Source organism: Nuphar pumila, chromosome 3 (assembly GCF_984573655.1).
Source record: "Nuphar pumila chromosome 3, dmNupPumi1.hap1.1, whole genome shotgun sequence".
Lineage (NCBI taxonomy): Eukaryota > Viridiplantae > Streptophyta > Magnoliopsida > Nymphaeales > Nymphaeaceae > Nuphar > Nuphar pumila.
Genome location: NC_143251.1, coordinates 104,541,931 through 104,686,109, shown reverse-complemented (window position 1 = coordinate 104,686,109; position 144,179 = coordinate 104,541,931). Strand labels below are relative to the sequence as shown.

The window sequence follows — 144,179 nt, the reverse complement described above, 5'->3', positions numbered from 1 at the left end:
TATACTTGGACTTCAAATTCATTAGTTGAAGAACTGCAGACAAGATAGTATGACTCTCACAACCGTTTCAAAGTGGCTCATCAGCATCTCTAAGTAAATCATAAAATCTATTAGTTGTATCGTTTGGTGATTCTTCATCTACGGCAGTTCTTACATAACTAGAACTCATAGCAGAACCCAGTTCTGTTCCTGCGGCATCAAATATCAAATCCGTATATAGATTATCGTGAACCATATTCACCCATGCATCAAAATCGTTTCTAAATTCTTCTCCATGAAATATCCAGTTCTGATAATCACTCACAAAACCCTTCCTGTATAGGTGATGTCTAACACTATGAGGTTCTACAAATCGATTATTCTTACAAATCTTGCAGGGACACCTAATCTGACCTGTGGGATCCACTGTACTGACACTTGCCGTTGCAAATTCAATAAAACTGTCAACACCATCCATATATTTATGCAATAACTCATTGTCCACTATCCTACAGTACATCCATTCATGGTTTGCAGTCATTTTCTTATGATGTTACGAATAATAGCCTAACGAATTAAAAGAGAACAATCAAAATGCTACAATAAAGAACATATCAAATTTATCATGCAATATATGATGTCATACAATAACAATAATTTTGATGCATGCATTGATAACTTAATATTTTCATGTGCAAACTATTAATGACACGATACAATCATTTGAAACATGCTTTCATTATACAATTTCACACGGAAGTCATAATCAAATTGAAAGTAACTACATGCAAGCATGAATACAATTACATCAAACATTGCAATACATTGTAATCATTCATATCAAACAAATGGCAAACATGTACCTCCAACAAACACACTTCAATATCTCACTAACTACTACCATGCCTAGCATGGACTCTGTACTCCAAAAATAAGAACACTTCAATATTCATACATTAAAATCATGCTCAGCATGATCTCCGAACTTCAACAAAGCAAACCTAAATATCAACAACTAAGTGAGTGTGTGAACAATAAAGTGTTACATCTAATAAATTAAATAACATGTGATACACTTGCATCACTTACTCACCACGGGTATTTACCCGATTTGCATTGTTTTTGACACTTACTTACCACAGGTGGCTGAGCACGAGCTGGTTCTGTTGAAAAATATGCACAAAAAACACTGTTTTAAAATGAAGTCACCACGAAAAAAATTTTATTTTGGCAAAAGGTTGACTCCCCTGTTGTTCCGGCAGGGGGTCGACCCCCTTACGGAACATAGGGGGTTAACCCCCTTACGGAACGTAGGGAGTTAACTGACCCTCTGTTTGGGCAGGGGGTCGACCCCCAGCCTTTCCGCCAGTGAGTCGACCCCCTGCCGGAAAAGCAGGGGGTCGCCCCCCTGCCTGAGCAGGCAAAGGGTTGACCCCCTGCCTGTTCCGGCAGGTGGTTAAACCCCCTGCCGGAAAGACAGGGGGTTAACCCCCTGCTGGGGTCGACCCCCTGCCGGGGTCGAACCCCTGCCGGAACAGGCAGGGGGCAGGGGTTTAACCCCTGCCAGAAAGGCAGGGGGTTAACCCCTTGTCGGAAAACGCAAGAGGTTCTTTACCTTTCTTCGGGCGGCGAGGCCTGCGAACGGTGGGACCGGCGAACGACGGAAGCAGCGAAAGAAGAAAAGGAAACACTGTCTGGGATTAGGGTTATTTAAAACTTAACGACAGATTAAATTCGTCGCTAAGCCCACGTAAATCAAATTTACGAAACCAGCGACGGACTATACGTCGTCCCCAAGTCCGTCGCTAAGTAGCGATGGACTAGAGTTTGTCGCAAGAGTCGTCGGTAAATCATGCGACCGTAACGACAAAATAGTATGTCGCAAAATCCGTCGCTAAATAGCGACGGACTGGGCTACGAACTATATTCCGTCGCTGGTTTTGTATGCTTCATGGATTATAGCGACGAATGTTTTTCGCTCGTTAATCTGTCGCTAACTAGCGACGGAAATATTTCATCGCTAACAATGTGTTTTCTTGTAGTGGTAGTTATATTACTTTTATTTCCTTCATAAAATACATACATCATATCATTGCATATAGTTTTGTTTATTCATTGCATATAGTTTAGTTGAGTTTTATTTTTATCATTTGAAAATATAAAAAGAAAAAAATAAAATAGCTTATTTTAGTTTAGCTGATTTCCTTGATTTTTGTGTAAAATAATATTATTTTATTCAAATTGGTAGATATAACATAGAGTAATTATGAAATTTTAGTGACTTTTAATTCAGTTCATGTTAGATTTAGGTTAAGTTAGTTAAGATCATATTCTTGTGAATTTGTTTTTTATTTTTGTTTTTATTATTAATCTTATTTTTTATTAGCCGACCATATTTCTATAATCATTTTAAGTCTTTTTAATTCTCAGTTGCTAGATTTTGTTATTCCCTGTTTATGTTCTGTTTTCGATTAGTTTGTTCTTAATTAAATCATGTTCTTTGTGCTATTTCACCAGATTAGTTAACATTTTAATTAGTTTTAGTTAATTATTTAGTTTTCTTCTTGGATTTGGTAGAATAATTGCTTAGATTTTTAATTAGCTGAATAGATTATAAAAGTCTTGTTTTTTTCTTTATTTGTTAGAATTTAATTATTTTTAATTCCAGAACTCTGATTTCAATTTTTAGTTTAGAAGATATTGTTACTCAATTGATTATCGTTTTTCTTAATTAGAAGTAAATTTAGCCAATTTTTGTTCTTTCTCAATTATCGTTCTTTTTTTTTAGTATTGTGTAGAATATTTTGTTAATCACATTTTGTTGTAGCTTAGAGTGGTTCTTAATTAATTTAGTTAGTATAGATCAAATTCAATTCACGTTATTTACTTTAAATTTATTTGTGTATCTATCATGCTTATTTAGTTAAATGAATAGATAGCTGATTCTTGTTTTTATTATTTCATTTGATTAATGAATAGCTTAGGGTAATTTTTATTTTCTAGTTTTATTGATTAATTTTGAAAATTCATATAGTATAGAGTTCTTATTAGATTCATTTAGTTTGTTAGTAGTTTTTATCTTTTAGTTAATTTGTTAATAGTTTGTTACATTGATTAGTTTCTTTATTGGTTATTTAGTTTGTTTGTTTGTTATATTTTATCATTTAGTGATTTAGTTTGTTACATGCTAGTTCATATTTGTTACATGTAGTTAGTTTGTTATAGGTTAGTTAGATTTTTGTTTTTTTAATTTTTGAGTAAACTAACATTAAATTTTTGTCCAGTTTTTCATGTTTTTGTTCTTGTTTAATATTTTTGTTTTGCAGAAAAGCGGTCGAACGTACGATAGGCCCTCAAAAGTACCTCTGAAGAAAACTCTAAGGTCCCCAAAAAGTTCTCTCAAAAGGCCCTTCAAGCCCTCAAAAGGCCCCTAAAGGTCCCCTCAAGGAATGTTTCATCAAGTGAGTAAAGAGTAAAAGAGCTTACAACTCAAATACTAGTAGCTTTCATAAGCCTCCTGAGGTCAAAGGAAAGTAGTGAAGATAAAAGGGACTAAAGTTCAAGCAACCGAACACCCTATTTTTTCTTCTTTTAAATTAGGGTTATTTATTTTATTATTTTGAATTTATAAAAGGCATGTAACTAATTATTATTTGTTTAAGCCATTCGTAGAGGGTCATACTCTCAGTTGATTAGTTAATAATTATTTTTATGTTCAAAACAATAAAAACTAGATTTCTTTGGAATACAAAGTTTTCTCTTGTTCTCTGAGTTTAACCCGGATCTCACCCCAGTGTGAGCCGATTTTTATTATTTGGTGTATGGCTTGCATAAACCGTTCTTATCAAAAATATTAAAAAAAAAATCTATTTCATAAAACTTACACCAATATGCTTGCATGAAATATTAAAAATGCATGTTTAATTTTGTTGTAATTACTCTTGTTAAATGTATAAAAATTTGAAGTAATTCATGCTTACTGGTTTCAATTTATACGTTTTGAATAGTTCTACCTTATTAAGACATGTTTGTTTAGCCTTATGAATTTTAATATTTTTAGGTAATGAGTGATCTTACATGCAATGGCAGGAGGTTGCGATAGGGGCCGAGCCAAGCCTTTCTCAACCTTCGAGTATTTTGGACTAAGAGTAATTGTATTTGTTCAAGACTCTGATATTTGATTTAATTTATTAAATAAACTTTATTATTATTTTTGAGATATAATTGGACCATTATTCATTTATAGTTGTTCATTTATTTCGAAGTTATTGCGTGTATGAAGGTAAATGTGATCGAGAAGTAATGCATCAAGTTTTTGTCTCATTTAGTTTTTCTGTTGTTATCTTATAAAAGTATTTAAAAAAAAAATCACGATTTTTTAAATACAAAATTTAGGGTGTTACATATGGTTTGAGTCTGGTTCAGGCGGTTTTTATCAGGCTAAGGTATGGTTTCTCTTATAATAGATCTAATTAGTCTTGGGTTGTTCACACCCGATACCATACCCAAAAATCTAGTCCAAGTATGGTTTCACTTGGGTATAAACCAAACTCGACCAGTTGACACCCTTACTAGTAAAAAGCTCTATTGCACAAATACTTGTGCATTAAAACACCTGATCACCCTCCATCAATCAAGTGCGTAATGCATAAATATTTGTGCAATCATATTGCACCCGGACTCCACGGTGGTATAAGATCCATAGTGTTAAATGCCTACCCAGCTGCTAGACTCCGAACGTGGATCCAATCCCGCTCGGGTCCAACCCAAAACCAGACAATAAAGATGAAGACCGTGGGATTTATTTTCTGATACAAGGTAGGTCCACTCACGTAAATATCAGGTCGTCGCTCACATATCCAGTCCCCAATTTTCCCGCCAAATCTCTCTCTTCCCGGGCCAACGTTGTTAAAAACCCCGCGAAACTCCATCGTCTCCATCCATCTCCCTTTTCTTTTCCCGCTATTTTCTCACCGTTTCCCCTTTCCGAAACGCCGACGCGCGAAGAAGCCATGAGAAAGGCCGCCCTCTCGAGGAAGAGGAATCGAGACGACCACTCTCGGTCGTTCGGCGGTATCTTCACTCGCAGCCGGTACGAGCTCTTCCTCCACCGCACCAGATCCGGCTCCGCCAGGTTCGACCCTCGCTGGCGTGCTTCCGGAGACTATGGGGCCGAACTCGAACGCCCTGTATTTTGCCGAAGGGTTCTCGACAGGCGTTTTCAGTGCCCGGCCGAGAATGACGGCGGATCCATCAAGGATCTTCGAGCTCACAGGCTTTTCTCTCGTGCTTCGATTTATCGCGATTCCGACTCCGATGATGGCGTGGAGAAGAGGGTCAAGAAAGCCGAGCTTGATTCGGGGTTTTCTCGTCTAGAGACGACGGATTCGAGCAATGATGTTGTGGGCGTCGTGGATGTTGAAGAAAGGGTTAGTGGGAGCGAGACGGAGGAGTTTGAGTTTGTTGGTGCGGGGATTGATCCTCAAAATGATTGTTCTGCAGGTCAAGATTCTGATGTTTCGGAAGCGAGGGTTCGTGGCTCAGGCGTGGAGGGAATGGAGAGGAATTTGGGATTTGTTGGTGCTCAAATCGATCCTGCGAGTGATGCTCCGGGTGATAGTTCCTTTGGGATTTCAGTAAGCGGGGTTAGTGGAGAAGGTGCGAAGAAGATGGAAAAACATTTAGGGTTTGTGGACACAGAAAAGGACCACGGAGACTGTTTCGAAAATGACAATGGAGTGAGTTTGCAAGTTCTGCCAGAGGAAGTAGAAATGGATGTCGGAGTTTTTGATGGCCAGATGGTTCTCGCCAATCGAGTTTCTGAATCTTCACAAAGTAGAGGTAATGGAGGTTGTGAGGAGGTAATAGAGAGGGGTTTAGTGTTTACCGATTTGCCGATGGGAACTGCTGATGCTTTTGTAGGCGGAAACCACGCATCACAAGATGTGGCTAGTAGCGGCACCAGTATGGTATTACAGAAGGATTTCGGGGTTCTGGATTTCATGACCAGCTCGGCAAAATCTGTGAGTGTTGAAGAAGGTGGTAAACAAGAAATGGAGAAGGATTTAGGAGTTTCTGGTGTGCGCAGGGAAGTCGCGAAGCTTCCAAGAGATGGTGACTCTTTCTTAAATCATAAGAAGGTTGATAGGGCTGATGCTGCCAAAGTTGAGAAGGGTGGGGGCGCTTTTGATACGGATGCGGCAGTTGGCCATGAGGACCAACCAGTTAGGCCAGAGGTCGACCCACCAAGCGTGATCGCCAGTTCTACGCCAAACACCATTAAGGGAAAATCTGTAAGTATGAAGCTAGTTTAGATCCTGCAAGTTATTGAGTTAATTGTTCGATACTTTTGTGAAGAATCTCAATCTTCAGCTTGATTCAAGTTTCAAAAATGCGTGATCTTGGGTTTCAGTAGTTTAAATCATGCTATATCTTCCACTATATAGATTTTCTGGTTGTGAGAAAAATTCAGCGAAAAAAGTAGTAAGGCAGCTAAAATCTGGACTATATAAACTTGCCAGTAAGGTAAATCTAAAATTCTACCTACAGCCAATAGTGATTCTTATCCAATAATTGACAGTAACGAATCGTATCAACTTCTCTTCCATTATCTAACTTTTGGATCAGAGATTACAAATTGTTGACTGTATGTGCCACGCTAATACTACTAACATGGTGTGAAAGCATCTAATTTTGATAACTGCAATTCAAGGATTTGCAACTTGGGTAGAGGAGTGAAACTACAATCTTTTGTAAATCTTCCTCTGGAAGGCACACCACCGATTCAGAAATATGTTGGTTACTGAATGGCCTTGCCAAAGGAATAAAATGAACACATACCAGGTTGTTATAATATATCTTTAATTTAAGGTGAAATATTTTTTTAAACCACTTTTTATTATGAAAATTAATATAGTAGGTGAAATATTTTTTAACTCAATGCACACTTCTTTTACATCATGCAGGAGTTCTATATATGGCAAACCTGTTGTTCTATATATAATTGAATTATCGAGCTGTATGTTTAGTTATGATCAGTGTTGTTAAAAGCGTTGAGGCGTAGCGAGGCGTTCCACCAAAATCTGAGGCGAGGCATAAGCCTCGAGGCGCAAAGCGTAAGCCTCAAAAAATTTTTTTTTAAACTTAAAAAAAACTATAAAAATGATCTAAAATTATAAATAAATAAGAAATGCTTTATTGATGAAGCGCCAACCAACACGAAATAAAAAATCTCAAATAAATACGAAAAAAATATGAGATTAACATGTAAAAGTAGCATTAATGCAACAACTTGATCTATATAAGTATCTAATTGCATAAATATGAGCATTCATTCAATAAAAAACTAACATTAACAACAAAATGCATATTAGCACTAACAACATCATGTCATAATTAAAAAATGCATGTTAACATTAACAACCAAATGTTAATGTATTTGTCCAGAATTCTTCAAAATGAGAGTGTTAACATTCACAATTACAACTGAAAGTCCCAAAAAACATATAAATGGCCAATAGCTCTATGATATGAATTAGGGCCTAGGCTCTTGTTGTGTCTCGTCATCATCAATATTTAAGTCTTCAATATCATCATCTGAAGAATCCATATAAATAGGTTCTTATTCATCTTCATTCTCTGACTCTTCATTATCTACACTTTCTTCATCCACGTCCTCAATTACTTCTTTTGCTTTTCTTTTTCCTTCAATAAAAAAACATGTATTAAATATTTAGGTTATGTAATTAAAAAAATACATTTATATTCATAGCTAGGTAAAAGGAATATAACTTTACCTCGATCTCTTGAAGACATGTCTTGCCTAGAACCACTTTGTGAAACATGAGGTGAAGCGACTTTTTCAATAGGAACATGCTCAATGGCATTTATGTCGAAGTTCGGATCCAACCATGAATCCTCCAACTAATTGGGATCACTTGGCAACACTGGATCTTCCTTCTCCACAATCCACTCATCGTCTGAATCTATATGATCTAGACATATAGGGTCTTTGGTAGCCCTCCTCTTCATATTTCTCTTTCTTAATTTCATATTGTACATTACAAAAACCAATGCATTCATCTTCTCTTGTTCAAGTCTATTCCTTCGTTTTGTATGCACCTATAATTTTAAATCATTGATAATCAAATATAAGATAATTAAAATATAAAAATGTATTTCAAAAATAAAATACAAAGTCACAAACCAATGAGAAAGTACTCAAATTCCTCTCACAGCCCGATGCACTGCATGTCAAACTTAAAATTCGAATTGCAAAATTCATCAACTCAGGATTTTCGTGCCCAAATGAACTCCACCAATCAGCTGCATTCAAATAAAATAATAAAAAATTGATAAAAACATTAAGAATGTCATAATTAACAAAAACATAAAAAAATATTGACAAATAACAACATAATTGCAAACTTACCAGGACTTTTTAATTTTCTTGTTGTAACAGCTGCCTCTCTGCTAAACAAGCCATTTGCCTTTTTAAATGCATCGATTTGTGTTGTAATTTTCAACCAAATATTTGCATCAGAAACTAAATTTTCAGCACAATCATAAAAGCCACCCATAACTTCTCCATCAGGGTTGAAGTTGTCAGCATAATGAAAATGTGGATTTAAATAATAGGCAGCTGCATGCAAAGGCTTATGAAGTTGCAAGTCTCATCGTCTATCAATGATATCCCAAATAGGTTTATATTTTCTTTGGACATTGTCAAGGTTTGAAGCAATTTCCTCCTTCGCTCTATCCATTGCCTCATACAAAAATCCCATAGCAGGTTCGTCTGCATCAACGAGTCGCAACACTTTGACGAGAGGTAGTGTAGCTTTAATTGCATATGATATGGCAGCCCAAAACTTATGATCATTAAGAACAATACAAGAAATGTTCTTAGCATCAGATTTCTTATAGTAATTAGATGTTTAAAATTTGAAGATAAGAACATCGACTTTAACTCTTTCTTATAACATCCAATACTATGAAGTGTAAGATATGTTGTGGCAAAACGAGTGACGGTTGGACGCAGAAGTTCTTTCTTCTTTGTGAATTTTCTCATTAAATTTAATACCCATGCATGACTATAAATGTATCTTGTAATTTTTTTTGCCTTTTCCACTGTATCTTTAAAAATTGATATCTTTCCAATATCTTCTAACATAAGATCCAAGCAGTGGGCTGTACATGGTGTCCAAAAACATATTTTTCCTGCTGTTAACATATTTTCAGTTGCCACATAATTTGGTGCATTATCTGTAATGAATTGCACCACATTACTTTCACCAACTTCTTTAACAACTTCTTCAAACAACTGACACAAATTTGCACCAGTTTTTTCCATGTCGCTGATGTCAACGGACTTCAAAAATACTGTCCCAGATGAGCTGTTCACAAGAAAATTAATTAAGTTTCTTCCTTTCCCATCTGTCCAACCATCTGCCATAATACTGCAACCAACCTTTGGCCACTCTTTTTTGAACTCTTTCAAAATTTCATGAGTACAATCTACATCGTCCTTCAAAATCCACGTTCTGATCTCATGATAAGAAGGTGGTTTGAACCCTCGCCCATAATTTGCAATAGCTTCTACCATTGCACCAAAATATGGACTGTTGCAAAGATTAAATGATAAGGCATTTGCATAAAAAAATCTACCAATGGCACGACATGCATTTTTTCTTTCATCCCTTTTGAAAGCAGTGTTTATTGTGGTTTGCCGTGCTTCTTTGTTCACAAAAAGGTCCATAGGACCAGCTGCACTTGTTTTTGCATCACTACCTGATCTACTAGCTTCTTTATTCACATTATCGCCGGTTGATGATCCAAAATAAACACTTCTCCCGATATCCAACTTGGTTTGCTCTAACTCTTCTTTCTTTAGCCTCTGATCCTTTAGATGATTCTGAAAAAATCTTTTCACGTCAGGTGGAACCGCTTCGCACATGCTTACACCATGCTTTGTGCCAGCTAAGTGATGTTTTAGCCTATAGATGCCTCCTGTAGTATGTTTATGACAGTAATTGCAAATTACATGTCCTACAAGTTTGGGATCTTTAGTAGGATTTGAAACTTTAACTCCATGATCCCATCCTACATCTTTTGCCATTTTTCAACTGCAAAAATACATAACACAAAATATATATTAACATCATGCATTCTGCTGACCACATTACATGAAAACAAATGCAAAATAGACAATCTTGGTGTATAAGCTATATACGAATCCTAGAAAAAAACATAATTGACGAGAAAAAAATAATAAATATAATTAGGTCAGTTTTTTAATTGGGTCTCAAAGTTCATTCAATAATGCACACTTATAGCCACACACACACATAGTAGAGATAGAGTGGAGGTGGTTTGGATCCCAGATTTCTTCTCAAAAACAAAAAGAAAACACCAACCAACTCCGGAGATCAACCCCAAGAAATTGTGAAAATGCCGAAAAAAAAACATATATTGAATATGCTAAACAGAGGTCACCATTATGTTTGAATATTTCAATTGTGTGTTCTATCTCAGTTTACACAGTAGTGAAAAGAAACCTACAACCCCACAATCTGTTTTAGTTTGCTTCATTATCCTATTGTAAAAGCACTCAAAACTGAGACTGTTTTCATACTCAAAGATGTGAGCCAATAAAAATCACAAATTAATTCAATTAAAATGGGTTATAGTGTAAAATATCCTATGGATCAACATCTAGATAGACCTAATAGCATCTTGAGAGATCCTTAAATAGTCAGTTTGAAGAAAAAGTTGTTTTTTATTGTTTCATTCAACAAATTTATTTCCAAAATGTAGGTCGGGTGGGCTCCTATATGTCCTTTATGTCCAACTTTTATCTTCAAGAGAAGTTGCGCTGAAGTGACCACCAACATGACAAGGGATACAAGTTCCATAAGAGCCTTTTCAGTTCCTTTCTTTTCAAAGCAGATTGATATTCGCCACCATGAAAAGCTAATGATGCTTTCCAAAAGAATAATAAAATATGCAAATTTAGCAGCAAGGAATTAATTTCTGGACTGTATTCTGCACAAGATGTCCAGGCTCTCTCTCTCTCTCTCATATGCCTCAAGTAAGCAAGCATTATTGACGAAAAACCAAAATCAATGCATGCTTAAACAATTCAGGACATCGCATATTTGATTGCACACCAAGAAATCATCATCGCTACAGTTATATGGACAAAAAAGGAAAACAAGGGACCGCAGTCATATGGACAAAAAATGGCTACAATTATTAATAAAAATCTATTTCATATGGACAAATCAAACTATTTGCTGCAGTCAGGGCTGGGCTAGGACTGGGCTGAGCTACAAAAATGGATAAAAATCTATTTCATATGGAATCAGGGTTGGGGTAAGACTGGGCTTTTAAATTTTTTTTTTTTAACTGTTTCAGGAGGTAGGACTGGGCTACAGCCCAGTCCTGCCCCCCCTAGATACGCCCTTGGTTAATAAAAAAAAAATGAAAAAGCCATACCTGAAGGAAAACGATGATCGGCGACGGGTGGTGGCCGGCGGCGAGTGGTGGCCGGCGACAGCAGTGCCGACGGCAAGTGGTCGCACGACGAGTGGTTGCACTGCGAGTGATCCCTTCTCAGCAGAGGCGGCGAGTGGTGGCCGGCGACAGCAGTGGCGGCGGCGAGTGGTCGCACAGCGAGTGGTCGCACAGCGAGTGGTCGCACTGCGAGTGATCCCTTCTCAGCAGAGGCGGTGATCGACGAGTGGTGGCCGGCGGCGAGCAGTGGCCGACGGCGAGCAGTGGCCGACGGCGAGCAGTGGCGGTGGACGAAAGGGGACGGAGTGGAGAGAGAAGGGGCGAGGGCTTTCCCTCGCCTCGAAGCACCTGTGTCTTTTTTAAAGACACAGGTTCTCGATCTTTCGAGAATACGGGCCCGGATCCGGGTCGAACTCGGGTCCGGGCCATCCGATGTTTAATGAGCGCCTCACTTTGAGGCGCGCCTCGCCTCAAGGCGTACGCCTCAAGGCGCATGAGGCGTACGCCTTGAGGCTGTTGCGCTTTTTACGTGCGCCTCAAGGCGAAAAGGGTCTCGCCTCGAGGCAAGGCGTGCTTTTTGCGCCTTGAGGCACGCTTTTAACAACACTGGTTATGATAAAATATTATTTTGTGTCACTGACTCAACATTTTTAGTGCCACGTGTTAATGTCACTGTAAAATTATGTGCATACCTATATGAGAAATGCTATTCTAATGTTGCTAGTGTATGTATACCTCTGTTGTTGAAATTGGTATGATTTTATTGATAAGTTGAAAAGTTTTTTTTCTAGCTTTCTCTACTCTTCTGTGTCTGCAAATACTGAGTTGGTATGTTTTACTAATGTCTAATGCTTTTCAGTCATCTACCTGTCTCTGCCCTCTTCACAATGCAGTTATTTGTACTATGTTTAGTTGTTTACTAAGTTTGGCATATCCACCAGGATGGTGATGATTATGCTTTCTCATATGTATCATGGATATAGAATTTGAATGGACTAGTTCCATTTTACTGTTAGAGCATAACCATTGGATACCTTGCATTGCAGATTAAAATATTTCACAACTCCAACTCACCAAGCTACAGAAAACTGCTGCCGTTTCTTATGAATCTTACAAAGGACAGTTCTTGTAAGTACTCCAGTGCTTTAAGAATTTTCATCAATATGGTCAATTTTCTATTCAATGTAGCTTAATTATGCTTCGTATGTATGCAGATGATCTTGAGGTTAAACTTCGCTGGTCTTCTCCAAAAAATGTTGAAAATAGAGTAAAACAGGAGGCGATGCTGCCTTCTGAGGGCACTTTACCTTGCCTCTCTGCTTCGGAAACTGCAGAAGAAACCACTAATGTTTGCGCCCAATCTGAGTTCAGTGTAAATATTTTAGACCAACCAAGAATTGAGTCTCATGTTTTCACTTGCCCAGAAAATTCTGAGCTTTTGCATGCAGATGAACAGACAAATGATAATTCTACTATCTCTGAAAAATCACCCCCTAATTTATGGAATGAGAGTGCCTCTCAGTTTGATGTGATTTTGGATGAGAATCTTGCCAACCGAGCTTCTGAATCTTCACAAGGTAGAGTTAATGGAGGTTGTGAGGAGGAAACAGAGGGGGGTTTAGTGTTTACCGATTTTCCGATGGGAACTGCTGATGCTTTTGGAGGTGGAAACCACACATCACAGAATGTGACTAGTGGCGGCACCGCCATGGAACTACAGAAAAATTTAGCGGTTCTGGACTTGAAGGCCGTCTCTGCGAAACCTGTGAGGGTTCAAGAAGGTGGTAAACAAGAAATGAAGGATTTAAGAGTTTCTGGTGTGCGCAGGGATCTTGTGAAGCCTCCGAGAAATGGTGATTCTTTGTTAAATCATGAGAAGGTTGATGGGGCTGCTGCTGCCAAAGTTGAAAAGGGTGGGGGCTCTTTTGATACGGATGAAGCAGTTGGCCATGAGGGCCAACAAGTTAGGGCAGAGGTTGATCCACCAAGTGTGATTGCCAGTTCTACCCCAAAAATGATCAAGAGGAAATCCGTAAGTGTGAAGTCAGTTTAGATCCTGCAGGTTATTGAGTTAATTGTTTGATACTTTTGTGAAGAATCTCAATCTTCAGCTTGTTTCAATTTTCAAGAATTTGTGATCTTGAGTTTCAGTAGTTTAAATCAGGCTATTCGCTCATCTGTTAGGGGTGGCTTGTGAATGTCAACAAGTTGACGGGATCTCACGAATTCGAAACCCATGGGTGGTGTCCCTTGTGTTAAATATAGTTATATATACATATTTATATATGTATATACGTATGTATATGTAGTATTTATAAAATGTATAATATGTATATCTGATTTATGTTTTTTATGTTTTTTTGGTTTCTTAGTTTTTATTTGTAATTTGTCTGTTGAACTAGCCATTAGGAGTGTCTAGCGGCTAGTCCAACAACTAGTTGGACTAGTACTAACGGCTAGTATGGCCTCTCTTGTATGTATTTAAATGGGTTTCAAACCCATTGTTGGATGTGATTTTTTTAGCATTATTATTAATAAAATTTATATTTTTTTTGTTGATCCTCTCTCACTCTTATACTCTGCCTTAGTGCACTTGTATTGCCCTTAGTGGCGTGTGTTATTGGCTTATTTCCCTCTTGTATTACTTCATTGGCATCCGATTGCATGGTATTAGTTAGAGCCACGTGCTCTTGGGCCTTGAAGATTGTTGTGCTCGTTGGTTTGTGAAGCTTGAGGATCGTGTGATTGAGTTCTTGCACTCGTTGATCCTATTGTGTATCTTGCTCCAAGTTTTTGCTCTCTTGTTGGTGGTTGTGAATTCAAGTTCCTTCATTGCTCGTGATCATGATTTAGAAAGAGTCCACCATCGTGATTTTCTTTAAACTCAGTGAGTCCAATTATCTAATGTGGGCAATCGCTATGAAGAACCACATCAAAGGGAAAAAATTATGGGGGTATGTTAGTAGGACCACCATGGAACTACTACTAAAGCTTACTAAAAAATAAGATCAAGTGAAGGCTTTCAAGAAAGCTTGAAAGAATATCATCACCGTAGAAGAAAAATAAAGTCTTCCAAAAATATCAACATAAAATGAAGGATTGGGAGGTGACTAATGCTCCAATCCTATCACGGTTTATGAATACCATGAAGTATCAGATCGCCACCAACATCATCATATTCAAGAAAGTTTGTGATACATGGGTCTTTCTTAAGAGCATATTCATTAAAAAGAATATGATTTGACAATACTATCTCCAAGACAAAGTTCGCATTACGAAGCAAGGAGATAGAAGTGTGAGAGACTATTATGGTCTCTTGTGACCTTGTCCCCTCTACGAGATGAATTGGCTATGCTCAAACCTAAATGGGAAGACCTGACAATTGAAATGATGCAAAAGTAAATTGAAAAGGAGAATCTTTTATCCTTTTTGTTTGGGCACATATTGGACTTCAAGCAAGTTAGGTCTTCTCTTCTCCGTAGGACCATTGTGCCTCTTATTAGTGAGGCACTTGTCGAAGTGTGCCAAGAAAAAACAAGGTTTGACATGAGCAAAACAAGTGAGAAGGTTCTTGTTGTTTCAAGACCTGGCAACAACGTGAAGACATATAGACTTCCTCATTTTGAGAAACGATACAATGGAGGAGGAAGAAATATCATTTGCCACCATTGCAACAAATTGTGACACCAAAGTAGAATGTCCCAAGCTCAAACGAAAGGTGGCTTCGGTGAGTAAAGACTCTTCTAAGAGAGAAGACAAACAAAAGAGGCAGCGACCTCAAGGACTTGTCAATCTCTCAATTGATAGAGGCACTTCAACAATATTTAAAGACCATTACATCTACTTCTGGTGTCGCTGTGTCATCCTCTTTTCCTTTCGATACGTCTTCTTGGATCTTAGATTCGAGAGCCTAATTTCATATGATTGTGAGTCTCTTCTTTTCAATTATTGCACCAATTCATACTTTTCATGTGTTTCTACCGCCAATAAAACTTCTTTAAACATCAAAAGCATTGCAAACTTAAGACTTTACAAAAGATTCCATTTTGTTCCAAATGTTAGAGTAATTCCAAAACTAAATTTAAATATTTTCTTGTTTTCCCAAATATCAGATTATGGGTATGAGGTCTCATTCTCATCTAAGTCATCTAAGGCTTGTTGGGTGCAGGATCTCCAGTCAGAGAAGTTGATTGAGAAGGCATAGAAGAGTGAATTTCTATTATATGGACTTTCTTTGTCTACCAACAAAATATTTTTGTAACTATGCTCAAGAAATGAATTTAGTTGTTTGGCATAAAAGATTAGGTCACCAAAGTATATCCAAATTATCCCTTTTTCCTTTTTTGGAAAAATATTATAAGGAAAAAGATTGTTTGTAGTAATTATATACTTGGAAAAATGAAGATGCTGCCTTTTGGAATTAATACTTTTGTGTCAAAAGAACCTTTTGAATTAGTGTACTCGGATGTATGGGGACCAACTCCCATTATGTCAAAAACAAGGTTCTCTTATTATATTACTTTTATAGATGATTATAGTAGATATACTTGGATTTATTTTTTTTAAATTTAAATTTGATGTTTTTGCATGTTTTAAAGAATTCCATAATGTAGTTAAAAATCAATTCATAACAAACATAAAAAATGTTCTCTCTGGTTTAAGGGGAGAATTTCTATCTAATGAATTTCAACATTATTTAAAGACCCATTGAATTTTACATAAAAAACTTTGCCATAGAACACCTCAACAAAATGAAATTGAGGAAAGAAAACACTGACATTATTGAAACTACTAGAACTTTGCTTATTTTAAAAGTTCCTAAAAATTTTTGGGCCGAAGCCGCTCTCACTGCAATATATTTGATAAATAGAATGCCTTCATCAAATTTGGAAAATAATTCTCCTATAGAAAAACTTTTTAAAATTAGCCCGGATTTGAAAATATTGAGGGTGTTCAGATGCAAGTATTATGTGCTTATTAGTAAACATGACAAACTTTCTCTCAAAGCTATAAAATGTGCATTTGTTGAATATGCCGATAACAAAAAAGGCTATAGATGCTATGATTTGAAAAATGATAAGATCTATGTTTCTAGAAATGTTATATTTATTGAGAATAAAAAAGATTTGATGCTAAAGAATCTAAGAAAAATCTTGAGTATGCCTTTTTGTTTGATTTATTGCCCAAAAATAATGATGAGAAAACCATTGATTGTGATTCTAGTGAAAATGATAATAATGTTTTTAACCTATTCATGAAACAAATAATGATATTGAACTTTACCCATGAACTTCAATGTTACTTTCGATGTGATGGTAGGAATTATCCATGTGCTCTTGATAAATATAGTCAATCCCATGAGATAGAAGAACCTAGTCTCAGGAGATCCAAGAGCATTTCTAGACCTTCAAATAGGTTTGTTTCCTGAGTCTTTTTCACCTAATTATAGAGATTGCTTCATATCTATTCACGCGCATCATGAACCCTCAACCTATAGGGAGGCCAAAGACATAGAAGAGTGGGTTGAAGCCATGAACTTAGAGTTAGAATCTCTTCATAAAGCTAAACCTGGGCAATTCAACCTTTACCTAAGGGGAAGAGGACTATAGGATGTAGGTGAGTATTCAAACTTAAGACCAAAAGTGATGGATCATTGAAAATATATAAAGCTAGGCTAGTTGCCAAAGGCTATTATCAAGAATACAATATAAATTATTAAGGAACCTTTGCCCCTATGTGTTAGGACTCTCATTATGATAGCCTTCATTAGAAATTGGCCCATATACCAATTAAATGTTAAAAATGCCTTCTTAAATATAGATTTGAATGAAGAAGTATACATGGATCCTCCTCTTGATCATAATGTCAAGTATGGTTCTTCGTCTTTGTAAGGCTTTGTATATGCTTAAGCAAGCCCCAAAGGCATAGTATGATTTTTACTTTGAATTATGTTATATTGACACTGCTCTTTTTATGAGATCTAGATATTCCAATTTTGTTATATTGCTCTTATATGTAGATGATATGATCACTCGAAGTGATAAGAAAGGTGTTGGACAGAAAAAATCTATGCTTAAAGAAACTTTTGATATATCTAACCTTGGTTATTTGAGATATTTTTTAGGTATTGAAGTAACCTACTAACCAAAAGGATATATTATTGATATTATTGCTTGCTCGAGAATTATGGATGGTAAAAGTGCAAACATACCAAAAGTACTTAATGCCAAGATGAGAGTCGAAGATGAAACTCCGCTAGATGATCCAACACCATACCAAAAACTTATTGGCTCCTTAACCTACTTGTCCATTATTCGATCAGACATTGCACATACAATGCATACTGCAAGTCAATTTCAGCATGCACCAACATCATTTCACATGAGTGTGATGTTGCGAATAGTCAGATATATAGGGGCTATGTCACTCAGACTCGGCTAAAGAGGTGCCGCACCCGAGTCAACACGCTCTGACACGGGTGCGGACTTGGGTGCGGCTTTAGACTCGGTCAACGCCGAGTCAGACTCGGTCAACTAGTCGAGGCCGAGTCTGTCCACATTTTGGACTTGGTAAACTTTGACCGAGTCAAAAAATATCCATTTCGATTTTTAAATTACGTTTTGGATCCGGGTTGGGTCCAGACCCGACCCAGATCCAAATTTCTTTTGCAGCCGAACTCTAAAAGGGGTTTATCAACAGGGGGAGGGGCTTACCCTCTTGATTTTGCCTCTCCCCCTCAGCCCCTGCAGCTTTCTCCTACACCCACACTGGCGATCCAAACTTTGGCGATCCAGACTCTGGCGACGGTACGCACAGGCAACCACCGTCTCCCCCTCCGTCAACACTCAACAGGGATGTCGACCCTCCTACACCCTCTGCTCGCAGAAGAGGGGCTCGACCCCTCTCTATGCCTCCTATTCACAAAGGAGGGGCTTGGCCCCTCGTTTTGCTTATGTTAGGCAACCCCCCCTGCTCGCAGAAGAGGGGCTCGCCCCCCCTCTCTGCATCCTCTGCTCGAAGAAGAGGGTCTCAGCCCCTCTCTGTGCCTTTGATTCATAGAGGAGGGGCTCAGCCCCTCCTCGTTTCCCTTTTATCGCAGGGTTAAGAAGTAGGAGTGGGGGAAGGAGGGGGCTCGACTGACAGGCCGATCCTTGCCCCGCCGAACAGTAGGGGAAACGAGGAGGGGCTGAGCCCCTCCTCGTTTCCCCTACTGCCTTTGGCTTTTTGGCAAGGGCGAAGCCCCTGACACGGATAAGGTTCAGCAGGGGCTTGCCCTGCCCCTCCTTTTTGCATTAGATAGGGGTAGGCTCCCTATCTCGAACCTGGTTTGCAGAGGAGGGCCTGGTTTGAACCTGATTTGCACAGGGGGAACAAACCTGAAGCTCCTATTACTATTATTTTGAAGTGTTTATTAACTTTATTTTATTTACTTATTTTCTTTTCAGTTTTCACTTTTCAGATATAATGGCGAGTTCTAGCGTTAGTGTCAATACATTTGGTTCAAGTTCTAACCCTGAATTAGAAGTTTCTCAACCACTTTGGAGGCTTGTGACAAAATGGGTAAAAGCTAGTAGTGGTGGTGGTGGGAACATGCAGTTTCATTGTAATCTATGTAAGACTGTTTTCACAGGTTCTTATACGCGTGTGAAAGTACATTTTTTGCATAATCGTGGTTAAGAAATTAGGGCATGTTCTGGGGTTGACAAAGACATGTTAAAACAATTAAAAAAAGAACAAGAGGAAGTTAAAAAGAAGAAAATTGCAGAGATGAGAAACGATTCGATTAATTTGTCTTTTCCTACTGCTAGTGATATACAAGAAGAACTTTTAAAGAAAAAAAAGATGGAAAGCAATAAAACAATACAAGTGTCATTCAAAAACATGGCAAGAGCAGAAATTGTTAAAAAGATTGGTCGATTCTTTTACTCAAGCTCAATTCCTTTTAATGTAGCTAGAAGTCCATACTGGAAAGATATGATTACATCTTTGGCTAATTGCAATTTGAGTGGTTATGTGCCTCCTAGTTCAGAAAAACTAAGAACAATCATTCTTGCAGAGAAAAAAAATAGAATTAAAGACTTGTTAGAGACCCAAAAATTTGCATGGAAACGACATGGAGTGTCGATTGTTTCTGATGGGTGGACTGATATACAAAGGCGACCACTGATAAACTTCATTGCTTACTAATTTAATGGGCCAATCTTTTTGAAGACTGTTGATGCATCTGGAGAGTATAAAGATGTTGAATATTTAAAGAGACTATTTGTCGAAGTGATAAAAGAAGTGGGTGAAGAAAGTGTGGTGCAAATCATTACTGACAATGCTCCAGTTTGTAGTCGTGCAGGAATGAATTTGGCAAGTGAAGATACATATTCACATATTTTTTGGACTCCTTGTGCAGCACACAGTTTAAATTTGACACTTAAGAGTATATGCAATCCATCAAAAGATGATGCACATGCACATGAAATGTGCTTATGGATTGAGGAAATAGAGCATGATATTCGAAATATTAGAAATTTTGTTGTAAACCATCATCAAACCCTTTCTATATTTAATAGGCATTCTGATTTCAAGTTACTGAAAGTTGTTGAAATTCGTTTTGCTTCTCTCATTGTTATGATAAAAAGAATTAAGCAACTCAAGAATGCATTGATGAAGATGGTGGCTGATCAAGATTGAGATTTTTATCGTACTGAAGATGATGTTAAGGTTCAAGCTATCAAAAAATGCATCTGTGATGATTTTTGGTGGGATAAAATTACATATTTTGTTGAATTTACATAGCCTATTTGGGAAATGTTGAGAGAAGTTGACAGAGATGTACCCATGCTTCATAGAATTTATGAAATGTGGGACAATATGATCAAAAAAGTTCAAAGTATCATTTTTAAACATGAGAAGAAAGATATTGCACTTGATGATTCAGAATTTTACAATCATGTACATTCAGTTTTAGTGAGAAGATGGGATAAAAGCAATACACCTTTGCATTGCATGACACACTCTCTCAATCCAAAATACTATGCAAAAAAATGATTGACAAAAGGTGTTGGTCGTGTTTCTCTAAATGAAGATCCTGAGATATCAGGAAATAAAATGATATATTTGGGAAGACTTTTTAATGATTTTCACATGTTTAAGGTTGTAAATAGTGAGTTTGGCAAGTTCTCTAGTGGGCGATTTGATTCTTTAGCAACACTTGTGGCAAGGGACGAGAAAGATCCCCTTAATTGGTGGGCAACATATGAATCAGAGACACCAAATCTGCAACGTCTTGCAATGGAGTTGTTATCACAACCTGCTACATCATCTTGTTGTGAAAGAAATTGGAGTACATATGTTCAAATTCACAACATTAAAAGAAACAAACTCACTAGTAAAAGAGCAGAGAATTTGGTTTATGTTCACTCAAATCTACGATTAATTTCTCGCCGCACCAAAGAAGAGTATAGGTACTTTTTTTTCTTTGTATTTAAAGTTTGTATTTAAATATTTGTATTCAAAGTTTTAAGTTAGATACTAATATAGTCATTTTTTGATGCAATTGCAAGAATTGAGATGTAAATCCAGAAGATTTTGACTTGGAGGGAGAACATAATTTACGTACTCTCAACATGGACTACTTCGATCCTGTTCTTCCCTCTAATTCAGACGATGGGGCAGATTTATGATAAGTTTTGTTGTTTATTACACCCACAAGCTTATTTATGTGTTATATTTTGGTAAGTTTGTGTTGTTAAGAATTGTTTTTTTATTTTTGCTTTAAAATTTATAATATTTATGTGTTAATTTATTGTTATATATATACTTATATATATTTAAAAAATATATATTTATAATATATATATATATATATATATATATATAGCTGAGTCCCCGTGTCCAATTTTTTTGGAATTGCGCCGCACCCGTGTCGCACCCGCAGCCATGTGACATAGTATAGGGGATATTATCTCCAAAGGGCTTTTCTTATTCTCCACCTCATCTTTAAATATTGTTTATACCGATTTAAATTAAGTAGAAAATCCCAATAATCTACACTCAACCACTGGCTTATGTGTGTTCCTAGGTGATTTTCTTATATCTTGGTGATGTAAAAAACAACAAAAGGTGTCATTATCGTCTATAAAAACTGAGTATAGGGCTATGGTTACAACTTCAATTGAGATTTTTTGGCCATAGAGATATGGGAGTTGATGTTTCAGAACCATCAAAGTTGTGTTATGATAACAAGAGTGCCATATCTATCACCAACAATCATACCTTCCACAAACAAACCAAGCATATTGAGATGGATTGCCACTACGTTCGAGAAGAACATTTGAAAGGAACTATTGAGTTACCTTATGTACCGTCCGAATATCAAATCACGGATTTTTTGACCAAAGCCGTCCATTTACCATAATTTCTCTTCTTTAGCAAACTTTCGGTGATCTCACCATAAGTTTGAGGGAGAGTGTTAAATATGGTTATATATATTATATATGTATGTATATACTATTTATGTATATTTAGTATATATAAAATGTATAATATGTATATCTAAGTTGTGTATTTTTTTGTTTTCTTATTTTTTATTTGTAATATGGCTGTTGAACTAGCAGTTAAGGAGTACTAGTATGGCCTCTAACCCATTGTTGAGTGTGTTCTTTTAGCATTATTATTAATAAAATTTATATATTTTTTATTTGGTGCTCTCTCACTCTCATACTCTCTTTGCCTTAGTGCATTTGTATTGCCCTTAGTGGCGTGTGTTATTGGCTTATTGTCCTCTTGTATTGCTTCATTGGCATCCGATTGCACTTTGCAGCAAGCTCGAAGAAGGATGTACTTGGTGGACAAGGAGACCTCTAGGGTTTTACCAACCCGAGGCTGCCCAATGTGTGGACCGTATGAACTTGCCAGTAAGGTATTCTCAGAGTCGACCTACCAATAATGATTGTTGCTTAGTTTTTCAAAGTAACGGATCATAACTTCTCTTCCATTGTCTAACTTTTGGATCACAGATTACAAATCATCAACTGTATGTGCCATGTTAATATTACTAACATGGTTTGAAAACAACTACATTATTTAGCTATTAGCTTTGATGCATATTCAAATGTATAATGGAAGAATCAACTCCTGCTAATTTTGGTAACTGCCATTCAAGGACTTGCAACTTGGGTAGAGGGGTGAAACTGCAACCTTCGATAAATCTCCCTCTGAAGGGCACACCATTACTCAAATGTGGAAAGTTATAGGTTACTGAATGGCCTTGCCAAGGGAATAAAAGGAACACTGACACCAGGTTGGTATGGTACAACTTTAATTCAATCTGATTATGGAAACTAATATAGTAGTCTAACTCAATGCTCACTTTTTACATGGTGCAGGAATTCTATGTGGAAAACTAATTCTATACAACATTAAATTATCGAACTATATGCTTAGTTATGATAAATATTATTGTTTGTCACTGGCTCAACATCTTTTTAGTGCCATATGTTGTGTTGTGTAAGGTACAAGGTACATGTCACTGTAGAATTATGTGCATACTTGTATGAGAAATACTGTTTTAATGTTGCTAGTGTTTGTATATCTTTATCACTGAATTTGGTATGATTTATTGATAAGTTGAAAGTTTTTGTTTCTCTAGCTCTCTCTACTCTGCTATGTCTGCAAATAACGAGTTAGTATGTTTTACTAATGTCTAATGCTTTTCAGTCATCTACCTGTCTCTACCCTCTTCATAATGAAGTTATTTGTAGTATGTTTATTTTGGCCTATCCACCAGGGAGGTGATGATTAAGCTTTCTCATTATTAATATATCATGGGTATATAATTTGAATGGACTAGTTCCATTTTACTGTTAGAGCATAACCATTAGATACCTTGCATTTCAGATTAAAATATTTCACCAATCCAACTCACCAAGCTACAGAAAACTGCTACCTTTCCTTATGAATCTTACAAAGGATAGTTCTTGTAAGTGGTCCAGTGCTTTAAGAATTTGCATCAATATTTTTTATTTTCTACTCATGCAGCCTATATTATGCAACCTATCTATGCAGATGATCTTGAGGTTAAACCTTGCTGGTCTGCTTCAAAAAATGTTGGAAACAGGGTAAAACAGGAGCCGATGCTGCCCTCTGAGGGAACTTTACCTTGGCTCTCTGGTTCTGAAACTGCAAAAGAAACTGCTATTTTAGAGCAACCAAGTATTAAGTCTCATGTTTCCACTTGCAGAGAAAATTCTGAGCTTTTGCATGCAGATGAACAGACAACTGATAATTCTACCAAGTCTGAAAAATCTCCCCCTAATTTATGGAATGGGAGTGCCTCTCAGTTTGATGTGATTTTGGATGAGAATCTTGATGAGCGAATGACCACAGTTCATGCTGAAGCTGATCCTTCCTGCTGCTCATTGCCTGTCTCTTTTGAAATCAATGATTCTTCGCCAACAGATAATGACATTTGTGAAAGAGAAACCCCTTGTGTACCAGGAGCATCTCAAGAATACTTTTCAACACCACCACCACCAATACTGAGTGTTCCCCCTCATGTCCAAGCTTCCTGAAGTATCTTCATTGCGTCAGTGTTCGCTGCAAGCACACTTGGAGGAAGAACAAGAATTTTTGCCACCATCTGTCCCATCCAAAGGCATTTTGAAGATGCATCCTCAACACTGTAGAGGCCTTTGTAGGTGCATGGACTGCTCTGCATTTCGACTCCAATCAGAAAAGGCTTTCAGTTTCTCCCAAAAGCAAATGCAGTCTGCAGAAGATCTGGTAATAGTCCTGACAAAGGAACTCTCATACGTGCGGAGTGTGATGCAGAAATCTGTCAATCACAGGCTTGGAAAAGTCAGGCCTCCTGTTGTTATCGGTCAAGTTCAGGTAATCTGACAAATATGGGGCCTATAGATACATTTAGTTATTAGTTTTAATTTTTCATAAGCTTGATACCAAGGTTCAAAGTATACAACAAGACTTTTGTAGGCATGGGGATGGGTTGCATGCTTGGATCCCTTGGTGCAGTTTGATGGAGGGTTGGATAAGCCAGTCAAGTCGTCTAATATTCTAATTTGATAGGGTCACCAAGTTGCTGCAACTTTTGACCTGGTTGGTTTTCTCAAAAATTAACCCATGGTCATAGTAGGATCGTCCATTGTTTGAAGTTCAAACACTTGCAATATGTGACTGTTTACATTAGGCTTCTTGATCTAATTCCCCTGAAAAATGTTACTGCTTGTTTTCTTTACCTGCTCAATGGAAATTGTAGGGGTAAATAGTATTCTTGTTCTTCAACTTGACTCTTGAGGCAGTTATAAGGTGCCTTGAACAATGATTTTTGAAAGTGCATAACACCTTTTCGATTTTTCTGTGATTATATTATGATCTCTTAAACACTAATGGAATTTCAAACTAAAAACTACTGTGGCAGAACACAAAAAGGAACCATGGGTGATGCTGTTAGACTTCCATCAATTCACCTTGCCTAAGTTTTTCCCACATTTAATTGTTGAAAGGTAAAAGTGTAGGCCCCATCTTTTTCCATTATACAAATCAAACACAGGTAAACTTTTGATGATTATACTTTAATTTCGTAGAGAAAAAGTCATGTTTGTGAAAAATGTGTATATACACATTAACCAAGGAGGCTGTTTCTCATTTGCAAAACACAAGATAAAAATTATTTTTTTGGAAATGTCTCAAGGAGAAAAGTTTCTCCCTAAAAAACTCTGCAATCAATGTTTCACATCTGATATGCTTCATCTTTTTTCCTCTGATACATAATTCTTTTTCTTTTTATGGGTTGGAATGAGAGATGGATTCCCAACTCTTTCAATTTATAATTGCTTGTGACACCTGTATCCATATTCTAAAATAAATTTCTATTTGGGATTATAAGATTACAAAGAGCATATATGAAACACGAACCATTAGAGGAGACTAAATGCTATATTATATAATTAGACATTTTCTGTAAATACAAATTTGAGCCGTGTATCACTATCTGTGATGTGTTGGATTTGTTTCTATAATTTTGATTGACACCAAAACAGGAACTCTAAAAGCAATCAGGGCATCCCTGCAAATTGAATATTGATTATTCGTTAATAGCTATGTTGATAAAGTTATTTAGCTCTTTCTTCCAGATGATTAGCAACATGAAAGAACGGTCTATCTTCTTGATCATAAACATATTGAAGTATGCTTCAGGTTGCTTTTGTGGTTTTACATACTAATCTGTTATTTTCCTGCCATACATTGTTTGCATGTGTACGTGCGTGCATTTCTTGCTCGCTCGCTTGCGTTCACACCAACTTTGCAAGCATTTTCATGCCTGCATATTTATGAGTATCTGTGCCACTGGTCTGTGTGCGGTCATATTTAGCACTTCCATCTTGTTATCAAAGATCAGAAGCATCTGAACTGTGTTTTCTTTTAAGTTTCAGAGGTTTCTTTGTCCATCACAGGCACATAAAATCTGCAGAAGGGCATTGGAAGCAGAAGAAACTGCAAGAGAAGGTTTGAGGCAAATGACTAGAGATCTGAACTTTCACTACAAAGTTAACGTAAGGATGCTTGCTTTTAGCTTATTCTCTTAATTGCACCAAGTCTAACCCACCTTCATATTGATCACAGATGCAGTCCGTGCAGCGGCCAAAGGTGAAATTCTCAGATCACGTAGAGGAGAAACTCATCTCAAATGGGTGACCTTTCATCACAGGAAGGTCCATATTGAAACTGAATCCTAGGAAGCAAGTGCCCTTCAAGCAGTTCATTTAAAAGCTACCACGGAAACGAGGTAATCGTTCTTGCTGGTATTCTAAGGAAGAACCTAAGGGTTGTACATGTATACTTTTATGATCTGTAGCTTTTGGACAGTGAGAAAAATGCTTGCTAAATAATCAAAAAGATTTTTTTTTCTGCGTTACTGGCCCATGGAAGGCTGGAAATGCTAGCACCTTCCATAGTCTCAAAAGAAAACAAAAAGCCTCCTAGGAGACATGCATCTGATTTTTGGCGGGGCATCTTGTTTCAACCTTGATAAAAATAAGCATGGATAGCCCACAGGGGCTCCGGTCATCTAGCAGGGACTACTTGTGAATGTCATCAAGTTAACGGGACGTCACAAGTTCGAAACCCAAGTGTGGCATCCCTTGCAACAAGGTTGAAGCTGGGTGTACTCCCCGGTGGTCAGGGGGATCTCATCCGCAAAAAAGAAAAAAAAAAGAGTGGATAATGTCAGGGGTACCCGTGAAACGAGTATTACCATCAAGGGTCACCTGGATGCTGTTCATTCAACTACCCTAGCCGGATTGCTTTGCTTTCAGCCGTTCATTTTAAATGCTTTAGATGCCATTCATTTAGAGATTGAATGCCTCTGAAAATTTGTGCGGCCTATCTACAGCATGAGCAAACCAGCTATGGTGGTTAGATACCGTTCATCTCTTAGATGAATGGTATCCAGGTGACCTGAGGGTGAGACTGTCACGGGTACCCCTGGCCTTGATCCGCACTAGGGAAATATACCATCGTTTTTTCCCAACGGCTGCTCCGCTTGTCTGGTAGGATCAGCTAGTGCACATCACTTTGTGTTGGGACGGTGCATGTTCAAAGCCCAATGGTATAGTTGTATAACTGGTAGGGGTCTGCCTAACCCCCCCAGGTGGTCTATCAAAAAAAACATATACCATCGTTTTTCAGATGGAACAAATGTGGTTTGTGTTGATCTGTCCAGCATAGCTACTGCCTTGTTCAGTCTTGTCCACCGTTGAGCTTGTTGGCTTCGATTGTGGATGCTTCAATGATAATTGCTCTCTTATAGCTGCAGAATCTTATAAGAAAATGGGTTAATTTTCTTTAATATTCCATCACTGCCGTGGCTAAATTTGAAGGTTGAATGTAGGTCCCTTTTCTCTCCTGTCTTTTTTGATAGGCAAGCTGGGCAGTGGGAATGTCAATGGATTGGATTTTATCTGTTATCCGACAGAATTTGTTTGCATTTGGTAAGCCAAAACCATTACTATATATGGATGTGGATATGATTTTTCACTTTTTGCTATCAAATCCTACAAATATCCAAATTTGATGGATATCCTAATCTGTTTACGTGTAAAAAGCCGACCTGCTATGAGCTTTTCACTGTCTGAATTCAAATTCGTTTAGCTAACATCTGATTGGTTGGATATGGTATTGGCCACATCCTACCCGAATCTGAACCGTTTACATCCCTTTCAGTTGGGGTGTCAATGGGTCGGGTTTGACCCGGACCTGACCCGTACCAAACCCTATAGGGTCAGGGTTTGGTGATAAATAAGAAGGCTCGATTAGAATTCAGGTTGGACCTGAAGGGTCCGATTAATATATGGAGCTGGGTATGGTTTGTGAAATTTCATACCAGACATGGGCCCGACCTGAGTTATGATTAAGATCTGCAAATTTTCAATGTAAAAACGATAAAAACTATTGTTTTATCGGGTATGGTTCGGGTTTGGTTCATATAATCCTTATAAAATGAGGGTATGGTTTCTCTTATGCTGGGTCTGATTAAACCCAGATCCGGACCCAGTACCATCATCGCAAGTCAGGTTTTGGTACGGTTTCACATGGGTCTTAACCAAACCGTACCCGTTGACACCCCCACTACTTCTGGGCGGTGACACCTCAAATGGGATTTGAAAGTGAGACCTTTTACTGACCCAGCTATAGTATTTGGCACTGTTGTATTTTATGCTTATGCATGAAGGACCAAGGTCCATTTATTTCGTTGCAGACTATTACTGTCATAGTCCAGCCCAAAGCATGTCTTAGCCTGATCTGGTAAGCTCATGCTGAGACGTGATGGTCATAGTCCAATCCATGTATCATGTTCTATGCTCGAGGCCATTGGGTCTAGCAGATTTTGATGCCTACAGAACCCAGATGAACTGATGAAAAGCTGTCTTCCCTTGATATAAGGATGCAGTAATACAAGCCACATCAAGATAATGAAGCTCCCTTATTGGCATTTGGCTAGTAATCTTGTTGGGATATCTGATGTGGCTACAAGAAGTTTTTGGGCGTTGTGATTAATTAAACCACCCAGGGATTAGAACCAGTCCGGTTCATCAGCTGAACGCTATTATCAGAGGGTTTGTGTTTAATCATCGTTACCGAAGGTTATCAAGAAAATGATATTCCTAGGCACTTCATTGAATGTTTTTCTAAAACTGCATCTGTATGAGCATAAGTTGGTCCATGGGTGAATTAAATTGCAACTATAATAGATACAATTGTTTAATCGAAAAATATCCTGAAATTTTCTCTATTCTTCTCATGTCCAAAATTGCAAATACCCAACTTCATTATGACCTTTTTAACCCTCACACGTGCAAAACTCGTGAAGTCTGCGTGACATACCACTCCACTCTTTGGGTAACACAAACTCCCATTTAAAAAGAGTTTCATACATTTTTTCTTGTGGACATCATGATGGTCACATAAAATTATATGTGAACTTCGTGTTAATCTCGAACTTCAAAACATCGTACATATGTCACGAAGTTCTCACATATGTCATGAAATTCACACATTATTTTATGCGAACCTCATGTTACTCTGAAACTTCAGAACATCGCACATACCTAACAAGGTTTACACATATGTCACGAAGTTCACATATAAGTATGTGCGAACTTCGTTAACACAAAAATTGAAACACCGCACTCTAGGGCTCTTTTCGCATAAATTTTTAGGGTTCTTTGTGGTCCCCAACCAGCTTTTTGGCAACGACTATTTTGGTGGGACTTCATCCTCGATTATTTTGGAATCATCGATGGCATTTTTTTTGATAAGCATATATTTAACCGTTAAATTGTTTTTTTTTTAAAACACAATTTTTTTCATTTGTTTTGATGATTAGTATGCTTCTATTTCATCCTCCTATTTTGTTGTTTATGTGTTGCAGATTTTGTATAATAAACATGGTATGTTGGGCACAATGTTTGATTTTTTTGTTGCTGTTTTCTTAATGATTTGGTTTTTTGTCCTGTCTCTGTTGCCCACCTGTTTACTTATATTTCATGTCTTGGTATTGTAGGAAATTCTTGATTTGTTTAATACAATATACAAACAGAGAAGATTTTATCAGTGGGGTCTATACCCAGATCATCTTCTATTGTTAGTGCATAATAGAAAAAGGCAAAAAAAATAAAAAATTACGAGCTGCATCATCCTTTGTACTATTAAACAAGGAGCTTGCTTGACACATAGATAGAGAATGAGACACATCCAATGCCAAGAGTTTGGGTGTTCGATATTTTTCATAGAAAATGCACCATTCATAAACTCAAAAAATTGTGCTCAAACACTTAATAAAAAATGCAAAGAAAGTTGGCCAAACAATAGCTAGTCATTTCACAGTAACTCATATCTAAAAAAGAATGTGTAGAAAAAGTTGAAGGGTTTGTAATTGCAATCATGTCTCTCATTCTAGAAGCATCTAAAGAGCATGAGGGTGACTTAGTGGTAAAGAAGAGTGACCCATTGACTCACTCTGATGTTGTTGGAGACTCAAATGCCCAGATAAATAAGGCTAAAGATGTGGCCAATTGTAGTGGCAGTGGTGAGATGAGGATGGAGGTACCTCACCAAGAAGATGATGAGAAACCTAAGGGTGAGGTTAATGTGGACCATTCTCAGGAAGTGGATGTATCCTAGGGTCTTTTGGCTATATCAAATGTCGAGGGCAATTTTTAGGTTGCGCTAGAGAGTGCACTGAATGATCGTAAGGGAGGTCATCCTCACGAGTTTGAGCATCCGATCCTGAAGGAGAAAGAGCAAGATCCAAAGAAGATGTTGCACTGAGAAGCAATGTTTGGTGCTCCTGAACATGTATTAATTATATATTTATCTTTTAGGCAATCATTAATAGTTATAAAATGGTATATATATATATGTGTGTGTGTGTGTGTGTGTGTGTGTGTGTGTGTGTGTGTGAAACATGAATTATTATTTTCTCGGTGATTCATGAATGCGTGAAACATGTCAGGATAAATAGTTTGATTTTTGCAGTTCAATGTGTAAAATGTTAATATATATGTGTGTGTGTGTGAAGCATGAATTATTATTTTTGCGTTGATTCATGTATGTGTAAAATGATATATATATATATATATATATATATATATATATATATATATATATATATATATATATATATATATATATATATATATATATATATATATATATATATGTGTGTGTGTGTGTGTGTGTGTGTGTGTGTGTGTGTGTGTGAAACATGAGCTATTAAAATGATTCATTTGACTGATTCTAACAAAAGTTAATTGTAATTGCAGGATCCACAACCAAAAGATTCAACATCCCACACACACCGGTTCTACTGGCTCCAAGCACACCAATGGTCCATAAGACTAACGGAGGAAGTGAAGGAGTTGCTGCATGAAATGCATTTATGATAATTCTTCGAGATCACACCATGGAAGATCGATCGGCCCCCTTTTAAAGGTCGTTGTGCAGTTCTAGAATCCGACAACCAACACATTCTATTTCATAGATTTTTAAATGACAATCTCGTTGGAGGACATGACACAAATCACTAGATTGAAATGTCATGGGAAGCCAATGAGTGAACATTAAAGGGAAGATTTCAAGCAATTGTGTGATATTCATTTCAAAGTAAAGGAGGATGCGTTCAACAGAGAAATGATTAAGTTGTTATGAATGATGAACCTTTTTGACCCCAGAAGGGGATGAAGGGGGCAAGAAAAAGAAGCTACCATGTGTTAGAGGGAAGACCGATAGTAGGGTAGAGAAAGAAGTGAGCATTTTTGTTCCACTTCTTTGGGATATGCTTAGTTATCAACACTGGTGAAAAGTCAATCAATGCACTGTACATTCATTTTTTGCAAGAACTAGATCGCGTCGATCAATATGCATGGGGAGCAGCCTCACTTGCACACCTGTATGCAAGTTTGAGTAGCATGAGAAGTGAATGAAAAAATATGGCTAGGATGTTAGTGTTATAGGAGATATTTATTTCTTCATTGTATAATATGACTTATGATTTATATTCAAACATTATTTAATCCTTTTGTTAATCCTTGCAGGTTTGGATGTGGGATTACATATCCACTACAAGGCCTCCAATGTGTGACTATCTACATGGATTTCCACGTGTTGCAATATTTTTTGGTCATGCAGCGAAGAGATGACTAGTGAAAGATTGATAGGTTGTTGTATGAGATGTGCTCAATTTACAAGATTATTGCGTAAGCTGAGCAGGGCAAATATAAGTTTTGTTAATATTTTTCCTACGTTCTGAAATATAATACGATATATGACTAGCCATGAATTATTTGAGCTTTTGTAGGTATGAAAGAGGAGAATCCTAATATGGTTGAGGGAGCCAAGGATATCATGAGGACGAACATTTGGTTGTACAATATAAATGAAGTTGAGTGCCAAATAACTAATTGAGTTGCCTGACAGTTTGGGTTTGTTCAGCAAATATGTCTCCCTTACATCATATCCAAATCCATCCAGCTATAAACAAATGATCAAACAAAAGATTACTCCATTTTATTCCTCTCCAAAGTTGAAGAGTGGCGCAATGGCGATGAAAACATCGACTTGTCATCCTCTTCGATGACGATGATGATGTAGTTGTTGTATCTCAACAGGTTGTAGTCCGTCACTCCGCAAAGAAAGCAATTAAGGAGGAGAAAGTTGGGGGTGAAAGAAGAGAAAGATTGATTTCACAATAGATACTCAGTTAACTCTTGCACTAGACGAAATATACGCACTGAAGAAGATGTTTTAGACTCAAGTTGACATTCTCGAAAAAGCAAATAAGGCCAATGAGGAGCTACAAGCTCATATAAGGCATCTACAATAACAGTGCCTATAGAACCTTCAATTATTTTGTGTAAATTGTATGTTTTTATACAAACAACATTGTGATTCATTGTATGTTTTTAGGGTTGTAAAACATAAATTTATTAAATGTTCTGTAAATTTGTTCAATGTTCTACACAAAACGGTTCTGGATTGGGCCTGCCATCGGGTCGATATACCCGATCTGACTCGGGTCTCAACACTAAAAAAGGGCCCGATGGCCTTTCGGTTTGTGAGAAAACCGGAGGCTTTCAATTTTCTTAGAAACTGAAAGCCACAATCAGCTTGCGCTATAGCCTTCACCCCCGTACAATGGACTACACCGATGAGGCAGCCGGTGATGGCGGCCATCTCTACAATACCTCCCCGACGACAACAGCAGGATAGCCGGTAGAGCCGGAGAAGGGTTTGCAATTTTTTTTATATACATCTGTTGTTGGGGCTGCAGACGCCACCAACGGCCGACCAAAGCATCCTGCGGCGACAGTTGGTGGATGGCGACCAATCACCGTCTTCCACCGCCGTCTGCCAATGGCTGCAATGGCCGAAAGCCAGCAAAAACAATAACCCCTGTTTACCCTTTTATGCGTCTGCCGTCGGTTTCGTCTACCTGCAGTCATTGGCACCTACGACTGGCCAAAATGTTGCCAGCAACGATGACCCCACCCTGACTGATGATCAACTACCAGCTGACCTAATAGACTGTGAGGCGGGTGTGGGTTGCCATGCCCCGTGCTGTCCCGCTCGCGTACCCCAGCAAGCTCACGTTCACCACCCTCAACCCCACCGCCGTTGATGTCGTGTGCGGCCAGGTACCCACCAGAGAAGCTCTGGGTGCCGATGACCATGTCTTGGATTGACTCCGGGTCAGAACCTGTCGGTGGGGCACGACTGCCTCAAAGGCTCTCATTTCGGTCGAGACCCATGAACTGCAGTGTCCAAGTCATGTGCAAGTGGTAGACCACATATGCCGACGTCCCATCGCCGACATCGACATCCCTTTGCCAACGCCAGTGTTTGCCAGAAGGCAGCAAGATCAACTTCTACAGTAACGCCTCCAACCACCGGCTGACTGCGGAGGTCGATCTGGGATGCTGCCGACAACACATGTCTTAATGTTGACAATGACCTGTACCCCTGGTGGAGGCGTCCACTTCTGGTACAGGACCTCCGTCAGCTAGCTGTGGACAACCACAACCCATAACCCAATTCCGATGTAAGGTGGGTCTGGATGGGGTTGACCCCCTCCCACCTAAAACCAAAACATTGGTAACCGCATGACGGCCAGTTTGCTTGGGCAATAGGAGATCCTGACGAGTGCCGCTAGAATGCTGACACACCCACACATGTAGTGAATGCGAGGTGTGGGCCCATAACCGAAATGTATCAAAGAAATAGCACATATAAGTATTTTCCATGAAAGAAATGAGCATTGGCACAAGTGCACGATGTTCTCCTCAGCCTATCGATGCCCACAATAAGCTCAGGCCATCATGTCGATGGTGAGCAGGATCTAGAACCTAATAAAAAATAAGGACACCTTGGTTGCACTCAACAAGCAACCATGCCTCAATTTTATAGGGGGAGGAGAGTGGGGGGTTACCTAGGTGGCATTCATGTATATAAACCCTTCACATGCCATATTGAATTCACATAACCCCTTCCCCACTAATATCCCACTAACGCCTTCATTAGTGTCAAACCGGGTCATACATAGGGTTGGATCCAATCCAAAATGTCCAACAAAAGGAGGTTGCAACATATCTGTCTATTTGTTTTCAATGAAGGTAGCTTCATGGAATATAAGGGATCTCACAAATAAAATTACTGAAGGAGACTAACAACATCTTCATACTAGCCACAATCCGAATTTAGCTATTATCCATGATTCACAACTATCTTTTGAGCGGCTGAGCTCCATCTTGAAATAGTATCATGATTTCTTGTATATTCTCAGTTCACCGAACGCGAAAGGAGAAGTCTGTATTTTCTGTTATGAAATCCTCGTTCAGTTAGCGTCCAAAATTTCCTGCAAATGGTACAGTTCACCTTCCTCCACATTACAACAACAACAACAACAACGCCTTCATCCCAAAACAATTGGGGTCAGCGATATGAACCAAAAAAAGAAATTCATTTTGGGTCTTCCACGTGAATCCTTTTCCTCCAATCATTTCTATCCAATGCCATGTCCTCGGTGAGGTTCAAAGCATTCATATCCTTTTCTATCATCTCCATCCAAGTCGTCCTAGGCCTACTCCGACCTCTTTTAACTAATATATTTTCCCATTTCTCCAACCTTCTAACTGGAGCATCATTAGGCCTTCGCCGAATATGTCCAAACCACCGTAAACGATTCTCTTGCATCTTATTTTCAATGGGTGCAACACCTACCTTCTTACGTATCTCCTTGTTCCGAATCTTATCTTTTATTGTATTTCCACACATCCATCTAAGCATCCGCATCTCAGCTACACTCATTTTTTGAATATGATGTCTCTTGGCAGCCCAGCATTCCGTACCATATAGTAAAGCAGGCCTAATAGTCGTCCTATAAAACTTTCCCTTCAACCGCAATGGCATTCTACGATCGCACAACACTCCAGTTGCCCTTTTCCATTTCATCCACCCAACCTTTATCCTATTATTTACATCTCCATCAATTTCTCCATACTTTTGAATGATGGATCCCAAATATTTGAAATAATCATTCATCGGTATTTCTTGCTCACCAAGCTTCACTACACTCCCATCACTACTTCGTTGCTTACTAAATCGACATTCCATATATTCAGTCTTACTCTTACTCAACTTAAAACCTCTAGCTTCCAATGTCTGTCTCCATAATTCTAACTTAGCATTAACCCCAGCTCTAGACTCATCAATCAAAACAATATCATCAGCAAACAACATACACCACGGTACATTTTCTTGAATTGATCTCGTAAGCTCATCCATCACTATCGCAAATAGAAAAGGGCTTAAAGCAGATCCTTGATGTAACCCAACCGTTATCGGAAAATTGGTTGTCACCCCTCCACAAGTGCGGACATTGGTTACTACTCCTTCATACATATCTTTAATTATACTAATGTACTTGAGAAAAACACCTTTCTTCATCATAGTCCACCAGAGAACGTCCCTAGGTACTCTATCGTATGCCTTCTCTAAATCAATAAAAACCATATGCAAATCTTTGTTCCTCTCTCTATATCGTTCAATAAGTTGTCTAAGAAGATGTATAGCTTCCATAGTTGATCTTCCAGACATAAAACCAAATTGATTCTCCGATATCATGACAACCTTCCTCAACCTAGACTCAATCACCCTCTCCCAAAGTTTCATAGTATGACTCATGAGTTTTATACCACGATAGTTTGTGCAATCTTGTATATCACCCTTTTTCTTATATAAAGGCACCAAAGTACTCTTCCTCCACTCATTAGGCATCTTATTTGTTCGCCAAATCAAGTTAAAAAGATTAGTCAACCATTCTAAACCTTTCTCTCCCAAGCATTTCCAAGCCTCGATAGGTATACCATCTGGGCCAACTGCCCTTCTTGATTTCATTTTCTTCAAAGCCTCTGCAATTTCTTTCATTTGAATCTTGCGCATGAAGTCACGATTTATCTCATGAAAAGGAATGGAAGTAGCTAACATGCAACAATAGCCAATTTTGATCCTTGGAGATTTTAATGTTATGCATTCCTGCTTTCAATTCAATGAATTCATCTTGAGTGGTGAGTTAGTTGAAATAGTAGACCCACAAAGCAAGTTCGCTTGGTCTAATCAACAAAAAGGAACAAATCACATTTTCTGTAAATTGGATTGGGCCTTCGTTAATAAAAAATGGCTTGAGAGTATGGGCACCAACCATTCTCGCTGTATCCTTCCCTTCACCACTTCTGACTGCTCACCCGTACTCTATTCCCACCTTTCCTTCAGGCACCAAACAATTCCATTTTTTCAAGATGTGGCTGCTCCACCCTCAATGTAAAGTTATAATAAAACAATGTTGGGCGACTCGACATTACGGATGTCGGTGCTGCATAAACTTTATGACATTCAAAACCAACTACATTTATGGCATCGATCCTTGGTTGGTAATGTTGAGCAAAAAGTTATTATTATCAGGAAACACATTGAAGCTTACTCTGATGACATGGTGAATGGAGATTATGTGGCCATTGACCGTGTACCACAACTCGGCCAAGAACTGGTTGTGGTGCTGCAGGAAGAAGAATCACACTGGAGACACAAATCCAGAACATCATGACTTCTTCATGGCGATGCTAATAGTTCCTTCTTTCACTCTTGTGTTCGAGGAAGGAAGATACAAAATACCATACACTGTAGATTTTGAAGGTGATTCTCTTCGGTCTTATGAACAAATGCAACTTGCAGGAAGAATTTTTTTCCAGAAGCTACTATCAAAAGAATCACAGTGTGGAGGTATGTTCCCTAACCTAGCTCCAGGCTCTAAAGTTTCTTATTTTGAGAACCATTCTCTTTGCCAACCTGTTTTCAAAGATGAGATGTGTGTCGCTCTGGTCCAGTGATAAGGCTCCAGGCCCTGACGAATTTTCAACATGTTTTTTTCAAGCCTTCTGGGACATAATTGGTGATGATTGTTAACATGTATCATTCAACATTTGTAATATATATATATATATATATATATATATATATATTATATATAAAGCATAATACATATTCATATATGGTATATATGCATATGTATTATCCTAATTATATATATAAAATATATATTTTTTCTATTTATAGGCATAGGGGTAGTTTAGACATTTCACTATTTTACGCATATTCTATTAGGAATATGTTTGTAATTTTCCTTTTAAATTTATTTTTTATTTTTCCCTTTTTCGTGGTTTGCGCAACTTTGGGTGGCTCCCCAAAGAGTCGTTGGGGAGCCCCCAACGGTCACAAATGTGACCGTTGGGGGCTCCCAACGACTCCTTTGGGAGCCCCCTAGGTGGCTCCTTTCTTGTGTTATAAATAGGGGTCTCCCCCTTTGTATTTCTTACTTCTTGAGGAAGCTTATGCTCCATTGTAATGGGGTTTTTACCCCTTTTCCATTTATTCTTCAATGATATGCAACTTATGACTTTATGTCATATTTTTCCCTTTTTTGGGTTTTATGTATTAGCACATTACGTGCTTATGTTGTTCCCTTTAATGGGTATGTTTGCACTTCACGTGCATAGGTATGGGTTCATTATTGAATCCAATGCATTCCAAGTCACTTTTTAACATGCATTATTGCATGTTTATTATTTATATGCTTTTTGCATATTTTGTTCAAGTGTTGTGAGAGTGCCATCGTGCACTTCTTTTATAAAGTATTTGTGCTCGTATGTGTATTGTCTCTTCGTAGACAATTTAACATGGTATCAGAGCCCGGTTGAGATCGAGTTGCTATGTGGTGCATCGGGAAGCGTGGTGGTCAAGAATTTTAAAGAAAAATGGTGAAGTATTCGTTTTTCTCTATTGTTTTCTTTTATATAGTTATTCGGTATGCTTTCTACTTATTAGAAGTATTGTATGAAGAATTTAATATGTTCTTTATGTGAGGTCTTTGTCATTAAGTCCTTTTATAAAAATTTGAGTTACTTGCTACTCGATTGAATCTTTTTCGTATGTTTTTCTTTGAAAATTTTTAAATGATAACTTGTTTTGCGAAAAATTAGATATATGATCGCTCAAAATTAGATTTAAATGGATCGGTAAAAATTTATGACCATTGGAACTTTGAATTTACATTTTAAATCTAACCTTGTTTATGAGAATACCTTTATATGAATGTTTAGTATTTAAAGAAAGGTATGATAAGATTAAAATATTTGAAATATAGTTTTTTGAAAAATGTTTGTCATATATGAAAAATTCCATATTATGTTCTCTTACCAAATGTGTCCGTTTTATATGAGCAACATTTAATTAAGAAAGTTTTAAATGGTCTTATGGAATGTGGTGATTTTCTTTTCATCTTTACACTCTTAAGGATGTTTTCAACATTTAGAGAGCTCTCTCTCTTTTCAATAAGAGATATTTATATTTTTATGTTGTGTTGTCTCTTGTGGGTTTGGGTGTTTGCCCTTTTGTTTGTTCATTAGTGAATATTGTAAGTGCTTAATAATCTATTAAGTCATGTTTTTTGAAGTACTTTAATGGAGTAGGTAATAATCTATTAAGTCATGTTTTTTGATAAAACTTAAGAGTTTTTAAATTTTCCCTCAATAAATGTTTAATTTTTATTTATGCCATAGTACAATCTTATTTTATCATAAGGTTTTTAAATCTATTTTGTTGGGATTTCTTCCACTTTAAATGGAGTTTTCCCCTTCGTTGGGAATTTTATTTATGTTTAAGCTCTCCTTTAGGAGCCTTTCGGTCCTTATAATCGTCTTGTGAGTATATACTCTTTTGTGAAGACCTCATGGTTGTTTATGAGTATCATTTTTAAGTTGCAATAGTAGATAAGCTTTTCGAACTTCACCATCTTTATGAATGCCTATATTGGCCTAAGTTTGTTATTTTCGAACTTCACCAACTTCACCGCTTAATTGCACCTTATATCTTTCATAGTTAAGGCTTGTTTGTTCCAAATCGGTTCGTACACATGATATTGCTTAATATTTCATGTTATGTTTGTTGCATAATAAAGCCTTTTTGATGTATAAGACTTCTTTTGAAGATTAAGCATAATTTGTGTTTATGCAAAATTGTTTTGGTGGATTATATTGGACCTTTGATTCAATTTGTTAATCGGTCCTCTTTGTAAAAACCTTTTGGAAAATGATTCCTTATGTGTTTATTGTCCTTTTGTGACATTTATAGTTGTCCATCACATGTTATTTTATGCATCATTTATTTGGCCTTATTATTGTTATATTAGAGATGTTTGTTGAGGTGAGTTATGGGCACCTCGTGTTATATCATTTTAGTTTGTCCACCTTCCATATTATAGATGGTTGTTGAGGTGAGTTATGGGCACCTTGGGACTCTAAAATGATTTGTTGTATGATCTCTAATTATGAGTGTGTCACTCATTTTTTCTCTTGTGGCCATTGATATTATGGATGCTTCTATGTAAATGTGATGGACATATGGTGTTTTGAAACCTTAAATGTTTTAAGGTATATTTAAAATCAAGGGTTTTGGGATTATTGCCCAACCTTTTCTTGCTTATGGATCTTATGAGTGCATTTGCACATTTATGATTTTGTGTTCTTGTGTTTTTGTACAAGTGTTCTAAGTGTTCTTAGTGTGTGTATGTTCACACATTTGTTCTCAAGAATTTTTATCGATTATAGTATCTTGTTGAAGATATTTTTTACATGCATTTATTCCAAAATGTTATTGTTATGAGAATTCTTTTTAAAAAGGAATATTATGTTAATTCAAGGCTTTATTGTTGTCATTACAAGTTTATTGCCTCAAAAGTCTTTTCTTTTTATGCCCATTATCTAAGTGTCATCATATGTAGACAAGAATTTTATTACACCTTCGTGTGTTTTTAGCCCTTTGTTGGCTTTTGCTCTCTTGGTCTAGTAGTTGAACACACTTGTCTTGAGTGTTTTTATATGTAGACAAGGCACGTTGATTCACACCATGGTGTGTGATTTTTAGCCTATGTTGGTGTTTGTGTCCTTGTTCTAGTCGCTTAAGATGTATGCCCATGGTTGGCTTATTTCACTCATTTCAAGTGCTATCATATGTAGACAAGAGATGTATTATGTTTAAGCCCATGGTTGGCTTATTACTCTTGTTCTAGTAGCTGAACATACTTGGTTTTAAGTGTATTTTTTACGTAGACAAAGGATACTTTTTAGTCCATGTTGACATGTATTCTCTTGTTCTTGTCGTAGATGCACTTATTTCAAGTATTATTATATGTAGACAAGAGGTTCTTTTACACACCTTTGTGTGTGTCTTTGGCCTTTAATTGCTTTATATTCTTGATCTAATAGCTTATACACTTGATTTATGGGTTTTGGAGGACTAATGAGGAAGATGTTTGTAATGGATAAACTATTGTTGAAATTTGCAAAATTTCATTCATGACTTGTGTTTTTCAAGCAAATCATATTTTTGATATGCATATCAAGTTGATTTCTTAGCATTTAATCTATATATTAAGTGCTTATTGTTTTTGCCACCCTTATATGCAAAATGTGTATTAAGTATGTCTTTCATAAATGATTTTAAAACCTTGTGAACTCTTGGGTTTATTTTGCCTAAAGTATGTTTGGAGACTTTGTTTCTCTTGTTTGACACTTCATTACATGTTTGAAGCATGATCATTAATGAGTTCTTTGAGTATTAATTCATTTCATGATAAGTATATGCATATGCTCTTTATGGCTTTTTTTGGGCCCTCATTCAATAATGTTTATGTATATCATGCCTCTTCGTAGGCTTATTGTGGTGTCCCTTAGTGGACCATTTTGTTATTCCCCATTATGGGGTTATATTTGTCCAATGGTGGACCTTATGAATGCATTATGCATTCTTGCAATTTACTTTTACATATTTTTTGCTTCCGCTCATTTTGTTTTAACATGATGTATGATTTAGAAACTTTTGGTTTTCTAAATTTCTTCGGTTCATGCTAAAGTAACCATCTTATTATGCATAAATTTTTGCACCTTGTTAGGAATGTTCTTTTTTGAGTAAAGTGCAAAGATATTGTTTACTTGTTCTTTTGTTGTTTTTTCTCAGGATCCTGAAGATAAGAGGAAAAGAAGTACCTTGGATAGAAGGTGCTCATCGATAAAGACATTGGAGGAAGACATTTACAATGGCATTCGTACTGAAGGCTCTTGAAGCTTTGAGATTCTCCTTCTTGCCGTCTTCAATCTTTTTGTTCCCCCACGCAAAGCTTGAGGGGGGTGTTAAAATGTATCATTCAACATTTGTAATATATATATTATATATATAAAGCATAATACATATTCATATATGGTATATATGCATATGTATTATCCTAATTATATATATAAAATATATATTTTTTCTATTTATAGGCATAGGGGTAGTTTAGACATTTCACTATTTTACGCATATTCTATTGGGAATATGTTTGTAATTTTCCTTTTAAATTTATTTTTTATTTTTTCCTTTTTCGTGGTTTGCGCAACCTTGGGTGGCTCCCCAAAGAGTCGTTGGGGAGCCCCCAACGGTCACAAATGTGACCGTTGGGGGCTCCCAACGACTCCTTTGGGAGCCCCCTAGGTGGCTCCTTTCTTGTGTTATAAATAGGGGTCTCCCCCTTTGTATTTCTTACTTCTTGAGGGAGCTTATGCTCCATTGTAATGGGGTTTTTACCCCTTTTCCATTTATTCTTCAATGATATGCAACTTATGACTTTATGTCATATTTTTCCCTTTTTGGGGTTTTATGTATTAGCACATTACGTGCTTATGTTGTTCCCTTTAATGGGTATGTTTGCACTTCACGTGCATAGGTATGGGTTCATTATTGAATCCAATGCATTCCAAGTCACTTTTTAACATGCATTATTGCATGTTTATTATTTATATGTTTTTTGCATATTTTGTTCAAGTGTTGTGAGAGTGCCATCGTGCACTTCTTTTATAAAGTATTTGTGCTCGTATGTGTATTGTCTCTTCGTAGACAATTTAACAATGATATCACTAAAGCCATTCAAGACTTCTCTTTGAAGGGTTGTCTGTACCGAAAGCTCATTGCCTCCCACCTGATTCTCATTCCTAAGTCTCCTCATCAGGCAAACTTTAATGAGTTTCACCCTATAGCCTTATCTAATGTGTTGTATAAAATCATCACCAAGGTCATAGTTAACCCTATGAGGCCAATTCTCACCAGAATCATCTCACATAATCAAGGAGCTTTCCCCTTCAGGGGTGCACCATTCCTGAGAGCATTCTTCTCACACATGAAACTCAATTGTTTTCTATGATGTTCCTACTATTTGTCTGAAATTAGGCATGGCCAAAACTTCTGATAGGGTGGATTGAGATCTTTTGGAAAATGAACTTTGTTTTTTAGGATTCCACTATGATTGGGTATGCAAAATTATGATGCGTGTCTCACTAATTTTTGTGATTTTACTAAATGGGTCTCCAAGAGAGTACTTTCATAGCTCAAGGGGGATTCAATAGGGAGACCCTCTCTCACCCTATCTCTTCCTTGTCGTCATGGAGTGTTTGACAAGATGCATTTAGGCTGACCTCATTGAAAGGCACATCCAAAAGCCGACCATTCCTCAATGTCGAGAACCTATCACCTCCTTTATGTTTGCTGATGATGCACTATTTTTTTGCAAGGCTAATGCCTCTTCTGTTAGCCATCACAAAAATATATTGGCAGAATTTGAAGACATCAGAAATAAAGATCAACCCAACCAAACCACAGTTTATTCCTCTCAATGTGAGTCAAGGTGATGGAGAATATCTGCTTCAGTTGATGGGATGGGGCATTGGATCGTTGCCCTTCAAATGCCTTGGCCTTTCGCTTTTAGGGAACCTTTCAAGAGAATGGTGCTTTGATCTTCTCACCAAGGTGAGTAAGAAGCTTGATGGTTGGCAGTCTCACACATTATTGTATGCAGGGAGAATCTGCCTCATCAAACATGTCCTTGCCAGTTCCTCCTTACACTGGATCATCTAATTTAAGCTACCTTCACCAATAATTAAGGAAATCAAGAGAACATTCTGCAACTTCCTATGATCAAGTGATTGCCCAATTCCCAAGCTTCATCTTCTCAAATGGAAGCATATTTGCCTGGCTAAAATGAAGAAGTTAATCATGCTAATCTGGCTTACTTAGGGATCTAGTGCATCACCTCTAAATCTAGATCGGCATGCTTTGTGCGCAACAAATATCTTAAGCACAAGAGCATGTAGTGCCATAAGACCCTGATTCTCATTCTGCGACTTGAGGTTCCTATGCATGGAGTCGAATTCACTGGGGATGGAGCAAAATTGCTAATGATGTACGATGGCAACTCGGGAATGGGGCGTCTACAAAATTTTGGACTGAACCTTGGAAAACCCACCCAGTTTGTGGAAAGCCTAAGTCCAGAACAGTATGGCCAGATCTTCTTTGATCTGCACCGCACGGTTTTTGAAGCCATCTATATCTATCAAAACCATGAAGATATATGGGGTTGGTTGCTTATGTCGCTGATGACCTCTCCATCCATCTTAAATTCGGCAAATTCACTTGTTTGGCATAGTACTGAATGTACCTGTGTAACACGCAAACAACTTTGAGAGGCCCTGCACTCTAAATACAATGAGGAATCATGGCGACAACGTATTTGGACTAAAAATCACCTGTCGCAGCCTGGACCTTGTTTTTGGCTTGTGAGAACACTGCTAACATTTGACAGATTACAGCGGATTGGTATCTCTCTTGCCAATCGATGCCCACTCTGTTGTGTCAGTGTGGAGAATCATCAGCACCTTTTTATTCTATGTCAGATAGCTAAGGAATTGTGGTCTAGTGCAATGGGGAGATTTGGCAAGGACAGGTGTTTGCATCAGACTTTCATCCAACAATTGCAAAGATGGTTTCGGGTGACCTTTAAAGAAAACTGGATGCAAAAATGATGGGATTTAGCCTCCCATATGATAACTTGGTATATTTGGAAACTACAAAACAAAGTAGTTCACAGAGGGGAGATGATCACATTATCACTTGAGAAATGGTCATTATGGAATACCTCTAAGGAAAACTTTCTCAAACTTAATTGGCCTGCTGACACTCTTTCTCTCGTCTCTTGTTGGGATTATTTATAAATTATTCCTAAGCGGTGGATTGCTCCTCCCATTGACATTTTACACATACACCTCCTTGATCAGGTTGTGGGAAGTATTGAAGATCCAGATCCAACTATTGAAGATCCAGATCCAAAGTGCAAAGACATCCTCAACTGCTAGACAGATAAAATATCTATTAAAGGTTTTACGCCAGCATAGTTGCCTCCTACGGCTGAGGATAATCATGAAAAGGATCTACATCCTAATCCTAACAAATTATCCACCTCTGCCATTGTGGATAAAGATAGGAGATTTGAAAAAGGATATACATAGTAAGATATCCTGACTCGTATAAAAATATGCTGTCAAACACATATTTCCATGTATTAAGATTTCGTGTGTTCAATAGAGAGAGCATAAGCGTGTTCTGCCATGGACGAAGGTTCTATTCCTGAATCGAACCACGTAAATAAATTCTTGTGTGGTCCTGCCATTTCTTCATGGTATCAGAGCCACAACAGTGATTGTTTTTCACTGTTCTTTTTAGATCCTAGAGTCGTCCTCCTTGAGATACCTCTGGTTTGTGTGACATCTTTGGCTCGTGCGATGGCTCAGCTACCTCCAACTTCATCATATCCATACCCTGCTACTCTGAACATCTCCAATTTTGTCTCATTGAGGCTTAACCATTCAAATTTTCTGTTGTGGCGCACCCAGATTCTTGCGTTGATCGAAAGCCAAGACATGCAAGGATTCATCAATGGATAGTTGTCGTCACCAAATCATGTCATAGAAGGGCTTGAAAATCAGGCTATCGTTAATCCTTCTTATGTGCTCTGGAAGAAATCTGACTGATTACTTAAAAGGTTGGATTACTGCCACTTTATCTGAGTCGGTTCTTGGCCTCCTCGTAAGTCTTGAGACCTCAAAATAATTGTGGGAAATGCTGATCACCTCCTTTGCTCAAGATTCGCAAGAGAGGGAGTTTTGTTTAATACAACTATCCACTATTAAGAAAGGGATAGATTCTCTCACCGACTACATCAGACGTTTTAAAATGATATGTGATGATCTGGCCACAATAGGCAAACCCGTAGAAGATAAGGTCAAAGTTTTTTGGCTCCTGCAAGGCTTAGGGCCAGGCTACGAAAATTTTGTCACCAGCATGCTCAAACCACCAGTTCCTTCATATAATGAAATCCTGCCTCTGCTGCAAAGTCATGAAACAAGAAATACCTTGTATGATGTTACACCACAAGCTGCGTATTATGCAAATCAAGGTCAGTCCAATAAACGAAAAAACGATTTCAAGTTCAATAGCAAAGGTAGAGGTTTTTATCAAGGACAAAACAATTTCAATAAAAGTGCTGACAATGAGTCCAAAACTTCAGTCAACACCCCTTAAAATACTAGTCAGAATAAGAACAAATTCTTTGGGATGCAATGTCAGATATGTGGAAAAAGGAATCATTCTGCCCTCAACTGCTATCATCGATTTAATCATTCTTATCAAACAAATGATGCGCCTAAAGCCCTTGCCGCTCTATCTATAGCCGATTCCCAAGACAATGAATGGTTTGCGGATTCGGGGGCATCATCACATATGACTTGAGACACTGGTAAGTTGTCTAATTTAACTTCATATGACAACCATGATTCTGTTATAATTGGGAATGAGGAACGATTACATATTTCTCATACAGGAGATGCTAAACTTTTAACTCACCCTCTTTCCCTACAGCTCAAGGATGTTTTATATGTTCCAGATATGAAAACTGATTTGCTCTCTATTAGTAAACTTACATCTGATTTTCCCTATGAATTTGTTTTCTCATCTTCTGGTTGCCATGTTAAGGATCAGAGAACCGGACAAATAGTAGCGATGAGAAATAAGAAAGGGAGTTTATACTCCATACAGGATGGACCAACGACTTTCTTCACCAACAGATTTTGTAGGACCACCTTGGAACAGTGGCATGCGCGCCTTGGACATCCTCAACTCAAGACGGTTTCTTTTCTGCGTAATAAAAATCTTATTTTGGTTATTGGTAATAAAAATAAGTCTCATATTTGTTCAAGCTATCAGTATGGGAAGGCATGTCACTTACCTTTTGAGTCTAATAATGAACGAAGCAAGGAAGTGTTTATGAAAATCCACTTTGATCTCTGGGGACCAGTCCCTGTTATTTCAAAAGACCATTATCGGTTTTATGTGATATTCACTAAATGATTGTAGTCGATTCACTTGGTTCTATCCTCTAAAGCGAAAGAGTGATTTTTTGGAAGTTTTTCAACATTTTCACAAAATGGTCCAATGTCAGTTTGAAAAATCCATTAAAATTTTTCAAAGTGATGGCGGGGGTGAATATTCTAGTACTATGTTTTTGCGATACTTGAATGAACATGGAATCAAGCGTCAGATTTCATGCCCACATACTCTTGAACAAAATGGGGTTTCTGAACGGAAACATTGCAACATCACTGAATTATGACTTACCATGATACATCATGCCCATATTCCAAAAAAATTATGGGTTGATGTTTTTTGGGCTGTTGTCTTTCTTATTAACAGATTGCCCTCATCAAGTTTGGGAATGACAATGCCATATTTTCAGTTGTATCAAAAGAACCCTGATTATTCGACTCTGAGAATCATAGGGTGCCGATGTTATCTTTTTTTTCGGCATCACACTAAGAACAAGTTTGATGCCAAATCCTTACCATGTGTATTTATAGGGTATGACATGAAACATAAAGGCTATAAATGTTTCTACCCTCCAACCGACAAAGTTTATATCTCACGTCATGTTGTGTTTGATGAAGATCTTTTCCCTTTTGATAAACCAGCATCCTTATTTCAACACACCATGATAGAAGGAGATGCTGCTACTTTTTCATTGGAGAATGAACTGAGTTTCCTTAAATCTGATTCACCTTCTCATCCCTCGCAGCTCACTAGTTCTCTCAATGAAACGTCTATTGAATTGATTTCAGCCAGTTATTCTGACGTCTCTATGCCTCCCACTTTGGCCATCAGTCTTCGGGGACCATCAACACTTCATGAACCGTCACTCCAACAACATGATGTCTCTCATGAAGCCATTCATGAACCTCCTCCTCCACATGATGATTGTTAAAATGTAAAACTGTACATATATGTATATATAATAATATTATATTATTATATATATATATAAATACATTTTTCATTTCTTTCTTTTCTGTAATTTTTTTCTTTTATTTTTATTTTTTGTCATCTAGTTCAGTTTGAACTAGAATGACTGTTGCTAGTCAAGTCCTGTCCAGACTTGACTAGCAATAGAGCTGTTGGACTAACACATTCCAACAACTCTAAATAGAGTTGTTGGACTGTGTCCAACAACTCTATTGAGTCCTCTTTCAGCTGTGTATATAAAGGGGTGCAGCCCCTCTTGTATTTTATTCCATTGCTTCTTAAGCAATTGGTTTTTCATATCAATAAAGAATACATTTTTATTTTTATTTTTATTTTCTTTCCAGTTATAACTCCGCCTGTGTAGTTATACACTGCCGGTCCCAAGCCCGGATAAAGGAGGAGGGTTGCGGTAGGCCTGTGACAGCCAGCATAAAAACTTTGTCATATCCTATGAAAATGAACCAATATGAGAATTTCGTTGAGGCGTTCCCTACTGAGCGACGCGCTGTACTCTCTAGGCCCGGAGGCAGTGATAAATGTGCAAGGGTTGCTAGGTCGTCGCCCAGAAGCGACGCGTCACACCGGCGCCCGGGTGTGGTGTCAAATAGGCAAGGGTTCCCTCACTTTGTTGGACGGGTGGGGGTAAAAAAGTTAGTCCAAGACCATAAAATTAGGTTAGCCACTTGGAACATAGGGTCTTTAACTGGTAAGTTGGTAGAGTTAGTAGATGTTATGTGTAGGAGAAAGATTGATATTTTATGTCTTCAAGAGACCAAATGGGTAGGTGAGAAAGCTAAAGTGATAGAACCTTGGGGATATAAGATTTGGTATACAGGAATAAATAGGAATAGGAATGGAGTAGGGATTGTTATGAGTCGTCAGTTTATAGATAATGTAGTTGAGGTCCGTAGGAAGGGTGATAGAATTTTACTTATTAAATTAGTATTAGGTACAGATATTATTAATATTATTAGTGTTTATGCACCTCAAGTAGGTTTAGATGATTCCATTAAGCATCAATTTTGGGAAGATTTAGATGGAGTAGTACAAGAGACATCTTATGGAGAAAAGCTTTTCATCGGCGGTGACCTTAATGGACATGTAGGCATTAGTAGGGATGGATTTGAGAATATCCATGGAGGCTATGGTATAGGAGAAAGAAATGAAAGTGGAGAAAGGATTTTAGATTTTTGTTTGTCCTATGATATGATCTTAGCAAACACTTGGTTTAGGAAGAGGGAGTCTCACCTAGTAACATTTAAAAGTGGGGTTAATACGAGTCAAATAGATTTTTTCCTACTTAGAAAGAGAGATAGGGGTTGATGCATCGATTGTAAGGTTATACCAGGAGAAAGTGTAGCTACACAACATAGAGTCTTAATTTTAGATCTTAGAATTAGACAATGCCGCAAAAGGGATAGACATAGGATAGATCCTAGAATTAAGTGGTGGGCACTGAAAGGAGCTAAACAAGGAATGTTTGTAGAGCAGGTAGTTAAGAAAGTTGATTGGTGTCTCGAGGAGGATTCAGAATCAATGTGGAATAAGATAGCGGGTGGTATGAGAAAAGTAGCTAAGGAGGTATTGGGTGAGTCTAAAGGCGGTGCACCACTAGGTAAGGATACATCATGGTGGAACGAGGATGTCAAATTAGCTATTAAGGTTAAAAGAGAGTGTTATAGAAATCTAAGTAAGAGTCGTGATAATGAGAATTTGGAGAAGTATATGATAGCAAAGAAGGAAGCTAAAAAAGTTGTTCGAAACGCGAGGGCTAAGGTATATAAGGAGGTTTATGACAAGTTGGATACCAAAGAAGGCGAGAAGGATATTTATAGGCTTGCAAAGATGAGAGATAGGAAATCGAAGGATTTGGGTATGGTTAGATGTATCAAAGATGAAACGCAAAGGGTTTTAGTCAAAGATGAGGAGATTAAGGAGAGATGGAAAGATTATTTTGATAAGCTATTTAATGATAGTCATGCTCAAGATCTTGGAGACTTCTCCATTCCTTTTCATGAGATAAATCGTGACTTCATGCGCAAGATTCAAAAGAAAGAAATTGCAGAGGCTTTGAAGAAAATGAAATCAAGAAGGGCAGTTGGCCCAGATGGTATACCTATCGAGGCTTGGAAATGCTTGGGAGAGAAAGGTTTAGAATGGTTGACAAATCTTTTTAACTTGATTTGGCGAACAAATAAGATGCCTAATGAGTGGAGGAAGAGTACTTTGGTGCCTTTATATAAGAATAAGGGTGATATACAAGATTGCACAAACTATCGTGGTATAAAACTCATGAGTCATACTATGAAACTTTGGGAGAGGGTGATTGAGTCTAGGTTGAGGAAGGTTGTCATGATATCGGAGAATCAATTTGGTTTTATGCCTGGAAGATCAACTATGGAAGCTATACATCTTCTTAGACAACTTATTGAAAGATATAGAGAGATGAACAAAGATTTGCATATGGTTTTTATTGATTTAGAGAAGGCATACGATAGAGTACCTAGGGACGTTCTCTGGTGGACAATGATGAAGAAAGGTGTTTCTCTCAAGTACATTAGTATAATTAAAGATATGTATGAAGGAGTAGTAACCAATGTCCGCACTTGTGGAGGGGTGACAACCAATTTTCCGATAACGGTTGGGTTACATCAAGGATCTGCTTTAAGCCCTTTCCTATTTGCGATAGTGATGGATGAACTTACGAGATCAATTCAAGAAAATGTACCGTGGTGTATGTTGTTTGCTGATGATATTGTTTTGATTGATGAGTCTAGAGCTGGGGTTAATGCTAAGTTAGAATTATGGAGACAGACATTGGAAGCTAGAGGTTTTAAGTTGAGTAAGAGTAAGACTGAATATATGGAATGTCGGTTTAGTAAGCAACGAAGTAGTGATGGGAGTGTAGTGAAGCTTGGTGAGCAAGATATACCGGTGAATGATTATTTCAAATATTTGGGATCCATCATTCAAAAGTATGGAGAAATTGATGGAGATGTAAATCATAGGATAAAGGTTGGGTGGATGAAATGGAAAAGTGCTACTGGAGTGCTGTGCGATCGTAGAATGCCATTGCGGTTGAAGGGAAAGTTTTATAGGACGACTATTAGACCCGCTTTACTATATGGTACGGAATGTTGGGCTGCCAAGAGACATCATATTCAAAAAATGAGTGTAGCTGAGATGCGGATGCTTAGATGGATGTGTGGAAATACAATAAAAGATAAGATTCGGAACGAAGAGATACGTAAGAAGGTAGGTGTTGCACCCATTGAAAATAAGATGCGAGAGAATCGTTTACGGTGGTTTGGACATATTCGGCGAAGGCCTAATGATGCTCCAGTTAGAAGGTTGGAGAAATGGGAAAATATATTAGTTAAAAGAGGTCGGGGTAGGCCTAGGAAGACTTGGATGGAGATGATAGGAAAGGATATGAATGCTTTGAACCTCACCGAGGACATGGCGTTGGATAGAAATGATTGGAGGAAAAGGATTCATGTGGAAGACCCAAAATGAATTTCTTTTTGGTTCATATCGCTGACCCCAATTGTTTTGGGATGAAGGCGTAGTTGTTGTTGTTGTTGTATTTTCTTTCCAATTATACCCTTTTTAAGGGTTATGCTTTAGTGTCATTCTTGACACTTGCCCTTGTTAATCTAAGCTCGTGTTTCGAAGATCCCCATTTCATTTCATGGTATCAAAGCCGCAGAAGTACTAAATCTTGAGGAAAAGCTGCCTCGGTTTCCGTGCCCGTTTGCAAAAGTGTTCGCCACTTGAAGAGAAGTGTTTTATCACTTCATTGGAGAAGATTTCACATCTTGTTGTATTGTTTTTTTTTCTTTTTCATTTTCCTTCTTGTTTCTCTTCTATCCCTATTCTTTCTCTCCTTGTAATCGATGGATGACAATGATAAAGTCACCATCATGCCTATGAAACTAAGCGATACGAACTATGTAACATGGGCTTCAATCATGAAGCACCATATATGGGGAAAAGGCTTATGGGGGATTGTGGATGGTTCCGATTCAGAACCTAAGCTATCTCTTACTAAAAAGGAGAGAAAATCAAGGTTATTGCCTCATACGAGAAGAAATGGAAAGAATGGAGAATATCTCATGCGAAGATAATGTCATGGCTTATCAATAGCATTGACATTAAAAAATGCTCAAATCTTGCCAAATTTGATCATGCCGATAAGGCATGGGAATACCTTAAGAATATGTATTCCCTTAAAGATATTGCACACGTGTGCAACCTCCAAGAAAAAGTTCGAATGATGACACAAGGAGACAAAACTATTCGTGAATATTACAATGGGTTGTCCGAACTTTGGGAAGAACTTTCCCTTTTAGAACCAAAGTGACATTGTGCCGAAGACATCGGGCTTCGTCAGAAACAACTCGATGCTGAACATTTTTACCAGCTTATCACTGGATTAAGGCCGGAATTTGAAACCACTAAATCGGCCCTACTTCATCGGGGAAAAATTTCTTCTATTGTTGAAACTATTGAAGAGTTAACAATGGAAGAAAATTGTCTCTGGAAAGGTTCTTTAAAAATTGAAGATGATTCTGTTTTAGCCGTGTCTAGACCAGGGAATCATGTTCGATCATATAGGCCTCCTCACTTTAACCGACAAAATGGTGACTATGATAAGAAGAAAGTTATTTGTCATTACTGTCATGAACCGGGACACTACAGGCCACAATGTCCCAAACTTAAGGAGCTGAGAGAAAAAAGAGCTGCAATTGTTGGATCAGAGCCTAAAAATCAGGATGCACCAGTTTCCCTGGCCCAACTAATGGAGATTCTTCAGCCTCTCATCAAAGGTGTCTCTTCCTCATCTGAAGCTTCAACCAGCGCAACAACCTCATCTTTTTCTGATCTAGGTAAAATTTCTTGGCTTCTTGACTCTGGTGCATCTTTTCATATGACCCAAAATAATCAAAGTCTATCCAAATGTGTTAAAAATAAAACAAGTGTGTCAAAGGTCTTTACTGCTGACGGGACTTCTCTTGAAATAGAAGGAATAGGAAATTTTGAAAAAAATTATAAAACAAAAAATTTTTTTATTCCAGAAATTAGACATATTCCCAAATTAAATTTAAATCTTTTATCTGTATCTCAAATTTCTGATTATGGGTGTAATATTTCTTTTTCTTCTCATGGTTGTTGGGTACAGGATCGCCAGTCAGGCAAGCTGATTGGGGAAGGCCATAGAGAAGGAGGACTCTATTACATGGATTTTTTAGAAATGCCGAAGAAAGCTTTTTGTTATAATATTAAAAAAATAGAGTTGAAACTGTGGCATAAGAGACTTGATCACCCACATATAGCCAAAATCCAACATTTTCCAAATCTAGGGAAATTTTGTAACTCTGAATCATTTGATTGTAAAGATTGTATTCTCGGCAAAATGAAAAGATTACCATTTCAGAACAGAACCTTTTTCTCTTCAAGACCACTTGAATTAATACACTCGGATGTTTGGGGTCCTGCACCAGTAATTTCTAAAGGAGGATTTGTTTACTATGTTATTTTTGTCGATGATTTCTCCCGACATACGTGGATGTACTTTCTCAAACATAAGTCTGAAGTATTTTCATACTTTCAAACTTTTCATAATATGGTTAAAAACAAGTTTCAAAATGATATTACTATTTTTCACACAGATTTAGGGGGAGAGTTTTTATCCACAGATTTTCAAAATTATCTTAAATTGCATGGCATCACACATCAAAGATCTTGTCCTTATACACCTGAACAAAATGGACTGGCAGAACGAAAACATCGCCATATTATAGAAACCACTAGGACTTTATTAATAGCAAATCAAGTCCCGAAAGACTTTTGGGCAGAAGCTGCCTTAACTGCCACCTATCTCATTAATAGGATGCCATCTTCTTCGTTACAAAATATCACTCCCATTGAAAAACTTATGAACATTTCTCCAGACTACTCTAGACTAAGAATATTTGGGTGCAAATGTTTCATATTTACTGACAAAAATGATAAACTTTCCCCTCGTGCGATTCTCTGTGCCTTTTTAGGATATGCTGAAAACCAGAAAGGTTATAGATGTTTTGACTTCAAAAATAATAAACTATATGTGTCTAGAAATGTTTCCTTTCTTGAAAAGGAGAGCTTCTTTGATTAGAAAATTAAAAGACGTCACTGAGTACTCCTTTTTGCTAGATCTAACATCAACATCTGATGAATATGACCTTGACTGTAACTTTGATGATGATCAAAGAATTATTGATCTTAATGTTGAAAATGAAGAAGTTCATAGAGATACTAGTATTCAATATTCCAGGCGACAAGAGTCTAATCCTCCATGTGCACTTGAGAAATATTCTAACATTCCAACTAGACAATCATCCCGAATCTCGAGGCCTCAAGGAAAGTTTGTATCATACGAGTCTTTCTCACCCACATATATGGCAGTTATTGCATTAATTCACTCATATGAAGAACCATCCACATATTTTCAAGCAAAAAATGATATCAAATGGATAGAAGCCATGAAAGCTGAATTAGATGCACTTGAAAAGGCTTCTACATGGAATATTCAAGATCTTCTTCCAGGGAAGAAAACTATAGGATGTCGATGGGTTTATAAAATTAAAACCAAGAGTGATGGTACTCTTGAAAGATATAAAGCCCGTTTAGTAGCCAAAGGTTATGCCCAAGAATATGAGATTGATTATGAAGAAACCTTTGCTCCGGTGGCTCGTATGACTACTGTCCGAACCTTAATTGCCTAAGCTTCTATCAAAAAATGGTCTATTTTTCAAATGGATGTCAAAAATGCTTTTTTAAATGGAAAGCTAGTTGAAGAAGTATATATGGAACCCCCTCCTGGTCTAAGTATTCCTAAGGGTAAAGTCCTTCGCTTAGAAAAAACTCTTTATGGACTTAAACAAGCACCAAAAGCTTGGTATGATAGGTTTAGTCGTGTTATGATTGATATTGGTTTTCAATTCTGTTTAACTGACACTGCTTTGTTTATTAAGAATTCTGATGCAGGGATCATTGTGCTTCTTCTCTATGTGGATGATATGATCATCACCAGAAGTGATAAACAGGGAGTTGAAACAATCAAAACACTTCTTAAATCTCATTTTGAAATGACTGATTTGGGCTTGTTGAGATATTTTTTAGGCATTGAAGTTGCTTATTCTCCTAGAGGATATTTATTATCTCAGACTAAATTTGCTTTTGATATTGTTTTCAGGTCTAGTATTACTGATGATAAGAAAGTTGACACTCCAAAAGTTAATGTTAAAATGAAGATTGATGATGGAGAACTTCTTGCAGACCCTACTCCTTACAGACAGCTTGTCGGGGCACTTTCCTATCTATCTATTACCCGACCAGATATAGCACATGTTGTTCATACAGCAAGTCAATTTCAACATGCTCCTACTTCTGTTCATATGGGAGCAGTCATGCGTATTATCAGATACATCAAGTCCTCTCTTTCACGAGGACTTTTCTTATCTTCCTCCTCTTCTCTTGATTTAATTGCATATACTGATGCTGATTGGGGAGGTGATCTCAATAACAGACACTCAACCACTGGCTTTTGTGTCTTTTTAGGGGAATCATTGATCTCATGGAGGTGTAAAAAGCAACAGAAGATATCTCTCTCATCCACCAAAGCTGAATACAGAGCCATGGCAACCACGACTATGGAAGTAGTTTGGCTCTGACGACTGCTTGCTGACATGGGAGCTGAAGCAACAAAGGCTTCACAAATGTGTTGTGACAACAAAAGTGCGATCTACATTGCCAGTAACAGAACATTCCACGAACGCACCAAACACATCGAAATGGATTGTCACTATGTCAGAGAGGAATATCTACACGGGATAATTGATCTGCCATATGTCACTTCAGAATATCAGTTAGCAGACTTCTTTACAAAGCCTCTCGCTGCTCCCCGATTTCACTTTCTCTTAGACAAACTTTCGCTCATTGTACCGTAAGTTTGAGGGGGAGTGTTAAAATGTAAAACTGTACATATATGTATATATAATAATATTGTATTATTATATATATATATATATACATTTTCATTTTTTTCTTTTCTGTAATTTTTTTCCTTTATTTTTATTTTTTGTCTTTATGTCATCTAGTTCAGTTTGAACTAGAATGACTGTTGCTAGTCAAGTCCTGTCCAGACTTGACTAGCAATAGAGCTGTTGGACTGACACAGTCCAACAGCTCTTAATAGAGTTGTTGGACTGACACATTCCAACAACTCTATTGAGTCCTCTTTCAGCTGTGTATATAAAGGGGTGCAGCCCCTCTTGTATTTTATTCCAATGCTTCTTAAGCAATTGGTTTTTCATATCAATAAAGAATACATTTTTATTTTCTTTCCAGTTATACCCTTTTTAAGGGTTATGCTTTAGTGTCATTCTTGACACTTGCCCTTGTTAATCTAAGCTCGTGTTCCGAAGATCCCCATTTCATTTCAATGATGGGACTCATGAAGATAATCATTCGCCGCCATCTATAGCTTACTCTGATTCACCACATTCTACAAGATCCATGGTCACCAGGAGCATGAATGGTATTCATAAACCTAACCCCAAATATGCTCTCTTGCACACGGTTGATCACACCATTCCTACAGAGCCACATAATGTGAAAACAACTCTCTCGCATTCTGGTTGGAAAGCTGCCATGGATGAAGAAATTGCAGCCTTATCAAAAAATGATACTTGGGATCTTGTTGATAAACCTCCAGGAGTTAATATTGTAAATTCGAAATGGGTTTTCAAAACCAAGTTGCGTGCAGATGGCTCTCTCGAATGTCTCAAGGCACGACTCGTTGCTCGGGGATTTACTCAAATCGAAGGACAAGATTTCCATGAAACTTTTTCTCCAGTAATTAGGCCTTCCACTATCCGTCTGGTTCTTAGTGTTGCACTTATGGCTAAATGGGATATACGCCAGCTTGACGTTAAGAATACTTTTCTTAATGGGATTCTTCATGAAGAGGTTTTTATGACTCAACCTCCTGGCTACAAGTATTTGGACTACCCACATAAGGTATGTCGGCTTAAGAAAGCTCTATATGGACTTCGTCAAGCCTCTCGAGCATGGTTTGATTGACTCAGTTCCTTTTTGCTTTCCACTAGTTTTTTTTGCAGCACCTCTGATCCAACCATGTTCATTTGGCATCATGATAAGCAGACTATGGTCCTTCTCATATATGTCGATGATTTAATCTTGACAGGAAGTGATTCTTCATTACTTCAATCTTTTGTTTCTTCTCTTGGGACACAATTTGCCATTAAAGATATGGGACCTCTTCACTACTTCCTTGGGGTTCAAGTTGTCCGTGATTTCAGGAGCATGTTCTTAAGCCAACATAAGTATGCTTTTGACATTTTGTGCCGCTCGCACATGGCAGATTCCAAGCCGGTGAACACACCTATACCACAAAAATTATCTGCTGCCGAAGCTAACTCTGCGCGATTCCAGGACGTTACTCTTTATAGAAGCATCATTGGGGGTCTTTAGTACTTGACCATTACTCGGCCTGAGTTATCCTACAATGTGAATTTTGTCAGCCAATTCATGCATGCCCCCACTCTTGGACATTTTCAACTTGTCAAATGCATACTCCGCTACGTCAAAGGAACGATTGACCTTGGGCCTACGCTTTATAGCTTCGGCAAACATCAACTGTATGCTTCTCTGATGCAGACTGGGCAGGCTGCCCCATCACTCGTCGATCAACCACTGGTTATTGTACCTTTTTTGGCAATAATTGTGTCTCATGGAGTGCTAAGAAGCAGCACACGGTCGCTCGCTCTAGCACCGAAGCAGAATACAGGGCTATGGCATCTACTGCTGCAGAGCTCACTTGGTTGACTTATGTTCTTCGTGATCTTGGTTTTAGTTCACCCCAGCGACCCATTTTGTACTGCGACAACATTAGTGCATTACATCTTACCATCAATCCGGTCTTCCACAACAAAACCAAACACATTCAGACTGATTATCATTATGTGAGGGAACAAGTCGCCAACAACAACTTGGAAACACGTTATGTCCCTTCCAGGCTCCAGCTCGCTGAAATTTTTACAAAACCACTTTCTAAGGATCACTTTGCCACTCTTCGCAACAAACTTGGTCTCCTTCGGCGGCCATGTTTGAGGGGGCCTATTGAAGATCCAGATCCAAAGTGCAAAGACATCCTCAACTGCCAGGTAGATAAAATACCTATTAAAGGTTTTACGCCAGCACAGTTGCCTCCTACGACTGAGGATAATCATGAAAAGGATCTACATCCTAATCCTAACAAATCATCCACCTCTGCCATTGTGGATAAAGATAGGAGATTTGAAAAAGGATATACATAGTAAGATATCCTGACTCGTTGTATAAAAATATGCTATCAAATGCATATTTTCATGTATCAAGATTTTGTGTGTTCAATAGAGAGAACATGTGTGTTCTGCCATGGACGTAGGTTCTATTCCTGAACCGAACCACATAAATAGATTCTTGTGTGGTCCTGGAAGTAGTGTTAGGGTTTCATATGCTATGAAAAATGCACAAGGACATTATTTCGTTATAGGGGCGGGGCAATTTTTTGGAGGAGCTCTTATTTCCTCAAATTCTGATCCTTGAAGAACTCATCCAGATAGTTTCCGAGTCCGGTATTACTTTATGGGTGAACTCCAACAGTAGCGTATGAAGGTAGCTCAAGAAGGACGTCAAGATTCCAAGGCCATGAAAGAGAAAGGAATATAATCCTACGTCAGTGTAATGTTTGGGTGAGGGACCCGGATGTGATGGTTTGTCTTGTTATGAAATTTGTAAGGGACTGTCTTTTGTGAAAAGAGGAACGCCCTAATTGGCATTTTTTATTGTAACCACAATAAGTCATGTCTACTATAGGTAAAGGACAGGAGCCTTAATCTCCCAGCTTCATCATGCACGACAAAAACAGTATAATAATATTAAAAATATTTTGAACTAATTTTAAAAATATTTAAAAATAAGCCAAATCAGCTTGGTTTCATATCAATTAGTTGGTCGATACAATACAAATTAATTAATTCAATCATGAGTCGAGATAAACTTGACCAAAAATAGAGACGGGTCAGGCCTGCATGGCTTGATTTTGTTTTTCTAAAAAAAAACAAAACAAAATGGACAGGCGGCCCACCATGCCAAGGTTCTAACCAATCTCGTTCTTAAAATGAATTTCGGTGAGAAACAATAATATCATGAATGTAGTTAGAGAAGCTAACGTGGAATGGTAAACATAATTATTGCTCGATCTTATTTATCTTGGATTTATTATACTACATCCAAACATTAACATCTGTCATATGGTCGGGCCTTATAAAATCAAATGGTAAAAAATGTTTATATCATATACATTTATCCACATTGAAAGTAAAAAAATGCTAACTTGACACATTTTTCTAATACCCTAAAATTTTCACTATTCTCCTGCTGTCCAAAATCGCAAATACCCAAATTTTGTTAGGACCTTTTTACCCTTCACAATTATGAATTAATGGGTTATTCCAATAAAATCATACTGCTCATTGTCTAGTGCAAACTCTCACTTAAATCCAAAATCGCATGTTTTCTTACGGGAACTTCACAAACTCACATAAATTTATTTGCGAACATTCGGTGAAGCTGAAACCACTAAAATTGAAAATATCCTACTTATTCGCATATATAATACAAATCACACCTAAATTTCTTTGCGCACATCCAGTTAAACTAAAACCACTAAAATCATAAATATCATATATATTCGAACATACTCCACAAATTCACATAAATATATTTGCAAAAATTTGGTTAGACTGAAACCCAAAACATCACAAATATCTTATTTTTTTATATACTTCATGTAACGGGCCAAACAAATTTCAAACAAAAAATACTAAGATTTTTTTATAAAGTAACACTTTATTGTTTTATTTTCAATATATAAAAATATAATGATTTCACCAATGAACACGTTTCAATCATACCAAGTACTAGACGACCCCGCCTGAGCGCAAGTGTGAGTGTGTCTTAACCTCCTAGTAACAAATCAAGTATGGAACTACCGTTAATAAATCTGATTGAACCATTGCATAGAAGAAATTACTAATTTAAATATTTTATCATTGGCATTGCCTTAACCGAAAAAAGCTCTAAGGCGTCAGCTTGTGCATGCACTGGCGTTTAATAGCTTCTTAGAACAAAATTCGAGAATAAAGCATCCAAATGACAAAATCTTTAAGTTATTATGTGAGTAAACACAATAAAAAAATATTGATTTGAAATCAATTTAACATGCTGAATTTTTTGTTAAACCTCCCGAATACATTACATTTAAAAAATATTGCCATACAATTACCCATAAGAAAAATTAATTGAAATATGAAATTGTCTCATTAAATATTAAATCATTCAAGCCATTGTTAAAAAATAGATAAATAAATAATTCAAAGAGTGTCGAATTAAAATCAGTCAATTAGCCCCTGGGATCTCGAAAACAACAGTACTCATAGTCCCCTCCAGCATCCTCCACTTGTTCCACGGATCACATATTACCTGAAAAATATTTTATTTGAAAGCATGAGACTTTGAAGAGTCTCAGTAAGATTCACACACCTAACGCCAGATAAAATACATAAAGCTTGTATAGTATGCATCAATCACCAAAGTATAACATTCAACATTTAATAAGCAGATAAACAATTAAACATGAAGTTCATGCATTCATGATTCTAAAAATGTACTCAAGCATGCTATAACAATCTCAAGCATACACAACTGCATTATAATTGAAACCAAGACATTTAATAATATGCATGAATCCACATAATTATATGAACGTGAATAAAAGTATAGAAAAGTAAAGTGAGTAAGTATTTTATATTTTACTTGATTACCAAAAGCCTATCGAGTATGCGTAGGACCACTACAAAATAAACTAGACAACTCAGGTGTTTATTATGCTATGTATTTTAATTTTTTAAGTAGTTGACTAAGTCGTTCTCCTAGGAGTAGAGTTAGGTCATGAGAAGTAATAGCGTGCTAAGAGAGAATCTATTCGGTGGCATGGCTTTGTGTCACACGATGATCATGATCACTCATTACTGCAGAAGTCCCAGGGACGTGCCCAAATAAGATATAAGAGACAATCCTGGTCCCCTTAAATTCTTTGAGCTGGGGGACCGCCGAGGCATTGTCCCTCGCAGCATAATAAGAAAGAAAGGCCTAGAGAATTTGATACCGCCTACCCTCTCTAAGGTAGACTACCAACCATTCTGGTTCAACATACCTCGGTAAATGCATACCCGAAAATATAACTCAGGGTTTTCTTATTAATTAGAACATAGGTAAATGCATCTACCATTTATGTTAGTGCATTGTCATCTCACTATTTCCTCTTTAAAACAAAAAATTATCATTTTATCGAGCACCCAAGTGTCCATGCAACCCTGTGAAATTTCTATCATCATGCATGCATTTCATAAATACTGCATTTCAAAGCATAATATGCATTCTCATAAGCAATGAATCATGTCAACATGTTCAACAATTTATTCATGCAGTATCACATAATTTCAATATTTAGAAATAAGCATGCATCATTATCACAAATACGAATCAATCTGTGAACCACAATTCCACATCACTGCCAAATTATTTAGGCCCCATGGCTAGAATAGCACGAAACCACACAACTAAAACATGTTTTTCTAAATCACAATGCCACCAACATATTCAAATACATTTTTTACATGTTTTGCAAATACAATCATGCTCATGCTTAATTTATCATGTAAATAAATACATTTAAGTTATCATAAATGAATTTACTTATAAATCTCAAATACAATTTGTGTAGGAGCCTATTTCTCAAAAACCGGGCATCCTTATACCACAATCATAACTTACCAATTGTGTTTGAACTCACCTCTAACTCTATCATAAATATTTATATCAGATCTGATATAATTAAAATTTGAATTTAAATTTTTTTAAAGGAAATATCAAAACATAATTAGAGCCACAAACCCTCAATTTCCCGATAAGAACCCTCACAAATCCTTATTGAGCAAATCGACATGACTCCAATTAATATCATAATTTTATAGTAATTCAAATCTTATCAGACCTAATCAAAATAACTATGATAATAGACTGAATCAATGAATCTAGTACAACTAACCTATAACAAAAAATATAAGTCGATTTCCCCGATCCAGCCCCCCATAAGCCTAAATCAGAAAGACTTATATATTTTAAATTATGTTCAATTGTAGCATGATTAATCAATGTAAATACACATAACTTAACTCAGTTCATGTTGTACATAACTTCGAAAAATCATATATCAACAACATATGCATTTAGACGAATCAAATTCCAAGAAAGAGCCTAAAACCCTAAATTCATTTCTAAGAAATTTAGGGGTTTGATTCTCTCATATACAAACTATTAAATCTTTGTTAAGTCAAGCATGAATTCATATATTTAACATGCTAAGCATGCTGAACACAATCATATAAATAGATTTACTTTCTTTTGGAATCAACCAAAATAGTTAATTTGCATAATAATAAGGCTTTGGCAATACCTTTCAATTATAACTTGCATAAATTCAAACTCAGAACTTTTTAAATGTTTCACCATTTTTTAATGATTTAATAAGGTTTATAAACACAAATAATATGCCAAATATAACAGAAAAACGGTAAAACCATAAGATCCAAACACGTTACTAACTAATTATAAGCACAAGTCGTCAGAGAAATTCGGATCCCTGATGACCTATTTTTATAAATTCTACAAAAAATAACAAATTGCATATAAAATTACTACAATTTTAGTATGTCTGAATGTACCTATTAAAAATACAAACATTACTATAATTTTAAATTATGCTCAATTGTAGCATGATTAATCAATGTAAATACACATAACTTAACTCAGTTCATGTTGTACATAACTTCGAAAAATCATATATCAACAACATATGCATTTAGACGAATCAAATTCCAAGAAAGAGCCTAAAACCCTAAATCCATTTCTAAGAAATTTAGGGGTTTGATTCTCTCATATACAAACTATTAAATCTTTGTTAAGTCAAGCATGAATTCATATATTTAACATGCTAAGCATGCTGAACACAATCATATAAATAGATTTACTTTCTTTTGGAATCAACCAAAATAGTTAATTTGCATAATAATAAGGCTTTGGCAATACCTTTCAATTATAACTTGCATAAATTCAAACTCAGAACTTTTTAAATGTTTCACCCTTTTTTAATGATTTAATAAGGTTTATAAACACAAATAATATGCCAAATATAACAGAAAAACGGTAAAACCATAAGATCCAAACACGTTACTAACTAATTATAAGCACAAGTCGTCAGAGAAATTCGGATCCCTGATGACCTATTTTTATAAAATCTACAAAAAATAGCAAATTGCATATAAAATTACTATAATTTTAGTATGTCTGAATGTACCTATTAAAAATACAAACATCAAACCAATCTAAAAAATAATAAGCAGAAAAATAATTAAAAATTATTTACGAAACCCCATTTTGATAGAGTTTCAATCCAGAATTTTTAAACTACAAGATTTTTATTAGATTAAAGATTTTTTTGGAATTTATAGAAAATATTTTTGGTAAAGCCCATTTTATACAGAATTTCATCACATGTTGATCCAAAATTTTTATAAAATATTCAGAGTAGTTTTGCTTGGGCATTTTTACCTTTCATCAAAGATAAGTCTAAATAATCCTGTATCTAGAGCCTGAAACTGGAGCTCTGTTAGAATAGACATTTATCTCTCAATACGAATCCAAAACAGATAAAATAATATTCTAAAATCAAGCCCAAGATAAGTAGATTAACTAAGTTTTTTTATTTAGATTTTTTAGATTGATATTCGAAGAGATATTGATTTATTTTCAAAACTGGTAAAGAATAACTTATCAGACATCTCAAGCTTAAGTTTCTTAGAAAATGCTTTTGTTAAAAATCTTTTTGACACCATAAAACCTTTGAAATCTCTATATTTAGATTTAATCAGATACAATATGGGTTAACTTATGAATATCACCAACAATAATCAAGTTATGACTGAATCTAACACAAACCAATAAATAAACCTTATTTAGACATGCTTTTCAAAATTATTTTTATGAAAAACTCATGATTCACCTTTTTCAAATCCAAATAATACTTTTTTCATAAAGAAAAATGTGTATAACAGGTCCAGACATGTAAATATACTTCTAAAAATAAATATAATTCATAATGCATGCTTAATGTATGTATAAAGTATCTACTACGTAAATCTTTTCTAAAAAATAAATAGATTCGCTAAACTGAAAGGAAATCGAGTTCTCAAATAAAGAATGATCATTGTCTCCCAATTTTGGACATTGGAGGAGCTTCAATGGCTGCTGAAAAAGGTCCAAGAAGAAGAAAGAAGAAGATAAAAGAGAGAGAGATATGAGAACTCTAATGAGAATTAGAGAGGAAGGGAGAACTAACCTTGTTAATCCTCCTCATAAGGGCCGCTATTTATTGATGAGCTTAAACAAGAGTCACATATCTAATATAAGAGGTGTTATCATTGAAAATTTTTACTTTTGCAAGTCAAACTGACATTTGAAAAAAAGATTTTGAAAATAACTCGCCTCCGTTTTAAAATGCAGGATAATTCCAAAGAATGAGACTCTATGATCATTGCAAAATTTTTGCTCTTTGTTCCGCTTTTCCTTCTCTTTGCCTTTCTAGCCCCTATTCCCTTTTTGAAGAGGAATAAAAGATAGAAAAAAAGAGAGAAAAGAAAAAGAAAGAAGAGAGTGAAACTCTTTTGCAAAGGTCTCACTTGACCTTAATTTTGAAAATATTTTGAAAATTACTCACCTCTGTTTTTGAAAATTTATGAGAAAAGATGGAGAGATAAGATTCGCTCGTCGGTACGAGGTTCAATCGTTCCTGACGCCTTTACCCGAGCTAATCAAACCAAGGGTCAAACTTATGCCTTTTGCTTTGCCTAAATATTGTCTAAGAATTTATTCTAAGTCTAAAAATGCACAAAAAATCATGCTTGTGAAATGCAAATACAGAGATGTATGCTTTTAAGAAGAATAATTTTAGAACTTTTGGGATTATCCAAGTGATTTTGAAATAAGTTTGAAAATATTTTGAAGAAATGGTTTTTGAAAACTGATTTAGAACTTGAAATAGATCTGGAAGAAGGGACTTGAAGTTCTAAGTCTTGGAATAATCAGAGATTTGAAAATAAATCTTGAATTGAAGAAATGAAAATAAAAGGAGATTTGGAACTGAGATAGAATTTTGAAGTCAAAAATAAAGTTTCAAAGTTAAACTGAACTTTGAATTTGAATTGATCGATTTTGAAAAGGAATTCTGATTTTGAGTTTAAATTCAGAACCTGAAACAAGAATTGAGTTTGGAAATTGAATTTAGACTTGATAAATAGATTTGAAAATGGTTTTGGAAATTGAAATTGAAATTGAAATTGAAATTGGAATTGGAATTGGAATTGGAATTGGAATTGGAATTGGAATTTTGAAATGCAGATAAATTTTGAAAATGGAACTGGATTTGAGAAATCCAAGTGGAAATCGAAAATAGAATTGGATTTGAGAAATCCAGATGAAATCTGAAAATGGATTTAGATCTTGGAAACTCAGATGGGTTTTGAAAATGGAATTGGATTTGAGAAATCCAGATGGAACTTGAAAAATAAAATTGGATCTTGGAAATCCAAATGGGATTTGAAGATGAAATTGGATTTTGAGAAATCCAGATGGAATTGAAGATGAAATTGGATTTAAGAAATCCAAATGGAATTTTCAAAATAAAATTGGATTTGAGGAATCATGATGGGTTTTGAAATCTGCCTTGAATTTAGAGAAAACTGATTTTTGAGATTCAGAATCAATCTCAAAACTTTGATTTTGGATAAATGAATCAGATTAAGAATCAAGACTCAATCTTAGATAGAACTTGGAGATTTTGGAATTTTAAGTAAAACAGAATAAAACTTGAGTTCAAACTGGGATTTTGAAATCAGAAGGTGAACTTGGAATTTCAAAGTTGAATTGAACTTTGAAATTTGATTTGGGATATTGAATCGATCTTGAACTGAGAAATGATTTTGGAAAATGATTTTGAAATTTCAAAGTTAAATTGAACTCTGAAATTTGATTTGAATTGGAAATTGAATTTTAAATCTAGAAATGAATTTGAATTTTTAAAGTTGAATTGAACTTTGAAATTTGGATATTGAAGTATGAACTTTAAAAATAAGATAAAATTGGAAATAGAAAGATGATTTTTAATTTACAGATAAGAATTGAAGATTGATTTGAGAAATGATAAAAATATTTGAAAATATATCTCAAAGTCACTTGGATTTTAAAGAAAACTTGAAATATTTTGAAAAAAATGATGTGATTCTATCCTAAATGATGAAATGAATTAAAGAATTTTGAAAATTGAATTCGAAAAGTATATTTCATTCTTTAGGAGAATTAAAATAAGATTGAAGATATAATACATTCATGACTATGGTCACAAATGTATTATAAAATAATCTATATTTCAATTCAAGTAAAGAATAAAATACATTTTGGTGCCTTTATAGGGTTTGAAATGAAATTAACTTTCAATATATCATATTTATGGACATTGATATATATTTTAAGTTAATTTACAAGTTAAACTCTAATAAAGGAAGAAAAATTCCGAAAATATGATGATTTTTTGAAGGAGACCCAGTGTGGATCCAATGTTATTCCATAAAAGATAAAAATCCTAAGTATTGTCCACATTTTGACTATGGCCATCAATGTGGTTCATTTGCTTAGGATTAATTAGCTTTTATTAGAGTGGTGTACGTGCCATTCGTGTTTCACCATTTGTGGATTTTTGAGAAATAAGTGAAAAATGATATGAAACAGATAATTCTAGGAAAAATGCATGCTCATACATTCTATTCTAACACTGTAAATATAAAGAGTTCTCATTATCATTTAGCTACTACAATCTGTAATTTAAAATTACAAGAATCTCTAATTCTAGGAAGGAAAATAGCACTTTCCATGTATTTCCTACAAAACAGGGTTAGCACACAACAAAATGATATAAAAGCAAATGAAAAGTACATGACCCTACTCATACTAATAAAGAGATGCCTATGGATTAGCCTAAATGGGACCCATATACTTAATGAAAAGATGCATGTATTCTTGGAAAAAATACAATGTATATGTCTAAAGGTCATGCTTAGGCCTAATGCAAAATTCATATGTATTGACATAATATGAAGGGGAGATATCTATAGGATGTAGATGCAAAGTAAAGGTATAGAGTAAAGATAAAAAAAATGATGGGGCTATGTTACAGGGAATGCATAATATAAGTGAAGGAAATGGGTGCAAGAGTGTAAGTGGGGTAACTGTAGCAAAGTGGGCATGGAGGCTAGAGCTGGAATTGGTGGAAGCACACAGCTGCTGAAAGTTGTGTACATGCTGTGAAAATGGTATGGTGTAGGTAATGGAGGTGTTGTGCAACAATGATATTACAAGGGTGCAGTTGGGGAAGGTGCTGTAATGAAAACAGCAGATGGCGCAAGGTGATGCTGAAGAAAATATTGAGAGTAGGCTCAGGTTGCTGCAAACAGCACTGTAGCAGCAAAAATGGTAAGTAACAGGAGAAGGTAGGGTGCAATGAGTGATTTGCTGCTGTAGGTGCAGGGTAATGCTGTGAGACAACAAAGGAGGTGGGTGACGGGATGATTTCCTGCAAAATGGTAGCAGCAATGCTGCTGTAAAATAGGGATAGTGAAATACAGAGGTAATAGGAGAAGAGGGATTGGTATAGAAGTGACAGTGTGAGGTGCCGGAGGATGATAACAACAACATGGTTGCTATGTGATGGATAGTGAAGTGGATGTGCAGGGTATTGGCAGGTGTAGCAGCTATGGTGACAATAACATGGTTGTTGTGTGTTATAACAAGTGGTGTAGGGGATAGGATAAGATGAAGTACTATAAACCTAGCTAAACATGCCTATGCAGAAAACATACAGAAAATAACGTTGAGTGCTATAAAATGTAACATCAGAAGCAAGGTAAAAGTGATATGCTGGGAAAGAGGTGTGGCTTGTGTTAAAAAGAGCATAAGTGGAAATGAGTGTGGTGCTAAGGTGGATGTTGGGGCGATGATGAAGTGGTGAATATTATATATAACAGGCAGGTGCAACAGAGTAGTTAATGCCATGCTGTGATTGCAGCAGGAAGGTGAATGTTGACAAAGTATGCTTTGAAGAATGCACTTGCAAAGTAGTTTTACTTAACGAAATGGATTTTGCAGGAAAAATTACAGCAGGTGCTATGCTGTAGCAGTGAGGATGGTGAGAGTGTGAGAGTGAAGATGGGGTGTAATAGCGGTGAAGGAGGTGAATGTGGTCACGCAGCAAGTGGTTGCTGTATGATGGTGGGCAGATGGTGAAGCTAGTGCTATTAGCAGGTGTTGTGATGAGTGGCAGAATGGGTGTGGTAAAAGGGGAAAAGCGCAGCAAATGCAACAAGGGAAATCATACATTCAAACTTTAATGTATTTGAGATTAGTCTAACAGTTCATCATGACAGATATTCTGAGAGTTTTGCAAGGAAAACACATACCTCCAAAATTTAGCTAGTAAATATGTCATTTTGCAGATTATGAGAACATGGGTCATCAGATTCTCCTGAAAATTAAACATATGATCCAGCTCAGCCATCAACTCTTCATAACCAGTGAGCCTTGCAAAATCCACCGATTTTCCAAATACATCATTCTTCTCTTGGTTGCTGCCATGGTGTTAAGGTGAATACCTTATGACGAATGAATATTAACAATGACTACACAACAAACTGATCTTCCCCATTTAGCTTTACATGGTCAATCACCTCCAACCCATTGAATTCACACAACAGTTGAGATCTCGGGTTGATTCATCACTGCCTGACGAATTGATGAAAACTGCTCATGGGAACGCGGAAAACTTCTAATTGAAGCCAAAGGATAACGTGCCAGCAATGCTGGGCAGGTGAGTGTCAACGGGAGGGTGGTGGTAAATGGAGATGGAGTGTAGGGTGAAGCTATGGTGGTAAATGCTATATGTAGGAGTTATATGAGTACTGGGGTGTAGATAATGGAATGAATGAAGAAGAAGGGCTGAGAATGGTAGGTAATGTATGCTGGAGATGCAAGAAATAGGTGTACAGGGTTCAAAGCTACTTTCACTGTAAATTAAGTCTGCTATTCAACTCATTTTCACAATGACTCAATCCTGCTATATTCAAGCTTGTTTTCACAATACATCGAAAATGCTATTCAGAAGTTATTTTCACAATGAATCAAATTCGCTACTCAGGACTTGCTTCCACAGTGAATCGAACCTGCAATTTAGAACTGGTTTTCATAGTGAATCGAACCTGCTATTACAGCCGATCAGATTGACTATCGCATTTGCTTCCACAGCAGGTTGGATTCGCTATTAGGGCAGGTCATGAGTCCATTGGATTATCAAATCAATGCATTTCGACGAATCAGAAAGTTAGTAAATAAAATGCCGATGTAATGAAGAAAATGATATTGACAATGCATGATAAAAAAAAAGAAACAGAGGAATAGGAATTGATGTGATGAAATTTGAATTAACAAACAAAATCACGAACGATGCCATGAGATGAATCAGGAATCTACCTGCCATTCCTCACCAAAATTTAGATCATAAAACTAAATGCAGATGTAATCTGACACTAAAGTTACTAATTGGAGATAGACTTATACGAAGGCTGACTGAGAATAAAAAGATCAGATCATATTTCAAAACAAATTGGTATATCTCAATTCAACCGAATGAAGCCACCCATGTCCAAGATCTCCTAATTAGGGAGTCAGATCTCCATCCTCGGGACAACAGAGACGACGATCCTAAGTCGCGAGCCAAAGGAACACCAAACTCATGATTAAGTTACCTACTAACAATTAATGATCACCATCACCATATCGCTGGTATCTGCGGATCTCCATCCTTGCTAAATGTAGGTAACCATATTCTAAATGTATAGGCGGGATGTGACGAAAGGGGTTGCGATAATACAACCATAGCCAACGTATGATAAACCACACGCAAAACTGCAGGGGTTGAATGCAGATATCTTTGATTAAACCAGTTCTGGGTAATTTTTATAACAAACATTGATGTCAAAAATAGACGAAAAAGAAATGGGATAAACAAAACGATCATGCATAATGAGAAAGCTAATAACACGACAAATAAACAAAATCTGTCGATGAAATGGAAAATGGGATACAACCGACCAAAGTATGGAACTGCTAGCTCCTAACTCCCCGACCTGAGAACTCACTCACTTCAATAAGGGAATGCAGGATCATAACACCCGGATGGTGAGTTCGCAACACATACAATCAATGAAGCAAAAGGGGAATAAGCGTGGATCAATAGGAAGGAAATGAAAATAAATCCCTGAAAGCATATTGGAATATATTAAATCCAGGTGAATCGGTGATGCCATTGCGAGGCATCACTGGTTGCCAGCATATAAAACCATGTATGAGATGAAATCAAGAATCCAATATAAACAGAAAATTATAGAAAATCAAAAAATCAAAATCAAAATAAGAAAGGGGAAATGGGATCTGAATATAGGGACAAACCAAATCAATTAACATTCAAATTGCTTGAACGAAGGAAATTTTTTAAAGGAAGCAAAGCAAGTGTTGGAATCAAAGATTCCATTGCTGTAGCAACAGGTGAGTCGATCCTGCTATATGCAGGTCGATTCCCACCACTTGTTGTGATCATCGCAAAATTTTTCCTCTCTTGTGGTTTCTCTCTCTTCCTTCTCTTTTCCTTTCTAACTTCTATTTTCTTCCTTTTTGATAGGAGAAAAATAAAAGACAGAAAAAAAAGAGAGAAGAGAAAAGAAGAGAAGAGAAGAGAAGAAGAGAAACTCTTTCGCGGGGTCTCACTTGACGTTAATTTGAAAATATTTAGAAAATTACTCGCCTCCGTTTTGAAATATATTGCGGGAAAATGAAGAGACGGGATTCGCTCGTCGGTACGAGGTTCGACCGTTCCTGGCGCCTTTACCAGGGGTAATCAAACCAAGGATCGAATTTATGCCTTTTGCTTTGCCTAAATATTATCTAAGAATTTATCCTAAGTCTAAATGTACAAAGAATCATGCTTGTGCAATGCAGGGATGTATGCGCTTTTTGAAAAATGATTTGAAAATCTCAAGTGCTTGATAATGGAGTGAAGAAATGGTTTTTGAATGGTAGAATCTAACTTAGAACTTGAGATAGATCAGAGAAGTTCTAAGTCTTTGAAATGATCAGAGTTGAGAAAATAAGTCTTTTGAATTTGGGAAGGAATGGTTTGAAGATGAGAGAAAAAGGGAAAAGGAAGGAAATTTCAAAGTCAGAAAAATGGATTTTGAACTTAGATTTAGGAGAAGAGATAAATTTTGAAATGGAATTGAATTTAAAATTTAAAGTCAGGATGGAACTTGGACTTGAACGATCCAAATGGAATTTAAAAATAGAAATAGATTTAAGAAGTCCAGATGGGTTTTGAAAGTGGAATTGGATTTGAAATCTGAAATTTAAGATGGAATTGAATTCTGGATCCTAAATGGAATTTGGATCTCAAATTTGAGATCCAAAGTGAAATTGGATTCTGGATTCTAAAATGGAATTTGATCTGAAATTTGAGATATAAAGTGAAGTTGGATTCTGGATCCTAAAGTGGAATTGGATCTGAAGTCTGAGATCCAAAGTGAAATTGGATTCTGGATCCTAAAATGGAATCGGATATGAAATCTGAGATCCAAAGTGAAAGTTGAATTCTGGATCCTAAAATGGATTTGGATTTGAAGTGTGAGATCCAAAATGGAAGTTGAATTCTGGATCCTAAAATGGGTTTGGATCTTAAGTCTGAGATCCAAAGTGGAAGTTGAATTCTGGACCTAAAATGGGTTTAGATATGAAGTCTGAGATCCAAAGTGAAATTGGATTCTGGATCCTAAAATGGATTTTGGATTTGAAATCTGAAATCCAAGATGTAATTTGGATCTAATTTTGGATTTGGATTTTGAAAGTCCAAATGGGACTTTTGAAGATGGGTCTGGGTTTTGAAAACCCAGATTAAATTTAAAACTTAGAAAAAGACTTGAATTTGGAATCAATCTTAAAACTTGGATTTTGAAGATGAGAAAATAAACTTGATTTTGGATTTGAAATCAGAAGATGAATCAGAGGTTTTAAAGTTTAAATTGAACTTTGAAAATAGAGATATTGAATTGAATTTGAATTTGAATTTGAATTTGAATCTTGACAATGAAATTTGGAATTTGATTTGAGAATTGAATTTTGAGTATACAAATGAATTTCAAAGTCGAATTGGATTTCGAATTTGAAGCTTGAATTTGGAATTTCAAAGTTGATTGGAACCTTGAAGTTCGATTGGAAATTTTAAAGTTTTGAAATGAATTTGAATTTTTCAAAGTTAAATTGGACTTTGAAATCGAATTTTGAATCTTGAAAATGAGATAGAATTGAATTTGAATCTATAAATAAGATTTAATTCTGAGAAAAGAAGAAAAGAATCACTTGAAATTTTGAAAAAGGAATTTTGAAAATATGATGCAATTATATCCTAAATGATGAATGAATTTAAAGAATTTGAAATTGGATTTTGAAAAGCTATTCCATTCTTTAAATGAATTAAAAATGAGATTAAAGATATAATATATCCCTGACTATGGTCATTGAATATATTATATAATAACCACATTTAAATTCAAGTGAAGAATAAAATACATTTTTGATGCTTTTATAGAGTTTAAGATGAAATTAACCCTCAATATACCCTGACCACCATTGGTATATATATAAAATTATTTTTAAATCAAACACTGATAAAAGAGGAAAATATTTAAAGAAAATATGATGAATTTTGAAACGGATCTAGTGTGGACCCAGTGTTTATTTTATAAAACATAAAATTACTAAGTTTTGTTTACATCCTGACTATGGCCATTGATATAAATCATCAACCTAGGATTAATTACCTCTTACGAAATGGTGCACGTGCCATTCATATTCCCATTGTGATTTTTTTTTGGAAAACAAAAGTAAAAAGCATGAAAATAAGCAATTTATGATATTCTAATCTAAGACTGAAAAGTATAGAATTCTCATTATATCTAACTATTACATTATAAAAACTTAAATTAAGATGACAGAGTCCTAATCTAGAAAGAAAACTTGATATATTACATCATTTCTGCAAAACAGAGTCAGTAAAGCAAGGGTGCAAATATAAGACAAAATCTAGGCATTATGCTTATACTGAACAGAAAAAGCTTGTGTGAACATATTCATCTAAATGGGTATGGGAATACAACGGAGATGTATGGGACTGTACTTATGTTGAAAGGATGTACATACCTACAACTGGCTCTAATTGGAGATGACTTACCTATGCTAAACAATGTGCCTATGCCTGATGGGGCTATAAGTTCATGTAAAGTGGGATGCTGATATCTGACTAGGCTGTGGGTATATGGGGGATGAGGCATTACCCATGGGCTAGGCGACTCTCGTGGATGTTCATGGCAAACTATCGTCTATAAAATCCCGGCAGCCCATAGGCTGCTATGAATGCCTACATCAAAATGTAATGGCCACCAACGATCAATCTGAAGAATAGCCGTGAGTATGAATCATAACATGCTTATGAATGTGCGAAATTATAGCAGATTATAGACTGCTATGAACAATCACCAAGGTGCTATGGTTATACGATTGACTTAAGGAAGCATGTTCCTTGATTGTTCAACTGATAATTGTTCTATCAATGGTTGTTCTCTGTTATGCTCATTGACAGGGGTGCCTGATATGTGCAGGAATTTTCGGATGGATCACTGCTCAGTATGGGCTGAAACGAAGGTATAAGATGCGACAATGGGATATTAGGATGAAATGCTGCAAGTTGTAATCCAATCTTGATTTGATCTTTGCAGTCGATCATGACGAACCAATAGGGCATCTTGATCTCAACCAATCCGGGCTTCATCATAGCTAAGTTTTAGTTAATTAGAGCACTTGGTTTCAGCTCAGTAGGTCATACACTTCCCAGCCTTTTCCAATCTCCCAGTGGCTAAATGAAGGTGAAATCAGATTCTGAATGAGACAATATTCTGCAATAAAATACAGGGGATGTGACAGGGTATTGGTGGCTTGGGGTTACTGCAAGGGATACTGTAGCAGGTGGGCTGCAATAAGTCTATTGGTGAACACACAGAGTGTGTATGCTGGGAATACAATGCTTATGAATGGGCAACAGCAGGATGCTGTTGGGAATGAAGGTGTTTGTAAAAATATGAAAACAAGTGGGTATAACCTATATAGCAAATAATATAGCAGGAAATGGTGGATTCATAAGGTGGAAGCAAATATGTAAGTTACCATGTATGTAAAAAAAAAAAAATCGAGATTTTCAACTCCTTCCCTAATAGTAAAACTTTTTATTTTCTGTACATTAAATGGTACATGCATGATAGCAGGATATGTGTCAAACTGGAACCAGACTTTTGAATCATAGGTTGTTGTAGTGAATCAAGTCTTAATTTTCTTTGAGTTAGTAGGATGGCCTACTTTAACTCAACAAACAAAATATTTCACAACAGTTTGGTAAATCCCATAGTGACTCAGAAATTTTATTCCGTGATTGCCCAAACAAGTTTTTCACATTAACTCAGAGGGATATTGCCAAACAAATCAAAAATTTGGTTTTCCCAGTACAAGGCGAGTGCTCAGTAGCTTCATACAACCCTCAACTTTGATGTAGCAGTGTAACGTATGAGAAAGCAAGATTGGATGAGTATACAAATTATAAGGGGATGAAACTGGGTTGTGCATGATGCATGCAGTAGTGATGTGGCGGGCCCAAACAAATCTTATAACAGATATCAGTTTCATTTTGCAATAAAACTAACATCCTCTAAGCAAATTATGGGAAAAATTAAGCAAAGTTTTACAGAAATTTCACAACAGGAGTTCACATCAAGCAATTGATAAGACATGGATGCTGGGAAGGAAGTTTCAAACCTGCTGTAGGCTAATATTATTTGTAGGTTACTGATAACCTGTTCAATAACTTCTTTTCTTTGTTTTCGTAGTGCAGCATTAATGAATAGCCTTCTATCAACCTCATGCTTTATAGCTGCAGCTGCACTTAAAGTTTTTGAACATGTTGAAAGATGGATTTAGTTAAATCTATCTCTCAAAGAAGCAGTTTCCTAGGGCAGCATCAGCCCAAAATGGCCACGTAGCACATTTATACTTTCACGCCTCACTCTCTGTCTATGTCCTTGCAGTTCAACCTTCAAAAAAAAATGTTGTCATCTCATGTGTCGTTTCCCTTTGCTTCTGAACTTGATGATTCCAGACTACATAAGGATTGAAGCTATCAGCATGATAATGGATTCAGAGTGTAAAATTACAGAAATAACGACTTACCAAATGAGAACTAAAACACCATGTTATGGGAAAATCTGAGTGTAAAAGCATATATATCTAATGGAGAGATAAAAATATTGAACCATATGTTAACAATATAACTAAAGGAGATGGAGGCAACATACCTTTAAATCAATCTTCTGCAATAGATAAACTAGACCTTTTAATGGATCCCAATAACTATCTTCAGCGGGTTGATGCTTTTATAGCAAGTGCTGCTATGAATTAGATTCCAGCAATGGACAGTATGATGAAATATGTCATGCTTGGTGAACATGATAGTTAAGCTTCATTCTGGACATAATCACGTTGACATCTCTTCCTAATTTCCCCAAAAAGATTGATGGTATCATTGGGATCACTAACCACACGAATATAACTGGACATTAGATCAAAAAAAGGGGGGGGTATAAGACTTTTAGCAGAATATATGATACTGGGGATGGTATATGTGTGTAGAAATGCTATTGAGATGGTCACGCTCTATCAGAATGGGAAATATAAGGGGAATCAAACAGAGGTAACTGATAGAGAAACCATGGATGATATGCAGGATGGGTCAGTTTCAACAGATGAAATGCTGCTGTGAGGATGGAGATAGGTTATTGGATTAGAACAAATGCAGATGATGCTACTACTGAAATTTGTTGGATACAACAAATTGAGGTGATGCAATGCTTATCCTAATTTATGGAATACAATGCAGCTTAAAATTGTAACATGGTTAGGATGAAGCACTGAAATAAAATGCATGATATCATAGAGAGATGGATGTGCAGGGGATCAGTGGACCTCACTACATCGACCTATACATATAAGTATTTAAAAGGGGGCTTGAGCTTATGCAACAATACAAGTATAGGAACTACCATGGCAAAACTGTAGATGATATTTTCTAGTGGAGCTGGGCTCTAAAGAAGGATAAAATAAAATAGAGGGATAGAATGACAGAGGTGCCAGATGGTCCTTGTGATGATCAGGTGTTTCCAAATGCTGAAGGCTACAGTGGAACAAAGTAAAAAAAAATAAAAGAAATGGAAGCAGGTAAAGATGGGTGTTCATCAGTCATGCACAAGGTTGGCGCTGCCAACATCCTCATCCAATTGCTGTCATGTTTTAGCACCCATAGTGAGATTTTATTATTCACACCCATCTCTGATCAAAGCACAGCAGGATGGATCCATAAAAGGGAAATTTCGTGTTAATGCAGAGGAAGACATTACATATTATGAGGCTAAAAGGATGAAAACGAAAGGAGAAGGAAACAGATGCCCTTCGTTAAAAAAAAAAGACAACTATGAATAAGACGCCATAACAGCTTGATTCCAAAATCGGAATCCCATGAAATGCCAACATCCCGTTACAACCAATAGGAAATGGAAATTCATAACGAAAGGTAAAAAAAAAAAAATGAACAATGAAGGAGATGTAACCCTGATTGGGGGTGAAATCTTATTGCAAATGCAAGTCAGGGCTGCGATAAGCAGACTGATACTGCAGCATATTGCTTCAATAAAAGGAAAAGAAAAAAAAAACTAAAAATCTAAGAAGGGGAGTAAAAGGGGATTCTCACCTTGTTCACACGAATTCTGAAGACGAGAGTTCAGATGAAGGCTTAAGGAGAGCCACCAGGCAACGGATGACGACGGTTCCTTCTCGATCTTACTGCAGGGATGATCTCCTTGCTTCGGCTAACTCAGAGAAACCAAGAGGAATATAGTTGATGGATGCTTAACGATGACCCCCCCCCCCTTTTGCTGAAGAGGAAGAGAAGAGGGAATGAGGAAGAGGGGAGGAAGAAATAGGTCAGGAGGGGTGAAGACGGATGAGAAGAAGGGAGAGCTACGGTTTGTTTATGTAGGGATGAGAAGAAGGGTCGAGAATGGAGGTTTTGGTTGGCGATGAAGGGTTTAGGGAGGTGAAGATGGGGGTTGTTGGTGATGAGGGGTTGGAAATGGAGGGTTCAGCCATGGAGGGATAAAAGAGGGCGGCAGAAGAAAGGGGATTGAAGATGCAGGATGCTTCGAGAGGTGGAGAGAGGCGGTCTTCTCCTCGTTAAAAACCCTAAAAAGAAATTTTGCCATATGCCCGCTTTACTTTCAAGATTTTACCAAGAGGGTTTTTTTTTTACGAAATTTCGCTAAAATAGGTGCTTTTCATAAAACTCGATTTTCAAAAGGTGTTTTCAAAAGATTATTTTTGTGTTTTTTTCTTTTTCTATTTTCTTATTTTTTTCTTTTTTTCTTGACATTTTCTTTTTTTTTTGTATTTTTTGAAAACAAAACTCTAAAAACTAAGGAATTTAAACTGATTTTACAAAATGTTAAGATATTTACAAAAGAAGGGTTTTTATGAGAAATCAGGGTTATTTTGGGGAAATTCTTTCAGAAAATGGGTTTGGATCCAGGTTTTGAGGAAATGTTGAGTTTTGAAACTTGAATCGAGAAATACAACACGACGGATCCAAACGGATGCCGGATGGACTATCCGAGCTATTTTAAAACTTTTTTGGCTTTTTCTCTAATTTTTATTTAAAAGTTGGACAACGAGACTCAGATATGGATCTGGACAATGGATCCGGATCCGAAATCAAGTTAGATATATAAAATGAATTTAATTTCAGTAAAACTTGAGAAATGAACTGGAATTTAGATTTAATAGTGACTCAATTGCTCAGAAAATGAAATCAGGGGCAAAAAGGTGATATTTAAAAGATTTTGAAAAAATTGGGGTGTTTACACTTGTGCCTTACAATGCAAATAAAAGAAAAGAAATGAAGAAGAACAAAAAAAAAATCAAAATGAAGAAATGTTGAAAATAAAAGGAAAGAGATGCTTACAGAAAATAGAAAAGGGGAAGAAGGGTACTTACTTGACTTGGAAGAGGGACTCGAGGCTCCTTCTGCCACTTAAGGGGAATCCCTCTACTGTTGAAGAAGAGGAGAAGGGGGGAGAGATCAGAGAAGAGACGCGATGATGGAGTGAAGACGGATGGGAATGTCGATCCCTGGAGGTCTGTTTATATAGGTGAAGACCGTTACATTTTTTCAAATTGAGTCCTTCCAATTTTTGAAATTTTTTAAAGAGGTGGACCTTTCCAAAAGTTTTTCTCAAAAATTTGGGGGGGGGGGGTCTTCACAAAACAACTTTCAAAAAGGGATTTTAAACCTTTTTTTGTATTTTTCTTTTTCCATTTTGATTTTTTTGTTCTTTTTCTTTACAATTTCTCTCTCTTTATATTTTTTGGTGTTTTTTTGAAATAAAACTTTAAAACTGTGGGAAAATTGGGGATTTAAAACTATTTTTATGAAAATTTGAAAATATTTACAAAAGAGAGATTTTCTGAGAATTCAGGGCTATTTTTTAGAAATTTCTTCAAAAAACGGGTCTGAATCCAGGTTTTGAGAAAATATTCAAGTTTTTGACCTTGAATCGAGAAATACAGAGCAGTGGATCCAAGCGGATACCGGATGGACTCTCTTAGTCATTTAGAAGCTATTTTTGATATTTTTATAATTTTGATTTGAAAATTGGATAACAGGGCTCAGAATTGGATTTTGACATTGGATCCGGATCCAAAATTGAGTCAGATATAAAAAATGAATCTGATTCCAGTAAAATCCGAGAAATAAACTGGAATTTTGATTAAAACTGACTCAATTATTCAGAAATGGGGTCCAGGGGCAAAAAGAGAAATTTTTACAAATTTTTAAAAAATTTGGGGTGTTCACAGACTCGCCTGTCGGTACGAGGTTCAACCGTTTCTAACACCTTTACCAGGGGTAATTGAACCAAGGATCAATCATGTACTTTGTTTTGCTCAACTTGTCTAAATCGTGTTCTATTTCCTAAATGCGTAGAGAATCAGGTATGTGCTCAGAAAATGCAGATTGAAAATATGATGTATGCTTCAGAAATTTGAAATGCTTGGAAAAATTCTTAAAAAAGGATGACACTATGAAAATCGTGAGCCTTATTGAAAGAATATTTCTGAAGGAAAGAAGTGCCGATTTATGAGAAATCCATGAAAATCGATTTCTGAGAAAAACTCAAAATGACTTGGAGAAAATTGATTTCTCTTAATTTGAACTTTGAAATTGAAGATGTTATAACTTGGAAAATCGTTATTTGAACTTAGGAAATACTTGAAACATCCTTGAAAACCAAGGGTTTTGAGAAAATCAATTTCTGAGAAAGACTTGGAAAATTTTGAGAAAATTGATTTTTCTGAAATGGGATCGAAAAAATGAATCAGAAAAAGGGGCGTGTGGCCCTGTGAAATACTTTCATGATGCAATCTAAACTTAGATGAATGAATGCAATTTTGAAGAAAATATTTTCTGAAGAACTTTTGAGAAAATTATTTGGAAAATCAAGTTTATGTGCCTTATAGAACTTTAATGAAGTAATTTCACCTCATATCCCTAACTATGGCCACAGATATGGATTGAATATATATCATTTGATTCTAAAAGGAGAAAAACATTTATAAAAGATTGAAACATGCAATGGTTTTTGAAGATAGCCTAAGAGTGTAGGTTGATTGTGGCTTAAAAGAAGATGATAAATTTGGATTTTGTTCGTATTCTGACTATGGCCATAAATACGAACTCAATCGAGTTTACCAACTCCCTAGAAGCTAGTGCACGTGCCATTCGTGTAGACAATGGTGAATTTGAATATGCTTGAATCATCATTTATCACACATTGACACTATTATAAAATTAAACTATATGCACATGCAAACCCTAATCTAGGCAGAAATTTAAATTCGTATTCCAAATTTATTTATAATTTACATCACGAATTGAATTTAAACAAATAAAAATAAAAGAAAAATAGCCTTGAATATCTCTGCAAAACTAGAAAAGTTGTTAGTGAAAATATGTTGGCTTTTCTAGATTTATCCAGTAATATCTAAAAATTACTGGATTTATCCGGATATAAACCTTTTTCCATGTTTTTCTGAAATAAACATAATAAAATATAATATAAAATTAAAGAAATAATAAAAATAAATAACTTTGAAATTCAGAATTTAGAGAAAATTGACAAAAATACCCCTGAAAACAAGACTATGGCCTTGAAATCAGGGTTTTCAGAAAATATTTTGATAAAACTTTGGATTTAGGGCTTAAAAAGACTCAAATCAAAGCCAAATCGAATATAAAGTGTCTTAGCATGATTCTAAACATGAAAAAACCATAAAAATATGAACTTTTATGAAAAAAATTAAAAATAACACAAAGTCATGATTTTTTGCTTGGATCGGGACTCCACGGGCATCCTGTTTTCATATTTTCATCAAATAGCCTATCAAATGAATTAAAAAATTAATCAAAATTAATATGGATAGTTATCATAACCCTAAAATTTAGATATAATAAAAAATATTTATTTTTGACATGATTTTAATATAAAAATTACACAATAACTCTAAAATATACAATTTTTACTCGCGAACACATACCTGTCACAGTGTTAGACTCGATTTAGGGATCAAATAACCATAGAAATTCATAAAATTTTACTGAGAGATACTAGACAGAAAAAAAGAGATTTCTCTATTAATAAATCAAAAAAATCATTTTTGGTCAGGGAGATATTATTCTGGCAATGTACTCTTAAATTTAACGAATATAAAATATGTAAAAATAGACACTTCTAGTTTCGGGTACAAGGAAAAATAACAAATCTTATTCAAAATTTATAAAATTTTAGCAGTAAATAGTAGACATTCATAAAAAGAGTTTCCTTTTTACAGATCATCAGTCGGATTTGCGGTTAGGGAGATACAATTAACACAAGTTGAACTAAGGTTTAAACAAAGCTTAACTTGTTCTGAGAAGTGGATCCTATTTTTTGACAGGAGGAAAATAGCAGACAGTGACATAAAATTATGAGAAAAATACACTAAATAATAGACACCAAGACAAAGCTACTGCAGTTTACGGATTATAAATTGAATCTCGGATGACAGAAATATCTAATCTTCAAGTTACACCTGAATCTCAATAACGATTTCAAGTGTCAAGGATCACGGTTCGGCTTTATATCTTTTTGATAGAGTTTCCGAACCCAAAATCATCTGATTTTTTTACAGGGAGTCACTGACAAATCCATGAGCCTACCCTAAAAAATTCAATTTTTTTAATGAATATTTATGTATTAAATAATATGATTTCTACAGATCCAGAATCAAAATACATGAATACCCAATAAAACACTAAAAACCCTAATTTGAACATGTAAGTTAATGAAAAAAATATGTAAAAAGCATAACGAAATTGAAATAGATGCTGAAACATATGAGATAAACACTATTATGATAAGAAAACAAAAAAAATCCAGGGAATTCATGGTTAGATTTGATTTACCTTTTGAAAAGATGGATTTAGCCCATTTAACGAGCAAATCTCATCTTTTATTGGTTAAAAACTTAAAAAATAGAGTTCTTAACGATTCTAACGGATTAGAATCCTGAAAAACACAATGAAACAGAGTTAGATCATCTTCTTGAACCTATTTTGAGGTTCTTAAATGAAAACCATGGTTAAAATCCATAAACAAAGGGGACGACAATGACAAATTATATGAAATACAATAAAAAATTAATGAAAACTATGAAATAAGGTTGAAGGGATTTACCTTGGGGGCTGCAGCTACAATGGAGAAAGGAGAGGGTGCTGGAAGGAGAGAGAAGCTCCAAGAAAGTGAGAGAGGGAGAATAGGGGTCGACCCCCCCCCCTTTGGTCTCTCTTAAAAGATTTTCAAAATTCTATTTTTAGAAAGTTTCCTAATTGATTTGATAGGCACATGTGGGGGGCAATTTTTTTGGAATTTTCCTAAACTAACCTTAGCCCTAATTACCTAATCAACACCTAACTAGACTTTTAATTAACCTAAAAGAACTCTAAATGTGGTGCCACCTAGTGTGGGCCCCATTTGATTTTTCAAAAATGATTTTAAAACTTGAAAATGAGAAATCAGAACTCCTCCAGACATGACGCCAACTGAGTGGGCCCCACATTAGAGTTTTGAAAAAGTTGAAATAAAGACTGAAAATGGTTTTAAAATGGAATTAAAATCAACAGATGAAATTCAGAGATTTTGAAAACAGAGTCCTAAGCGAACTGAAACTCTGGACCAGAGTCCAGAACTAACTAAAACTCTGAGATTTAGGTTTTTGAAAGTCAAATGAAGAGGATTTTGAAAGATTTTCTCAAAACTGGTAAAAATAAGTCAGAAAATACAGTCAGAGTTAGAGTTTGAACTCAATCGAAACTCTCAAATAGAGTCCTGAATCAACTAGAACTCTGCAAAATAGACTAATTTTCGAAAAACAAATGAAAAAAATGGAAATGGAGGTAGAAACAAGATTCAGAATAGAGTCCTGATCATATTAGAACTCTAAGACAGAGTCCTAATCAGACTAAAACTCTAGATTTTGGGTCTTTGCTGAAAAATAGATGAAAGAATTTGCGAAAACTAGTGAAATGGCAACAAGCAGTAAAATCAGAACAGAGTTTTGATCCAACTAGGACTCTGGGGACATAGTTCTAATTTGACTAGGACTCTTAAACTTTTGGATTTTATGAGAAAACAAACAAGAAGATTTTGGAAAACAGGTGAAAATAGGGTAGAAATTGAAGTCAGGTTCAGAGTCCTGATCTGACTAGGACTCTGAGGAAGAGTCTTAATTCGACTAGAACTCTAGAAATTTTTAATTTTCTAGAAAGCAAATGATGAGATTTTAAAAAGAACTTTTGAAAACAAGTGAAAATGAAGCTAAAAAATGAAATTCGGCTAGAGCCCTGATTCGATTAGGACTCTAAGATAGAATCCTAGAATTTTGAAATTTTGTTATAAAAGTGTAACAATTTTGGTTTCTGAAGAGATAAATGAGGAGATTTTTGAAATATTCTATCAAAATTGAGGTCAGGTTCAGAGTTCTGATCCAACTAGGACTCTTTGAATAGAGTCCTGGTTCAACTAAAACTCTGAGTTTCTAACTTTTTTCGAAAGATTTCGAAAGATTTGGTTGAAAACAAGTAAAAATGGCAACGAAAGATGGAGTCCTAATCTGACCGAAACTCTGAATTTTTGAGCCAAAATGAAAGAGTTTGAAAAAGATTTATCAAAACAGATAGAAATGCCAGTAAAACATAGAGTCCTGATCCGATTGGGATTCCGAAAAAGAGTCCTAATCCTACTAGGACTCTAAGATTTTGGCTCTTTTGAAAGTCAGATGAGAAGATTTTTTAAAACAAGTGAAGAATACAAGTAAAAGATAAAAGCAGGATAAAATCCTAATCCAACTGAAACTCTGAAAAAGAGTTCTGATCCAACTAGAACTCTAAAATTTTGGCTAAAACGAAAGATTTTGAAAGGTTTTCTCAAAAACAGGTAAAAATAGAAGTAAAAGGCAAAGTCCTGATCCAATTGGGACTCTGAAAAAAGAGTCATGATCCAATTAGGACTCTGAGAAAGAGTCCTAATTCGACTGAGACTCTAAGATTTTAAAAGATTTTCGCAAAAATAGATTAAAATGGTAGTAAAAGGCAAAGTCTTGATCCAACTGGGACTCTAGGAAAAGAGTCCTGATCCAACTAGGACTCTGAAATTTTGGCCAAAATGATAGAAATGGACATGGAATAAGATCACATCTGATTTAGAACCAAAATAGAATTTTGAAAAAGGTTTAAAAAGATAAAAAGATAGAGTCCTGATCCAACTAAGACTCTTAGATTTTTAAGAAATTTGATAAATGAAAGAATCCAGAAGCGACACCACCTAGATGGATCTCATCTGAGGATTGAAATCAGTTAAAAATTGATTTTAAAATAAATCCAGATTGTTTTTCTGAAGAAAATAAGATCCTGGGGGTTAACAAATGAAAAATATCGATGCAAAACCTAGGTTTATAAAATTGATCTTGAAAGAAAAGTTTTAAAATTGAATCTGGATTAGAGATTTTGAAAATAGGAATGCTGGATCTCGACAATGAGATGCAATGTAATGAAATGTCATGCAATAACATACAATGATGCGAGATGATATGAAATGAAATGTAAAAGACAAACCTTGGCTAAGGGATTTGAAGTCCCAGACCTTTCGCAGAAGCAAGGATTGATGATTGAAATTGAGCCAAAATGAGGATTAAATCTTGATTGTAGGATGGTGTATTGTTTTTTTTTTATAAAATTTGGGCTATGAATAGCCTTGGCTCAAATATTGACCAGTTAGTTCTCTGAAGACTGCAGAGAGTGGGTCCCAGTGGCAAGAGGTAGGTGTTTGTGAATGAGGGTAAAAATTTGGGGTGTTTACAAAAGGTTAATCTATTAAATTTTTTATTAATAAAATAAAAAATAAATTATAAGTCTTAATTCATTAGATTTATAAATTAGTTAAGCTAGAAAAGAAAGGTGGGAACTTCTTACCCTGGTTTGGGCTCCACTAATATGGTAACCTTATGGGAAGCTTACAGACCCAAAGACTCATCAGAATTTGACGTTTAAATAGTCGTTTCGATTGCCCTTGAAATGTAGATCGTCATGATGGTCTTAGATTTAGCAGTTTGTATATGGATCCATAGAAAATTTTAGTTAATGCTGAAAATATTAATTTTTGACCTATAATTAGGCATAAACTTTTGTGAATGATAAAATGCTTAAATTAACACCAATTTAGGCATGTAGATTGTTGATTTTGATGCCCTCGAAATGAGAAACGAAAATGTTGAATATGATTTAATAGATGAACCACTGATCGGCCAAAATTTCTTTCGAAACAATAATGATGTTGTTCGGAGCATCTGACCCTATGGGTTCAATCCAATGAGATTGGATCCAATATACTGAGTTGTATCTAACCCAATCTATCCCTAATTAGATCCAAATACCGTGAGTTATATCCAACCTAATTGGGTTTGATCCAAATACTATTAGTTAAATCCACTACCTAATTTAAGGTACAAATCCATATTAGATTCAAATGTTAGAATTTAGATGCAGGTCCAATATCTATAACCTAAATACATACAAATCATTCATTTTCTTGTTTAGTCCACATATTTTAAATTTTATAATTATTCTTGCAATATTTTTTATAACTTTAGACTTAATTTCATAATAATTTAAAATCAAGAAAATCAACAAAATCAAAAATTTTGAGAAAACCAAGAAATTACACTAATGTCATAGATGCACATAAAGTTCATCATTTATTCATTTTAATTGCCAAAGAAAATTTTTGGGTTTTATATCCTACCTCAATTACAAAAAATTTTATCCCTGAAATTCGATATAAGCATCAAACAAAAGAACTACCAAAATATAGTTCATCACGCTTTCGCTGCGCACTCTAATTAAATAATTTAACTTCAAAAATAAAATCCATATGAGTTTCGAGGCCCAACAGTCAAGGCTATAATATGATGTACCTAGCTCTTTATTTTTAGGTTCTCAATTTTCACAATATAATTCAATTGCTTTTTTCAATGCAACCATCGAAAGCAAATAATTTAAACATTTTTCATTTTATATTATTAACATCATAACAACGAAAACCCTTTTGGGTTTCAGAATAACCAAGAAAGGCACAAGGAATGGCCTTTGGAGAAAGTTTGTCATTTTTATCAGTAAGGACAAAACATTTACATCAAAAAACCCTTAACCTGCTATAATCAGGTTCTTTTTCATATAATTTTTCAAATGGAGAAATCTTGTTTAAATTTTTTGATGGAAGTCTATTTATGAGATAGACTGAAATAAGAGTTGCCTCAGCCCAGAGTTTCTTTGGAATATTTTGCGAAATGAACAAGGTTCTAGTTATTTCAATGACATGCCTATGCTTTCGTTCAGCTAACCCATTTTGTTGAGGGGTTTTTGGACAATATTTTTTATGGAGAATACCAAAACTTTCAAGATAACTCTTGAAAGGTATTCACCTCCAGAGTCAGACCCAAGAATTTTTAAACTTCCATTGAAATGATTTAAAACCATCATATGAAAAATTTTAAATGTTGAAAAAACTTCATGTTTATGTTTAAAAAAGTATATCCAACAAAACCTAGTGTAATCGTCCACGAAAATCACATAATATGAGAATCCTCCTTTAGATATCACAAGAGTCGGACCCCATACATCGGAATGAACAATTTCAAAGGGTTTTGTCGTAAACATGGATCTTTGAGTAAAAGGTAGACTTTTCATCTTCCCAAGAATACATTAATTACATAAAAAATCTCGTTTACAAAGATGTTTAATAAAAGGCAAGAGATTTTAACAATGTTGGGATGTCCCAAGCTCTTATGTCATACATGAATATCTTTGTTTTGAACAAAATTACAAAATTGATTCTTGGGAACTTGAAAAAAATCAACGTAGTAGAGGTCTCCTCTCCTAGAGCCTTCCTCAATCAACCTCCCGGACCGGCGATCCTGTATCCATGGTCCGAGAGTTGAGAGACCGAAAGTAAATTTAAATTTAATTTTGGTATAAGACGAATTTTTGGAACAAAGAAATCTTGTTTTTCAAAATTGCCTATTCCTTTAATTTCAAGAGGTGTTCCATCAGCCATTGAGACAAAAGATAGAAGAGCATTTTTAGAAAAAATCGGAAAGAGAATAAGCACTTGGGGTCATATGGAAAGATGCACCAGAATCTAAAAGCCAAGATGTCTTACCGGGAGGAGAAGAAGTTGACATAGCGGCTCCGGAAATGCCTCCCTTGAGAAGAGGTTATAAAGCTTCCACTGTTTGTTGAAGAGAAAGAGACCCATTTGATGATGATGATCATTCCTCCGGTTGGGATGTCATAGCCATCGCAATTAATTTTTTTCATTTAGGGCAAATGGGTTTGATATGCCCCAGTTCTTTACAAAAATGGCAATTTAATTTGCTATAGTTTCTTTTGCCATATTGATCGTTTCCTTCTTGACCTTGATTCTTGAAGTGAGGAGGTTTGTAGGCCTTCACATTATTCCCCGGTCTTGACACGGCATTTACCCCTTCACAATCTTTTTGAGTAGAAGAGGTAGCAAGAATGCTAGGATTACTCTTACTAATCCCCATACGGGTTTCATCACCACTTAACTTAGTGATTACATCTTCAATTGAGGGAGATGTGAAGGCAAAGAGAAGGGAGGACCGAATTTGTTCAAATTCAGGTCTAAGTCCATTTAGAAAATTGAAGAACCGATCTTCCTCTAGTTGTTTGTGTCTTAATTCAATCGCTTCTCCACTCCATTTTGGTTTAAGCATAGCTAGCTCGTCCCAAATAGAAGATAATTCGGCAAAGTATTCCCGAATAAACATCTTATTTTGTTGGAGGGTCAATACCCTTTTTTGGAGATAGTACTTGTGTGACAAATCTCTTGAAGTATACATTTTCTCAAGATATAACCAAGCTTCGAAAGCTTTTTTGAACTTAATGATGTTGGCGTTTATCTTGGTTTCAACGGATGAAAAAATCCAAGACAAGATCTTGAAGTTTTTCATCTCCCATTCGTCATGCTTTCTTTAATACTCTTCAAGAGCCCTTTGTCTTTCTCTCCTTCAAGGATCTTAATATCCCCCTTTTCAACGATTGTAATTTTTTGTTCGGGTTCCGGTATCGAACCTTGAACATACCCCCAAAGCCCCTTTCCATTAAATATGGGCTTTTATATTACCGACCCAAACATGATAATTTGAACCATTAAGTTTAAACCCAAGGGAGAAGTGGGAGTCCTTTTCGCCCATTAGAGAGGATAGAAGTTGAAAAATAACATGTACCTCAAAAGATTTTCAAGTCTTTCTTGACAAAAGAGGCTTCTAAAATATTGTCCGAAGAAGATGATCCACTTCAAACTCCAATAGCTTGAAGACACGTTTTTCGAGGCACTCAAAAAATGAAGAAATGCACGATCCTCCTTCAACGAGGCTCTGATACTATGTGAACTTATCTTCAACAAGATACTAAGATCAAGACCTTAATATTCTTGATAATAAATGCGTGCACACATGCACAATAAGAACACTTAGAATACTTGTGCACAAAAGCACAAATCAATCTCACAAATGCACTAAAAGAATAAAAGGCTTTATTGAATGCTTGGACTTTAACCCAAAGCCATAAAAATACACAAGGGGAGAGCCCCTTTAAATAGAGGAAGTGGAGGCCTTGGAGGGGCTCCACTTCTAGTCGTTGGAGCCCCTCCAACGGTCACAAATGTGACCGTTGGAAGGGGCCCAACGACTAGATGGTGGATCCCGCCAAGGTACACACTACCTTTTACAAAAACGAATAAAATAAAATGAAAAAGAAAAAGAAAAATAATTACAAAACATATTCAAAAAAGAATATGTTGTAAAAAGACTAAACTACCCCTACGGCTATAATCAATAGGAAAATATTTTTTTCATATAAAATATATATATTAGATTACATGGTTGATTACATAATTTAACAAGAGCTTGCTTACATAGTGAGATGATCAACAAAGCTAAGGTGGTTGTTATGTACATGATTCATGTCCATCAAGAATAAACAGGATGTTTTTCCCCTTGTTTTTTGAGGCAGCATCCTTTGTCTAAAGATGATGCAAGTAATGAGCATCATGACATGAAGAAGAACCAATGGGATATGATGGTTTGGTACAAGAATGGCTGTTTGAGCACCACTGATTGTACAACTAAACATGGGTGGCACTGGTATAAACTCTCCTAGCCAATAACCTAATTTGAGATTGAAGTATCTCAACTAGCCCATCAAGTTTAGGGGAACCAATGGGATACGGCGGTTTCGTACAAGAATTTCTGTTTGAGCACCACTGATTGGACTACTAAAAATGGGCACTGGTATAAACTCTCCTAGCCAATAACCTAATTTGAGATTGAAGTATCTCAACTAGCCCATCAACTTTAAGCTTTAGTCTAAATGACTATTTTAATTATCAGTGTTCCACAGCCTCAATGAAGGACAATGATGCCCAAATTGGAGTTGAAATCAGCAAGGAAACCAGACTATTATTGCATATCCTCTATATGACCTTTGTATGTGTTTTGCTGCTTTTGGACTATGGCTAACCATTATCAAAGCTAACAAGTGAAATTCCATAAGATCTACAGAAACCGTGTTTCACCGTTTTCTAAAATGAATATTCTAATCATTCATGTTCTACAGCCTCAATGAAGGTACCTGGTGTAAGATACACAAATGATGACCAAAGGGAGTTGAAATCAGCAAGGAAACCAGACCATTGTAGGTCCTCTATATAACCTTGTTGTATGTGTTTTGCACTATGGCTGACCATTATTAAAACAAGCAAGTGAAATTCCATAAGATCCACAGAGACCATGTTTTCATCCATAGCATCCCAAGTGCCGAGTCAATCAAAATTAATTCATCCTTTTACTCAATGAAGGTACATGGTGTAAGATACACAAATGATGACCAAAGGGAGTTGAAACCAGCAAGGAAACCAGACCATTGCAGGTCCTCTATATAACCTTGTTGTATGTGTTTTGCAGTATGGCTGACCATTATTAAAACAAGCAAGTGAAATTCCATAAGATCCACAGAGACCATGTTTTCATCCATAGCATCCCAAGTGCCAAGTCAATCAAAATTAATTCAGCCTTTGTACTCATTGGAAAGTTGTAGAAAGGAGGGGGGGGGGGGGGGGGGTCTGTCTTTGGAACAGACAGAAGTGCTCGGGCAATGCCTCTGATCAAGCATTGCACAGAAAACAATGTTCAAAGGTGCATACAAGATTGTGCTTCCAAAAATTATAATGCCAGGATAATCATAAGAATGATAACATTGAGATTTCTATTTAGTATCATGGTCAAAATGGCTACTTATATTTTGCTCAAGTGTACTACAGTAAATTGCTAGACTACATGTTGCTTCTTTTTCTTGTTGATTTGTCTGATGTCAATCTATTTATGCTCTAAGCAACTTTATACGCTTTAGAGAATTATGATAGTCATTGTTTAATATTTACATCATTTTTTTTGTAATATTAAAACTTTTCTTTGTTATTTTTCCTGTATACTTTCGTTTCAAATTTTTCCTCATTATTTCTTTGTTATTTTTTATTTATCTGACAATTTTTATGCACTAAGCAACATATTGTCATTTGGTAAATTACAATAGTCATTGTTTAATATTTACATCATTTTATTTTTTGTAATCTTAAAACTTTTCTTTGTTATTTTCTTGTTTTCTTTGTAATATTAAAACTTTTCTTTGTCATTTTTCCAGTATTCTTTTGTTTCATATTTTTTCTTGTTATTTCTTTGTTATTTTCTATTTATCTGACAGTTTTTTATGCACGAAGCCAGCATATTATCCTTTGGTGAATTACAATAGTCATTATTTTTGTAATCTTAAAACTAGTCTTTGTTATTTTCTTGTTTGCCATGTATTATTTTGTTGATCCCCTTCCAAATTGATCTCAAATCTCAATCACTTAAAAGATAGGTCTTATTGACTCTACTCTATTTTTTTTTAATAATGCTGGCTTGAACAATTTGGTACATACATTTAGTATAACTTACAGCATTACCTAAGCCAATGAATTTGTTTGTTATAATCATAATTGACCAGAAAGAAAACAATAATTTACCTGGTCGAGTTGAAGAAAGCAAAGAGCAAAAAAAAATCAAATGCAGACTCATGTAGCTGACATATATACCTTTACCAAAAGCTGGGTAAGATCTTTCATGGAATGCACGTAATCCTCTGTAAGGTTTTCAACATAGACACCTGTTTTAACATCTTCTCTGATCTGTTATTGCATTCAGGATGTTAGACATAATGCAGATGGAACATAGTATCTTATTACAGTACTTAATACAACATGGGCATGACTACTACCTGCAGATTTTTTTGATTTGGATCCAGTAAATCAGTAATTTGTTCATTATAGATCTGGGATTGACAAATCACAATCTAAGTATTGGAAGAACAGAATCAATTGATCAGAAGACATACAGTTTAGTCATAAATCACACTACCTCTAGAAAAGAACAGTGACACTGGTAACTCAGCTGTCTGTCAGAATGTTTGACTTGCTCCTGCGAATATAAAACAAATCTCAAAAACACAACAAAATCACTAAAAAGACCAACATTTTCATATTGAAGAATAGATTTTGTGATTTAAAAAAAGGAAAATGTGGAACCTACTTGCTGGATTCGGGCAAACAACTGCTCAAAGACACTAGGGGTTATACCCAAGTGGGCACTTGAAGAATTGCCTTCAGTAAGAGCATTAGCAGGCCCCCACATTGTATAAGTTTTGCCACTGCCAGTCTGGAACAAATAGACACCACAATGTTCTCCAGGATTAAAATTCATGCTAATATAGAAAGAGAGCTTTGAGATTTGGAGGACTAATTATGATGGCAATTATAAGATTATTACCTGCCCGTACGCAAATATTGAGCTATTAAGCCCTGCCAAACAATTCTCCACCAGTGGCACACCAACAAGCTGGAACATATCTTCCTGGAAAAAACAAAAAGTGAAAATGAAGACATTGCATGTCTCAACCGAACTTAATAAGAAAATGCTGTTAATAGAACGTGTGAAAATCAACATATTTTCTTCAACAAGACCTAAAGGCTTCAAAGACTAAAACATCAGACAGAAACTCATCATCCTGCACAAGAATCTGTCAAGATCAAAACTCAGAATTTTAACCCGGCGAGAGAAAGAGCCTTCATCCATCCCTTGTACAGGTTCGGATCCTCCTGATTCTGCTTCTCAGATGATAGATATCAGAAGATCCTCACATATTCGACATCCGCTCGACAAGTGGGTAAGTTATAAAAAAATTTCGTTGGATTTTCAGATATTTTTGACATCCATAAGTAAAGAGGATGAGCCTCTCATGTTCTATCAAGCTGCAAGTTCTAGAAGATGGGTTGAAGCCATGAATGAAGAAATGGAAGCCTTACATGAATGTGGGACATGGGAGATTGTGCCTAAACCACCAAACAGAAATGCCGTTGGGTCAAAATGGGTATACAAGATAAAATATAAACCAGATGGAAGCATCGAAAGATACAAAGCCAAATTAGTAGCCAAATTAGTACCCAAGGGATTCACACAAGAACAAGGACAAGACTTTGATGAAACCTTCAGTCCTGTAGTGAAGATGGGAACTATTCGCATTGTGTTGAGTCTAGCCAATGAACATGGATGGATATTGAGCCAGTTGGATGTTAAAAATGCCTTTTCACACGAGGACTTAAAAGATGAAGTCTACATGGAACAACCCACTGGGTATGCAGAACGAGACGCCAAGCAGTATGTATGCAAGTTGAAGAGGGCACTATATGGATTAAAACAAGCTTCTCGTTCTTCATTCACAATGAACAAGGCGTCTATACTCTTTTATTGATATATGTAGATGACATCATCATCATAGGAAACTGCAAAGATCACATTGAGAAGGTGAAGAAGTTACTAAATCAGAGATTCAAAATGAAAGATTTGGGAGAGCTGCGGTATTTCCTTGGGGTGGAAGTTGATAAAAGATGTGATACACTTACGCTTACTCAACACAAATACATGTTGGACATTCTCAGCAGGGCAGGCATGGCAGATTGTAAGCCATTAGCAACTCCAAGTGTCATTCATCAGAAACTGAGTTCTAGAGAAGGGGATATATATGGATATCCCACTAAGTATCGTAGCATAGTTGGCATGCTGCAATATCTAACTTTTACTAGACCTGACATAGTGTATTCGGTTAATCAGGTGTCTCAGTTTATGCATGAACCTCATACGTCGCATATGGAGGCAGTCAAAAGGATACTTCGTTATCTGTAAGGTACAGTTGGTGATGGCTTGGTATATAAGAAAAGAGAATTAGATCCAGGCGGGGGTCATGATATCATCATTTATGCTGATGCAGATTGGGCGGGTGATCCAGATGAACGACGATCAGTAAGGCGAGCGCTGCCATGGCTATGGAGAGGCGATTGGTTTGTCGACTTCCCCATCTTCTCATAAGCTGGATTATTCTGATGTCCATGTAGTTTTGTCCATCTGGGAAGAGAGATAGTCCTACAGTGCACAGAACCATTGCATTCTGAATCCTTTCTTTAACTGTCCTGGATAGCGAACTGACTTCAACGAAGGTCCCGTACTGGCGGTACAACTCAAGCAGGTCGACATATTCATTTTCCTCCAACTGGATCAGGGGCCAGGATCGGTGACCTGTCATACGAGCTAATGAATCTCGGGGGTCCAAACCCTTGACATTGATCAGGAATTGATGTTCTAAGGGATCGCTTGGCTGACCAGCTGGTTCTGGTAATCCCATGATTTCTGAAAATTCATCCATTAAAACGGTCATCTCTCCCCACGGGAACCAGAAGGTACATGTCCGAGGATTCCATCGCTCCGCCATTGCGTGGATCAGGTTACCGTTGATGGTCTGCTTTCCAACTGCTGACGCCAATTCTAATCCGCACTGGCTCAAATGGTCCGGGAACATTCGGAAAAAGCTTTTTAGCCAGGAATAGTACCACCGGGGAATGAAAGTTCCGGTGCTAAGGGCTCGATGTTCAGGACGACCTTGTCGCACCTCGTAGGAGATGTGACCTTCAGGAAAGATAGGATCGACTTGACTGGATGCCATCGAACTGAAACAGAAAAAGACTCAGAATGAGACTTAGGAAAATGTAGGAAATTTTGAAAATTTTTTCAGGCAGGATATAAAATGTAGCTGGAAATTTGAGATCCAGTGGAAAGGTAGAATGGAAAAACCACCTGGAGTTTTGAAAGAAATAGGATGTTTTGAGAAAATCATCCAGGGTTTGAGAAAATAAAGGGAAAAGATGAGAAATATGGGTATTTGAACATATTTTTGGGAAAATGTAAGGAAATAGAGGTAACATACAAACAATCACATCCTGCACAAACATTCATGCACATACAACACTCCCTAAAAGGCTGACACTAGATGCATCATTTTGAAAACAGTTGTAGGACCCTAATCCTAACTCTAGGTTCAGATCATCTTTGTCCAATCCAGTTATGCCGATATACCTGAACCGAAATTCGAGGTACGTGGCATATAATTTTGACTTCGGTTCTAAGGTAAGGTTTTCCAACATCCTTGAGCGCCTACCGATATACTTCAGACTGTGGCCCGCGGTACGTGGTAGGGGGGTGTTAACCCAAATAGGTGGCCCAGTTGTGAGGCTCTGTCCCGAACTAGGGTTCTGGAAGAGAGCCCAGCAACGTGAAGACCGGGTAATGATAGGTAATTGGGGTTTTAAAAAAATGATCACATGCAAGAAATAGATGGCTCTAAACCTAGAGAGATAGATTTTGAAAATCTTTGAAGAAGCATACATTGTTTGCATTCAGATCCTAAATTGAAGAGAGTTATATTTAGACCTAAGTCTATGTGAACATGAAAAATATCTCCTCAATCTGGTCCTACCAAACCATGCCTAAGCTATATGCAGTCAATGTCAGCTAGGTCAGAATCTAGGCTCCTAGGTTCGCATGATATAAAAAGTAAAGATCTGACATTTTGTGAACACATAATTTCAATAATGGAACTAAGTCAAGCATAATTTAGGTCAAACAAGGACAGGTCCCATCACGGTCGCCAAACCTGTTATCTTCGCAAAAATTTTCCCGTCTTCCCTTCCTTGCGGAAGAGAGAGGGAAATGGTTTCGCGATTCAAACTTGACCGGATTTTGGAAATTATTTTAAATACTCGCCTCCGTTTTAAAAATTTGCGGGAAAATCCATGGGATGGGGCTCGACCTATCGGTACGAGGTTCGATCATTCCTGCCGCCTTTAACAGGGGTAATCGAACCAAGGACCAAAATTGTGCTTGACTCGGTAAAATTATCGAAATTGCGTTCTATCCTAAATGCACAGAGAATTCAGGCATGTGCTATAAGAATTTTGGAAAATGTAAATTGGAAAATATGATGTATGCTTAGAAAACATTTGGAGTTGAAAAGCATTTCTCAGGAAAAAGATGGAAATCAATCTCTCAGGAATCTCAGACGAAGAAGGTTTGAAATCTCGAGAAAGTTTATAAAAATTTGGAAAATCTTGAAGAAGTGAGAATCTCGAGAAAATCTTGAGAAAGTTTAGAAATACTTAGAAAACCATGAAGAAATGAGAATCTCAGAAAAAGTTTGAGAAAATTTAGAAAGACTTGGAAAAACATGAAGAAGTGAAACTCTCAGGAAAATTTTGAGAAAAGTTATAAAAACTTGGAAAACTATGAAGAAATAATAATCTCGGGAAAATTTTGAGAAAGTTATAAAAACTTGGAAAACTACGAAGAAATGATAATCTCGGGAAAATGGAAGGAATTCTTGAGAAAAGATGAACATTTGAAAAGGAAAGCACTTGTTGGGAAAACTCAGACTTTGAGAATTTTCTTAGGAAAATAAAGGGGAAATCTATAGGAAAACTCATTGGAGGAAGAAATTCACAACTTAGGAAATTGAATTCTTGAGAATCTTGTATTTGAAATGTCTGAAAATCAACTTTGATTCTTGAGAAAGATGAGAAATTCCTTTTGAAAATGGATCTTAAGAAAATAACTTTTAAAGGAAAATCACAGGAAAACTTTGATTTGGGAAATCCAACTCTGAATATCATCATAGTTTCTTGAGAAATCGATTCCATGAAGTGAATTTTTTTTTTGTTGAGAAAATCATGAGAAAACAAATGATGCAGATGATTTGAATGGATGAATGCAGTTTGAAAAGATTTCTGAAAAAATTGTTGGAAAAATGTGGATTAAACCAAAGTAAATCCTTCACATATTCTGACTGTGGCCATGAATATATTCAGAGTTTATTTGAGTTAATTCACAATATTTTGAAAACATTGGAAATATGAGGTGCATTTTCAAGATAGCCTAAGAGTGTAGGCTCAATGTGAATGGTAGAGAGATGATGGATCTGGGTCTCGTCCATATTCCGACTAGGGCCGTAAATATGGACTCCACCGAGTTCATCAACTCTCTAAGAGTTGGTGCACGTGCCATTCATGTTCATCCATGGTGAATTTTGAAAGATTGAGATATATGCATCATATAATCCGGATATTACTGAAATCAAACTATATGAGATGCAACCTAATCTAAGCAGTAAAAGTAAATCTTATTCCAAGGTTTACATTGGATTGTTACATTGCTAACATAAAGTAAAAAAAAATGAAATGGAGCCAAGGAATCAGCATCTTCTAGATTTTCCTGCAAAATGAGAGTCAGTACAAAATAACCAAAGAAATGGGTATATATATACTATATACAACAAAGATATGCATGTAAATATAGAAACACTTGAATTTATGATAAATGATATATGATAATGAAGATATATTTACAAAAAGTAAAAGAAAAAAAAATTATATGTGATATCCAATGCACATGAAGGGATATATACATATATACATATATACATATATATATATATAAGTATATATATGTATATATATACATATATAAATATATATATACATATATACCTATACATATAGGTAGATATACATATGTATTGATATATATATACTTATAATAAGAAAATATACATATAGAGGAAAATTTCATATAATGGGTAAAATTAGAAAATACAGGTATATACAGTTTCTGTAGGTGATTTTACACAGCCGTAGTTTCCAAACTATACCATATTTTTCGATAAAATTGGGTATAGAGCTTCTCTATATATCAATAATGAAGCATGCAAAAGATGGTATATAGATCATGAACAGATACGGATATATCCGTTCATGAAGATGGCTGTTTATCATGACTGCACTCCTGCAGGAAAAAAGATGGGTGAGGATAACAAAGGTGATCCTATAAGTGATGGCTGTGAAGGCTGTTATGAGTACACAGGGGTTGTAAATGAATGAAATGTACTATGACAATGTGCAGGAGGTAATAAATATGAAGGTATTGATGGTAATGCAGAAACAAAATCGTTAACATATAGGTATGTAAATGGATGTATTACAGATAACATATACAAGGGAAAAATTGTTGTAGCTGAGTAATGATATAAGATGGCAATACGATTTCACAGAGACAGACATACTGCAGGTGTTGGGCATGCAAAACAGTGGTAGAGATGACTATATTAGCATGCTGAATGATACAAAAAGTAATAAATGTGAAGCCACAGGAACATGCTGGGGCAATCAAATGTAGAGGTATGGACATGACAATGGATATACAACGATAAATGAGATGTACAATCAGTTTGAGACGTCCAAAGATGCAATGGTGAATTGGGAAATAAAAAAAAAAAAAACTTAATGCCACAAATGTGGAAAAAATCAGAACTCAATAGATGAAGGTACAGGGATGACATAATAATGATATACAGGTGATATAGAATAATAAAAACAGATATGCAGATATTATGCATTGACTTAATGCAGCAGTGTTATATATAGAATATATATTTCAATGCCAATGACATGCCTAGTATAAGATACTTGAATATGCATGGAAGTAACCATGGAGTGTACAGAGGAAAATGCAGACATACCCTGATACGTGAATCAATAATCAAACTTAGAAAACAGAAAAAAAATGATGAATTCACCATGAAACACATAGCCTATATGAATAAAAGCTGTAAAAGAACTGAAATCAAAGGAATGCTAATACAAAATAGAGGAATTAAAATAGGAAAATGAAATCAGAGAATGACGCACAATTCGCAGATTCCGATTTTAACTCTGGAAAATAAAACTTCAATGGACTGAAATCAAATTTTACAGATTAGAAATAGAAATCAAATGCATGAATGAAAGAACTATAGGCTATGCTAACACTCAGGTGCAAATTATAACAGAATCACAAAACTAAAATTCGGAGATGCAAAATCTGAATTCTAAAACGCAGGATCATAAAATGAATCGCTCACTTTTTTTTTTTAGTAGCCGATTGACTATTCTATTGAGAAATTGAAGGGGGAAAAAGAGGCATGAGAGAAGAAGAAAATGAAGAGGATGAGATGCTGCTTACCGTAACTGGAGGGGTTAGAAGAAAAGGAGAAAGAAATTGCAGATCTGGGCTGAAGAGGAAGCAGAGCTTCTTCACATTGGATGGAGGAGAATCTCTGCAGAAACTCCAGAAGGAACGAATCAATCGGCCAGCCCCTTTTTCTGCTGGATCTTCTGTTGGCTGGGCTGAAATGGAGGTGAAGATGTTGGCTGAAGAAGATGAAATACTTGGTGGTGGAAGACCTGCGGCTGAGGATGGGCTGAAGAAGATCTGCTGCAGGTGGATATGCGGCTGAAGATGGGCTGAGCAGCAGCCGTTGAACCACTGCTGGGTATCTCCTGTGGCTGCTGCCAGTGAAATGACGTTCCACGCTCAGAAGGGAAAGCCAAAGCCTCCTTTCCTCTGCTGTTGGGCTCAATCTTAAAAAAATCGGGAAAGCCACCACACCTTAAGGATGAAATCCCTGCAGAAATCCCTCAAAGAAAAACCGTGAATCCACCTCCTAATTCAATCGGCTACCTCCCTTTTTAAAGACTTTCCTTCTCTTTTTCAAAGGTCCAGCTTCCTTTCCCCTTTGAAAATACGTTAACTTCGTTCTTTTTTTGAAAATTTTGGCAATGTGAAACCGATACCCTCATTAAGTTTGAAAACTTTGCTGTTTAAAAGAGGACGGTTTTATCATTTTCAAAAGTTTTCAGTTCATTTACCTAAGGTTTTAGGTAAAATGAACTTTTTTTTAAGGAAAGTTCAGCTGTGGCGCCGTTTTGGGGCTGTTTCTTTTTAAAAAAAAATGAATAGTAAATAAAAAAAATTAATAAAAAAATAAAAAGAATAAAATTAAATGGGAGATGCCACCTTAGCCAATTTTTTTTTTTTTGAAAATTCTTTTTGAAAATAAAGTTGTATTTTGTTTTGCAAATCTTTTATTTTCAATTAGGGTGCCACTTGTGTGTGGGCCCACTAACTAAAAGAATAAATAATAAAAAAAATAACATTAAGAAGAATTTGCAAATGGGTTCGATCTCCGGGTGGGTCCTGCTTGAGAATAAGAAATTTACCTGGGAGCCTGAGTATGATGCTAGTTAAAAGGTGGGTCCCGCTCCATTTATTTGAAAATACGAGATAAAACATTATTTATTTTCAAGAATTTGGAAAAAATTGGTTTTTCAGGGCAAAAATATGGATAAAGTAAAAAAAATTTGTAAAGAGATTTAAAATCTTTTTGCAAAACGTTTTTGAGATAAAATCTTTAAAATCAATATCCAATTATCCGGATGGTTTTTCTTGAGAAAATTTTTGTAATTCAAAGTCCTGGGGGTAAAATGGGAAAGATTGACAATTTTGAAAACCCAGGGTTTTAAAAATCAATTTTGAAAAGTTTAAAAATCAAATCTGGATTGACAATTTTGAAAATCAAGAGTTCTGGATCTCAAAATGACATGCTGTGCAGTGAAATGATGCAATGCTATATAAAGACATGTTCTATGAAATGTCACTCTGAGTTCGAACTTGGAAATTCTAGCTTTTTGTCCAGAAAAAGGATTTTGAAATTTTGCAATTTGAAGATGTTTCTGAACCTAAATATAGAAATTTGGAGGCTCAAGAATGAAATTTTGAACCTTCTGCAAGGTTCAATCTTGGAAAATAACCATTTTGCCCTTCATTGCTTCTGAAGAACTGAAATGTGCCGATTGAGGGTGATGTCAAGAAGGTGAGTGAAAATTTGGGGTGTTTACAATACTAAATCCAAAAAAGTACACACAATTGGATTCAAATATTCATCAGATTCAATCATGAAATCATTAAACCAAATCTGACACTGATTACTTATTGGATCCGATTTTTTTTATCCCTAATATCAGGCCTATCTAGATCCATGTAGGAACTCTGTATAAAGAAATATGTTTAGATCTAGGTTGGAATTGTGTAACAGATATGTTTGGATCTAGGCTGGAACTGTCTCCAACTCATTTTGTTATTAAAAACAATAGATTTCACCCATTTCTAGTGGATTCAGTACCACGGTGACTCAAATCATCACCAGATCTTACACTCCACTATGAGAACTAAGTCAGATCTAGATTTTGTTCTAGACCCACTGTGATGCCCAAAAAAATCTATAATATAATATAATTCTCACCCGAATTTCTCTGCTTAAATTTTTTCTCATTTTTTTTAAATAGCAGAAGCCTTTTTACTGAAAACCTTTTTCCAAAGCGTTGGTCCCAAAAAATGACTACGAAACAAGACTTTTGCTCGATTTGGCAAAAACTATAATTTTATTTATAATTGATAATTTGTTTATACAAATTTTGATTCAATAACATGAGTTTCAAAGCTATAAGATTCTCCACAAAAGCAGTTCCAAGTCTGCATCCTTCAATATCCTCGAGCTTCCTCTATCCTCCATGTCCCTTCTGCCAAACATTGAGCACCTGAAAAAAAAAATCAAATAAAGAAGTGAGACAACATGAGTCTCAGTAGGGTTTCACCCCTTAACACGATCACTTAGCTAGTGTCGCATAGCAAAAATTGTTGAAAAGCTCCTTTGACTACTTTCCAAGTTTTAAAATAGGAGAGTCGATCCTTAGCTATAGGCATCTACCGTCAGGTGTACTCAACACACTAGCATGAACATTGAGGAGTCAACCCTCAAGTGCTTCGGTGCACCAAACCCACAACTCATGCAATGAATGTCTAAATACATGAATATTTTAATTAATCTTTTCATTTAGTGGCTTTTGCATTATGTTTCATGCTTACACACATCATTAAGTCTTGATCCTGATTACCCCCATGGGGGCACCACTTCCTAGCAACTTAGGCACCCTCGGCCCACCTAGGGGGGGGGGGGGTCATTCAACCATTTTATTGTTCATTTTAATCACTGAGGGCACCAAGACACTTGTACCAAAGTCTATGATCCTTCGACAAGGCATCTCTCTCCCTAGGACCTAGAGTCTGGCACCTTGTCCATCTCCCTATAGTCACGTAGTGCACAACTAAGGCATATGATCACAGCTTCACCTCTGTCTTGAGTATTAGAGTCCATTGTCCCCTAAGCTCCATAAAGGGGGACATGTCTACAACTGACCTTATGACGAGAATGCACAAGGCTTATCAACACCATAAACAAAACCTAACTACCTCCCATGGTGTTGGTGCAACTTGTTCCCATTTGACGAGTAACGTCACCTCATCTTTGGCGAAAGCAGTGTAACTGGTTATTAATTTATTTATGACATTCATATGCATAATGTCATAATTTGTACCAAATCCAAAGTACGTAGGGTCAACACCCTAAAAATCCCTCAACCAGTCGCATTCTCACCATGTGAGTTCATGTCTTCTCGCAAGAAAAACTCGATCTTTCAGACCCTTGCAACACGTGTAATGCCATACAGATTTACTTAAATTCACCTACATGCTAGTCAAAAGTTTCAATTTTTCATCACAAGAACTCAGAACTACAACACAAAAAATTAAGCTATTTATTCATCATTTTTATATCTATATTTGTTTCAAAAGCCACATCAGTTATGCTTAAGAAGGCAATTAAACATCCAATATAAGTACAACAATTTCATGTACAAAGAACTAAAATCAATTATGCTTAATAAGGAACTTAAACAACATTATGACTAGAGATTTTTTACACTTTGAATAAAACCAGCATGCTTATAAGACATTTGAAAACAAGACACTTGAAAACAACCAATTTTCTTGCAGAATTTTCTACACAATCAATCAACACGACATGCTTACAAGACACATAAAAACAACAACATTGACTTGCAGAAATTTCTACCAAGATAATTAAAAATAACATGCTAAAAGGACACTTAAAAACAATCAAAAGAATTACAAAAAAATTGTTGCACAAAGAAGTTTAAACAACATGCTTAAAAACATTTAAAAAATTTTGAGATTTAAAAAATTTCAGCACATTACATAGCTATAACAACATGCTTAATACTACTTAAAAACAAAAATTTTAAACTATATATTAGACTAGGGACCACATGCATCACGAGACACCTGAAACAACAATTTAAACTGTATAAATTTTGTATATAAGACTAGGGATAATATGCATCAATTGAGACCTAAAACAGAAAAACTGCAGAAATTGTGTATATCAGGTTAGGGACAACATGCTTAAAAATAAATTCAAAAACAGAGATTGGGATGCAGAAAATTTCTGCACATTCCTAGCTATAACAACATGTTTAAAAAACATTCAAAGACAAAAATTTTGATGCAAAAAATTCTGAACATACATAGCTATAAACAACATGCTTATCATCACTTAAAAAAGCCATATGTTTTGCAAAAAATTTCTGCACGACAGCTAAAGCAGCATGCTAATATCAAGCCACTTAAACCAATCAACAGCCTGCAGAAATTTCTACACATAGACTGAAATGAGCATGCTTAAACCAAGCTACATAAGATAACCATTAAGTGCAGAAGAATTTATAAACAAAGGGCTCAATAACAATATGTTAATCATGCTACTAGAACAACCATCAAGTGCAGAAAAAAATACTGGACAATGGGTTGTATAACATGTTAAAAGACACTAAAAAACAACCCATGAAGTGCAACAAATTTTTGCACACGAGGTCTAAAATCAACATGTTGTAACGCTTAAAATCAGCAAGTATAAATGCAAAGATTTTTGCACCTAACAATAAAAAACACAGCATCTTTAAAAACATTAAAAAACAAAAGTTGAGATAAAAAATTTTCTCACCAATGTAGTTATAACAGCATTCTTAAAACATGTTTAAAACAGTAAAAGCCTCGTAGAAGTGTGATTAAAATAGCATGCTAATCAAGATGCTTAAAACAAAAATTAATTAAAAAATGAAAATGATTGTACTATACGGCAATAATGACACATTTTCTAAAAGACCTTAAAATTTTAGAAATTTGTCTACCATCCAAATTAGCAAATACTGTTATTTTTAAGACCTTTTTAGCCTTCACACCTATCATTTTTTATGAAAATTTTCTCCATATGCGAATTTTCTTCGTCTCCACCAGAAATGCCTTAGTCACCGCCATCGCCAAAAAGGGGTCGCTTCAGTCGACGCTTAATCTTCATTAACCCTATCAAAAACCAATCTCTAGTGGATCCCCTGGTGGTGCGGGTATGGTGGATTCTACCGCGACCGGAGGAGCCACTACTTGGTAGTGGAGAATGGCCTAGGTTTTCTAATGGAAACTTGAAGCTCAAAACCTCGTAAATACTCATTAAAAATTTACCAAATTCGCATAAAATAAGTATGAGTGAACTTTCTTTTAAACTCTAACCGACAAACATTGCAAATTCTTGAGTTACCTCGCATAAAAAATCTAATAATATCACATAAAAAATTTGCATTTTTTTTAACTCGAACTGACAAACCTCACAAATACTTGATTTACCATGCATAAAAAATGCAATAACGTCGAATACAAAATTTACAATTTTTTTTTTAACTCGAACCGACAAACTTCATAAATACTTGAATTACCTTGCATAAAAAATACAATAACGTCGCATAAAAAATCTCTGAATTTTTTTAACTCGAACCAACAAACCTCACAGATACTTGAGTTATCTCGCATAAATAATTTATGAATTTCACATAAAATAAATGCAAGGAAACTTTCTTTTAAACTCTCGAATCTCCAAACATCATAAATATTTGAGTTACTTTGCATAAAAGTTCTTAAATTGGCATAAAAAAATTGCAAAATTTCTTTTAAACTCGAACCGACCAACTGCGTAAATACTTGAGTTACGTCGCATAAAAAATATAATAACATCGCATAAAAATTTATGATTTTTTTTTAAACTCAAACCTCCAAACCTCACAAATAGTTGAATTATGGCACATAAAAAGTTTACTAAATTCGCATAAAAAATTTACTGAATTTGCATAAAATATATGCAAGTGAACTTTCTTTTAAACTCGAACCTCCAAATATCGCAAATACCTGACTTTATATAAAAAATATAAGCAATTTGCATAAAAAGTATGTGAACTATCTTTTAAACTTGAATAGACACTTGGGCTCCTCCATGTTATATAAATAATAGCTGCCAAGACATCGCATATTCTATGACTCGCATTCTAGCACTATTCTCACATAATCTAGGGTTTTTTGTGGTGCCCAAAATAATCCGGTAGCCATTTTTGGCATTTCGATGACCTTTTTTGAAGTTATGACTATTGAGAACCTTGTGTCCATGAACTATATCGTCCTTCTTACATTATACCATGAAGTATGTGAACATCTTGAAACTTGATCGGAGAGAGTCATAAACTCACCGTATTTGCCTCAATAGTAGCCGAAACAAAAGTTTTTACAAGTTTACCATAGAAAATGCAAGTTGAAATTTCTGCCACTCTATAAGAAGCAGCCGCAAACACCAATCAAAAAAATAAATGAAGGGGTTGTTGTCACAATGATGTCTCCTATTACCAAAGCATCTAAGAACGGGGAGGTGGAGGCAAACTCATCGAATGCGTATTTATTTGAGCCATGCACTCACTCTAATGCTGGAGATATAGTTGAGTTGCCTTCTTCCCTTGTTGAGAATGTGGATGATATAAGAGTAGAGGATGAACCTCAGCAAGGAGAGGACCAAGTTGCATAATGACAAGATGCTTCTCAACTACGGTTGGAGGCAGTTGTGCAATGGAAGGACACTTCTTAACAAAAGGAGAAAGCAACTCAGCAAAGGCTGGAGACATCACAACAAGGGGCAGCTGCCTAGAAGAAAGTGCAAGCTCCAAGGATTTCCTCGAAGAGAGAAAGAAGGTCTGATGCTCCTGGATAGGAGCTACAAACCGATGACAGCAGCATGCACCACTTCTATTGGTTTCAAGCACGACATTAGTTTCAAGCTCTCTCGGAAAACATGAAGAAAATGCTTGATGGTATGCATTTTTGAAGTTTATTCAAGATCTCACATTAGATGATCAGTCACCCCTTCTTAGAGGTCATGGCAAAGTTTTGGGATCTAAAAACCAACACCTTTCGATTTGGAGATATGGAGATGACTATCACGTTGAAGGACGTGATGCAAATCACTGGATTGAAGTGTCACTAGGTGCCAGTAAGTGGTCAACGCTGGAAAAATCGCAAGCAGTTGGCTACCATGGTTTTGGGAGCGACAGATGGTGCCTTCGAAGGAGAAAGGTTGAAGTTAGCATGGTTGAGGAATTATCATGACCCCATAACAGCGAAGAGGATAAAGAACAATCTACTGTGTGTTGGAAGGAAGGTTGGTAGTACCTAGGCGAAGGATCTGAGAGCATTTTTGTTCTACTTCTTTGGCGTATGCCTATTCATTGACATCGATAGGAAGTTGATCCATAGTTTATATGTTAATTTGGTGGCAATCTTGGATTGTGGATTGCATCGATGAATACACATGGAGGGCAGTTGCACTTGCACACCTTTATGCCTCCTTGAATAGCGTGAAGGCCAGAAAAGTAAACTTTACTGGCATATAGGTCTTATTGGAGGTAGTTACTCTTGCATTGTACTTATATTATAGATTTAAGTTAAAATATTAGTTATTTAGTTGCATTTTATATTTTTTAATGTAATTTACTTTGTTGTTATGTGTTAATTCTTGTATAAATCCCTGTAGGTTTGGTTAAGGGAGCACGTATCTGTTGGAAGGTAATAATGCATGATAATGCATCCATTCTTAATACATAAAATCATGCATTTAAGCATCTTTTATTGATTTTCATTTCATGCTTATAATGTTTCAGGGCTAAAGAAGCTATGGTTAGAATTTTGTGTGATTTGAAGTTAAAACGAGGAAGTTACAACCGTTTTATGGTTTTGGAGGGAATTCCATGGCAATTCAAACCCTGATCCAATCCAAAACACAATTGGATATTTGATCCAATGCTAATGTGTTTAGCAAATGAAAATCCCCAAATCCATTTCATAAAAATTCTAGAAACCCTTGGAATTGGCGCCAACCTCTTCTTGAAAATTTTTAGTTAGTTAAGTAGTTTTTTGAAAATAAGAACAATTAGTGTATTTAATTAATAAATTCGTTTTAACCTAATTCAAACTATAAATAGAACACACGGAGCTGGCTTGAAAGGGGTCTTTAGCCCCTTTCACACCAGCCCCAATCCGTCTTCTTCACCCCTTCTTTGTTCCAAATCCTTCCTTTCTTTGCTCTTTCCCTTTCTCTCTTCTTTTTCTTCTTCTTCTTCTTTTCTTCTCATCCAACAATGGAGGCATACTTGGCGATCAATCATGATTGAAGCTGCACATCTATCTTTGGTTGAAGATCAATCAAATTCATTGGATGTAGCGATTTGGTGAGTTTTTCTTTTCCCTCTATTCAATTCACGTATGGTAAATGCATGTTTTTCTTTTGATTTGTTCTTGTTTTTAGTTTGATTCAATCAATCTATAATTCTAAGCCTTTCAGAAATTTAATTAGTTTTGTAGCATTGGTTTTTAATTACTTTTCATCTCAAAAGAGATAGATCAATCAATGGAATTGCTTCGTGCGCAATTCGATGGATCGATCGACTCGTGTTCATTAGCGTAGTTGATTCTCTTCAATTGCATTTTAATTTCTATAATTTCTATTTTTAAGTTTGCAATTACATCATTTAGGATTTAGATCGTAGTCCATGAATCTCGAATTTTTCATCCTTTGATCTAATTCAATAGATCAAAGTGTGAAAATCAAAATTCTGGAAATTTGTTTTTATTGATTTTCTGTAGCTTGTTGTTTTGATCATAAATAGAGTTTTTGGATTCCAAATCATGATCCGTAAAATGGATCTGATTTTTTATTGAATCCTCTTACTCTCTACAAAACTTTAGCAAGATCGAACTTTGTTTCATGGTTTGTTCTGAGATTTTTCCAACAATATATTTTGGTAACTCTGTTTTTTGTAATTTTTATTTCCTGTGTTTTTTCTGCTTTTTGTTTTTGATATATCTGGAGCTTCCGAAATCCAAATTCGTAAAATGAATTGGATTCCTAAACGAAGCTAATTTCTTCTATGAAATTTTTGTTCATTTCTAATTTGATTTACTATACTTAATCTATTAAATACTGAAAGCTATCAGAAAATTTAACAACAATTTTAAGAGTTTTGAAGTTGTTTATTTGTTAATAAATTGAGTTTTATGTCAAATTTTACAATTCTATAAATTAGATTCTCTTTATTCACATATTGAAAAAATATCTAAAATTTTTTAGAATGATTTGAATTTAATTGATATCTGATTTAGTCAAATTACATAAACCTGTTTTGATAGAGAATTTTGTAATAATCAATGGCAAAATTATAATTTTGCGTGTTAATTCAAATTAGTGTAGAATTTTGTATTTTTGTGGTTTTGTTGATTGTTTTTGCAAAAAGGTTTCATTTGCTGATTCCATAGTGTTGAAGTGAAGTGTATTTGAATCTAAAGTGAAGAGGCAAAGAGCAAAAAAGCTCTATTTTTATTTTTTTAGCATTTTTCTTTTTTTTAGTTAATTAGGGCCTTTTTGGACACATTAAGGATTTATAATTAATTTCAATTCAAGTCTTGGGTTTGTAATAATTCCTAATTATATTTTATTTTTATATTTTTAGTTAATTCGATTTTTTCTTTTTAAGGCAATAAACAATTGGCATTTGTGGAATACGAAGTTTTATCAACCCATTCCTCGAGTTCGATCCTGGTTATCACTACTTGTGAGAGTTGGATTTTTAAAGTTTGGTGACCAACTTTCATAAATACTTTTCATCAAAATATCCTTTTAAAAATGCATTGATAAAGTGTACACCAAATTTTTGGCGCTGTTGCCGGAGAACGGTGATTGAAAAATGAGTATTCATTTATTCCCTTCTTGTTTGTTTACGCTTAATTAGGATTGTTAGTTTTAAATTTTTGAAAAATAATTAGGATTGTTAGTTTAATTCATTGCACTTTTTAATTAGGATTATTAGTTTATTTTTGCAATTAGGATTAGATCCACGTTGCTTGTAATCCATAGTTTCAAGTTTACTTTTTTTGCATGACCCAACGAGTAGGATAACCCTTTCTAGGTGACTTGTGCATGATTGGTACCTTACACTTAGTTTAATTTTGAAAAATTTAATTGCATGATTGCAAATTCATGTTTCTTTGTATTTACTTGCTTTTTGCTTTTTAGTTTTACAAATAATTGCTTGCTTTGTAGTTTGCATGGTTTGATCACATGTGCATGCTAGGTTTAGGTAGAAAACCCATTTAGGATGGTTGCTTACACCGGTCTCGATCCAGGTGTATACAAGGGTGTAGGTCCAAAGATCCCAAACTTGTGTTGCCAATAGAGGACCTCGAGTCCTTAATCAGACAAGCCCATCGATCTAGCCAGATGGTTGAAGATCAACATCTCAACCGTCCCCTTAGGGAGCATTTCATTCCAAACATTTACACTCCTGCCTTCTGCATCACGAGACCTATTGTACGAGCAAATAATTTTGAAATAAAGGCCAATATTATTCAAATGCTTCTATCTTTTTACGGTCTTAGCAATGAGGACCTATATTATCACCTCGATGAATTTCTGAAGATCTGCTCCACTATGCGGATCCATAATTTTGGAGATAACGCTATGCGGTTAACTCTTTTTCCGTTCTCCTTAAAAGATCAAGCTAAGCACTGGCTTAAATCCTTAGATGTAGTTCATATTGCTACTTGGGAACAATTGTAAAAGGAATTTCTAAAAAAATATTTTCTCATTGGCAAAATGAATCAATATCAAAAGGGCATAACCAGTTTTCTGCAAATAGAGAGAAAACAATTTCATGAAACTTGTGATAGGTTGAAAGACCTACTCAAGAAGTATCCCTACCACCAAGTTCCAAAATGACAACTTGTGCAATATTTTTATGACAGTCTTACTCAAAAGAACCGTCAAATGGTGGATGCTGCGTGCAGGGTCACATTCATGCTAAAAAATGAAGATGAAACATGGTCACTTTTAAAACATTAAGTGACAATTCTATACATCATGCTTCATCTTCTAGACTTGATAGGACCACCTCTGATCTTAGTTGTCTTAAAAAGGGAAGAATATTGGAAGTTGGGTCCCGTCAATACTTGCATATCAAAGTGGACTTGTTGGCTAAAAAATTGAATCAATTGCTAGTCAACCCAACTTTAAATAAAGTGAGTCAAGTGTGTGAGCCATGTTCTAGCCATGCACACTATATTTCTGACTGTCTTGCAATACCACTCTATCTTGAATTTGTTCAAAAAAATGGGAATGTTGGCCAAGGTTTTGCCAATCCTACACATGACCCATATGTATTCACTTATAACCAAGGTTGGCAAAACTACCCCAACTTATCATGGAGAAATCCACAAGTCCCACCCACTTCCCACCAATAGGTTAGACCAGGTAAATTTCAGCAAAGTTACCAAAGATCCATTTTCCAACAGCCTCCTCAGCTGAGCCTACCTTCTCCTCAGGAGCCCATAGTGAGACAGACCTTTCAGGAAAAGCTCCTCAAGGCCTTTTCTAACATAAAAGCCAACCTTTACTCCCATACACAATCAATAGCAAAACTTGAAACACAAATGAGATAGTTGACTGAAGCCTTGAGTAGGCAAACCAAGGAAAGCTTACCAAGTCAAATTATGGCTATCTTGAGGGCAATGAAACATATGCACCATGGCCTGCACATGGTAGAGTCTCATCAGAAGCAGGCCAACATTGTCATGACCCTTCAGAGTGGGAAGGAATTTCACCCACCCAGGGAAACGACTGAGGACCTCAAAGACCCACCTATAGAGCAGTCGACTTCCTCCTTCTCTAGGCCTCCTTCCTCTATTGCTAAAGACCCATTTACTGAGGCCTCAAACAAATCTAGAATCTTCAACAAGTAGGAAGCTCAACTGCAGAGAATGCTTGAGACTTTTGAGCATACTTATACAAACTTTTCCATGCTTGATTCCATTCAGCACAGATATCATGTAGATTCACAATTAGATAATGGCATGACAAAATTCATGGTTTATAGTTCTACCACTCATCCATACACACTACACACTGAATTATAATTAGGTGTGGATGATGACATTATTGAAAATCAAAAGAAAGGCTACCACATGGTGAGTGTGGGACCAATTTGGGGTAATGTGGTTGAAAGGGCAAAAGATAAAACAATATATCTGAGACCTTCAAATTGAGCATGACCATCCGTCCATTGATCTCATGAACGGTGGAGGAAAATCAGAGATCTGTCTAGCTGAAGACGTAAAACTTAACGCTTGTTGGGAGGCAACCCACACTAGAGTTGTAAATTAGTAGTTTACTACTTTATTGTTTTATTTTTTTTTGCTTTTGTATCGTGAGCATTAATAATAGAGCATGCATACACACCATGATGAGTACAGGTATAGGACAGTCTGAAGCTTCACACCACAAAGCATTATATCAAAAGAGCTCCAATATTTTTTTTGGTCGTATCTTTTCCTTTTTTGTGTTCCTATGTTTTTTTTGTGCACTCATATAGTTTCATGCAAGCATGGAAGAGTATCACTGAGGACAATGGCATTCAAGCATGGGGGAAGGTATGATCTACCTAAAAAATTTTGTCCATGTATAATTTTTTTGAAAAACTCATAAAAATTAAGCATTTTTAAAGCAAAAGTTTAATAATATATGATTGTTTTTGCATATCTTTGACATTTTGAGATGAATTTTAAGCCCCATGTAGAAATTTTTCCAAAATCAATTTAGATGAAAAGGTTACTTATGTAGCATTTGAAGAAAATATTGTTTATAATTGTTAAAGTCTATTATGAATTACATAAATATAAATGTGCTGAATTTTTTCCAAAAATAAGCAAAGAAAGAAAAGAAAGAAAAGAAAGAAAAGAAAGAAAAGAAAGAGCATACAAATAGTATTTTGACACTTATAGCTACAGTGCATTTAAAAGCAAGGTACATGCACAAGTTAAAGTGCTTATACTAATGTGATTGAATTTCTAATCATTGAGCCCATACATGAGTTAAAGTGTTTGTACTCAAGTGAATAGGATAGCTAGAATATCAAAACTCTCTGTGCAATTATCACATGAGGCCTTTTGGATTCGATCAATTAAGCTCGAGGGGTGTTCTATACCTGGTGCTCTAAAGCCATCTGGTTTGGGAGCCATTGACTCAAAGCTCGCTACAAGGCTCCATTAGAAAGCCCGGTTAGTAGAGACATTGCTTAAGCAGAGAGAAAAACTATATGTAACTATAAAAATTCAAGATGTAGTGACTTAAGTGATTAAGTCTAAGAGACACTCTGTGTCTAGTGCCCTAAGGTTGTCTGATCTGGGAGTCACTGGCCTAAAGCTCATTACATAGGTCATGAAATCTGAAAATTGACATAGTGTTCAATTGAAAAATAAAAAGAGCTTAAAGAAAAGAAAAACATTGCTTGACAATCTTTACAAAACGATATAAAAGTGTTTATGTAATTATGAATAGATGATGACATGAGTAAATAAAGTTTTCTAAAAATAAAACATAGATAATCTGAAAGTCTAAAGAGACAGAAAGAAGTTTTTCCACTGTGGATGCTTGAATGATTCAATAAATGAAAAAGAATATGAATATCCAAAATATATACTTGTGGGTATCATCACTGAAAACCCTCACGAGACCTTACTCATCCAATGAGGTAACCAAGGGGTTTAAGAGCTTGTTGTATCTGCTAAATGCAACCATAATTTCTATGAAAGTGAGTTAGGCATTTTTCTTTAGTTTTTGCATTTTTTAGAATAGAGCTTTCATTTTTTTGTAGTCTGGATTAGCGTTTGCTCGAGGACTAGCAAACAATAAGCATGAGAGAATTTGATAATGCGTGATAATACATTCATTCTTAATACATAAAATCATGCATTTAAGCATCTTTTATTGGTTTTCATTTCATGCTTATAATGTTTCAAAGTTAAAGAAGCTATGGTTCAAATTTCGTGCGATTCAGAGTTAAAATGAGGTAGTTATGATCATTTTACAGTTTTATAGTGAATCCCAAGGCAATTTGGAGCTTGATCCAATCCAAAACACATTAATTGGATCTTGGATCCAATGCTAATGTGTTTAGCAAATGAAAATCCCTAAATCCATTTCATAAAAATTCTAAAAACCCCTTGGAATTGGCACCAACCTCTTCTTAGAAATTTTTAGTTAGTTTAGTAGTTTTTTTAAAATAAGAACAATTAGTGTATTCAATTAGTAAATTCCTTTTAACCTAATTCAAACTATAAATAGAACACATAGGACTGGCTTGAAAGTGGTCTTCATCCCCTTTCACACCAGCCCTAATCCTTCTTCTTCACCCCTTCTTTGTTCCAAATCTTTCCTTCATTTGCTCTTTCTTTTTCTCTTCTTTTTCTTCTCCTTCTTCTTTTCTTCTCATTCAGCAATGGAGGCATGCTTGGAGACCAATTCGGATTGGAGTTGCACATCTATCTTTGGTTGAAGATCAATCGAATTCATTGAATCTAGCAATTTGGTGAGTTTTTCTTTTCCCTCTATTCAATTCACGTATGGTAAATGCATATTTTTCTTTTGATTTGTTCTTGTTTTTAGTTTGATTCAATCAATCTATAATTCTAAGCATTTCAAAAATTTAATTAGTTTTGTAGCATTGCTTTTGAATTACTTTTCATCTCAAAAGAGATAGATCAATCAATGGAATTGCTTTGTGCGCAATTCGATGGATCAATCAACTCGTGTTCATTAGCGTAGTTGATCCTCTTCAATTGCATTTTAATTTCTATAAAGTCTGCAATTAGATCATTTAGGATTTAAATCGTAGTCCATGAATCTTGAATTTTTCATCCTTTGATCTAATTCAATAGATCAAAGTGTGAAAATCAAAATTCTGGAAATTTGTTTTTGTTGATTTTCTGTAGCTTGTTGTTTTTATCATAAATGGAGTTTTTGGAATCCAAATCACGATTTGTAAAATGGATCTGATTTTTTATTGAATTTTCTTACTCTGTACAAAACTTCAGCAAGATATAACTCCATTTCACGATCCATTCTAAGCTTTTTTCGATGATATATTTCAGTAACTCTGTTTTCTGTAATTTTTGTTTCCTGTGTTTTTTTTGCTTTTTGTTTTTTATATATCTGGAGCTTCTGGAATCCAAATCAAATCTGTAAAATGAATTGGATTCCTGAACGAATCTAATTTCTGCTATGAAATTTTTGTTCATTTCCAATTTGTTTTACTATACTTAATCTGTTAAATACAGGAAGCTATCTAAAAATTATTGTTTATTTGTTAATAAATTGAGTTTTACGTCAAATTTTATAATTTTCTAAATTAGATTCTCTTCATTCACATGTTGAAAAAATATCAGAAAATTTTGAGAATGGTCTAAATTTAATTGATATCTGATTTGGTCAAATTACAGAAACCTGTTCTGATAGAGAATTTTGTAATAATCAATGCCAGAATTATAATTTTGTGTGTTAATTCAAATTACTGTAGAATTTCATATTTTTGTGTTTTTATTGATTATTTTTGCAGGGAGGCTCCATTTGTTGATTCCACTGTGTTGAAGTGAAGTGCATTTGAATCTAAAGTGAAGCGACAAAAGGCGAAAAAGCTTCATTTTTATCTTTTTAGCATTTTTCTTTTTTATTAGCTAATTAGGGCCTTTTGGCCATATTAAGGATTTCTAATTAATTTCAATTCAAGTCTTGGGTTTATAATAATTCCTAATTATATTTTATTTTTATATTTTTAGTTAATTCAAAATTTTCTTTTTAAGGTAATAAATAATTGACATTTATGGAATACAAAGTTTTATCAACTCGTTCTTCGAGTTTGATCCTTGTTCTCACTACTTGTGAGAGATAGATTTTTAAAGTTTGGTGACCAACTTTCATAAATACTTTTCATCAAAATATCCTTTTAAAAATGCATTGATAATGTGTACACCAGAAGCCCCCTAAGAGATCAGTTTTTTCATTAATTTTCATGTCTCGTAATGTGGAGACAAAATATCAACGAAGGTGCATCTCATCCAAGGAAGTCTCGTCATCATATGGGTTGTGACCAATACTTCAAGAAATTGAAAAAGCTGGTTAGGGTTGCGCTTACTCACAATGCAACCTTTACTTGAAGTCTTTCTATGAATCTTGCGAAATGCTACATATGGCAAAAAAAAAATTATGAAATAATGAATAAGGTAAATCGTCTTTAGTAGATTTTCTTTCTTTTTCATAAGAACATTGTGTTTTACTTGAAGTCTTTCTATGAATCTTACTAAATGCTACATATGTGGTACATGTTATATTTGAATGAGTATACATACAAAAAACAAACAAATGAGCATGCAAACTTCACACTTATATCACTTCACATCTAAGCTTTTTTGTCAAAATAAAATTCTTTTGGATCCCAGACAGTCTCCTCCACATTTTACACAGGGCTTTGTAGGGTTGACGTCTCCCTTTCTCTTTTGTTCTCCTTATACTTATTGCAAACTATGTAAGATATACGTACAACACATAAGACATTAGAGTTATTCATTAACAAAGACTATATAAATACAAAGAAGCAAAATTCATTAAAGAAAATACTAACAAATACAGATGGCACAATAAACTAAAGAATAAACCTATGATTTAATATGCTTCCACGAATATGTATACAAACTAAATAACGTCTCTTCTACATCAAAAACATCTACCCAGCCTGGTTCATCACCTATGTATAGCGAATATGTATACTGGAGGCTCATTTACTCTTCACTTTGTCCTATTTTTGAGACAACCTAGCCACTAATTCGTTAAATCTAATGTTTTTAGGGACCACTAAATATCTTCAACTATGATCATCAGTGGCATGATAGTGCACTTAAATATATATTGAAGTTATTTTAATTACCTACACCAACCACATGTAGTATACAACATCTATTGAGAATAAAATACAAACAACAACCACTCTGCAAAACCAACTACCCACATTAACACCTTGTGTATAGTCAACCCAAGCTCCATTACACAAAGTGTTAAGTTTTTTTGTCAAAATCAAATTCTTTTGGATCCCAGACAGTCTCTTGCACATCCTACACATCTTATATTTTATACCTCAGGCCACAATAGTTGGTGTTGGAGATGGGGCTTTGTAGGGTTGACGTCTCCCTTTCTCTTTTGTTCTCCTTATACTTATTGCAAACTATGTAAGATATACGTACAACACATAAGACATTAGAGTTATTCATTAACAAAAACTATATAAATACAAAGAAGTAAAATTCATTAAAGAAAAAACTAACGAATACAGATGGCACAATAAACTGAAGAATAAACCTATGATTTAATATGCTTCCACGAATATGTATACAAACTAAATAACGTCTCTTCTACATCAAAAACTTCTACCTAGCCTGGTTCATCACCTATGTATAGCGAATATGTATACTGGAGGCTAATTTACTCTTCACTTTGTCCTATTTTTTAGACAACCTAGCCACTAATTCATTAAATCTAATGTTTTTAGGGACCACTAAATATCTTCAACTATGATCATCAGTGGCACAATAGTGCACTGCACTTAAACATATATTGAAGTTATTTTAACTACCTACACCAACCACATGTAGTATACAACATCTATTGAGAATAAAATACAAACAACAACCACTCTACAAAACCAACTACCCACATTAATACCTTGTGTATAGTCAACCCAAGCCCCATTACACATACACAGAAAAATATAAAATCATATAATAATAGACAAACATCTTCAAAGAAGCAAAAATATTAATTTTTAATATGATGATGCATCATCAAAGAAAATACAGATCTTTAAAACAAACATATTATATTCTTAAAAAAAAACCTAAACTATATGTGCGAAGAAGATTTTGGAGTCCACAGATTGGGGGCAACAGAGAACTCACCTTTTGATCTAATAAGAGAAGTCGATGGAAAGAATGTAGCATCCTCGTCAGAATATCCGAAAAAGTTGTCAAAGATAAGAAAAACTAAAAAATTATGCAAGGAAGATTTTAGGGACCACAGGTTAGGGACCTCGAAGGACCCTAGATTTTGTGCTTAAAAAGAAGCAAAAATTTTGAGATGCTGGTATCAGATCAAAAATTACCCTAAACCAAAATAACCCTGATCCAGACCTGGTACCAACAACTCAATCGCAAAAAAAAAGGTGCACATTTTAAATTTTAAAAGGCATTTCACAAATTTTTTATGCAATGTTATTTTATTTTTTATGCAAAGTAACTTAGGTATTTGTGCAATTTCTTAGTTCAAGTTTAAAAAAATTTATAGCTTTTTATGTAAATTTAGGAATTTTTTATATAAAGTAACTCAGGTATTTATGATGTTTGAGGTTCGAGTTTAAAAGAAAGTTTGCTCACACTTATTTTATGCAAATTCATAATTTTTTTATGAAAGGTATCTCAAATATTTGTGAGGTTTGTCGGTTTGAGTTTTAAAAAAAAAATGTAGCTTTTTTATGTGAAGTAACTCAGGTATTTACGTTGTTTGGAGGTTCAAGTTTGAAAGAAATTTTGTAGATTTTTTTTTGCAATGTTATTATGTTTTCTATCCAAAGTAACTCAGGTAATTGCATAGTTTGTTGGCTCGAGTTTAAAAGAAATTTTATAATTTTTTTATGCCAATTTAGGATTTTTTTATGCAAAATAACTCAGGTATTTTCAATGTTTGGAGGTTCGAGAGTTTAAAAGAAAGTTCTCTCGCACTTATTTATGCAAATTTCATAAATTATTTATATAAGGTCACTCAAGTATTTACGAGGTTGATTGGTCTGAGTTAAAAAAAAAATTATAGATTTTTTATGCAACATTATTACATTTTTTATGCAAGGTAACTCAAGTATTTGTAAGGTTTGTCAGTTCAAGTTAAAAATATGTTACAGATTTTTTATGTGACAGTATTATATTTTCTATGCGAGGCAAGTTTAAAAGAAAGTTCACTCACATTTATTTTATGCAAATTTGGTAAATTTTTAATGCGTGGTAACTCAAGTATTTGCGAGGTTTTGAGGTTCGAGTTTCCATCAGAAAACCCAGGCCATTCCCCATTTCCAAGTGTGACTCCTCCAATTACAGCAGAATGCGAGTGAACTCAAGTATTTATTTTATGCAAATTTGGTAAATTTTTGATGCATGGTAACTTAAGTATTTGAGAGGTTTCGAGGTTCGAGTTTCCATCAGAAAACCTAGACCATTCCCCACTTCCAAGTGTGACTCCTCTAATTATGGCAGAATCCTCATACCCACACCACCAGGGGATCCACCGAAGATTGATTTTTTGACAAGGTGATAGAGATTAAGTGTCGGTTGAGGCACGACTGCCAGTGATGGAGGCAACTAAGGCGTTTTCAGTGAAGATAAAGGAAATTTGAACTGAAAATGATAGGTGTGATGGCAAAAAAGGTCCTAAAAATAACACTATTTACGAATTGGATAGCAAACAAATTTATGAAATCTCAAGGTCTTTCAAGAAACATGTCATTTTTGACATACAGTATGGTTATTTTTCGTAAAAAAATTATGCACATGAACTAAAAACATAACATACCATCTAGTCATCAATCCAACTATAACATAAATGAAAAGCAAATACATATACATGTTGTGTACTAACAATTTAACTACAACATGAATTTTACAAACAAGCATGTTGTCAACTAATCATATCTACAACAGAAAAAAAAAGTTAGGAATAAGCATGTTGTCTAACTATGGCAGAAAATTTAATAAGCTATAACAGAATTTAAAAAGCATGCTTCTTCCTTTTTTTTCTAAGAAATCATGAAGGGAGGGTCTATACTATGAAAAATGCAAAAATCCCAAAGTAAAACGCTGAAAAATGCCAAAAAGAACCCTCTAAACTATTAGCTCTTCAGACACCACCGCTGACCTCCTTAATGCAAGAAAAATAGAGAGAGGGGAAATATGATGGAGAGAGAGAGAGGGCAAGTGTGACATACCCGAGGTTCAAAACCAAAAGCCAAAAGCCATTTTTGCTATTTATTTAAAAAGAAAATAAATTTTTTTAATTTTTTTTAAATTTTTAAACATTTTTAAAGGTTTTAAAAACCCTATGGCAATACAACGAGTGAGCAGCGGTGGAGAGTGGGACGACAGGGAGGTGAGGGGAGGCATGCATGAGTGAGAGAGGGTGAGAGAGATGAGAGTGAGTGAGAGAGAGATAAGGGTGAAAGAGCAAGAGAAATGAAGGTGAGACGATAAGGGAAGAAGAGAGTGAGGAAGGGGAATGAAGAGAGTAAAACATATAAAAAAAGGTGGGTGACACTTGGCCCTCCCCCAAGTCAGATGTCCATGCAAATTAACACTTTTGCCCTTGCAGCCCAAAAAATCCCCAAACTACTTTTTTCATATCCAAATTACCTCTTATTGAACCCAAAACCTTAACCATAATATTCTCATAAAATCCAGCTCTATCCTCATAATTCTACACATGTCCCTTGCCCAAAATGCCCATGAGCAACCTCAAGAAAAAAACTATGTCCTCGACTCGCAACAATTCCAATCCAAACCCAAATTCGACCTAATAAAGACCCAAAACCCAAGATAAATTGATAAATCTTTAATCTCATGAAAAAGAAACCTTATATTTATAAAATAATCATAAATTTACAGGGTTTAAAAATCAAGGGTGTTAAACCCACTATTCAAAATTGGGACCTAGTTTTACGGCATACTGATACGACCCACATTCAACCCGTTGGCATCCCTAAGTAAGCTCAACCTGATTTGGACAAAACCAGAGAGAGACATATCCAACCCAAACCGACATCCTATAAACAATTGCACATAATATCTATTTTTTTTAATGGTGAGAAACCCTCACCAAAGCGAGGAAAACCTCGGGTGGCACCCCATGATCACCCTGCCTTACGTGGCCCACCTCTAAAAGCTATGGACACATTCGTGCACCAACATGGTTTGAACTGGTGTGGTGACGATTTTGAAAACAAAATTTTTAAACCAAGAACTGCGCACCAAATAATAATTTTAAAACCAGTTCTTGCACTCGTTGCAGAGTAGCAAGTCAGATTGTCTCCATAGGGAATGGTACTTAGGCAAAAGAATTCACTGAACTTCACTTTATTAATAAATGAAAAAGAAAATTATACTATTCTTTATTACAAGCTAATACAAATAAAAAGGAAACAAAATTAATAAAAATTCTAACTAAACTCGGGCCCTCAGATAAAATTCAGGGAGCTGTATAATCCTCTTCTTCTTTTGTATCCACCTCAGCCCACCCTTCCTCCTCACGTTGTCACAGTAGGGACCTGTAATATAAAAAAAAACAAAGGGGGACTTTACCTATTCTAAACAATAAATATTAAATAAAGAAAATATAGAGTTACTCAATAATTAAAGGGACCTAAAATTGAGGGAACAATTAAGATTAAAGGGAACAATAAATTAAAAGGAAACTATTAGAATTAAGAAATTAAGTGGATAAGACAACAACTACACTTAACACTAAAAGGGAACTAATGCAACTAGATTATTTTGAACTAAGACTAAACTATAATTATCGACTAAGCAATAATTAAATAACTAAACTAACTTAACTAATTCAATTAATTATTGGACAGGTAAAATAACTAATATATGCTTAAACTAACAAGAACCAAGACTAATCTAATTAATTACCTAATCAATAAACAAAAACTAACTAATTAATGTATTTCATTAACTAACAAACAAGAAACATGTACTGACCGAATTAATCAAGATTCAAATTAACTAATAACAAATAACTAAATGGCAAACATAAAAAAAACAAAATAACAAGCTAACTAATTAAATAAATACTAACTAATGTACCAAATAACAAATCTGGAATAACTATATTAAAAACTAACTTAACTAAAGCAAGTAACTAAAGATATAAAAGATTTCATTAACTAACTATCAAGAAAGTAATAATCAACTGAATTCAAGATTCTATACTAACGTGTTAATTAATTAACTAATATGTAACAAATATGTTGTACGGATTATAAAATGAAATTAATCTAACAAAATCTAGAACAAACTAATGAAGAACTAACTAAAACTATCTAGACTAACTATTTAATTTAATCAAATTAAATCTTAATGCAAGAACCGGCTAATGTATATCAAACTAACTACTCTATTTGCAAGATAAAAAAATCAAGATATGAACAAAACAATTAACTAAATTGACATGAATTAGACTAAACTACACTAACTAGCTAGGAATTAAAAACTAACTCTAAGCTATAACTATTCACGTTTACATGCAAATAATATAACATATTCAAGGAAACCCGATAATTGAAATAAAAACTAAATCGGTTAGCCTAATTTCATAAACTAATTAAATTTAATTAATGTGAATCTATTCTATTTTCTAATTACATTAAACAAAAAAATCTTCCTAATCTAATTACTGGAAAATAGGAATTAGCAGAATTTAAAATTATTGATAAAAAATACCGATTAACTAAATTCGGCTAGCAATTAATCTACTTAATTAAATGATAATTAATCTAAAATAACAATTATCTAAACCAATTACTAAAATTAAACTTCTGGAATTAAAACTAACTTTAACTACTGAGAAAGACAACAAATTAAACTATCCTATTTTATGAAAATAAAAATTAATTATAATACGTAATTATTCTACCTATTAATCTAATAATTGAATAAAACTATCTAAAGCAATTAACGAATATCAAGAACATGAATTAAACACTAACCAAACTATTCTAATACTGAAAATAAATAGAAAATATTTAGATCTAATTAACAAAAATTAAAAAGGTTATAAAAACCTTAAATCAGCTAATTTATTTTAATCTAAATAATTAATATAATAAATACTAAAAATAAATAACCTATTCTAAATTAATTATACACTAAATCTGAACCTAAACTATCTTAAAATCATGAAAATTATGAAAAAAACTATTCTACAACTAATGATTTCAAGAAAATATGAAAATATGAAGAAAAACACTAAAAATCGAAAACCCCTAATTTTTTTCTAATTTATTTTTAGAAAAAACTAATTCTAAAGGCCAAGAAACTCAGATCTGATCTAAATCTACTCTAAATTTAATCTAAACAAAGCAAAAATAAAAATATACTATGCTATAAATTTATATATACAGATTTTATAAACACGAACTTTTCCGACGAGCCTTTTCGGTTAAGATCTTGGACACGGATGACTCAAGACTCGACCAACACACCAAAAAGAAAATGATTAGACACCATAAACATATTCTAGACACAGAATAATACCTAATACCAAAAACCCAAAGAAAAACAAAAAAGAAAAGGGGTCAAGATTGAGTTCTTTAAAAAAAATAAAGGGCTTAAAGACCGAAAATAGAGAGGGGGAGGAAGGCGCACCTCAAAAGTTGCCCAACGAATGTGGGGGTAGAGGGAAGGGGACTTACACCTTGGTTTTCATGCCACAAACATCATTTTTGTCGCTAAAATATGTTTTTAGCTGCAACATGTTGGAGACGAAGTTGATGAAGCGGAAGATCGATGCTGGAGAAAAGAGATCGGTCGATTGCAAAGAAAGAGGGTTCTTGGTCGGTCGATCATGAAGGTAGATGGTGTTTTGCACTAAATCTAAGTTGAAGCCTCCAGCCGTGTATACCTGCAGCAAAAATAAAAAGAAACACAAAAACAATGGAGGGGAAGAAGATAAAAAATCGCAGACAAGAAAGAACAAGGGGAAAGAAGAAGTCAGAAAGGAAAAGGGAAGAAAGTGTTTGGGAGAATGGGTGAGTGGGTGACATGAAACCCTAGGGGAAGACAATCTACAACTTGCTGGACGTTCTCCTTTTATAAAAATAATTTATGAAAATTATAAAATAGGTCCCTATTTTAACTATTTCTAAAATAGTATCCAAAACCTTCTAAATTTGCTAAAAAGTGCCTATGCCATTTTCAAAAAGGATTTTTATGAAAGTATTCACATGTGGATCTTGGATTTGGGTTTAAAAGGATGCGTGGACCAGTCACAATGCTATTTTCATAATTTTGGATTGGATCTGGATCTAGTTTGCATCGATATGGATCTAATTTCATAGAAAATGCTCTAATTTCCTCGTTTTAACTCCGATTCTGATGAAATTCGAACCATAGCTCCTTCACACTTAAAACAACCTAAACAAGGGTGTTTAAGCTATAAAAGTTTATATGAATACATAATTTTATGATAATATGATATGCATTTCATGCATTATCAAATGCCCCCATGCTTATTTGTTTGCTAGTCCTCGAGCAAACTAAATCTAAACTACTCTGCTAAGAAACTAGAAATGAATAATGCATGAATTTAAAAATAAATATTAAACAAATCTTAACTCACTTTTGTAGAAATCATGGCTCTATTTGACATATACAATAAGCCATTTAAACCCTTAGGTTACCCTAGTGGACGAGTAAGGTCTCGTGAGGGTTTGCAGCGATGCTACCCACAAACATCTTTGTCATGCATAAGTATACATTTTTTAAAAAGCATTAGACAATTAAGAAATTAGTTTAAACAAATATTTCTTGCAATTACATTCTCAAAATATATTTAGACTTTACATGCCTCCACAAAAGAAAAACTTTTTCTTACACTTTTCTAAAAATTACAATTATCTACGATTTTTCCTCAGAAAATCAAGTATAATCATGCTATTGCTTATTTATCATCACTTGTATATTTTCTGCACAGTTTTTAACATTTATTTTTAAGCAATGATTTTTCATTAAGCTCTTTTCTTTTTCTTTCTTTTTCTTTTTCAATTTTTTACACTTTTTTCTTTTTTTCAGTTAAGCACTATTTCAATTTTCAAGTTTTCATGACCCTTGTAGTGAGCTTTGGGTCAATGATTCCCAGGTCAGATGACCTTAGGGCACCAGATATAGAGTATCCCTCAGACTTAATTGCTCAAGTCACTAAATCTTAGATTTTTATATTTACGTAGTCTGATTCCTATCATGTGCAATGTCTACGTCTCTTAGGTTTTCTATTAAGTCCATGTAATAGGCTTTCAGGCTGGTGCCGCCCAAACCAAGTGGCTTTAGGGAACTAGGTGTAAACACCCCTCAGGCTTTACTTGCTCGAACTAAATAGGTCACAGATGTCGACTAGACAAATAAGTGATTTTTTTTATTGTCCTTTTCAACATGGGAAGCAAACAATTCAACTTGTATCTCAACCCAATTGCTAAGGAGCAATCAAGATATCAAACAAACTAAACGTATATGATTTTTCTTTGAAGCTCTTATTTTTTATATATATTTTTCATTTGCTTAGTCTTTCAAAAAAAAGTTTGTGTATATTCATACTTGTGATTCAAAACAAACTCTAACATTCATATACAATCTTTTCTTTGAAATTCACATAAATGACCACTCTTTCTAGATTTGTTTTAGAAAAAAAAAATCACATGGGGCTTAAAAATCTCTAAAATGTCAGATTATGTAAAAACATTCATATATGCTAAAAACTTGTTTCTCAAAAGCTTAATTTTATGAGTTTTTATAAAAAATAGATATATGGACAGAAAAAAAATTGGGTGTACATCTCATACCCTCCTCCATGCTTTAATGATACTGTCCCTAGTGGCATACAATAATGTAAACATGCAGATGTTGATGCACACCTAAGAACATAAAACAAATAAATATAGGAAGGAGGAAAGATACAACCTGTTTATATACAGGGCCTCTTGAGCTAATTGTCGCCTTGTCCTCGCACCACCACCATGCATATACGAATGCATGATTTTCTACTAGTCTGGCAAATAGGATGCTTTTGTAAAAGTTCTCTGTGTCCTGTAACCTGTAACTCATAACACTAAAGCACAAAAGATCAAGGCATTAAGCATGACAAAATCAAATCAAAAGAAAATAAAAAGAAATGAAACAATCTAATCAAAAGTAAAGCATCAACGAAAATAAAATAACAATGTAATACTATTCTTACTATATACATATGGTACAATATCTTTGCTCAAATCCTATCATATTCCTCTCTTGGGCACAATATGCCTGAGCACAATCCCCTCCCTAACCATAAAGTGGTTCTTTATGCTATCTTCTACTGAATAATACACCTCAAGTGGATCATTACATAACAATAGCAAGTTTGAGACTTCTTTCATCATCTCTTCAACAATATCCACCTGGAAACAAGACTCATCTTCGATGGGTCCCATGGCAGCATTAAAGATATTCAGTCTCATCTTCTTGTGGCCAAAGGACAAGTCCATCGCTCCGGTGCGACAATTAATATACGCAATGGTCGTTGCCAAGAATGGTCGGCCTAGAATGATCAGAGTCTGACGATGGCTTCTTACATCCTCCATATCCAAGATTATGAAGTCAACTGGAAAATAGAACTCATCGACCTTGACTAGCGCATCCTCTAGGATTCCTCTCGAAACCTTGACAAAATGATCTGCTAGTTGTAGGGTCATAGGTATCGGCTTCATTTCTCCTAACCCAAAAGAATCGTAGAAATATTCGGGTAAGATATTCATGTTGTCCCCTAGATCTAACAATGCTAGCTCGATTTTGATATTTCCAATAACATATGAAATGATCGGGGCACCAAGATCTTTGAGCTTGGGTGGAGTTTGGTGTTGAAGCACCGAACTCGCCTGCTCGGTCAAGAGAACCTTGGTAGGAACTTTGCTTCTGGATTTGCACTTTTATGTGCAAAGCTTCTTCAAAAATTTGACGTACGTTGAAACTTACTGAATGGAATCTAGTAAGAGAAGGTTGATCCAAACTTGCTTGAATACTTCAAGCATGTCTTGCATCTTAACTCCTTGCTTGCTGATGCCAATGGGAGATTCTAATACTTTTGGATAAGGTGGTTTAGGGACATATTCTAGGGGTTCCTCCTTCTGCTGAGGAGACTCACCTCTATCCTTTCTCTTATTGGGGATAGATAACTGTGCAAAAGTGGATGGCATGATCTCATCGGGCTCATCTGTCGTCTCTCTCAGGGCTACATGTAACTTGTGTCTGCTTTTAAGGGCCATCAGTGTCTTAGCCTGTTGTTGGTGAATATCAGTCATGTGCAGGCTAGACATGGGTTCCTTTCTCTTGGGGTTCAACACAGGTTGGTTGGGTAAACTACCCTCAGTTCTCTGCATTAGGGCCTCTTCTAATTGTCCCATTTGTTGCTCAAGCTTGGCTATTGATTGGGTATGAGAACTTAGCACTTGGTTACACTTCTCGAAAGCATTTTGATTGAAATTTGTCACATCCTAAAGTGCTTAGAGAAGTTTTTTCTCAAAAGACAACTATAGAGCAGTCTCTTGAGGGGTAACTATAGGAAAGTTTGGAGAGGGTTGGAGATAATTTGGCCTCTGAAATGAATGAGTGAAAGTGTGGGGCCTAACCTAGTGATTCAGAGGGACTGGAATAGAAGCTTGTGGATTTTTTCATGTGAAGTTAGGATGGTTTCACCAACCCAAATTATATATAGAAGAATATGGGTCATTCATGGGTTTGGCAAACCTCTGAACACCTTAAACTTATTCCTGAACAAATTTAGGGTACAAAGATGCCGAAGGGCACTCAGTAATAGAATGTGTCAGACTGGCACAAAGAGCACACACCTGATGAGAGGGTGATGGGCCCGCAAGAAGTTGGTCAAGCTTCTGAGTAATCAGATCTACTTTTTTCCTTAACTCAATAGCTTCTCCAATCTCTAGAGCACCACTTTTCTTGACAATGCTAGGTGTTATCCTCTCAGAATGAGAGCTAGAGGCATGATGCAAAGAATTTTCATTCAATGTATCAAACAACTGTCATGCCTCATCTTTGCTCTTTAGCATAAATGTGCCCCCATAGAAAGAATCGATCATCTGACGATTTCATTCAAATAGACCATCATAGAAGTACTACACTGATTGTCATTTCAGCACCAGGTGATGGGGACACTTACGAAGGAGATCTTTCATCATTTCTCAGGTCTCATAAAATTGCTCGCCCTCTAGCTCTAAGATGCTAGTGATGGCTCACCTAAATTGGTTGGTGCATCCTATGGGAAAATATTTCTTAAGAAATTCCTTTTGTATCTAATCCCATGACCCTATTTCTATGGTATGTAAAGACTTTAACCAATACTTGGCCTTGTTCTTCAATAAGAACGAAAAAAGAGTTAATTTTAAAGCATCGTCCCCAAAAATTTAGATTTTCACGGTGAAACACATTTCGAGGAACAAGGTGCCTATAGGGATCTTTGTGACTAAGACTGTAAAAAGATGGTAACATTTGGAATATGCTGGCCTTAATCTCATATTAAGATGCCCCTACATCTGGTCTCCTGATGTAGGACGCCTGGGTGTACTCCGTGGGCATAAAGTACTCCCTTAGAGGGCGTGTAGGAGCAATAGTCGCCATGTCACCCATTTCTCTTGGACCTCGAGAAGAATGAAGTATTCTCTCAGGATCGTCGACAAAGAGATGCAATGGGTTACCCAAAGTCCTTTACCCTTGCATACACTGCTGTCTCGACTAGGTATGCACAATGAACCTAACATAATAAAAATCTAATTATACTAGACAAAATAAAGTGAACTTATATGTACTAACTATGTTAAAACCTATACTAACTATCTATATATAAACTAAGTAACACATATATTAATAAAGAAAGAAGTGAACTATTGCCTTGCGTCGTACACCGACAACGATGCCAAAAATTTTGCAACGATTTTGAAAATAATATTTTTAAACCAAGAATTGTGCACCAAATAATAATTTTAAAACCAGTTCTTGCACTCGTTGCAGAGTAGCAAGTCAGATTGTCTCCATAGGGAATGGTACTTAGGCAAAATAATTCACTGAACTTCACTTTATTAATAAATGAAAAAGAAAATTACACTATTCTTTATTACAAGCTAATACAAATAAAAAGGAAACAAAATTAATAAAAATTCTAACTAAACTCGGGCCCTCAGATAAAATTCAGGGAGCTGTATAATCCTCTTCTTCTTTTGTATCCACCTCAGCCCACCCTTCCTCCTCACGTTGTCACAGTAGGGACCTGTAATATAAAAAAAAACAAAGGGGGACTTTACCTATTCTAAACAATAAATATTAAATAAAGAAAATATAGAGTTACTCAATAATTAAAGGGACCTAAAATTGAGGGAACAATTAAGATTAAAGGGAACAATAAATTAAATAGGACCTATTAGAATTAAGAAATTAAGTGGATAAGACAACAACTACACTTAACACTAAAAGGGAACTAATGCAACTAGATTATTTTGAACTAAGACTAAACTATAATTATCAACTAAGCAATAATTAAATAACTAAACTAACTTAACTAATTCAATTAATTATTGGACATGTAAAATAACTAATATATGTTGAAACTAACAAGAATCAAGACTAATCTAATTAATTACCTAATCAAGAAATAAGAACTAACTAATTAATGTATTTCATTAACTAACAAACAAGAAACATGTGCTCACCGAATTAATCAAGATTCAAATTAACTAATAATAAATAACTAAATGACAAACATAAAAAAACAAAATAACAAGCTAACCAATTAAATAAATACTAACTAATGTACAAAATAACAAATCTGGAATAACTATATTAAAAACTATCCTAACTAAAGCAAGTAACTAAAGATATAAAATATTTAATTAATTAACTATCAAGAAAGTAATAATCAACCAAATTCAGGATTCTACACTAACATGTTAATTAATTAACTAATGTGTAACAAATATGTTGTACAATTTATAAAACTAAATTAATCTAACAAAATCTAAAACAAACTAACAAAGAACTAACTAAAACTATCTAGACTAACTACTTAATTTAATCAAATAAAATCTAAATGCAAGAACCGGTTAATCTATATCAAACTAACTACTCTATTTGCAAGATAAAAAGATCAAGATATGAACAAAATAATTAACTAAATTGACATGAATTAGACTCATGATGCATGAAATGCACATCATTTTCATACATTATTCATACATTTTTATTTATTTGAAGGATAAAAACCCATGTATTGGTATTTTTAGGTGCGAAGAAGCTACGGTTTGAATTTCACTCGAATCCGAGCTAAAATGAAGGAATTGGAGCATTTTTAGGGTAATTGGAGCGAACTACAAGGTAAATCGGATCCGGACCTGATCCAAAGGTGAAATATTGGATCATGGGCTGGATCCAAACTTAAAATACTCATGAACCCACATGATCCAAGGTGTACTCCATGATTTTTCTAAAAAAACCCTCTTCATAATGCATTTAGGTAGCTACTTGTAAATAATAGATAGTTTTGACTTTTAGCTAGAATTAATTTAACTTTTAGGTAGTTTTTAGAATTAGGAAACAATTTAGAGGTTTAAATAGTTGCAAAAACTAGGGTTACACATTTTTGCTGTCTTAGAATTGTCGCCCCTCTCTCTCTCACCTCTCTATGTATATTCTTCTTTTTTCATCTCTTCTTCTCCTTCTTCTATTGCTTATTTTTTGTTTTTCTTTGGTGTGTTGTTGTGTGTTTCTTTTTACAAGTGCTGCAGATCGAAGGGGAGTCATACTTGGATTCGGCTTGTCCGTCTACCATCACTGAGGCTCGGTCGTGAACCCTTTTTAACCGACCCTCTTTCTCCCCACCATCGCTCTTCCTCTTCGCATCTCGGCTCCCAGATGATTGCAGCAGCTTGAGGAACATTGCAGATCATCAAAGGACGTGCAGGTGTGCCTTTCGAACAGCATAAACTGCTCTTTTTTCCCCCTCAATTGTCGGACAGCCCTTGAGGTAAGTCCTCCCATCCCGTTCTTCTAGTTAGATTGAGTCAAGTTGTGTCATGGGTCTGTCCGTTTAGCAGTCGTGCCAGTCCAAAACTTATTTTATTTTCAGCCAAAAATCTTTGTTTGATCGAGTTCTTGTATGAGCAAGAACCGATCTGATCATCAGATCATCTATTCAGTCGATTGGAACATGATTTCAGTTCTTACGAAAAAATTGGTTGAATAGTGTGAATATTGTGCATAGTTTATTTTTACTTTTATTTTTATTTTTATGTTTCTGATTTTTCTGTACAGTATTGACAGATTGGTCATGATCTAGCTGCAGCTAGATCTAACCATTAACAAAGGAATAGAATAGTGTCAGTCGTGTAGTGTTAGAGTTAGGTGTTAGTTTAGTTTAGGTTAACGTCAAGTCAATGATTGATTTTAATTTTAGTTCTACATTTTAACAATAGTTTAATAGTAGGTTAATGTTAAGAAATTAGGTCATTTTTTATATAGTAAATTTTTATATATATTAGATTAACTATAGCTAATAGGCTAGCCTATAGTCGATATTTTTTTTATTAGTCGAGTTGCATAGTGTGCATTAATCTTTTATTGTGTTATTAATTTTTATGTAATCAAGTTATGTTAGATTAAATTAAGTTAGACTTAGGTCAATCTATTTTTTAGCAAGTAGCATATTAGGTTAGAGTAGAGATCTTTGAAATTCGTTCTCAATGTGTCTTGACGTGGAATAGGGTTAGAATTTTTTAAAACCGTGTAGTGTAAGTTAGGTAAGTTCTTGATTCCTTTGTTTAGCTTTAGGTAAATTTCATATGTTGAATTGCTAGGTTAATTGCTTGATTTTAATTCTTTATTTTAATTTTAGTAAATGTTAAATTTTAGTAGGTTAGCATAGACAATTTCCCATGTCATTTTTTAGCAAGAATTGACTTTTGGCTAGGGTATTAAAAAACCGTGTGGTAGGTTAAGTTAAGCAAGTACATTGTCTTTTCCTTGGTCTTAATGTAGTTTTCCCTTTTATTCTTAGGTTATCTCCATATTTTGAATTATTTAGCATAATGTCTAGATTTTTCTTGATTTGCTTCAATTAGGATCTAGTAATTAGTTGTTAGTCAAAATAGTGTAGTATTATTTTAAGTAAGTAATTGATTTCTTTTTCAAGTCTTAGTTTACTTTCCAATTCTAATTCCTAGGGTAGATTTTTATTTTGACATAAGTAGCATAGTTTCCATATTTCATTGATTTATTGTATTTAGGGTTTAGATTTCATAGAAGTTGGCTACTGTTAATTTTGGTAATCAATTTGTGTTTTCATTAATTTTAGATTAATTTCCGGTTTTCATGTCTTAGGATAGTTTCTATATTTTGTATGATTTGTTTTAAGTAGGGTAACTAATTTAGGAAATGGTTAATGAGTCTAGACGTTTTGCTTTTCCTTTCTTGCATTCTTGCTTTTCAATGCTTTTCCTTCTTATTAGTTGATGCAATTTTAGTAATTGTTTAATTATCTTTACTTATTAGTTTGCATTGATTTTTTTTAGTAATTAGTAATGAGTAATTAGACCTTAGTGGGGTCCACTAGGGGGCGTGAGCATCTAATTTCAATTCAAAATTCAAAATCGCCCATTGTGCCCTAATTTGGTTAGTTAACTTAAATTAGCTTTAAATTCGTTTTTAAATTTAAGTTATTTTAGTTTTAAATTCAAGCTTTAATTTCAAGTTAAGTAGGAAGTTTATTTTAAGTTAAGTACATTAGATTAGTTACTTTTATTGTTTTAAGTAATTTAATTCATTGCTTAGTGTTAGTTAGTCACATGTTTTAATATTTAATTAGTTGGTTAATTAGGACTAGTCATGTATCATATCTTGAGGTTGTTTAAGTTTCATTTCAATTTTTTCTATTATAGTTAGATTTTACTTTATGTCATTTACATTCCTTCCATGCTTAGTTCCTTAGTGTTTAATTTTTTTTAGTCAATGTATTTAGCTTAGTTAAGTAATTTAGTTATTTAGAATGTCTTAATTAATGCTTAGTTGTTAGTGTAATAGTAGCTTAGCTAGTTAAATAGTTGTTGTTATTTTAGTTCTTAATTATTTTATTTTATTATCTGTTTTAGATTAGGTTAAGATTCATGCACCTACTATTATTTTTAACAGTAATTAAGTTTTAAGTAATTAGTTTTTATTTTTATATTTTTTTAGTTAGTTAATTAGTCAAGCAAAGCCAAAATAGAATTTCTGCAAAATTCATATTTTTGATAAACTTTGGGTCATCATTTTATGTGCATTTTTAATGAATTTTGACTTGAACATTTTACATTGACTTCATCGGCATGTCTACTATACCTATGCCAATTTTTGGAATTTTTCATGCTGATTTATTCAGGTAATTAAATTGATTTCAAAAACCAGTTCTGCAGAAATTCCTATTTTGATTTATTGTTGTCAAGGGGCATTTTTGTAAATTGAATTTTTTTTTCTGAATTTATGTAGAATTTGTAAACACTGTAAATTGGGTCTGATTTGTGAGTGTTTCCAGAATATCTCTGCAAAATTTTACAGCAATCTGACTCCGTTTACATTTTCAAAACCCTAACTTCCCGAAGTTTGCCCCTGTATTTCCTGCTTGACTAGTAATTAGGGTAATTTAGTAAATTCCCTTAGAATTAGATTTTGATTTTGAATTCTTCTATTTATATGATTATATATAGTTAGAGTAGGTTTTTTCAGAAATAGTAAATTAGTTTAGATTAATTTTGTTAATTAGTTAATTATTTGTTTCATTATATGATTTATTTTTTTTGTAGTTTAGTAAGTAGTTAGTTGATTAGTGTAGAGTAGATGTAGTTTTATTAGCATTAGGCTTAATTTATTTGCATTTTAATTGCTTTGTTATTGTTTTAGTTAGTTAGATCTTTAGTGTTAGTTAGTTCATTAAATTGTTCATTATTTGATTTAACCTTTGTTTTAGTGTTAAATGAATTAGGCACTAACATTATTAGTTAAGATGCTTAGTTTTGGCTGTTTTGCAAGTTTAAATGCATATGGAGGAGGGCGGGTAGTGAAGATCGATTCTTTGGCATTTTCAGCAAATATCAGAGTCCCAGAACTTAGTTTAGATTAGGCTGTTATTTTTATTATTTGTGTTTTTGTAAACATTGTAATTCTTTTATTTTTTAAGATATTAATAAAGTGAATAATTCCAGTGAATTGCATTTTGCTTTATTCCATTCCTTGAGTTCGACCTGGTCTTACCATTAGTGCAAGCTGGTTTATTTTTATTATTTGGTGTACAGTTTACACGCGGGTTTTATTAAAATATTATTTTAAAATTGTTTTTTACGAAAGATACACCATAGACTAAACTAAACTAACTAGTTATGGATTAAAAACTAACTCTAAGCTACAACTATTCACGTTTACATGAAAATAATATAACCTATTCTAGGAAATCCGATAATTGAAATAAAAACTAAATCGGTTAGCCTAATTTCATAAACTAATTAAATTTAATTAATGTGAATCTATTCTATTTTCTAATTACATTAAACAAAAAAATCTTCCTAATCTAATTATTGGAAAAATAGGAATAAACAGAATTTAAAATTGATGATAAAAAAATACCGATTAACTAAATTCAGCTGGCAATTAATCTACTTAATTAAATGAGAATTAATCTAAAATAATTGTTATCTAAACTAATTACTAAAATTAAATTTTTGGAATTAAAACTAACTTTAACTACTGAGAAAGACATCAAATTAAACTATCCTATTTTATGAAAATAAAAATTAATTATAATATATAATTATTCTACCTATTAATCTAATAATTGAATAAAACTAACTAAAGCAATTAACAAATATCAAGAACATGAATTAAACACTAACCAAACTATTCTAATACTGAAAATAAATAGAAAATATTCAGATCTAATGGACATAAATTAAAAAGATTATAAAAACCTTAAATCGGCTAATTTATTTTAATCTAAATAATTAATATAATAAATAATAAAAATAAAGAACCAATTCTAAATTAATTCTACACTAAATCTAAACCTAAACTATCTTAAAATCATGAAAATCATAAAAGGAAACTATTCTATAACTAATGATTTCAAGAAAATATAAAAAATATAAAGAAAAATACTAAAAATAAAAAACCCTTAATTTTTGCCTAATTTATTTTTAGAAAAACCTAAATCTAAAAACCAAGAAACTCATATCTGATCTAAATCTACTGTAAATTTAATCTAATCAAAGCAAAAATAAAAATATACTATGTTACAAATCTTTACATACAGATTTTACAAACCAAAACTTTTTTGATGGGCCTTTTATAATGGACGTTGTCTCTTTATAAAAATAATTTATGAAAATTACAAAATAGGTCCCTATTTTAACTATTTCCAAAATAGTAACTAAAACCTTCTAAAATTACTAAAAAGTGTTGGTGCCATTTTTAAAAAGGATTTTTCTAAAAGTATTCACGTGTGGATATTGGATTTGGATTTAAGAGGACGTGTGGACCAGATCACAATGCTATTTACATAATTTTGGATTGGATCTGGATCCAGTTCGCATTGATACGGATACGATTTCATAAAAAATGCTCTAATTTCCTTGTTTTAACTACGATTCTGATGAAATTTGAACCATAGCTCCTTCACACCTAAAACAACATAAACAAAGATGTTTAAGCTATAAAAGTTCATATGAATGCATGATTTTATGTTAATAGGATATGTATTATGATTTTATGTTAATAGGATATGTATTTCATGCATTATCATGGTGCCTTCATCTCAGCACCCTCATAACTAGGGGTGTCAACAAGTTTATTTTAACCAGACCCGACCCAAACCAAACCTATAGGGTCCGGGTATGGTGACAAATAAGAAGACTCAATTAAGTCTCAGGTTCGAACTTGAAAGTTTGATTAAGACATGGACCTGGATATTTATTTATGAAATTTTATACCAGACTCGGGCTTAACCCCAGTTTCGATCGAGACCCACAAATTTTCAACGTAAAAATGATAAAAAATATTATTTTATCAAGTATGGTGTAAAATCTATAAATTTTGATATTTTAGGAGAAATAATAGTGAATTTAAGTCTAATATATTATTTGAAATTAAGATGAAAATTAAATTATAATTTGAGCATTAATTGGGATTCAGAATAAATCTCAACTTGAGAATTTATTCTCAATCAAGGTTTAGATTTTAATTAGATTTAACTTAGATTTAAGCTAGACTTAAAATGGAATTTAATTTGAGTTTCAATAATTTTGGGGATTCAAATTAGGTATGCATTTCAGTTTGAAGTCGTATTGAATTTTGATCTCAATTTTTGAAGTTTTATCAATTTGGAAATTTGAATTCGGATTGGATTTGGAATTGAATTCAGATTTTATAAATATGTCTCAAATATTACAATTAGATTTGAGTTTAATTTGAATCTAAATTAAGACTTAATTGAATGTTAATTCAAGTTGTAATATACAATAATTAAATTTTTTATTGAAATTGAATATGGAATTTTAAATTGAATTTAGAGGTAATACTTGTGAATCCTTTAAGATATTTTTAATGAATAAAACAATATTAATGATGAATTTTATGAGAAAGAAGTATACAAATATAAATTGGGCTAAAATGAATTATAAGAAACATCTTACAAAAAACTTAAAGTGAATTCAAGTTGATTCACATTCAGAATCAAATTTATGAAAAATATAGAATTTAATAAAACACATGGTAAATTTCATCAAAATAAAGTCGAATAGGATTTTAAACGAATTTAGGATAACTTGATATGTAAGGAATGTAAATTCAATAAATTTGAATTTAGTTTCACGAGTTTGAAATCTAATTTACAAAAAAAATACTCAAAACAACAAGTCTTACCAACCATGGTAAATATCACTTTCGAAGTTCATTTTTGAGAAAATAACATTTTTAAAAAAGTAATTAAATAATCTAGATAATACTAATATTGTAAAACCCCATTTAAAAAAAAAATCTGTTTGGACCCGGGCCGGGCCGGGTCGGGTCCGGACCCGACCCGGGCCCCTTTTTTATTTTAGGGTTTTCAAAAACTTGAGCATTCGGGCGCCGCAACCCCCCCCCATTCTTTCCCCTTCGCGTGCGGGAAAGTTTGGGAAACACACCAGGGGTTTCCCCTTTCGATTGCCCCCTGCGCCTTTAAGAGAGGGGTTGGAGGGCGAGGGGAGTCACGCCTCCCTCTCGCAGCCCTCGCCCCCCCTCCGCGCCGGTCTCCTCCCTCGCTGCACGCCGTCGGCGGCCACCCCTCCCAGGTACGCCGCCCTTTTCTCTTCTCTTCTCCTCCCTCTTCTCTTCCTCACCCCCTCTCTGTCACCTCACCGGGAGGCCGACAGGCGGCGCACGGCCCCTGCCGCGCCCTCCCACGTCCCCTGTGCCTTTCGGAGGGTCGACATGGAGCCCTCAGACCATGACGCCATTTTTTTTTCTTCCCCGTTTCTACCAGGGGCTATCGAAGGGCCGACAGGGGTCCAGTCACCCCTGCGGCATCTGTTTGCCGTCATTGTTTTGGGGTCGCCATGACTCGGTCTGGCAGGGGCTGGGACCCCTGCCATTCGTTGACTCTTCCGGGCAGGGGTCGAGGCCCTGCCACCTCACCGCCATCGGCAGGGGCTGGGCCCCTGCCGTCTCGTGTCTGTCAACAGGGGCTCAGCCCCTGCCGATTTGATGATTCCGGCAGGGGCTCAGCCCCTGCCACTTGACGTTTCTGGCAGGGGCTCAACCCCTGCCACTCTTCTTTTGTCGGCAGGGGCTTAACCCCTGCCACATAATTATTGCTGGCAGGGGCTGAGCCCCTGCCACTTTCAATTTTGCCGGCAGGGGCTCAGCCCCTGCCACTTCATCGTTGCTGGCAGGGGCTCAGCCCCTGCCACTTTCATTTTCGCAGGCAGGGGCTCAGCCCCTGCCACCTAATCGGTTCTGGCAGGGGCTCTGCCCCTGCCACTTTCATTTTCGCAGGCAGGGGCTCAGCCCCTGCCACTTTCATTTTCGCAGGCAGGGGCTCAGCCCCTGCCACTTGGATGTTGCTGGCAGGGGCTCAGCCCCTGCCACTTGATTGTTTCTGGCAGGGGCTCAGCCCCTGCCACATTTATTTTGCCGGCAGGGGCTTAGCCCCTGCCACATTTATTTTGCCGACAGGGGCTCAGCCCCTGCCGCTTCTTTGCGGTTGGCAAGGGCTGACCCCCTGCCGCCTTAGTTTTTTTTTTCGACAGGGGCTCATCCCCTGTCGCCCCGCTGCTGTCTGCAGGCAAAAGGCTTGTCCTTGACGTTCTTCTGATTTCGGCCACCAGGGGCACACCCCTGCTGCCTCTCTCTTTTCGTTTCGGCAGACTTGTTTTTCTACTTCTCCGCATAATAATTAAAGTAGCACTGTTGCAGACCTCGCATCGGACCCCCCGTTTTGGCTCCGCGGCTCGAGCCTCGTATCATCTACACGCGTCGACGCACGCAGCTGCACGACATCCCGAGGTAGGGAAAGTCGCACGAATAGTATGTATGAACAAGATAGAATAAGACTTCTGTGATAGAATAGTTATTTTGCATATTTGCGTATCTGAAGAAGTATTGGTTGGTCTAAGTTTTACTCTTTGTAATTCTTTTGAAATTGCATAATGAAAATTCTTTGGGTAGACTCATTCTAGAAAGAATCAAGTAGTTTACTTGGCATGTCTGTTTACGTGTAGGATTGCTTAACTCATAATTGTCTATTATGCATGCTTATTCTTTTGAAACTGCATAATTAAGACAGACTTTGTGAATAGACTCAAAACCACTGCAATTGCTATTGTAACCAAACCTTAAGGCAGGTACGGTATGAATTTTATGTAAGATCATGGAGTGTATTGAAGTGTGAAATCTACACTGATTTTGAGGTGGTAATATCGGCCTCCACAGGCCAATTGCTCAGAAAAGCAAAACATGTCATGTAGGAACCAAAAGAATCATAAAACATTAAGTTGCCCTCTCATCGTAGTTGTACCTCTAGAAAGGTACAATCATACTTTTGGACAAGTACGTCCCATGTGGGTTATGATGGTGGGATGATGAGGTTGTAGCAACCTCGATGAGTGCAATTAGCATAATGCTGAGATCACATAAATGGTGACCATTCGCCTTCACAGGCAAGATGCTCGAGTGGGTCTAAGAGACCAGAGCATGTAGGATGGGGCGGCGGTTAAGAAACCCCCGTCGTACCCATCCGATCTTCACGGTTCATCAAGGGAGAGGATGGATGGTACAAAGACTCCGATGGACAGGTTGTTAACAACCACCCCACGGGCAAAAGACTCGGTTTCCCCAGTCATCGGAGTTAGAGGAATTGGGATTACCATAAATTATCCTAGGTGGTAACTCCCAGGCACTTCTGCAGAAGTTGGATGCATCCATGGGCCACAAATGTTTTTGGGGATTTACTCTCTTGGTCACTGACCGTCCCCTTAGGAGCGGACTCAGTCAGCCATCCGGGTTAATGAAAACACCTGACATAATAAACCCCCGGATCGGTCTCGGCTGTTTCTACGTTTCGCGTCTGTGCGTACCCACAGGCCAGTTAATATCAGAACTTAAAGAATATATTCATGAATAGATGTAGATGACTGAGACTTACACTACTTCAACTAACCACTTTTTGCACTTATTACATTTGTTAGAATAGACTACAACTGCTTTAATTGCTTAAATATCATAACTGCTTATCTCATGAATGTCCTGTTTTATTTTCATTCTACTTATCTGTTCATGCACCTACTGGTTTGTTATGAAACTGACCCATTTCATGGGCAGGTGAGGAGTAGGACTTCACTGGCGACCGATGGCGTGGTGCAACGTGGATCAAGATTCATCTTCTTTCTGCTGGCGGCTTGGCTCTGGGTCTTTTTGGAGTTTTCTTTAGATTTATTGAACTTTGGAACAAAATGCTCATTTTGTAATAAACTGCAGATTTTAATCTATTGCCTTATTTCTTAAATTCCTTTAAGTGGTTATACATGTGAGTGATGGTTTTTCCAGCTAACGTACCCAAGATTGTTGACTTGTGTTCCTTTCTAAATGTCTTCCGCTGTTGTTTTTAAAAGTTAAAACTTTAAATCTTTGAAAGGTTTTTCGATAAAGTTTTCGAAATCACAAGTCGAAATTTTGGGACGTTACAACTTGGTATCAGAGCCAGATCAGAAAGTGGTGAATCTTGACTATTGAGCATCCCATCGCGCTGTAAGTGAGTCTTTGATATTTCATAACATGTTTAGACTAAATTATATTCTTGTTTTATTCGTAGTACCGTTGGATAGATGGATCCGTTTACTGGTTCTAATGGTAGTTGCGGTAGGAGCACGCGTAGTGTACGTGGCCGTTCCGTAAGGGAGAGGGGCGGACATGAGATGTTCAGGGCTGGTTACTGAGCTAACCGCCCTCCTCTACCCATTTTTACGGATGAGCAAGGCTGCCCACTACCGATCGCCTACCAGATACCCTTGGCAGCAGCGTGGGCTGAGGTGCATGCTCGAGAAGGTGGTTTTGCGCCTTCACACGTTCGGGTGCACCATCAGACACCACAGGAGTCATCGGGAGATTTCGTTCCCCCTGAGTTAGCAGAGGAGTGTGGTTTCTGTAGAGAAACAGGGCACACCATGGATGCTTGCCTCCACAAGGCCGAGCATGACGGCAAGATCGCAATTTCGACTGCAGGCGAGCAGCCGCCACCTCCAGCGGACCCAGTGGGCGATGTATCACCCACATACACACCTGCGACGGATTCTTCAGATTATAGTCTTGGCTCACCGAAATATACTCCGGCGACGCCCCTTTACGGGCAGGAGCCCTCCTACGAGGAGCCACTTCCCTTCACCCCTAAGCGCAGATTCAGGCGCACAGGCAATAGAAGGGAATATCTTAGGAAGTACTCTAGCCGTCCCTAAGGGGAGGTAGCACTCACCCAGTTTTGTTGGAGTCTGTGAACTCATTTATAATTGCGGAGTAGAACTTTTACTTATGTACCAGCACAGCTGGATTCTAAATATTTGACTTTCGTAATAAAGATCTATGTTTTTGCCTTTGCTCCTATACTTATGCCTACTTGTACGTCTTCAGTATTTTTGACCTTAATTTTGGTTGCTTTTTAAGGATGGCGGGAAACTCAAGCCACAACATGGCCGATGAGTTGCGTGAGCAGAGGGGATTCATGATGGATACCCTCAACTCCTTAGCTGAGGCGATTCGTAGCCAGGGTCGCCCCCATCAGGATCCGGGTTCCCTTGTTGGGAATGCACCAACTGCCACTTATGAAAAATTTCTGAAGCTGGACCCTCCTACTTTCTCTGGCAAGGTTGATCCTGACTTGGCGGAGAGTTGGGTTAAAGAGGTGGAACGGGTGTTCCAAGTGTTGTCCGTCCCTGATGATAAGAAGACGATGTTTGGGTCCCTTCGATTGAAGGATGACGCTCGCGAGTGGTGGAAAACTACGCGGGAGGTCCAGTTTCCGGGTGCTGAGGTGATTCCGTGGGAGGCCTTCCGAAGGGTTTTTCTCGGAAACTATTTTCCTCCTCATGCGAGGGAAAAGAAGAAGGTGGAATTTCTGGAGCTGTGCCAAGGCAGCTTAAGTTTGAACGAATATATCACCAAATTTCAACGGTTGGAGCGCTATTGTCCTCACCTATTCGAGGATGATCATGAGCGGGCCGGGAAGTTCATTCGCGGACTGAAGGAATGACTCAAGCATAGGGTTCTCACCAGCATGCCCGCGACTTTTTCTGCGGCAGTAGCAGCAGCCACCCTACTGAACGAGGATTGGGAGCGTTCAAAAAGTGTGCAAGCCAAGAAGTCAACCGCGTCAGGTGGTGAGCAGAAGAAGACCTTTTCCGGCGGCCCAGGGCAACAACCACCTTTTCCAGTGAAGACTGAAGGAGGGAAGAAACAGTTCCCTCCGGCAAATCGCCAGCAACAACAGGGCCCTCCACCGCCCAGGCAGCCGTCGGGTGATAACTGCCCCAGGTGCAAGAGGCCTCATGTGGGACAATCTTGTCCGCGGGACACTGGCGGATGCCTGTACTGTGGCAAGATGGGCCATTTCATACGTGACTGCCGGAAGAAAGCAGCAGATGACCTCAAGCGAACCAGCAACGTATCTCAACCTCCTCATCAGCAGCAACAGCGAGCACAACCAAGCAGTGGCAGGGAGCTGGGTCGAGTTTATGCAGCGACGGTCGATCAATTGACCAAAGGGGATCTCGTTCAAGGTACCATTCTTGTTGCCGATCAAGCAGCTTTTGCACTCTTTGATTGTGGTGCTACACACTCGTTTGTTTCAGAAAAATTCATAAAACAATTGCATATAACGATAAAAACACTTGATAATGCTTTAGACGTGTATAACCCCATTGGGAAGAACTTAGTTTGCACCACTTACATACCTGAATTGGATGTAGTGGTGGCAGAGCGGCACTTGCCTGCTTGTGCTATCCTGTTGGAGATGACCGAATTTGACGTCATCCTAGGCATGGATTGGTTGCACAAGTATCATGCCAAGATCTTTTGCCGTGATGGCAAGATCGTTTTATCACCTCCAGGCTCTTTGAGAGTAGAATTCAGAATTCCCAGACCTGTTCGAGCAAGCCGGATGATCTCGGCGCTTAAGGCACAGAACTTCTTGCGGAAGGGATGCACTGCCTTTTTGGTTAGTGTTATCCAGTCAGATCCTATGCCTATTCCCATCGGTGAGCTGGATGTTGTTCGCGATTATCCCGACGTTTTTCCTAAAGAGTTGTCGGGACTTCCCCCGTCTCGTGAGGTAGAATTCAATATTGAATTGCTACCAGGTACGACGCCAATCTTCAAAGCACCCTACAGAATGGCGCCAACTGAGCTTGAGGAGCTGAAGAAGCAGTTGCAGGAGTTATTGGATCAGGGATTCATTCGCCCCAACGTTTCTCCTTGGGGAGCTCCTGTGCTCTTCGTGAAGAAGAAGGACGGGACCTTGCGTCTGTGCATCGACTATCGAATGCTCAACCAGTTCAGGATAAAAAACAAGTACCCTTTGCCACGTATTGAAGACTTGTTCGATCAGTTGCAGAAGGCCAAGGTTTTCTCGAAAATCGATCTTAGGTCTGGATACCACCAGCTCAGAATTAGGAATGAGGATATTCCTAAGTCGGCTTTTTGGACGAGATACGGACATTACGAGTTCACAGTCATGCCGTTCGGATTGACCAATGCCCCCGCAGCTTTTATGGACTTAATGAATAGGGTGTTCAAGCCATTTTTGGACACCTTCGTGATCGTGTTCATCAACGACATCTTGGTGTACTCAGAAAGTCGAGAGCAACATCGAGAGCACCTAACAGTTGTGTTGGAGACCTTGCGAAAAGAACGTTTGTATGCTAAGTTCTCTAAATGTGAATTCTGGCTCAAGGAAGTTATGTTTTTGGGACACGTTATTTCTAAGTAAGGAGTGTCCGTGGACCCTGTGAAGGTTGAGGCTGTGCTTAGTTGGCAGCAACCAAAGAACGCACGTGATATCAGAAGTTTTCTTGGACTAGCAGGTTACTACAGAAGATTCATTCAGGATTTTTCTAAAATTGCGTTACCCCTGACGAAGTTGCTGAAGAAAGAGGCTAAATTCTTATGGGACGAGAAGTGCGAGGCGAGTTTTCAGTTATTGAAGGAGCGACTTAGCAGTGCTCCTATTTTGACCTTACCTTCTGGTAAGGGCGGATTCATGATTTATACTGATGCCTCTGGGTCAGGCCTAGGGGTTGTGCTTATGCAGAATGGGAAAGTGATCACATACGCCTCTCGACAACTTAAAATTCACGAGAAGAACTACCCAACTCATGATTTAGAGTTAGCTGCGGTGGTGTTCGCACTGAAGATATGGCAACATTACTTGTATGGGGAGCAGTTTGAAGCATTCACCGATCATAAGAGCCTTAAGTATCTTTTCTCGCAGAAAGAATTGAACATGAGACAACGACGTTGGCTTGAATTTCTCAAGGATTACGACTTCACCCTCTCCTACCACCCAGGAAAGGCGAACGTAGTGGCTGACGCCCTCAGCCACAAAGCACCAGAAATTTTGATAAATGCTTTATTTGCTGGATGGAGGTTGGTCGAAGACCTAGCCTCATGGGAACCTTTCGCGATCACTCAAGGTTTAATCGGCTTATCTCACCTTGTTGCTCAACCTGAGCTACTAGCGAGGATCATCAATGGGCAGAAAACTGATGCACGCTACGAGAAGTTGAAGGCTCAAGTGACATCGGCAGAGACACCTTTTCGTCTGAAGGAGGATGGAAGTATATGCTTGAAGGAGCGCCTTTGGGTTCCTGACGACCCGATCCTTCGAGATGAAATTTTGGCGGAAGCCCACAAGTCTAGGTACACAATTCACCCTGGTAGCACGAAGATGTTCAAAGACCTACAACGCAGTTATTGGTGGAAAGGTATGAAGCGAGACGTGACTGAGTATGTCTCGAAGTGTTTAATGTGTCAGCAAATCAAGATCGAGCACCAGAGACCCGGTGGGGTCATGCAACAGTTAGAGATCCCTCTTTGGAAGTGGGAAGATGTTACCATGGACTTTATAGTCGGTCTTCCGAGGACGCGGAGGAAGCATGACGCGATTTGGGTGATCGTCGATAGACTCACCAAGTCGGCTCACTTCCTACCTATCCGTCTCAACCAATCATTAGATAGTCTCGCTGATCTCTATGTAGAGAGATTGTGAGATTGCACGGTGTTCCAGTCTCGATTATCTCAGATCGTGATCCCAGATTCACTTCAAGGTTTTGGGGACAACTTCAGTTGGCATTGGGCACAAAGTTAAAGTTCAGCACTGCGTTTCACCCTCAGGCTGACGGGCAGTCGGAACGTACGATTCAGACCTTAGAAGACATGCTTCGAGCCTGTATGATGGACTGGAAGGGAGAGTGGGATTCCCACATCAGTTTGGCGGAATTCGCGTATAACAACAGCTATCATGCGAGCATTGGGATGGCCCCATACGAAGCTTTGTATGGGAGGCCATGTCGATCACCTGTTTACTGGGATGAGGTTGGCGAACGAAGTTTGGAGGCACCTATAGTTTTGCAACACTATACTCAACAAGTGCAGATGATTCGAGAACGACTCCGTACTGCTCAGAGTCGGCAGAAAAGCTATGCAGATAGACGCCGACGAGAGCTTACCTTCGATATTGGCGAGATGGTTTTTGTTAAAGTATCTCCGACGAAGAGCGTATTTCGGTTTGGGAAGAAGGGAAAGCTGAGTCCTAGATACGTCGGACCGTTCAAAATCCTGGAGCGGATTGGAGAAGCAGCTTATCGCGTGGCGTTACCTCCACAGTATGCTCAGATCCATAATGTTTTTCACGTATCCATGTTGAGGAAGTATGTTCACGATCCATTGCATATCATTCATTATGATGATGTGGACATTAGAGGGGACTTGACATTTGAAGAAAGACCAGTGAAGATCGTCGACCGTCGTGATCAAGTGCTAAGATCAAAAACCATTTCCTTTGTAAAGGTTCGGTGGCAACATCATGGAATCGACGAATGTACTTGGGAACCTGAGAACGATATTAGGGAAAAATATCCTGACCTGTATTTTGATTCTTCAAGGTAATAAATATTTCGCGGACGAAATTCTTTTAAGAGGGGTAGGATGTAAAACCCCATTTAAAAAAAAAAAAATCTGTTTGGACTCGGGCCGGGTCAGGTTCGGACCCGACCCGGGCCCCTTTTTTATTTTAGGGTTTTTAAAAACCCGAGCATTCGGGCGCCGCAACCCCCCCCCTTTCTTTCCCCTTCGCGTGCGGGAAAGTTTGGGAAACACACCAGGGGTTTCCCCTTTCGATTGCCCCCTGCGCCTTTAAGAGAGGGGTTGGAGGGCGAGGGGAGTCACGCCTCCCTCTCGCAGCCCTCGCCCCCCCTCCGCGCCGGTCTCCTCCCTCGCTGCACGCCGTCGGCGGCCACCCCTCCCAGGTACGCCGCCCTTTTCTCTTCTCTTCTCCTCCTCACCCCCCCCTCTCTGTCACCTCGCCGGGAGGCCGACAGGTGGCGCACGGCCCCTGCCGCGCCCTCCCACGTCCCCTGTGCCTTTCGGAGGGTCGACAGGGAGCCCTCAGACCCTGACGCAATTTTTTTTTTCTTCCCCCTTTCTACCAGGGGCTATCGAAGGGCCGGCAGAGGTCCAGTCACCCCTGCAGCACCTGTTTGCCGTCATTGTTTTGGGGTCGCCATGACTCGGTCTGGCAGGGGCTGGGACCCCTGCCATTCGTTGAC

General features: G+C 36.0%; 2 protein-coding genes across 2 annotated transcripts; both read right to left on the bottom strand.

Moving 5' to 3' along the window:
* Positions 1-24,107: 24,107 nt before the first annotated feature.
* On the bottom strand, positions 24,108-92,133 carry LOC149843188 (kinesin-like protein KIN-12A). The gene is made up of 7 exons (XM_090000852.1): positions 92,098-92,133; positions 91,381-91,464; positions 91,144-91,269; positions 90,973-91,032; positions 90,833-90,886; positions 90,651-90,743; positions 24,108-24,316 (listed from the first exon to the last, which is right to left on the bottom strand). Exons 1-7 carry the CDS (start codon positions 92,131-92,133, stop codon positions 24,224-24,226), a joined length of 546 nt encoding a protein of 181 aa, XP_089856978.1. The 3' UTR covers positions 24,108-24,223.
* Positions 92,134-124,046: 31,913 nt separating this feature from the next.
* LOC149843187 (uncharacterized) lies at positions 124,047-124,517 on the bottom strand. The gene has a single exon (XM_090000851.1). It carries the CDS (start codon positions 124,515-124,517, stop codon positions 124,047-124,049), a length of 471 nt encoding a protein of 156 aa, XP_089856977.1.
* Between the last annotated feature and the right edge of the window lie 19,662 nt (positions 124,518-144,179).

Bases quoted from the DNA above. Each gene is read 5' to 3' on its own strand.
- LOC149843188 (XM_090000852.1), bottom strand. From the start codon at position 92,133: ATGCGAATAGTTCCCATCTTCACTACAGGACTGAAG. The intron at 91,270-91,380 runs GTAATAATCTTA...TATTTGTTCCAG, and splicing joins CAATATTTGCGTACGGGCAG to ACTGGCAGTGGCAAAACTTA. The intron at 91,033-91,143 runs GTAGGTTCCACA...TTATATTCGCAG, and splicing joins TGTTTGCCCGAATCCAGCAA to GAGCAAGTCAAACATTCTGA.
- LOC149843187 (XM_090000851.1), bottom strand. From the start codon at position 124,517: ATGAAGCCGATACCTATGACCCTACAACTAGCAGATCATTTTGTCAAG.